The sequence below is a fragment of the Lepisma saccharinum genome, chromosome 22 (genome assembly GCF_977018435.1).
Source record: "Lepisma saccharinum chromosome 22, izLepSacc3.1, whole genome shotgun sequence".
Lineage (NCBI taxonomy): Eukaryota > Metazoa > Arthropoda > Insecta > Zygentoma > Lepismatidae > Lepisma > Lepisma saccharinum.
This window is the reverse complement of record NC_139250.1, coordinates 2,336,993-2,481,171: the sequence shown is the minus strand read 5'-3', so window position 1 is coordinate 2,481,171 and position 144,179 is coordinate 2,336,993. Positions and strand designations below refer to the sequence as shown.

The following is a 144,179-nucleotide window of genomic DNA, read 5'->3' as shown; positions in this document are numbered from 1 at the left end:
ACATTGGGTTGTAGTTTACATAGACTTCGTAGACAATCTAAATTGCATTAAAATTAATTTTCAAGGCTTTAATGAAAGGAAAGTGGTATTTTCAACTATATTGGTTCCTAACGAACTGAAAAGAATCCTATTTACAACAAAATTTCTCTTCTCTTCCATCATCAACTATGGAAGAAGATAAATAGTATGCAAGAAAAAACAACAGATGGCAGTTGTGAGCCAAGAGTGGTCTTTTTCCAAAACACTAGAATAGTTCCTCTATTAGGTTCCTTCCTAGGTGAGAAATTGTTCGAATTTAGAAGAAAGAGTGAAAAGTTATCCTTACACATCAGCAACTGATACGCAGTATAATTTTCTTTTAATTTCATGGCGCCCTTTGTTATCACCTTTCGCCATGTTGTGTACATACATGACGTAATCTACGTGTATAAAATTGTCTACGTGTAGACTATCGTTGTTTACGCGTAGATGCACATCACTACTCCCAAGACAGCGCCATCGCAGGCGAAAAGCTTTGTACAGTGGAAAATCCCAGCCAAATTACGGAATAAATTCCGTTTACCTTTTGCAATATTTTTTTCATGCGTCAGTTAAGAACCAATCGTTCACCATTTCGGCCATGACCTTCTTTTTCAGCCAGCAGCATCAGAGGAAAGAAGAAAGAATAGATTTACGGCGGATTACTTTATCTTCTTGATCGAGGAGAAATGATTCGCGTCGTCTTCGAACGAATCACCATGACAAAGCGCAAACCATGGAAGCCGGAACTAGCCACTGCCGTGTATCGAACGATGTCGTTTGTTTACCTATTTGTATTGGGAAAATTGAATGATTATTCTTTTGTTTTTAATGATCGAACCACACACACACGTGAGATGAGCAAGGTCAAAACACCCACGCAGCAATACTTTCGCACGGTGATGCTAAATTGTCCTTGAACCACGCTAAACCGGAAGTAGCACTCCCATGTCGGTTAACTACAGATGCATACTTTCAACTTCGGCGTTGTTTTTGTTCTCCCATTATAATTTGCTTTGGTCAAGTGCAGTGGAGCAGCACTGGGTAGGGGTGGGTGAGAGGAGTACAGAGGAACATTGAACCCTCCTAATTTTTGGAAGGGAGTACAGAACCCCTCAAAATCCTTTGATCCGAAATGTACCCCCTCAAATAATTTGATGAAGGGACACCCGCAAAGGGGCAAAGGATACCCATGTTGGGGTGTAAGGGGTGCTCCTTCCACGTAGTCATGGACGTCTGCAGAATTTTTTTCCAGGGAGGGACAAGGAAGTTTTTTTTTCAGGGGGGCAGACAAGGCACATTTTCCCCCAAAATAGTGTTGTTCGAAATACATAATTTTTGGTTGACTTTCATTTTCCAGGGTAGGGCTACGTCCCCCTGCCCTCTTCCGGACGCCCATGCACGTAGTGCACCCAATAGTCAACCTCACTTCACGTAGTGCACCCTGGACTGCCGACTAATGAGGCTCTGGTGACTGGCCCCATGGCCAGTATAATTCTGTGTCGTCCTGTGTTTTGTCCTTATTTGTGCTGAGCGACCTTTTTTAGCCTCAGCTTTTAACCAAGGTAAGGAAATTTTAGTTTTCAGATATGCTTTTATTTTTGTTATGATAAGGACTGGACCCCGTATAGTGTGACGGGTGCATAATAGCCTCAGTACTGACGCACCCAAAAGTTTTTAATTGAAAATTTAAAAAAAAGATACTTATGTCCAGGCCAGGATTCGAATCCGGCACCCTTGGAATCTTAGCGCGCTGTGCTAACCATTCCTCCACAGAGACCGTCTTCCTTGGGGGCGTGCCCAGTGGCGGTGATACCCCTCCCCTTTGGGAAAGTATCCCTTTAAAATAATGTAAAAGGGGGGAAAGTATACGTAATATAACTCCTTTCGAAAATCCTGGGCACGCCACTGTCTCGTACCATCATCAGCGAGAGTAGAATAAGGTGTTTTCTATTTCGGTTATTTTACGTCGCCATTCTAATCGTGAATCAATCGTTAAGGATGAATATGAAATACAATGGGACAATCACAATGATTTGTTCCAGGTCAGAATTCATATCGTTCTTGTCATTGTTAGTTAATTACTTCTGAGATTTCAATCTTATCACTGGGAAGCGGCCCCGGCGCCCACCCAGCGTCGAATAACATGGGTACCTGGGGGAAACCCTGGGGGGTAAAGGCGCTCAGGGGCGTGATGCTGATCACATCACCCCCACTCACGACCGGATCAAGAAAGTGTGGGGCGTTACCCCCACACCCCCTATACGCCTTCATGGCGTGGTGCTATGCACAGGGGAACACTTTACTTTTTTTACTTTACTTTTTGATATATGCACATATGATTATAAATTCGAACATAATAGATAAAAAATGCTTTGTGCAGCTGCTCAACCAAGAAGAACCGCGGTAAACTCGCGAATTGAAATGGATAGTCATTTGTTTTCTCCTCTCGCTTCCTCTGCACAGCGCGCTACGACACCAGGCGTCTCGGGTTCGAATCCCGGCCTGGGTATGACTATTCTTTGTGTATGTGCCTTCATTAATTTCATTACTCATTCTCATCTTCGCGATTAGCGAAAGTTGGCTGAAAAGCGAAGTAAAATAAACCAAATCAATTGCTGCTTCTTTCCTTGCGCCCGAGTACTCCAGTGTTGCCATATGTACAGCTTGTCTCTCGTGTCAAAAACATGAACATCATTAAATATTACTTCTCTGCTTACGCTGCGTATAGTTTTCTCCTTTATGATGATTCAAACACTTGGATTGGATTGATTTGGTGTTTTAAGTCCACTTTATGCACAGTAAGGTTAATCGGGACTGGACCTACAGTTTAAAGTGGTATCCGAACCACTATGTGCCTCCACCGGGTATCGAACCCGGGACCCCTTGATTACAAGGCAACGACGCTACCACTGCGCCTTCGGGGAGGCCATTCAAACACATGGCACTGACTAAAGGTGACGACGATGTGTTGAAAAATGCCACACATTTTGGCGACGGGATTACGTGGCAAGCAGCTGACTGCATCGCCTACACTCCCACCGCTTGCTTGCTGTTGAAAACTTCGATGACAGCGCCACAGGAGGTTTCTCATTTTGGTCAAACTGTAAAAGCCACGGTATTTGTAACATGGCAAGACTGCGAGAATATTGCATGAGGCTGCACCGAAGAAAGAGGAACTTTTGTTTATTTTGTGATTTCATAATAGAAACTGAATCATTAAACAAGCCTTACGATTTTAGGTCAATATATCAGTCACTTCGAGCGTGTGGATTGTTTGTTTCATTATTCGTCATCGAATGTTCTGTGTTCGAGTCTCTGCTAAAGAAGTAATGGGGTTCAAAAGCTGCCCCAGTACAGTGTACTAATTATAATTTCATTAATATTATGTAGGGCCTCCCCCATGGCGCAGTGGTAGCGTCATTGCCTTGTAATCAAGGAGTCCCGGGTTCGATACCCGGTGAAGGCACAAGTGGTTGGGATCCCACTTTAAACTGTAGGTCCAGTCCCGATTAGCCTTACTGTGCATAAAAGTGGACTTAAAACAGCAACTCAAACCAAAACCAATTAATATTATGTATTTATCGCTACTAATAACCACTTTTAATTTATGAACAATAACATTTTCTCTAAACAATTTGGATGTAAATATTGGCTTCATGTTAATTAACAGTGGAGGGGCGTGGGGGCAGTTGTCCTCCATTTTTTGCCTCCGCGCTATGGCTTCCTAATGTTAAACCTTGTCTGCCAAGAGAAAGCAAACTCTTCTTGCCCCGCCCCCCACCCAGTTTTGGCACCCAATCGCCGCTACTGAACCTTAACTCAGGATTCGAACCTATGACTTCGGAGCGCGCTAAGCCAACCACTCCACTACGGTTGACGGCTTCAAATTTATCCCCTTCTCACTTTTCATTTCCAAGAATTAATTTTGCCATGATCTTTGCCCTTTTCTTTGCAAACCGGAACATTTACCTGTTCATAAAGATCAGGGATCAGTTTCCCGGAAGTGACAAGCTGCAGAAGACTGATCATGATTAAATGCACGGAAGTACGAATGCGTATTTGCTCAGAGGAACCGTTAACCGTTGAGTCCACTACAACTCAAAATGTTTATTTTTCACACACCCACGCTGCAATCCCTAGGACCATCCAACACTCACGATATATTTTCTGTCCACAGATGTCGACACCATCGTCAATTACTAAACCTGAAGAAAACAATCCCTAATTTTAAAAGTCTTTCTTGAACATCCAGATTTTATTGCTTTTTACATCATAGTGTAAATATACTATATTTATTCTCTATAAGCAGTTGTATGATGTAGATATTGGGGGAAATACGTGCCTTTTAGATCTTGAGTGCACTTATTAATGAATATTAATTGTGCTTTGAAGATTGATGTCAAGCTAGGCCTCGAATGCTTCATCGGGAAAACGATACATTGAAAGTTTGAACTACGATTCTCATAAACACTCAAAGTTGTCCGAAGAAGGAAAAAAAGAAAAAGAAGAATATGCTACAGCTGACGTAACCGTGAAACAAAGATTACGAGGTAAACTTAAGCAGTACAGAGTTCTTTAAATACAGGACTTTGTACTGTATGAAGTGCACACGGGTATGAATGGCAAAAGAAGATAACGAACTACGTCTGACCCACATGTTTTTCGGAACAAGATAAATAGCTTGCCTCCGTCTGATTCGTATCTGAGAAAATGCTGCCAAAACAACGCAAAGGGATTTCGCTAGTGAGTGATGGAATGGGCGTTCCGTGTCAGTCCACGTAAACTCGAACGTCAGATGGAGGCACCGTAGACCTTCAGACTTCGTTTGTTTTCTTGCCGAGGATCCTTGAATGCCATTTTGGGATATCCGCCAACTGCGGGTACTTAAGAAAATGCAACAATGGATCGATTTAATTCTAACGAGACGGACAACAATCGTCAATTATGACATTATGGGTGTAACGCCTGTTCATATTCAGCATTTGATTCCGTGGGGATTGGAACGGGTTTAGATTGCCTTATTGTTTTCGATTTTGCATCACTCAAAAGGTCATACTGTTATTAAACAGAACATTCGTAATCAGGCAGAAAGTAAGAAGTTGAAGCTGTAGGTGATGCCAAATTAAGAGTTAAGTGCGGGGCATTGTGGGCTTCTACTTTTGAGATCACCTCACAACCACTCACGTGTGAAAGAGCCTTAAACGAACCTCAAAATTGTAGCTTTGTGAAGAAGACATATTCTGCCAATCTAATGTAATCTATGGGAGTTAATGAGATGGACGACACGACACGAACCCCACAGAGGCTGTGGATCCAATCGCCAGAGCCTCATTAGTCTACAAAAATGCAATCTAGGGTGTACTAGGTGGAAGTGAAGTATAGGCATTTGTATTTGTAAGGTTGGGCTCAGTGTTCAATCCAGTAAATTTCCTCCGGGGGGGGTCACAGACGTCAAATTATATTACAAATAAAACAATACTAATATTTTAAAATTGTCTCTTACGTCTGATATGTAATTAAATTCAGTGTAATTAGCTATAATTAACTATCATTTTAAGAATGAATAAATAAAATAATATTATAGTATGCAATAATTTATATTAACAGCAAACTAAGGCGTCTAGGCTTTCTATAGCATATCTATGGATGACGTCTTCAGTGAAACTTTCTGGCGATTCCTCGTCTCCCTCAGCTGAGACCTTCACACAAGCTTGAAGTGTATCCTAATCCATCCTATTTCTTAATTTATCAGTTAACAAAACGCACGATAATTTAAATTCGTTCATTATTTTGGATTTTAATTATGAAGACGACTGAATCGGTGCTTATTACTACGAAAAACAAAAAAAACAAAACAGAAAAAAGTACTTTCTACGTTAAATTAAAGTGAATGAAAGAAAGCCAAAGTGGACATGGTTGAAATTTTTATTAGCTATTGTCCGAATGCTCTGCCAGGTTTCTGAAATTTTCGGGGGAGGGGCTTTTTAATTTCCCCGGGTCACCCCCTGAGGTTACTCCTTACACCTTATACATTAGACTTTTGCCCATCCAGTGGGCAAAGCACTGAGAGGGTGTCGATAGTATGAGGAAACTGTTTACCAGTCTCTTTGAGGAAACAAACTCTCGTCGACGATTGCGAAATGGATATCGACCCGTAAAGTATTCTAACTGTTGCGGAGACAGAACTTCTGTGGCTTCTCCACAGGGATTTAAAGAACAACAGAACGTGTTGCGTAACTTCTTTTCCCGAGCGCTGCAACCTACAGGGCGTTTCGTGAAAACGAGGAAATTTCATTCCCTTCAAAGGAAAATGAAAATTTATTCATCTCTTGAGTCAATTAAGAACCTCTTTTTCTATTTTGTGCTAGTGCTACCAGGGTGGGTACACGGCAGGTTAATCAGGAAAGTTACTTTCTAACAGTAACTGAGTTACGGTTACGTTGCTCGAAATGTAACTCAGCGTTACAGGTTACTCATTATCAGAATGTAACTCTGTTACAAATACAGCTGCTTTAAAAAGTAACTTCAAGTCCTTCTTACAATTACTTCATTGATTTATCATTTGCTCCTTGATAAAACATGATAAAATTGTCACACATTATCAATAATATATATATATATATTATATATATACATACCTGGCATACATGTGTGTGTAAGTGTGTATCCAATCACACAGCACAGACTCACAAGATTTGAACTAATATGATTAGTCTTTGTACGAAAATAAGAAAATAACAATGCTATACATTTTGGCCAGAAAAGAATAAAACTGACCCAAAAAGGATGCTTTTGAACCCGTAGGAAACCCTAAACGGGAGGGCACCAAAATATACTTCTTGCTCTCCATACAGCACTCGCTGGCCCCATAAATACTCACAGGCAGGGGCACCAATTGCAAAACATTGGGTGGGCTCAGACACTTGAGTTATAAGTTTTCCTTACATATATCGTGATATTAATGAACACTAATGCATTTTTACTTATTGTTTTTAAACCTGTTATTTACTGATTTCAATAAGCACTGCACCATGAATCAGAATAACAAGTATAATAATTAGACAAATTATTGGGTGGGCTCGGTCCCCACGGGTCCATATAAGCTTGCGCCACTGCTTACAGATACTAATAGTTGAAACAGGCAATTTTAGGCACAACATAATTTACGTGTAATGATTGGTTGATCCTGAAACGAACTTGTGTGTTGCAAGCCTGTTCGCAGGAACAAAATAGCATAGGCATATACGGACTGAATAGGATTAGTGAACGTGCAAAAACTTACGTTTTTAGTATGTTTTAGCAAGTATTATCTCACATATTTGTATCCAATATTTGAGGAGTTCAGAGTACAAGTGGCGTAACTCTACTTTTCATCAGGTCCCGGGTTCGAATCCCGGTCTGGGCATGGATGTTTGTGTGTCTATTCATCTTATCATCACTCATCCACATCTTCGCAAATTAGCCAAAAGTGGCACAAAAAGGCAGGGGTGCCCACAGGGGGGATTATGGCGCAAGTTGCGCCATCGAGATTTTTTGGGGGGGATTTTTTCCCTTCAAATAATATAAAATTCAACATTTATATCTCTTTCCAAAATATATGTAAAAATTTTACACCTTAGATGCACCATATTTAATCCATTAGATGAAGAAAGCAAAGTGTTTAAGGGTATTATCAAAGGGGGTGGGAGAAATATCCAATTCTTACATATTAGGCCTTAATTGACACGTGGGTTCTGGGGAGGGGGTTCTGAATTAAACTTTGGGGTGGGCAGTATTCAACTATAGGTCTTAGATGATAATACTAAAGATGATTTTTATGCAGAGTTAGAACAGGTCTTTGATAAATTTTCCCAGTATGATATGAAAATTCTATTAGGTAACTGTAATGCAAAGATTGGTAAAGAAGAGACATTTAAACCCACGATTGGTAAAGAAAGTCTTCATGAATTAAGTAATGATAATGGTATAAGATTCATTACTTTTGCAACCTCAAAGAATTTAATTGTGAAAAGTACCACTTTTAAACATAAAGATATCCATAAATATACCTGGTCTTCTCCAGATGGTAAAACTCATGATCAGATAGATCATATTCTCATTGATAGGAGAAGGCATACTAGTATAATTGACGTTCGTACACATAGAGGTGCTGACTGTGCCAGTGACCATTATTTAGTAATTGCTAAATTAAGAGAAAGACTCGCAGTGATAAATCATAAGCAACAAAATCTCAAAGTTATAAAATTTAATACAGGAAAATTTGCTGATGAAAGAATTAAGAAAGATTACCAAATTAAACTGTCAAATAGATTTGATGTTTTGCAGGATTGAAATGATGAAAATATAAATAAAACAGACGTAAATAAGAATTGGGAGCACATACGTAATGCAATAGAAGCAGCAGCTAAAGAAAGTATAGGATACCATAAACCTAGAAAAGTAAGCCATGGTTTGATAGTGAATGTCATAATCTAATAGAAATAAGAAATCAGGCTAGACTTAGGTGGTTAAATAAATCTGATGATACAAATTATACAAATTTAAGCAATTATAATAGAATAAAGCGAGAAGTTAACCGCATGTTTAGAAGTAAAAAAGAGATTACTTGAAAAAGAAAATTAACGAAATTGAAACAAACAGCAAAAACAAAAATATCAGAGATTTATGTAAAGGTGTAAATGAATTTAGAAAGAGGTGGCAACCTAAAGTAAACTTGATAATAGATAAAAATGGTGAATTTTTGGCTGACCCAAGTGATATTTCAAATAGATGGAAGAACTACTTTAATGACCTTTTAAATGTTCATGTAGGAGATAAATCAGAAGTAAATGAAGTACACACAGCAGAACCTTTAGTTCCAGAACCTAACTTGACTGAAGTTAAAGATTCTATTAAAAGGCTAAAGAATAACAGAGCACCTGGCATTGATTTAATACCAGCTGAGTTAATTAAGTATGGTGGAAATTCGTTAATATGTCAAATTCATAAATTAATTTGTTTAATATGGAATAAAGAAGAAATCCCTCAACAGTGGAAAGAATCCATAATTGTTCCTGTTTTTAAAAAAGGTGATAAAATGAACTACAATAATTACCGTGGAATTTCTCTACTCTCAACAACATATAAAATATTATCTAACATTCTTTTAACAAGACTAACCCCTTATAATCCTATAATAATCCTATAGCGCAGCAGCCCAATATCGGGCCAAGGCTTACCTACCGACTGCTGGCCTCCCTCCCACGCGAGCCACCAAGGGGGCGTGGAGATCTGCAGCCAGACTAGGGGGACGGGTGGTCAGCCCGACCGACCCCCAGCCGTTGTAGGACTTCGCGACCGGATTACGCTCACTCACTCGGAGCTCCCCAATTTCCTCACGTAGGTGGGTTGCCACCGGCCCTATACGGATTCGAACCTACGCCGTCCCGCAGCGAACGATCTCAAGACGAGTGAACGCCTTAACCCACTCGGCTACGGAGGAGGACAGACTAACCCCATATGCTAATGAAATTATAGGTGATTATCAATGTGGATTTAAACGTAACAGATCAACTACAGATCAAATTTTTCACATCAGACAGACACTTGAGAAAAAGTGGGAATATAATCAAAATGTCCATCAGCTATTCATTGATTTCAAAAAAGCATATGATTCAGTCAAAAGAGATAAATTATATAATATATTAGTAGAGTTTGGAATACCTAAGAAGCTTGTTAATATGATAAAAGTATGCACCAGTGAAACAGAAAGTAAAATTCGTGTGGGTATTAATGTGTCTGACAAATTTACAATTCATGATGGGTTAAAACAAGGAGATGCATCTCCATTGCTCTTTAATTTTGCCTTAGAATATGCTAAAGGAGGACTAAGGACTAAAATTAAATGGTGTGACTCAGTTGTTACCATATGCAGATGATGTACACTTATTAGGGGATGATATAAATACAATTAAGAATAACGCTAAAATATTTTTCAAAACCGCTAAAGAGATAGGTTTGGAAGTTAACAAAGGGAAAACTAAATATATGCTTACAGGCCGAAACCAAGTGTTAAGTAATAATCAAAATCTAATTATTGATAACAACTCGTTTGAACCAGTTTCCAAATTCAAATAATTAGGAGTAATACTAACAAATTAAAATGATATTAAAGAGGAAATACATAGCAGGCTTAATTCAGGAAATGCATGTTACTTTTCTCCTCATAAACTTTTGTCGTCTTGTTTAATATCTAAGAAACTAAAAGTTAAAATATACAAAACAGTAATTTTCCCTGTAGTATTATATGGATGTGAAACTTGGTCCCTTACATTGAAAGAGGCTCACATATTGAGAGTATTTGAAAATAAGATCATTAGGAAAATATTTGGACCTAAAAGGGATGAGGAGACAGGTGAGTGGAGAAGGTTACATAATTTAGAACTACATAATTTGTATTCATGCCCAGATATTATTAGAATGATTAAATCAAGAAGACTTAGGTGGGCAGACCATGTGGCACGAATGGGAGAGGAAAGAGGAGTTTACAGGATTCTTGTTGGGAAACCTGATGGTAAGAGACCGGTAGGCAGGCCAAGACGAAGATGGAGGGATAACATTGAGATGGACCTAAAGGAAATCGGTAGGGATGGAAAAGAGTATATAGATCTTGCTAAGGATAGAGACAGATGGAAGGCCTGTGTTGCTGCAGCCATGAACCTTCGGGTTTTAGAAGGCTAGAGTTAGTTAGGTCTTAGATTATTGCATGTATTTTAGTTAGTCTAAAATTGGCATGGAAATTTTTGTGGAAGGATTGAGTATTGAATTTAAGGGGGGGAGATAGAAAGCTCTTGATAAAGTGTTAAATCTTAGATTGTCAAGTGATTTCTGTAGTGGAGAGAGAGTTCGAACATTAAATTTCGGATACTGTATTTACACGTTTTCGACTCCGAACGTGCCAAAGCAGAAGCTGGAAAAGACTAAATATATCGGGATCCTAAGAAAGTATTGATACTCCATTAATTTAATATTCTTGAAAGCCTGCAAAGAAATGGATGAAAAAAATTTCTTGCCCGCTTCGCTCGCATTGTTAGGTTCCGAGCATGCGTGTTTACGTGTTAACTGCATGTTTACATGATGTAATTTAATACTTTGTGGGGATTACGATATGCTTTGAGGGCTCGAATGATTTCATTTGGGGGGGGGACGCATGACATGATTTTTGGGGGGATGGGCACCCCTGACAAAAAGCGAAGTAAAATCAAATCAATCAATCAATCCACTTTTCATGAAAATTGATTTACATGTATAACTTAGAAGTGTGAACTATCAACATATCAATGCAAGTAGTATCTCCAAAGTTTCAAATTCTTGCTCATAGAGGCACCACTATGTTTGTGCTCCAACAGATAAACATAATATTAGGTTATCTAAAATGTGCCTTTTCCTCAAAACTGTCTTGAATGGAGTTACGCCACTTGTGTTCCGAACCCCTCACTTGATTTGCACCCTGGGTAATCCACAAATAGCAAAGTAACGTCTCGCGGATAACTTCACAGTAAAATACATAACCCATCGTGTGTGGTTAACGTTCCCCCCATATATGTTCATACTCTACCCTTTGAGCTGCTTATCGCTGAGCGGGTTTGTTGGCGTAACACTTTCCAGTTTGGCAAGATTTCGTTCCTACACTGATAACTAGGGAAAGGAACTTCAGGTAAATAAATGTTTTTTCTGCGATAAGATAGAGACCCTCATTTTTGCAAAAATTCTGATCATAGCCTTATATGTCAACACAGCAAATTTTATTTTACATAAAAACACATATTTTCCAGTTTTCCGTATGTAAATACATATTTTGCGAATTTTCATTTTAAATACATAAAATCGCTCATTGGCTTCATCTACCTCGAAATCCTCGAAGGAAAAATGTTTATTCTCCCCACCTCTTTCATATCGAGAGTGCTAGGTTTGTTTTGTCTTTGAGCACCCTCGCTGGCAGACTTCTGGCACCTCGCCTACGATCCTATTGGGAAAAAATAGCTGTGAGTAGCTGGGGCTGGCTACACGTAACGATAGCAAGGCTTTTTAATGAAGCAATGCAGCTATTGTGGCCAGAAGGCATAAAATTTGACAATGTTCTTCTCTTGACAGATGCTGCAGCTTACATCCAGTGGTCTTGCCGTTAGCTACCCCAAAATGGTGCACGTTACATGTGTCGCGCATGCGTTGCATAGAATATGTGAAAAGATAAGAGCTCTTTTTCCCAATGTCGATAAACTGGTTTCAAATGGGAAGAAAGTTTTTATCAAGTCGCCTAGAAGAATAGACATTTTTAAACAAAAATGTCCTGAGGTTCCCCTTCCCCCTACACCTGTAGTTACGCGATGCAGATGTTATGCCCAGAACTTTGAAAAAAATTGTATCTGTTGTAAATGATCTCGACAAAGAAGAATTCTGCAAGAACTGTTGATGGAGCCCTCCTTAAAAGTCGAATTGGCATACATCTCAACAAACCTGTCCATTCTCTCTAATTCCATATGAAAGCTTGAATCGTCCGCGAACACTTTGGCAGCTTCCATTGGTAAAGTCCGTATAGTAGAAACGAAACTGAAAGAACTCACTGGATCTAAATGTCTAAATGTACAGAACTTTTGGGGAAAAACCAAGGTTTTCAAACATTGTGCCAAATTGCATGTATTTTGGAAGGAGGTGAAGTAGAGGAAGAGGAAGCTTTGGAAAACTTCAGCGTTAGTGACATTTCGTGCTTCAAATGCAAGAATTGTTTCTTGTGACGTGGAGCGATCTTTCTCACAATATAAATGCTTTTTAGAGATAATCGTCACAGATTTACAATGGAGAATTTGGAAAAAACTATGGTGATCCGCTGCAACTCTTCCAAAAAATAGGTCGCTAAGAGGTAATCATTTAGAAACTAATTTCAGGTGTTTAAAATGCATGTTATAGTTTGTTTTTGTTACCAAATGTTTTTATTTTTGTCACATATTTTCCTGTTTTTATCACATATTTTCAACATTTATGACACATAAAAAATAAATATTTCTGAGTTTTTTAGCACATAAAGTTCCGTTCCCTACTGATAACGTAACCCGGATATCTACTTACCGGATTTAGGAAAGCGTTTCATATCACTAGAGTTCAACTCATATCGAACGTTGACCTCCACAGCCATAGCAAGGATGGCTTATTTCTAAAGCTACTATTTATTGTCCCCAGTGCGCAACCAGGAACACGAAGACAAATACTTTTACAGTATAAATATCCTCAAGTATTTCATCGCAATTAGTAGTTCTGGATGCTCGCTGCTGTGGTCGAAAAATATAACTTAATAACAATTAAGTTAATTAAACAAAGCCGATAAACTTGTTCCCGAAATATATTTATTTCCACATTAATGTTTCCTTGCTTTTACTTTCAATGATGAAAATAAAAAGAGGTAAAACAACATTTATCAAATTCTATTTCTTTGTAATTCCTGTTCATTTCATTTGTTACTACCGTTGAGCACGTTATGTCGTCAAGCCGGTTTGTTTCATTTTATACGGTGAAAAATATTTTTTTAAAAAAAATATACGAGCAGAAACATTTATCAATTGTATAAAATTCACATTGACATCCTCTCGAGGTATGTAGAGGAATCTTGTTTTTCGTACAATAATCTACATTTCTTCGTGGATAAATATATTCAAATCAATAAACTAACTAACTCTCTTGCCTTTTTAAACCCGAATGATTATGGCTGCAGCAACACAAGCCTTCCATCTGTCTCTATCCTGGACAAGATCAATCCAATCTTTTCCATCCTTGCAGATTTCCTTTAGGTCCATCTCAACGTTATCCCTCCATCTTCGTCTTGCCCTTCCTACAGGTCTCTTACCATAAGGTGTCCCAACAAGAATCCTGCAAACTCTTCTTTCCTCTCCCATTCGTGCCACGTGACCTGCCCATCTAAGTCTTCTTGATTTAATTATTCTAATAATATCTGGACATGAATACAAATTATGCAGTTCTAAAATATGTAACCTTCTCCTCCCTCATCCCTTTGAAGTCCAAATATTTTTCTAAGGGTTTTATGTTCAAATACTTTTAATTTAATCATTATTAGAAGCAATGCACAATTCTTTTAATTTGCATCGCTCGTTTGAAACCTCTCTTATGTGTAGATAACTACATATATGCTTTGTACTGTGTCAGCTTTTGTTGTAACAGTTAAAAAGCGTAAAAATACGATTTAGTCAATAAGTTAAAATCAAGAAATACTCTATGCCCCGCGGTCAAATCTCACATTATACGTAAGAGAAAACTGTACACAAACACACAAGATTAGGGCTCATAGACTTGGCAAGACTTTGCACTTTGATTTCCAGCGTACGGACTCTGTATGGACGATAAAAGTTGAAAACACGTAAAAAACGCGGAAAGTAGTCGAGAAGGAACTCCGAACTGCGTCATTCAGTTTTTACGTTATGAACAAATTGAAAATTGTGCAAGGGTTCAACGTGACTCTTGTGTTTACTGATTCGTTACGTAATCCTGCATCCAGCTGGTGCGTAGGAACCGGTTATTATCCACGAAGAGGCATAATTTAAAGGTATAACAAAAAGTTACAGGACTTTCTGAATGAAGCTCAATGATGAGTAAGCCCCAGGAGATATTTTGAACACAAAATTGATTTGTTCATGCAAGTGTTCGAAAACGTGAAGCGCGTAGTAAAGGTGTCGCATTGTTGGAGACCTTAGTAAAATATAATGTATATTACTTGGTAACTGTCCTGATTGCATGTGATGACTTTCGAAACTTTATGTTTTTGTTTCAGTTACCGACTTCCTTACATTTTAGTATATATTGCTAGTATAATTTCACAAGTTCCATAATATTGAAGCAAAAATCTTTTAAATTTAACTTAAAATGTGAAGACAGCCTGTTATATTATTGCACTTTAGATTAAAAAGTTTCTCAAACTTACCTAGATCTTGAATTGTAGAAGTTACATTTTGGACTGAAGAGGATCATCATAGATCCTTATATATGTATTTATTCAGCACTGCAATTGACACAGAAAATTGAACATGAGAAGAAAAGCAGTAGAAGGAATGCTCATTTAATTCAGTTAAGTCAGTTACTGTTCTATCCATATTGTTTTTTTATCCTCTCGTTTAACATCAAACAGTAATTTTACCTGCGGTTTTGTATTGGTGAAAAACGTGGTCCTTTGCATTAAAAGTGTTTTTGAAAGTAAAATCTTAATAAAATAAGAACCTAAAAGAGAATACAACAGGTGAGTGGAGAGGGATACATACTAGGTCCATGAACTGCCTAACCTATATTCATCTCCTGATGTTATTAGAATAATTATATTAAGAAAACTTCGACGAGTAGTAAAAAGGATATTCACTCAACACCTAGAATTAAGAAATAACAATGATTTGATTGTGTTTTTCACAGAAGCAGCTACGAAAGCCAATCAATATTTCCAAGAAACGATGGATGTTTCGTGAAATTACACATTCACATCAAAGGTTGTCGAAGCACGTGCAAAACGTGTCGCTCAAACTACAAATTGAACTCTTTCAAAAAAGTTCAAGGTCATTTGAAAATAACTCATTAGTCAGAAATATCTCTGTTCAGTTCTCATGTTTCGTAGAAAAATTGATTCGTTCCGTCGTTTTGCGTGCATGTTTTCTAACAGATGTATTGCGAACACGACATGCTACACGATTTTCGCTTCAACACACAGAGATGGAGCCACAAGACGTGTTCAGTAATTTTCGTGTGACGTAGCTTGTACTAGGCTCTCATAAATTTACACCAAACGACAATGTTTGAGTGTCTTAGAGTCTTTCCAATGATAAACCAACCTACGTTAACGCTTTTCCATACAGGTAATTAATTGTATCAAAATGTAAAGATAATAAACTCTTCACAAAATCAGTCTCAACAACGTGACGTCATTTAATCGTGTTCCTTGATTATCCCGGAGAGATCCACCTCTATAAATCTCCTCTTGGTCAACGCCTTTGTGACCCACAGACATTGAAGTGGTGATAACTAATGGCGCTGCTGTTTGCGGTTGACAGTGACACTACGCGTGCATAATTCGCTTATCCCGATCGCCTGCCCTTGGAACATTTTAAGTGCACCTGCATGTATCTAGTAAAACAAGCCGATAGTCTTTCGTCTTTGGAATCGTTGTCCTTCTCCATTGACGTCAGCTGGTGTTTTGTGGTTTCCGAACAAAATCTCACGCTATTATATTAGTATTTTTTTAATATCTAAACCCAGGCCATAATGATGAAATAGATGAAAGTACAAATCCCCAAGAGAATACTTTTAGGGGTGAAGAATTCGATTTCCAGTGATGACTGCAATGAAAATACTCATACGTGAAATTTTCAGAATCGGTTATACTACAGCTTGAATCAAACACCTGGAGAAAGATAAAGAAATAAAGGAGGAAGAAAGAAAGCGTAATATAAGGAAAAAGAGAAAAATATTTAGGAACAAAGAAAAAATAAAATGAAGAAGAAATAGAGAAATTTAAATAAATAAAGAGAGAGAGAGAGGGAGGAAGAAATACTAGATAGCTAACCTTTGAAGCAGACTAACTGAAAATTTCCTCCACCCTTGAACTTGCAGCTACGAAAATTATCTACCGACTATCTATCGTTAAAGAGCTGACGAATTCTGTAGATACATTTTTTTCAAGATGGCGGATCATGAACTTGTAGTATCTCTGTAAGTTTTGGCTGCTGCAGAAAGTTAACCTCTGTTCCAAATTAAGTCTCATTTCATACTGAAGACGACGATAAGACTAATAATTGTTATTTTATTGTTTGTAATATTTTTGGTGATGTTGAAACAAGTTAATACTATTACATATTAGTAATAATAGAACAAATATAGCAGATAAATTTAGACGCAAACGAAGCCCTAATAAAGATAAGTAAACACCAGTGTGTATCATCATTATTAGAACAAATGATAAATAGTGTTGTACAGTGGCGTGGCCAGGATGGTGTTGGTGGGGATTAAATCCTCTCCTTTGGTGAAATTGTTCTAAAAGAAATAAGACCGGATACACAGCATAGGACCGACCATTTAAAAAAGGAATGCCTAACACTCCCCCGTTCGAAATTCCTGACAACATTCTTACTAAACGCATACGCAGCGCGCAAGATTCGAGAAATATTGCCTTGAGTTGTCCCAATGACACAGTATGGGGTACAAGAGTAGTGTTTTATCACCTGTTCAGAAACAGCTGAAAGTGAGACGGCAAAGCTGACCAATACAAACAAAAAAAGAAATGTCTGGACAATAATTTACGATCTCCACATCATATACCTTGTCTGCGATACCCGCAGAGCTCCTTAAGATGAAACATGTATTCGTGAATGATGAATTTCCTGATATAGGAACACAGTTGCCAACTTATGGGGTTAATTCTTTTCATGCGAACAATAATTCCCGATCAATTAAATATCAAAGACGCGAAATTGAAGTGACCCTGTAGAACAAATGTTGAAAGCTAGTTCTGTCACCCATTCCATTCATTATCCTAATCGCCACGATTAACCCGGAGAAGCAGTAGAGGGGCGACAACGAATACAAAATTAGATCAAGTTGACAAAAATCAAATGAGTTGGATACTCTGTCTATGCGTACTTCCCAGACGAGCCTCAGTACTGGTTTTCTTGTTGCCAGGCCTTAGAGGTAAAACAAATAATCATACTGCTTTTATGTTTCACATATTATATGCACCTAGGTGGTAGAAATATGAGTACAACCTTTCTTCCCGCCAGCTTGGGTAAATTTAATACAGCTGCCAAAACTAAATCATAGTTACTTGTAAGAGATAAATTTAGAGGCTGAGACCTGAAGACTCTCTATTTATATAAATAGCGCAAGTTAGTGGCTCTATTGTTATTAATAGGGGTGGATTTATATGAACTAAAAGGCCAAAATATGCATGTAATTAAGCACTAAAACAAGCATAATATGCACCAAAATTTTAAACATCACTTTCTCTTCCTCTGTTTCTCTATATCCTGTACCTTTTATCATTTCCTATTTTGGCCTCTTTCTTTCTACCTGTTTCGACCTCTCTCTCCCTCCCTTTATTTCCAAAACTGTTTCTATTTCTATCACTTTCTATTTTCTCTGTTGCGTTTTACTTTCTCTCTCTTTCCTACACCATGAGTCACCTTTTCCTTCTCTCTTTTGTCTTCTGTTTCTTTATATCTTCCTATCACTTTCAATTTTGGTGTTATTCTCTATCTCTCTCTGTGAGTGAGTGTGCGCACGCGCGTTTCTAACTCTTCCGTGAAAGGTACTGAAATTCACAGTGGGCCAAGACAGACAAGCCATCGTCAGCGGTGGGACAGGGGGAACCAAAGCCCTACAATAATCCAGAAAAATGAATTTTGTACGTACGTTAGATATTCCTGTATTATGCCAGCATGTCTCCCCCCTCCCCTAAAAAAAACCCTCATGGTCACGACTACTGTTCGGAGATATATCGTCCAGACGATATCGCGATATTGAAAAAATATCGTGTAGGAGTTATCAACTAAAGTGTAAACCACCAACCCTGAGACCTTCTGTAAACAAACCGTCTCGCTGATTCGATGTATCACTCCGCGTCAGCTGATTCCTGACTGCCGACTACCGCATAGAACCAAGACCATCTTGAGCTTCAGGCCACAGCGCTCAGTCAAGACGTCATCATCTGGAGGCGATCGTCTAAACGCTGTAAACCCCTTATCGTAATTTTACCGTAGATATTTATTTCTTTTATGAAGTTAAATTTTGACATTTACCCTCCCGACGAATATAGAAGAAAAATGTATAATATTGAATATTTACACCAAAATTTTCATTCAGGCCACCACAAAAATTCCTACCATAGCACAAAGAAAGAGTTGATAACCGTTAGAAACTTCCTTGCGGAAAAATTTAAACATTGTATATCTTTGAAAAATATTATCGGGAATATTTGTCAGCTACAGTAAAACTCGTAACTGCTTTTGTATGAACTTTTGTATGTAAAATCAATTGATTAAATAAAAAAAAGCCATGTTAGGTTGACCGTAAACTTTCCAAGTTACCTAATTAATTAAATTGTCTTTAACTCTACCCAAAATGAATCATCCAGATAAAGCAGATATTCTGCTTAGCTATACAATCTCAATACAAAAGCTTAATTTCTATATCCTTGCAGCAAAAGCGAAACAAATTGGTACAAGGGCAATGTTACATTCTGTAAAGACTAAACCTAAATCATTTGTCATATTGTAATTTCGATCCTATTGACTTTATTGAACGAGAGATAATATACAAATTGAATCTTTTCATTGTCGTTAGTAAGATCTGTGACAATAACTTAAGAGTTTCATTGAAAAAAAGCAGATTAATATTTCGATCTTAGCGTTCACTTGGGATATAAACATTTGGAATATTTCCTTACACTGTTTTTACATTCTGTTAATAACATCGTGAAGAATGTTAATAAATTAGGAAACAATAAACATTATCACTGATTTAATAATCAAAGTTACGAACATTGAAGCTTCACAAAGAAAAAAAAGAAAAATCAGTTCATATGAAACAGTATTATAAAATTTAATACATTTGTAGTTCATACTTATTAACATAGATAGGTAACAAAATGTTTTCTGTGTGAAAGCATTTGTATTTGAAACATAAGCAATATATTCTTGGATAGTTTTTCACACGAATATCTCATCGAAGTTCTTGTTACACATCACACCTTTGTATTTGAATATACAACATATCTTCCGATTAGCATAAAGAACCATAAAGCGGGATAAGATAAGAATGTAAATGTACACATGTATCAACTTTACACCGTTGTATAGCTTTCTTTCATTAAAAATATTTTGAAACTGAAAATTTGTGTAAATAATATGAAAATTTTATCGAATGCTAGCATAAAATTTTCACTAACATATTGCTTTAGTAGACACGAACGTAATATTTTAAACGTTTGTAATTCAGGGTAAATTATTTGATATTTCTAATAACAACAAATGTTGACATGACCACGTTTAAGAGTATATTAGATGCCTATCCCGTACACATGAAATGTTTACGTCATGAACTATAACTCTTATTTATTTATAAGCATAAAACCTTTGTTACTTAACTTGTATCTTTTCGTAGGGATCGAATCACATGGAATTGCCCTAAACATTTCTCATTTTCAGCAACATCTTGAAGAAATGTGAACGTTACTTTTTCATCATAATTGCCTCTGTAATTGAGCACACAACACTTATACACCATACCTCTTGCACATTTAAGCATATTTACAAGTCATGTAAACTCGATTACAGTTCCTAAATTTGCATTACAATTCCATATTCACTAAAAAGGTCCATCATTGATTCCGAAGAAGAAAATCAGACGTGGCGGCTATCTCGCCTCCAGTTGATGACGATCAGTCACGTGACCGGAGCAAGCCATGAGGCTTTCAGATTGAGAAGGTAATGATAGAACTCGCCATGTTGAAAGTGGCACTACTTCCTTGCTGTTCGCATGATTATTTTTAGAAAATAACCAATCTTATAAAATATCATTATGTACACAAATCTCTAAGCTCATTGAAAGTTACAATGCATATTCCTACAAAATGTTCACACTTATCTTGCCTTTCCATTTCACCAAGTTATTTTACGATGTGCACTGTATTTGGCGGAACAAAAATCGTTATTAGGATGCTTGTCACAGTTTCCAATCGCAATATATTTACGAACTTTCTTTGTCTTGTTTTGATCATCATCATCAATATATTTATTAGACTTACAGCATTGCATATGGCTGTTTATGCTCATTATATATTTTATTTACATAAGATACAATTTACATAAAATCTATAAACAAATTTCAAATACACTCCTATCTATATCAAACCTTAGAAATATACATTACCATGTTATATCATTTTGTCTAAAAAATGCAAGTAAAATATATTCAATTCGCATGCAAGAAAGAAGCCAAATTTATGGGAAATGATTACTGGTGCAATGAGTTAACCATAAAGGTCAAGCAATAAGTACAAAAGAAAGAGCATTGGGTTTAAAGTGAGACGTGATTTGCGGCAGCGTATCCCATACTATAAATTGGCCGTTGTTTTACCTTACGTAATGAATCCTGTAACAACGCTGGATTTTCGTGTGGATTATTTTACTTCTATGAGTTTGCAATGCTTTCTGCATGCACTATACTATATCATGGAGACGATATATCGCTGATATCACGATACGGGGAAAATATCGTATCGTATCGCCTGTGATGACGATATTTTCTTTACAATATATTGCGATATCAAATTTTCGATATTGTCTATCCCTAGCCACGACGCGTATGATACGAGCAGCGCGAGGGACACTCGAGTTTCGAGACGAGACGAAGACTTATCTTGCCTCGTTTCTCTCGCTACGACCAAGTGCAGTGACTTAACCTCTTGTTTCTCTTTCCACCATCGTGGGAACGGAAACCATCTTGCAACAGATTCACCAAATGTTTCCTGTACAAAAAAACAACGCAGCGTTTGGAGCATCACAACAAGAAAAAAGGGTTCTCTGGAATCCCACCTCACTTCCGGTCCAGGGAATTAGAAGATGCAAGACCAAGGTCAACGCTCGCTGTAGTCGGGAAGCAAATTTACCGAATGCAATCACACGAATCCCTTGCTAATTAAGCATTTAATTTTTTTCCTCTCTCCCTCTGCTGGTTCGAAGACAGGTCCTTGAAGGATCACGAATATCGCTCACGTGGATTGCTTTCTTGGTCCATGTTTGCATTTCTGGCTAAGGAATGGGCGCTTGTGAGTAAGGTAGTCGCGATTAGCGCGAAAGCGAATATTTTCGCGTATTATTCGTTCTTTCGCGGTTGCCTAGTCTTGCATTCGTTTTCTTTTCAATTTCGTTCTCCATAAAAATTAGCTCTCAATGCTTCTTTCGTGGTTTATGGAGTTCTCTCATGGATTAGAGGAGAATGGGGTAGAGAGAGAATACAGATTTCTTTCACGAAGGGTATAGGTACTTGTGGAATGCAAAAATCTTTCACTCTCTCAAATCTCACCCACACACACGCACTGTATATTTCTCTCTCCCTCCCCTTCTATTTCTCCCTGCCATACTCTCTTCTGTCTTTGCTTGCGCCCCCCTTAATTTTCTTCACCCCCTCCGCACCTATTTTTTTAAAAAAACGAAATACAACTTTACAGTGTCACATTACGTTGACTTATTAAAACTATATCGTCGAATATCAGGAATTCAAATGAAACTTCTATTATTGCACTTGGACGTCCGCAGGATTCTTTCCAGGGAGGGGCAAGGAAGGTATTTTTTTCCAGGGGGGGGGGCAAACAAGGCACATTCTCTCCAAAAATAGTGTTGTTTCCTAAAAAAAAACATTGCTTAAATTTGAATGTATGATGTTCATGCAATAATTAACATATTTTATTGTGGCTAAAATGAAATTATATGTGTGAAATACATAATTTTTGGTTGACTTTCATTTTCCAGGGGGGCCACGGCCCCCCTTGCCCTCCCTTTCTGAAGCCCCTGTTATTTCATGCAACAGGCAAATCTTAATCTGAATGGAAAACCGCATTTACTTTCCAACTGGCAGCAGTCTCTACAAATAACATCTTTCTTTCGTTAGGATTGCTGTTAAAAATTATTTCCTATCTTGTAAGATACAATACTACATCTCTTCAACAAACTTTGTTCTTTTTAAATTACAAAGCATGTTGTGGTTGTAGTCAGGGCCGGATTAAGGTGGGTACTATTGATGCTGCAGCATTAGGCCCTTTCCTGAAATAGGCCCAGATGAAAACAGGCGAGAATTTTCCGAAAGCTGAACAGTTTTCTTTTGCTATATTAAACTGAAAATAAATCTTAGAATGAAATTTGGAGCCCCAATTTCGGACGCCTAGACACAGCGTTACTTATTATACAGTTACTTTTATTCTTTACGCTGTGACGTAACTATAACGTCGTTGTGTTTATTGTTTACCAAAGATTTCAAGCATCAGCCCAATTTCGAAGCAAGTCTCTAGAAGTGTTCAGTTTCATTGGCATATTTTCATATAAACTTAATAAACGTTGATTGGTACCATTCGAACGCAAGCTTGTGAGACCTGTCATACCGGTAGGGTGTGAAATGTTACTGTTGACTAAGTTGTCCCCAAACGACATGTGTCGCTTGTTGCTTCGGTCTGAAATCTACCTAACATTCATGCCTTGATTTTTATTTTACTTCGGTTTTCTGAAATTTTTGCTAATCGCGAATATGAAATCACAAGCACATATGGACAGCACGTCTGCGAGTCCAGGCGCCAGACAAGGGCGTATCCAGAAAGTACATTTGGGGGGCTCCAGCCGTGGGTGCCCATCCTCCAAGGCCAATAGCGCGTCCCCCCTTTATATATACTATATATATATATATATATATATATATATATATATATATATATATATTAAATTCTTGGAATCGTAACTTGAGAATTGAATGTCTGTTGACACTTTTCAGAAGCTGTTTGAAATATTTGGTTGAACTATTCATCTGAAATCTCCCGAAGTCACTGAAGCAGTTCTGTGACGTCTCTTGGGTAAGAAAGAGCAGAGGCTAAATTGCGATGAGGGCTCTAAATACTTTGACAACTGTATAGTAAAACTGAAAACCTTTTCACAGAGTACAATTAAGAAAGTCCCCTTTTTAACTGCGGCTACAAGATCATTTGCTTGGGATGGCTCACTCGGACAGCTCCATTTAACTGAAGTCAGATTGTCAGCTGGTGTATCTCTACTTTTAGTGGTTGCTATTTTCAGAATCCACAAACCATGCACACAGAGAGAATTTTTTATACCTGCCACATCAAGTGTCTCATTGGAAAGTATGCTGAATATACCATAGCATTCTTTTTAAAAAAAGAAAGGAATTTGGGGGGGAGGTGTTCGGACCCCGTGGACACGCCCTTGGCGCCAGAGTGTTGTAAGCCTGCAACATGCAATCCAGGGTGTACCACATGGAAGAGTCATAACCACCTGACAGGCTAACCGCTAGACCACGCAGGCTGGCAGAGGCAAGATGCTTTCCTTCCAAGGTGCAACTCCAGGAGAGAAGGCCTTGAGAGCCCCCGGCTGAAGATGAGCCTTCGGAAGCACGCAGTCGGCTGGAAACAAGGGGGGCCCCTCCCCCCTGCGGCTATAAAGGAGTCGCGGACTCTTGTGCAAAATCCAATCGGCACTCTCGCCTTCCGCAACCATGTGGTATCTCCTCGTCGTCCTCATCATGTGCGTCCTGCACGCGTCGCCCAAGAGTGTGGTAAGTCCTCTGACACATTCGTTGTGCTTCTTGTTTCTAAGATTTATCAGCGAGCGCTGAAATTACTTTTCGTTCTTCTCCTAGTGTGTCGCTTCCGGGGTTAAAATTATTTCGACGACCTCCGTGGCGTAATGGTTAGCACTTCGGTCTACGACGTCACGGATCCCGGGTTCGAATCCCGGCCGTGTGTCCTTTGTGAGTGCTATTTGTGTCAAAACCCTTCATTTCGTGATTGAGCAGGGAATCCAGCCGGTGTTTGAATCGAGTGTAAAGAGGGGGATGATATATTGGCAAGCAGTGGCGCAGGATGGGATGGTGGCCTCCCCGATGGCGTAGTGGTAACGTCGTCGCCTTCTAATCGAGGTCTCCCGGGTTCAGGCCCGTAGCCAGAATTTTATTTCAGTGGGGGCTCATCCCTCATAAGCACCGGCGTCGTCAGAAATATTTGTAGGGGGGGGGCAGGCCACTGATAAAACTTGATTAGTACAAATAATAATTATTGTTATTTATAAAAAAAATCTATTATAAGTTACTAAAATTATACCAATTTCAATCTAAATTTATTATTATTACATAAATGGAGAGAATTTTCTACTCGATCCACCTTATCAGTGATATCTAACACAATTGTTGTCCATTATTTTTCTTATATTTTGTACTGTTAGTGTACTGAAAATCACAGTTATTGTATTTTGTTATTACCTTTTACGCAATCGTTAAAAAGAAAGTTAGTGGTAAATTTTACTCATAAAGTTTATATTCTGTGATCTCTCACATAGAAAACTATAAGTTTTGGAAGCTGTGGATCCACATTTTCTTTGGATTAAATGGTAGAATATAAAAATATCACCTGGTTCCTCTATTATACACTAAACTCTTTTCGATGTAATGCAGTTTCTACTGTGGTTATAACTTTATTTCTGTTATTAACAATGAAAATAATTGCCTTGTAATGAAGGGGTATCGGGTGCGAATCCCACTTTAAACTGTAGGTCCAGTCCCGATTAGCCTTACTGTGCATAAAGTGGACTTAAAACAGCAACTCAAACTCAAACAATGAAAATAACAGTTACGTTAGACGTTTGTAACATTTCGGTAGGGGGGGCTTCAGCCCCCTTACTCCTTCCCCTGGCTACGTGCCTGCACGGGTTATATACCCGGTGAAGGCACATGGCACCCCACACATGACACAAATGTCCAAAAGATATCCAGGAATGTGCAATTGACATCCACTGGATATCTATTTGTCCGCATACGTGATATCCAAAAGATATCCAGAAATGGATATGTTTTGGACATTTTGGGATCACTTTTGGACATGTTTTGGACGTAATCTGGACATTATGCTTTGATTTAGACTTTTTTGTACGTACTTTGGATATCGTATGATCACGAAAAGGACAATTTTTGATCTCATCTGGGTATTATTTCGACATGAAAGGATGCATGCAACAGTCAACCACCAATGTTTGTTGTTAATTGTCTTGCTCCCCCTTAAAATAGGCACTAGTCATGTTGGATAGTTGAATGAAATAACCGATCTGTAACTACGCACTGGTAATGAGCAGGCTGGAAAGTTCATATGAACTAACCGAACTAAACCTTTTCTTCGAGCAAGGCCTCATCTCCAGGAAGCTATCAACTCGCGGCAAGCCACGGCACCTAGCGACCTGTTGAGGGAGACGAGTCAAGGCAAAACATATTCTTCTCATCCTTGTAGCTTAATATTCACATATCTTTCGAAGGGTATTAAAACACAATTTTTTATTATATTCATAATCAAATATACCATTATTTGTGTTACGAAAACTTCAGTTTCTCTTTTACATTTTGCGAGTGCCATTTAGCGACTGCGGGTAACATGAACATCATAATGTATCCACAATCCACTTCATAACACTGTATTTCGGTTTTAATTTCATTTTGTCATTATTGTTTATATCTAATGATTATCTCTATTGTTATATATTTTTAAAATGTACCCACCCACGCTAAGTACCACATAATTACTTCAAGCTTGCGTCCATCTTGACATATGAAGCTTGCTATCGTAAGCTCTTCCGCCAGCTTGTGTGCTATCTGGGTATATTCCTTGGAGATTTGTGATGCTATAAGCGAGCATTGGCCCGATTCTTGTATGCAATGTATTGTAGCGTTTCTTATTCTAAGATTTTAAAAAGTTTCAATCGCTGATAGTAGCAAATAACAAGACGCTCACCAACAAGGAAAGCAATCACAAGCTTCTGATTCACTCAGGCCTCAGGCGTAGAACACACGAACTGAAAATGATGTGTATAGCTACTGTCTATGCTAAATATACAGTATATAAGGAACAGGTTTTCCCGGTTGAGCTAAGTAGGAATTTCTCGATTTTAGTCTCGGTTGTATTGTAGCGTTTAGTAAGACTAAATCGAAATTTTCTGATTCTAAGAAGAAAAATATTAAATCACTAAATAGAACAAGAAAATAAGTTTAGAAACGCTAATGCTTCAATGCAATTATTGTTTCAATTGCAAGATAAAATATAAAAAGTATACACAACGGGAATACTATGACAATTTTCTGGGGGTGTGCGGGATTGAACTTTTTGGGTAGGGACGGGAAATTTTTTAAATCCCGACATTCGGGACGGGAATAATTCGTAATTTCGCGACAAAGTCGGGAAATTTTCGGTATGGGAAATGTTCAAAATTTCCCGAAGCTCTGGAAATCTCGAATTTTACACGTCATTTTCACTTTAAGTGATTGTTTTCGCATTTCTGGTACAAAAACGAACAATTTTCGATAAGTTCCTGACATTTACAATGCAGAAAACGTCGAGAATTAACGACTTTTAAAAATGACCATTCGGTATTTTCGGACTGCTCGGGATCCCGAAAAGTCTTGAATTCATTTCCCGAAGTGGGGATTGGGACGGGAAATTTCTTTCCCGATCCCGGTCCCCGACTTTTCGGGATCCCGCACACTCCTACCAATTTCTAATATTTGAAACATATCCTATTTATGCTCATTGTTGGATAACAAGTTCTGGATCAGTTCTAGACATGTATTAGATATCCAGAATTGTATGAATCTTGGATATCCAGTTTTGGACAAGATCTGGATATGTTTTGGATATCCAGAATTGGATGTGTTTTGGATATTCAGTTTTGTAAGAGATCTGGCGACGTATTAGATATTCGGAATTGGACAATGTTTCTTACAAGCAGTTCTACACACGCTTAGGCTGTGTATTAGATATCAAGAATTTGTCGAGTTTTAGATGTCCAGTTCTGGATATCCTAAGACGTCCAATGGATATCCAGAAATTTATATCTAATGGACATTCAATGGATATCCATAATATCCATGGATCTGATCTGGACATTGTTGATATCCAGTGGATATCCCTGGGAGATTTGTGCTGTATGGGATAGTGATTCGGATCCCACTTTAAACTGTAGGTCCAGTCCCGATTAGTCTTTCTGTGCATAAAGTGAACTTAAAAACAAAAACTCAAGCAATCAATCAACGCTGTGTTAACCACTCTGCCACGGAGGTAAAAGTTAATAACAAAATAGAATAACGATACAATTCAGTACACTAATTGCGTTACCCCCACACCCCCTATACGCCTTCATGGCGTGGTGCTATGCACAGGGGAACACTTTACCTTTTTTTTTTTACACTAATTGCGTGAAATGTAAAAAGAAAGTAGGAAAAATATTTCATTCATCTGGTAAATCTAGTAGAAGAGTCTCCCCAAGGGATATAATAATTATTATTATTATAAAATTTAGTTTGTAATAGTTACTATTGTATAATAATAATTATTACAAGAATGATCATATTATTGCTAGAGGAAAGTACCTAAATATGGAATAGGTTCGTAATATAAAATAGCAGGATATCTTTAACCCCCCCCGAAAATCCTGTAGATAAGTTTTGTAGATTGTCATAAACAGGATACCTCCTAGTTTCTTTACTTGAATTTACCTCAGAGTTATGGATTTTGAAGCACATTTTCGTAGGATCGAATTTTTACATTATTTACCATTTCAATTTTTTCTCGTTCCTGTTGTGTTGGATACTCAAAGAAACATATGAACGTGTAATATATATTTTTGTCACTTAAATATGCATATGGTTAGCTGAATTTGCTTGGTATTCCATAACTAGGTGCTTTCATCTAACATGACACGTTCTTTAGTCAAAAGAACATGATTTAACTAAAAGGGAAAATAATAAGTTAACATGAAAGACTCGAAAGCATTCGCGTGATGTCTCTTAGGGTATGGGGTAATATCTCTCTGTTAGTTCGTCAAATAAAAATCAAAGTTAAGTTTGCACTAAGAAAAAGGAAGTCGATTTTACTTCTTTGCAAACTAAATACTTATATGCCTAACATATAATCCATTTCACTCAAAGAAATTAAACTTCTTATAATTCAACTTGATCACTCTATTCAAAAACCAAGCCCGAACTTCAAAGTCAAGACAAAACACACTCGTAATTGCCATAGTAACATCCCTTACAAGATAAGTATATACAGGTTAGTCACTATCCTGACATTATCAGTGATAGGTAAATTACAGAAATTAAAGAACAATAAACATTTGTACAAGAGAAAATATAGTTAATAACAATAAATATTAGTGCAATTTAAGTTTTTTCAGTGCACCGCCCCCCCTCCTACGAAACTTTCTGGCGACGCACATGTTTTCTTCTCAACTTCTTTAGACACGATGACGGCTGTTCCCACAGCCTCCTCGAGGGATTCCCATGGGCCGCGCAATTTCTGCTGATGGGAGACCAGGATAAACGTCCCGAGTCCTTGATCTCGACTCGGTCCAAGGTTATCTCACAGGAACCTCGTAATTTCTTTGAAAAAAGAAAAACGCCGTAGGAAATTACGTTGAAAGAACCGGTAAAAGATTAATCGAGTCGACACCGAAAACGAGATAAGATTAGAATGAAGACTTACTCGCTGAAGGCGTTGTGGGCATAGGCGTAGCTAGAACTTTATATTTGGGTGTGCACAATGAAAAAAAAATGAGGTCTTGTACCTTTTTAATAGCATATTTTGCAACACAATCACTTGGCTCTTTAACTGCACTGGTGTTTGTAAAGGAATATAAATTCATTAAATGACAGTGTTGAAAATTTCTGAATATATGTAGTAGAAAAAATCAAATTGCATAGAAATTACACACACACACACACAATGTTCATAAATGTTACAAACAAATACATCAAAATACACGTCATCTATAACAAGAGACGTCTGTCAAAAGGTACAATGTTCTTAAACTCATCAATAACTTCATTTACATCAATAGACAAAGCTTTTTCCTGTTCCACAAATAGCAAGAGCAGGGCTTCCAATCTATCCTGCTTCTGAGTTGCTCTTAATTTAGTTTTAACTTGGGTAAGCTTGGAGAAAGCTCTCTCTCACACGTGCAGCTTGTGACAGGTATAGAAGAAAGGCGGTGCAGTACAGAGTAGAATGCAGTAAATATCTTCCTTCACCACTGACACCAAAAAATCGAAAAACTATAGACACACGGTTCATCAGCGATAATGCACACGTTTGTACCAAGTAATGACATTTTCAACTTCTTATAAACTGCCTCTTATTTTCTCTCTTATTGAAATATCTGTATTTAATTCTCTTTGATAAAGCAGCCCGTAGCTACGCCTATGGCTTGTGGGGTATTTGGGTAGCGCACCGGACTTGTAGTGAAATCACAGTTTGTCGTAGGTTCGATTCCCACCACCGACAAAAATAAATTACTTCACCTGAAGACGAGAGAAGAGGTGCTCTCTAAGCCCCGCGACAAGTTAAGTTTGCAGCAGGTTTTATGTATTAATACACGCGAAAACGGCGCTCAGCATCACCCGTGCTAGTCTTGCTTCAACCGCCGAGCTATTCACATCACAGACAGTGAGTAAGATTGCAGCGGAACTATATTCTGCTCGTACGTTTGGGTCTATATATGTGAAAAGTTGCTGCAAAGTTAACCTGTCGCGGGGCTTAGAAACGAAGTGTTAGAATAAATAAATAATGACGTAACAGTCCGTGAGGGCCAGGGCCTTCCTACCGACCTCACTCCCCACCTACCGAGGGAACAGATCATCCAACCAGTCGGTCAGCACGACGAACTCCCAGTCATTGTATGTTCTCTATGACCGGGCTAAGCTACTCATTCGTAGCTCCCCAATTTCCTTACGATGGTGGGTGGCCACCGGTCCCATACGCAGGCCGAAATCTCAGGAGAAAAGTTGTTACGCTTCCCCCGGGAAACTCGAACCAGCGCGCGCCCCTGATGCCTTGACCGCACAGCCACGATGTGGGACAATGTTAGAATAACAATCCGTAAAATCACTAGAACAGGGGTTCCCAAACATTTTCGTTCCACGGCGCCCGTGTTTCAAGATCCACGGCGCCCAAGTCAGAATATAGGCCTATCTATCTACTTCTTGCAACACTCAGTTAGTGTGGTGAAAATATTGGAACATTTCGTGGCACCCCAGGGCGCCGCGACGCACACTTTGAGAACCACTGCACTAGACAATGGATAAAGTCCAAATGAACATTGCATGCTAATACAAAACTATTTCCACTGGCATTTAGAAAATTCCTGGGTCATTTGATCCACAACTCAACGACCGACGCTATAATTTTTCGATTGCTTTTGGCGCCTTAGAAGAACGATAGAGCAATTTGTGTTGTCTAACCTTGATGGAAATTTCAAGTCGTGACACTTTGTTTCGAAAACGATTCTGCTTGCCCACCTACGTGCAATTGCGTAATTGCCCCCCCCCCCCACCGAAAGAAACGTGACCTTTGCGCTTTTCAAACAATCACGCTGAAAGTGAAAAATCAGCATAATAGTTTTTATTCCGTCTTCTCTTTCTCTTCCAGTACATTTCAGCGCTTGTTAAGAGCTATTGGAACCATTACGTAACGAAAGATAATGCCAGGATATGCAAAAAAAAAAAACTACATTGAAAAGTTGAGGGCATAAAAATCGAGTGAGGTTCTTCTCGTGAGGCTGTAATGAGGAACTGTAGTCTGAGACTTGCTAACATGCCACAACTTTGGAGTCGCAAAAAGTTCCGGTGCAAATATTTTCGTAAACACTGGCGTACCAGGAATTTCGTGACGGGGCCCCTAAAAATATCTTTGATTGATTTGGTTTATTTTACTTCGCTACTCTGCCACTTTTGCTTAATCGCGACGATGAGGATGACTTATGACATGATGGAATTGATGAAGGAAAACTCACGAAGAACACCCATGTCCAGGTCGGAATTCGAACCCGAGACCACTGACTCGTAGCTCGCTGTGATAACCACTCCACCACAGAGGTCCGTTCCTGAAAATACCTATATATCGAAACTCATACCGGCATTGGAAATACCGAATTCCGGTTTCTTCGGTACATTCTGTAGTTTTGCTATTCACTAACTTCAGAATACCAGTATGCAACAAATACCGAAATCAGGTACCTAAATCTTAATACAGGGGTTGTATTAACTTATTCTTTTAGTAGTCACATCCATCTTTATATGAGGGATTCAGAGTGAGGTAACTCCACTTTTCATGACAATTGAGTTACATATATAACTTAGAAGTGTGAAGTATGACCATTTTAGTGCTGTAAGTAAGTATATCCAAAGTTTCAAATTCTTGCTCATAGAGGCGCCATTATGTTTGTACTGCAACAGCTAAACATTGTACAGTGGGATCCATGAGTATTACCGTGCAAATTGTCCATCACCATGTTCGTGCATTTTATTTGACCCAATAAGAACTTCAAGAATTAAAATGAAACTCAAGACAAACTGTTGACAACTTCTGCACCGGCATACATAAAAATGTATCGCTTAAAGGCACTTAGGATGTAAGAGAAAAATAAATGAAAATAGTCATGGACAATTTGCACAGTAATACTCATGGATCCCACTGTACTAAGTTACTTAAATGTGTCTCTATCTCAAAACTGTCTTGAATGGAGTTATGCCACTTTGGACCCCTATGTAGACCTAGCCGACTGTCGATATTCGTTAATGCTGGGTCAGTTGACACGCTGTAAATAATGTTTATACCAGGGCTCTTAAAGGTTCAGGAATTTTAAATAAATTCAATTCCGGTCCAGGAGAGAAAATCAGCAAGCGTAAATGGGTTCCGGACCGTAAGGAACCTTTTTATCTGTAAAGTATTTCAATACGGTCCACGAACCTTTTTTCGATGAAACAATACGCAACTTGTACCGAATTTAAATTGTGCGAGGAAAAAGGTTCCAGTCCTACAGCGGTACCCATTAGAATTAATAGGTTCCTGGATTTTGAACAACCCTGGTTTATACTTTGGAGACGAGTTTGAGAACGAAACACGAATTTACAAATGGAGTCGAGACCTTGCCAGATACCATTCCCGCCTGTGTGATTCTGAGCTGTTGCGACGAAACTGTGTTGGAAGGAACAAGGAAAGCTGAAAGCGGAATCGGTTGACCTGAGGTCACGCGGCTGCTGGCTGCTTCCTCCTGCGAGGATCGTTAATCACCGGCCGAAGGACTACGATGCGGACAACGCAGGCGAAGGCATGAACTCACTCTCATCATGACCTTGCGGAGATTGGGAAGGCGCTCGCCCCAGGCGCGGAACATGCAAGAACGCTAGATGGCGTACGTAATTGAGAGCTTCTTCGCTCGAGCGAATAACGCTCGAACAGGCAAAACGAGCGGTATACACTCGAAGCCCAATAGTACACATATAACAGTAATTTGTCTGTGGTTTTTGGGCTGAAACTACCATATTTTACAGTATGTGTCAAATTGTCCATGACTATTTTCATAAATTTTTCTCTTTCATCCTATGTGTTTTTAAGCGATGGATTTTTATGTATGCTGGTGCAGAAGTTGTCAACAGCTTGTTTTGAGTTTTCGTTTAATTCCTGAAGCTCTTATTGGGTCAAATAAAGTGCACGAACATGGTGATGGACAATTTGCACGGTAATAATCATGGATCCCACTGTACACTCGAGCGTAACACACTGGAGAGAGGAACCCTCGAACGAACACCCTATTCAATTTACATGATTGTTATTTAGTAAAGAAAGGCATCTATAAATGTGACTGCTCTGAACAGTCAGTTGTTAATAAAAACAGTTATTGTATGATTTGTTCATGGTGACGTCATACACAAGATACCGACTAATGGCAGAGATTTATTCAGTTGAGTTGGTGTTTTAAGTCCACTTTATGCACAGTAAGGCTAATCGGGACTGGACCTACAGTTTGAAGTTGGTTCCGAACCACTCGTGCCTTCTCCATCTGGGGTGGGGTTGGTGGGATGTATTTTGTATTTTTGGGTCGCTTATCTTCCACTTTCGGCAAATCGCAGCAACGGATATGAGCGATGATTAGATGAAATTGATGAAGGGACACTCAAAAGAAACCCTTATCCCCCCTCTTCAAATACCACCGAAGTAATAGGCCTGTATTTGTATGTGTACTCCTTCGACCAATGTTTAACATAGCGAGCTACGACGCCATAGGTCCCGGGTTCGAATCCCGGCCTGGCCATGGGTATTCTTTGTGAGTGTCCCTTCGTCAATATCATCACTCATCCTCATCTTTGTGATTAGCCAAAAGTGGCAGAAATGCGAAGTAAAATAGCGCTGCGACGCCAAGGGTCCCGGGTTCGAATCCCGGTCGGGCTTGGTTGTTTGTGAATGTCCATTCATCAATTTCATCATTTCATCACTCATCCCCATCTTCGCAAATTAGCCAAGAGGCACAAAAACGCGAAGTAAAATAAACTAAATCAATCAATCAATCAATGCGAAGTAAAATAAACCAAATCAATTAATCAATTTTTGATCAATGCAGTATTCAATTTTCAGATACTGACAATTAGTGCAAAATGTTTAGTGAACCAATGGGAGGTTTATGGACCCCTCTCTTAAACCCTTTTCTATTCTACACGGCCATGCATTGAGCAAAGTGTCGGTGGCGAGTAATTCGTTGTCATTTCCCAAAACAGTTGCGTTCCCGTGCACCGAACGTCAGAAAACACCTTGAATGCTCATGGACTTAATCACATCTTACGTCACCAGTGACTCATCGTCTTTCATGGTTTGAAGTTCCCTCATATGTGCCACACTGCACGTGTAAGTTTACGTGGAGATAAAATAGTACATGTAATCTTATCCACATATACAACGTAAAGTGCGTTAAATATGCTTCCTCATTCTCACCAATTAAACCGCAGGAATAAGCGAGGCTTCGTGGTGGAGTGTTTAGCGTACCGTGCTTCGAATTCGTAGTTTCTGGGTACGAATCGTCAGTAGAGTTGTCAGAGATTTCCATTTGGGTGGGATTGAGGTCACGCCTTTTGGTCACGGCTGCTAAAGTTGTCATTGATTCCTCACTTTTCTTCCCCTGTTCGCTTTTTTCAGTTTCCTTTCGTATCTCTTTCTTTATTTGCTTCCTCTGTTCGCCTTTTTCACTGCTTTCTTCCTCTTCTTTCTTTGTTCGGCTTTTTGAATGTTTTCTTTATCTGTCTGTCTTTCTTCTCTTCCTCTGTTTGCCTTTGTCGTTGTTTTGTTCCTCTGTTCGCCTTTTCCATTGCTGTTTTCGTTCTTTCTTCTTCTTCTTCTGTTTTTCCTTCTCCCTATATCTTTCTTCCTGTTTGATTTTTATTTTCTTTCTTCCTCTGTCTTTCTCTCTATCTCTTTTTCCTCTTCTTCATTTCTTGCTGTTTTCTCTCTACCTGTTTCTGTCTTTTTTCCTATTTTTGCTTACATTCAAACTCATTCAGCCGAAAACAATCCGCGGCATCTACTTGGCAATCAGCCTGCTGCACTTGTTCGCACCATAGCTCAGGGTCACGAATATTTACACTACTGAAGTAGGAAGTCCAACAGCGTTCATAACCTTCCTCCCATATCTCTTGCACACGGCCAACTGTTTGTAAACCTTATCCAAAAGCGAATCGAGCTTCAAGAACCATTCTGCAACGGTTTTTGTTTCATTACTTCCTCCACTCGATTTCACACGAAACGGCTCATTTCAAGAACTTTGCCTTTCATCAGATGGGATCTTTGCGAGTTTCTGATGTAATGTGGAAATTTATGGCTTGTAACGAGCAATTTTTCTCTTCAAAGATGTAACATCTATTGGGGGCATGGTCCATACATGTTTCTTTCTTTGAACGCTCCGAGCAAACTGTACACAATGGAACGATTTCCCAGTTATGGAGGAGAGGGAAAAAATCCGCTGAATATCTTTAACCACAACCTTGACAGGGAAAAGATATATCTTCTCTTCGAACAAAACGAATATGCTTCCTGTATTGTTGGCTTGAAAGGAAACTTGTTTCTCTTCCTATTTCGCGGAATGAGCATAACCTATCACACACACTACTTCAGCAGAGGGGGGGAGGGGGATTGTCTTTCAAGGCCTTTACTTGTTCCTGAAATAAGACACTCTGAAGTACGTCATTTGGAGTTAAGAAGTGGTGATGCGGTAACTTATCATCATATATTTAAAATAGCATTTATAAAGTCTCCAAATTGCAACTGTGGTAATTTAAGGGGTATTACTAATCATATTATTTTGAAATGTCCTATTCACGCAGAAGATTTTCTACAAAGCATTATCAAAAATTAATGTGCCTTTCCCACAAATGTGCCTTCATTATTGTACGAACCAGATATTCGCATTGGATATATATATATATATATATATATATACACTAACTTTTTTGGAGACAAGCTAATATGAAATTGTAAATTCGTCTTTTATAATGAACGAGTGAAAGTAGTTATTTAAGAATGTATTTGAACTTAAAACGTAGAAATTTATACAAAAAAATGTATATTTATGTATTGGAAATCTATGCTGGGCGTAAACAGCCAAATGTAAAGCTTAAAGTCCAATAAAACTTATTGTTGATGTGTTCCGGCCTGGTAATTGATGTCTGTGATTATGATTAATATATCTAAATAATGTGAGAACGAACAAAGTTATTTGTGATAATATGATTTCTTTCCAGAGCAAGAGAGAGGTGGTGGACTTCAACGACTCCGTGGCCCTGGCGGAGGCCATAACGGCCATGATGGAGGGGGAGCTCCCCTTCCCCCAGCACAACCCAGAGAACCTCCCTCGATCGAGTTTCAGCTGCAACAACGTGCCACTGCCAGGGTACTATGCGGACCAGGAGCTGGACTGCCAGGTAACAGAGAAGGGGAAGTAACATAGGCGTAAATTGGCGGTGGCAAAGGGGGGGCACTTGCCCTCCACAAATTTTCAGGTTTATTATAATTTACAAGTTACTTTTGTTAAGCTCCTGGGACCTGAGCAAGGTAATAGAGCAATATTTATGACTGCAAATTTAGCAGTTATTTAGCAAATCAGTCTCCGGTCCTATTTTTATGGGATGATAACTCTTCGATTCTGTCCCCCCCAAAAGTTAAGCCCACAAGTTCGAAACAAAACGTCGATCTCGTTGCAGACTTTGGTATGATATATGCAAATTTACTTTACTATGAAAGCTCTTCAGACATAGCAAGCAAAAATCTGTCTGATTATTTACAGTAATTGCAAAGTCAATCCATTAATTTTGGTTGCATATATTCAGGATAAATTTTATTTCCTTGAGCGTCGAAATGAGGCCTGAGGAGAAAAATCTTATCAAGAAAACTTGTTTGCCTTATTGACTTCTATAGGCTGTGAAAGTTACAATTTTGCAGGGGAATAGAGCGGTTCGATCCCCCCTCAGCCCCTTCTTACGTCTATGACCTCGAGATGAGACCGACTGCCATGAGAGAAGAAATGTAAATAACAAAATTACAGCACTGAGTCAGTCAAAATACTTTTCATTGGGCGAGGAGAGGTTAACGAATCGAAGAACATCGCTATTGTAAAATATTACTTTTGTTTATTAGCGCCGCTTTCTACACACTTTTGGCTCATTGCGACGATGAGGACGAAGTTATGAAGCGGCACACTCAAAGGTCCATACCACACCTTACGGTTCCTGTCGACACGCACTACGCAACTAACTCCATGTTCGGAACGGATCAAAACGTGAAATTAGAAGCCAAAACATGCCGAAATAGCTTTTAAATCTGAGGTTCCAGAGTTTTATTTTTAACCCTGCTTGAAATCTTGTAAAAAGTGTGACACCCGTTTCCTGTTACAAAAAAATACAAAGCATTTGATTGGTCATTTTCCTCTTATACGTACGTCACGCCGAACTAATTGTGGCACCTTCCCACAGCGGCGAATGTAAGTACATCACATGATGGTTGCATCTTGTCCCAAACACCTTTGTCTGTTCGTCCTTGTGAATGTCACATTTAACAACACCGTTGCGTGCATAAACCGACTTGAAGCCAGGAAATTTCACTGAACCATGACCGATTCTTCATTCCTTTTTTTCTTTTTGGGAAAAAAGAAAAGCGTAAGAAAGGGGGGATATCCTTTTTGCGAGTGCATGCAAACTTCAGCTGTGCACATAACGAAACACACCTGTTCTATACCTGCCATGTGTCACTGAACTGTGGGTAGGAAATTAAATAGGCCTGACCTTCAGTGGAAACAGAACGACAATTTTACTTGAGAACTATGTACGATCAAGGGCGCCGGCATAGGCGTAGTTAGGTAGGGACTAGGGGGAGCTAAGCCCCCCAAAACTAAGCATTGCGCCCCCCAAACGCACACGACATATGCACAAAATAATTAATGGAAGAGAAACTGCCCAAAATAAAAGGAAATTCATAATGAAACTTTACATCTGAGAATTAACAATTTCATGTATTACTCTTGTGTGTGACAGCAACACTTAAGGAGAGTGTTCAAATTATGTTTTGATGCAGAATATAGCAGAAGGTAGGTCCATGGTGCGATTTGCAGTGGATTTCAATTTCATCGTATCATCACTCATTCTCATCGTCGCGATTAGCTAAAAGGAGCAGAAAAGCGACACAATAATGTTAGCTATACTCCATGAGGCCTTAGAAAGATCGCCTCGCGGGCTTGCAGCAGACGACAATATGGGGGGATGTCTGCGAGAACCAATCAGGTCCGCGAAAGAGCGAGCCCGGTTGCCACAGCTAGCTCGCTGCACCCTTCTGGAAGGGTGAGTGACCTCTGCGTCTTCCTACGTCGCACTGTTTTTTCGGCTGAGGAGCAGAAGACACGAGAGTATCGGCAAGTTTATCGGCAATAGTGTGCGGGCGACGTCTGCTGTTAGCCCGCGAAACGCTCTTTCTAAGGCCTCCTGCAGTATAGCCCCCTTCCCCCGCACATGGACGGACGAAACTCAGCCTATGGGCGCCAGCAGGATTTTCTCTCAGGGGGCAGTCATAGAAACGATTATGCAATTGTTATTATTTTTATTAATTACTACTACCACTACTTTACACATCATAAATTGAATTGAAAATACTTTGGGGTTGTATACAAGTTCAGACTAGAGTCTACTATTTAGATAGAAACTGGATTTCCCTTTCTTCCTTTTATTAAACATATCACTTTGTTGATGAACAGTTCTTTCTCTTTTTATACTTTTTCACAATGCACAGATATCAATCAGTCAAGACACCGCTTAACCTACTGTCCTTCATGGTACATCTGTTCCATGTATTTACGTGTCGAAGGACACGTAAATAATAATTTCTGTAACTTACGGCCTGTAAGTCACAGAAAACCATATTTTCTGTTAGAAAATATCGATACAATTTCACCGTTCGGAATTACATTAACTCTTTCCAGAAATCTCAGGGGAGGGGGCACCCTTGTGTACGATGATGAGGGTTCATTGTATTTGCATTTTGCATGTTACGAATTTCCGTAAATATCTGCAATTACGGTTGTCTTATGCTGTCAGAAAGAACAAATAAACCAGTGTTCAATTTCATTGGCTCCAAATGTTGTTTTTTTCTCTCACAAATTCCTCTTCAACACTAACATAGCCATAAAAAAAGCTAGGGGAGGGGAGGGTAACATTTATTACAATCTTATATTTTAAATGTCCCCAGGTTTTACCCGTTTCGAAACTGTACAGGTTATGTGAAGGTGTCAGCCCACTTGCTCATCACTTCCGATCTGTTCCTAGAATTGTTGGTATCAGTGGCGTACGCAAGGGGGGGTTACCGGGTTTAAACCCCCCCCCTTGAGCTTTTGAAATATTATGGAAAATGCTGTAGAAAAAATTAAACATGGCTAATTTATCACAGTCAAAGATCTGCGACAGTAATAATAATAATAATAATAATAATAATAATAATTTGAATTATTATTCCCATGCAGCATGAAGAAAAACACAACATTCCAAACACAATCTAAGCGGCCGCAAAGTTCAATTTTGCAATTTTTTTTTGCAAAAAGTCGCGCAGTGACTCTCGCGAGAATTGTGAAAATTCCTTGCTTCGTCGCAGTGTGCCGACCTTATTGCAAACGTTCTTCCCGGTACTGATTTCACATCCCCTTGTGAACTCTCAAGTGATGCTGAGTCTACATCCACATCATTAAATAATGTTGAAGGGCTTTGTGAATCACCTAGAAGTGATAAATGTGTTGGAATGTCTATAAACTTACTTTTCAACGAAAACATAGACTCAGTGGAATTTGGCAACATGTATTCTCGCGCTTCATCATCATCATCATCCTGGGCGAGTTCCATAGGTAAAGGTAATGTAAATTCCCCCGTGCATATAGCACCTTGCCATGAAGGCACACGTAGTGGTGTGGTGGGCCCCAAAGATTCTCGATCTCGAACTATTTTGCAGGTGATGTGATCAGCACCATGCTCCGGCAGCCTTCATCCCCCAGGGTTGCTCTCAGGTACCCATTGCTATGAGGCTGGGTGCGGAGACAAGGCTGGATAAATTACAACCAATTCCGGAAATTGAACCCGGATATCCCAAGAAGTTGTCAGACTAGACCAGCGCGGCTCCTTGAATGAGTTTCATATTTTCATTATTTCAATAAATTTAATATATTTGCTTGTTTTTATGGATTTTCTTCACACTTAAAATGTCTCACTTATCATATACAACCGTTGACTAGACAATTATTTTGTAACAAAGAAACAAAAGAAATGTAATTTTGTTCTATTTCTTTCATAAATAGCAGCCGCATTAGTAGTAATTATTAGTAGTAATTAAACTAATTAATTAATTATAATAATTATTAATTTATTTATTATTATTAATAATTAAAGTATAATAAAACAATGGTAATGTGAATTTGCAGAAAGTTTTCTAAATAACACCCCCCTTGATGAAATCCTGCGTACGCTACTGGTTGGTATATTTCATCAGATAAATGCACAAAACGTTGCTTCATCGGAAGCTTGAAATTGTATTTAAAGTCAATGGAATTATGCTCATAAAAATCACGTAAACCGCATCATCTGTAGGGTAAATTAATACAAAGCCTGCACACTCGAGCCAAGTGTTGTTTGATCGACTTTTTTTGCAGAGCGTCGTGCGGTGAAATTTTGAAGCACACAAACTTGATTTATTGTGCACAGTTCATGGCCTATCTCGCACAAATTTTGTTTTAATTTATTGTTAACACTAAATAGTAAATATAATAAATAATTACACTTACAAACGACAGATGATCAACAATCTACGATGGTTTCTTCAATCGCGCTGACGAAAGTAACGATGCTGCAATACATACGATAAAATAGACAGTTTTGGCGCACATTGAGAAGGTTGCCCGGGCCAGTATGACAGTTCTAAAATCTAATAAAATTCCTCGTATGGCAGAGATTCATCAACATTCACAAGAATCAAGTGGACATCTAGTTTATTTATAACCAAATATATACGTATTTCTGCCGTGGAATAATTCTTAAAAGTATTTTCGAAATTACACTGAAAAAAAGCAAGTCTCACGCACATCAAAACTTGAAACTCTTCAAAGCGGCGCCCTCTCGCGATATCCCGCTAAGTTGATACAAATAAAACACGGCGTCGTTCCGCATCTTAAATGCAAATTATCGGCAATCGAAATGCTTTGATATCCACTGGCGTACACAGAGGGGGCTGATGAGGCTACACCCTTTTACAAAAAATTCAAATGAAAGCTGGAACGAGCATTGAAAAAAACAACAACTAAGTTTAAACCCTTAAAATGAACCCGATTGCCATTTTTTCCCCTTTGGTCAACTTTTAAAAGGAAGGTTACGATGGTAAATATAAAATATTGTGAATGTTTTGTAGCTATTAAACGAGGCAGCTAAATATTCCACATTTTTAATAAAAATATTATTTACGGTAGATTGCTATTTTGTGTATAAACTGTGCAACAAATAATGTCTAGTAGAAAACTTATAGTACTTAACCTAACCTTACTATTCTATGGGTACTAATCTATTGCACAATTAGTTAATATGTACAAAACCAGAATAAACGCAATCTATGTATGGTATGGGAAGGGGAAGACTTTTGTCAAGTGTACAATCTAGCATTCGCTTGGAATGACCGAGTAATCTTTAGATGGTCAACTGGGGATGCCGATTTCAGTTATAAATTTCATGTTTACATTTCAGTCAATGAGGCCAGTGACGAATTTGCTACGGGGGAAGATGGGTACTGCGACCCAATACATTTTTACATAAAAATTATTTTTAATTATTTTTTATTTATTACTCTTACAAATATTCCACATTGTTAACAATAGGTTGTCCATCATAAAATGTTTGCTACTTTGTAGGGTTTTATGCTAGGATAGATGAGTAATTCATGGCTACAATATTGTAGTTTTTGCTCAAGTTTTGAGTGAAGCTACAACTTACCTAGCTACGGTAGTATATACAGAAGGTTGTTCGCTTTATATCCGACCATGTTTGACGGGTACTCATCTTAAGAGATACCACGCCGCCACCACCGATCATGTTCTATTGGACCCCCAGCATTGTGGACTATTGCCTGGCATTGCAGTTTCCATTGCAGCAAGCTCCAGCGCAGGACAGGCATGGGAATTCGGTCCCACTCCTCCCTGCAAGATTTCCATAGACCATCCAGGGTGCATGGGCAGCAATGTTGAAGACGTTGTTTCAACAGTCCAAATGTGCAAAAATCCATTGGACTGGCATCTGGGCTTTTCACAGGAATGTCTTCAAACGGAATGACACGAATTCCTAATTCCTCTGCCATTTCCTGATAAAAACGTAGTGATGTTCTGGCGGTATGACTCGAAGCCTTGTTCATATGGATCATCACCTGGTTCGCGTCAATTCCATACAATTTTGGGATGTCTCTCCGATAGATAGGTGTCAGAATGGAGTCTTGGAAGTATCTGGCATTCACCTTCACGTTTTTGTCCACCTTGTGTATCATCAACTTACCCTCATATCCAAATCCCATCATAACCATAAAGCCACGAGGGAAACTTTCCCTGCACTGACGAACAATGTTGCTGTGCCCCTTGCTGTCAATGCCACGGTATGTGATCACCCGAATGTGACCACCAGCAGTGAGATGGACATATGATTCATCCATTGTGACAACTTTCTTCCATTTGGAACCCGCCAGGTACTTTTCATACAGTTTCACAATGTACGTATGAAAACTTAGCATGGAAAAGGGCCATTACGTAACCCTCCCAATACCGGTTAATTTTTGGCGCCATTTGATAACATTCACTACCAACACTCACACACCTACAAGGTCACACACAACACTGCTCCCGTCAGCAGACCCATAGTTCCAGCATGATACGCCAGGTGGCAGCACCAAATCGACAATGGTCGGATATAAAGTGAACAACCTCTGTATATATTAATAATTTACATTTTGTGAATATCCAGGTAACTCCTGCGACGTTTCGGGATGCAACTGCTCCCTTCCTCAGGCTGCTCACGTTTAGGTTATGTATAAATCATAACCACGTCGAACTCTCCATAGGTACAGGAAATAGGATTGGTGTGAACATGTGGACCGTGGCTATTCACAGTTTTAAAGTTTTAACATTCCAAGGAGCAGTTTCTAATCGGTGAAACAGCATGGTAGTCTGACATGCACCTGTAACGGGTTTTAGATTTTTATTGTTTTTTAACCATACACCTTTTACCAATCCCATATCCTGTACCTATGGAGAGTTCGACGTACGTTGCAGGAGTTACCTAAATACTCACAAACGTAAGTTATTAATATATATATATATATATTAAATTTGTGAGTAATTCGCACAACTTTTATTATGAATTAGCTACAGTAGTGCTGCTAGTCCTGGCAACTGACAAAACTAATATTAACCATGCTTTCTATATTTTTACAGGTATTCCACCATTGCGATCAGGAGAGAGGAATAGAAGGGACCCATGTTTGTCCAAACATGACCATATTCAACCAGGAATACTTTACCTGCATGTGGGCACCAACTGTAGACTGCGGAAGAGCTGGGGAGTTCTACAAACTCAACGATAACCTCTTCAAAGGGCCTTATATCGACCTATGGGGAAATCCAGTGCCACGATATGAAGAACAAACTCCTAGGTCAACTAGGTTCTAGTGTGGAAATTTCAAACTACATTTGTATGCAGAAGAATAGACATGGATATCTTTTTATATGAACAAATATGTTGGTTATGAACTCAAACTTGCCACTGAAACATATCGTTTTATTATTATTTACAGAGACTGATGATTTTAGGTAATTCCGTAATATTTTCCAGGTTTCAAATGCATTTTGTGCGAGTTTTTTAGAATTGAATCGGTTCTACTGGTATGAATCATAGGAGTTTGTGCTTTGTAATATTCTTACATTTATAATTGTTTGAAAAAGTCAATTGCTACACAAAAATTATGTATGTTGATTAGCTTACAGGATAGATCTATATTCTGGAACACTGCTAGCCATTATTGATGATGAAAACATAAAAAATTAAGAGAATTTTCACACCAAAATAACAAAGCACCATGAGGCACATTAATTCTCAAGATATCATCAGATGATGATGCAGATGTAGTGGCTCTCATCACCTTTGCAATTGGAAGATAACATATGGGCCAGTGGATTTGAAACAATTGTAATATATTGTCACGTTAAAAAATGTTTCAAAGATGGCTGCCTCTTGACTTTCCTTTAGTTTACATATAGTTCATTGAGATATATGTGCAACTGAGGCGACATGTCACATACTGTAGAAAATACGATCTGATCCAAGTGAAACCCAAGTGGCATGTAGTGCCATTCCAGTGTTAAAGTTACTTCTATATCTTAAGGTATATTTTCAATTAACATGTTGCTTGTCACTTCAGTGTTAAATTTAATGTTACATATTTTATGAGGAATAACGTTGTGACTGTTAGCTTCTAATATTGACATACTTATAATCTTAAAAGCTAGTTTATATATGTTTTGAGATTGTTCCTTCCATGAGCATGATTGATACTTCCTATGTAACAAAAATTTGGGCCCATGACTTTTACTTAATGTCACCTTTTTAGTGATTTGGTTGATCTTAGTAATCAAAACATACCATGCATAGTGTTAGTTATTAGCTAAGAAGATAATACAATATAAATTTCCAATTAACATATTCATTCGGTTTGTTTTGTGCAACGAAAAGTTACAAAATTGAAACAAAAATACGATGAAAAATATTGGTTAACCTCTCCAGTACATTTCCGTTCCTTAAGACAGAAAAATTAATGAAATTAGGATACCGCACTTTACCTAGTATTATCATTGCAGCTAACTGTACAAGACAAGCTTCAGAGGATACACTGCTTTGTTCTTCAGTATAGCTTCTGAAATGTGTCTAGCATGACTAATACTTATGCTACACTATGTTTTGAATGTGTGTTTGGGCACATGGGGAAATAAACATAGTGTCTGATAATGATTATCGTACGATCTGGTGGTGTTTATGCTTTCTTATAACTAAAAGAAGTGTAAGTAATCTGAATTATGCTATTGCAGTATTTTTATGTAATTTTGGGGAAATTAAATATAATGTGATAATTAGTAAGAAATTGGATACTGGGGGAATGCAATTTCTAAACTTGTCTGTTATTCAGTATTCTACTTATGGGCATAAGTTTCGTCAATTGCAATTTTTAATTTTCACATGCATTTTGACAAACGTAATATTCACTTTTGGCACATGCATGTATTTTCACCACATCTTGTGGCTTCATCAGAAGGATGGACAAGTTTTGAAAAAAAAGAAAGAAAACAGAAGGTAAAAGGTTAAAATGGGTGACGTTATGAAAGCATTTTCCTTAACATTTGTGCCATGACCAAAATGCTACCATGTAAAGTGAAAAATCTTATGGCATATTTCATGGTATTTCTCAATGATAGAATCGGTCGTATTTCCGTAGCACTTTTCATAGCATAACCAATCAGAAGCAAGCTTTAAGTCACAAGTGCAGATGTAAGGGCAGACGAGCGAGATGTAAACAATGTATGACAATTCAACCAAGAGGAATAATGTTTCCTACAAAACAGTATTAGGTACAAGTCAATGGCACTGCTTAAATACATACCTCACAATGAATACAGTACATGTATGGAAGAATAAATTAGTTGTTTCAATTGTAAACACCACGTACTGGCTCATCTTGTATGTCTTTTGGTCTGTATATATTATGTAACATTCACATTGCAATAGCAAAAGCTAACCAGAATGTTACATGAAATGCTTCCATGTTAAGTATTGTCTGCTATAAAAAAAATGCTATAGAATTTTTGGAAGCATTTATTCTAGCAAAAATGCTAAGGGAAAATTCTTCCATCTAAAGTTGGCCTAACACTAAAATATGCTTTCCGTTAAGGGCACATGAGTGAAAGTGCTGTGGTGTTGGTACTAAGAACTTATTCTATTCTAGAGCTAGATATGTTGAGCACACTGAAACTGTGCACGCCATTTTGGAAATTCAGTGGCTACTCAAAGAATATCTTGCTAAGTTTATCTTTTATGAACGGCACTGAACAACTGACGATAGACAAAACAATACCAGAACAGTAGTAGAATTTTAACGAATGTGCTTCCACAATCTATTTTGTTCGTTTAACGCAAACATTTTCATAAATCATTACACATGCAGTTTCCTTATCCACAGGAATCTGCCTCCATATTAAGAATGTTTGTCATTTTATATCAGATAGGAACGAAATTGATGGTACATTTTATACCAGTTAAGAATGGGCCGATATGAATTTCTTTTCAATTTTATATCACAACTGAGATAAAATTACAAATGTTCAATGAAGAATATGAATGGTTTACACTTCTTTCGTTAATGTGTAACCAGCTGGCTGCAATGGGTAAAGCCAAAAGAAAAATTAACTACATACATTGATATTTACTTTGCTAAACAATGGTATACACAGTAGAACGTTGTTTATCCGCATTAATTGGGACCGAAGATTATGCAGATAATCAAATATGTGTTTATTTTAACAAAGAAAAGCACGTACAGTACTGGCTTATTTTATACATACAGTACACAGTACAAGAAAACAAAAGACATGAGAAAACACTCGTAATATACGTACAGTATGTGCCTAAATTACAGTACTGTACCTGTACTGTGTTATTTATCTGCTTTTTTGAGTGTGCGGATAACCGACGTTGCAGATAATTGACATACGGATAAACAACGTTCTACTGTACTTTCATATTAATACAAATAAAAACAAAATGGCAACTTTGTACAAACTACAACTGGTAACACTGTTAAGCCTTGTTTCCATGTTTAATGAAACACTCAAAATGCTGACCACCAGATTAACAATAAATTTACTTTTGAGAATTTATTGTGAATCCTTGTCTGAAGAAGACTCTGTTAGAGGGTGGAAACGTTACGTTTACAGTGTCTTTATTTTACAATAAATTCTGCTTGGTCAGCATTTGAGCGTTTCAGTAAACTGCAACTATTTATAGACACATGGGATCAGTATAATTATAGGTAATCTCACTGGCAAGTAGTCGATACAAATTGATTGGTTCCATCACAGTTGGTAGCATGAAGCTTATTATTTGTAAAACAACATTCAGCAAATTTGCATATGTTGCATGCACTGTAACACTTTATCTAAATGAAAGAATAACATTTCTGTGCTACAAGGACTTGGACAGTATGTAATTCTGCATTCAATGCTTGTGTAATATGCATTTATGTAATTTTACTTCGTGGCAATTTCCAATACAAAGTAATGTGTTTGAATATCAAGTATTAGTAAGGCTATTATGTTATTGAGAGCATATCTAGAAACTCCTATGACTTTTCAACTAATTTATGAATCCTTTTTGTGTATTCAAAGGAATTCTAGTATGGATGTGCATCCACAATCCCAAATGTAGTAAGATATTACAATTTTTGTGCTTTGTTTAAAACTTTTGATGCTCGAGAGAGCAATAGAGATTTGTATAATTACAATTTTGTAAATAAAATTTGCAAGCCAATACGTGTTCATAGTGTTAGAATATTGATACCTTGTTTTTGTATTTTATGTTACATATCTGCCATTTGGGTTAATCGTGACAAGAATACCGCTACTGATCTATCAACAAATAAGATGGAACTTACGAATCGAGATGAATAGCGTAAATAAGATAACAACATTTCTGTGAATACAATAACAAGCAAAACATGTTTGAGAAGTTTCTGTATTTTAAACAACTTTTACATTGATTCATCTTTCTTTCAGAAATATTACATATCACATATTTTATAAAACAATTAACACTGTGTAACACAACAAAATCTAAATAATTCACAAACAGTTCACATGTAAGGCCACTGCACAAAACATAAAATCAATCTTACAAAATAAAGCATTTCACTTGGACTGGGCCTTAATGGTAAAACGAAAATGTCTCAAGTTAAAAATAATACTTCCTAATAAGAAGCAAGTAAGAACTCAGGTATGTGTGAACATCTATGTTCTTATTTTGTAGCAGAAATTAAGATGATTAATATTGAAAGCATATGAACATTTCATTTTACAAAATGAATGTCTGAACTGGATTCAATCACTGGTTTCAGGCAAAATCAACGCCAAGAACGAAAATGAATAAAATTGTATTTTGATATGTTTATCAGGACAAAAAAAAAAAAAACATTTTGGTTATAAAACATGTATTTTAAAAATATTTAAACCAATATTCAAAAAACACAAAAAATGGTTCTTACGTTTTATGAGTATGTTATTTGCAAAACGACGTTTCGAGAATCTACTGTTCTCTTTTCAGGTCCAAAACTTCGACTACAAAAAACTTTCCACAGCCACGTCAAGATATTTTAAAAACTAGGAATAAGGGTGTGCATTTGATATGGGTCTACAAAACATATTTCAACATTGAACAATTTAAAAAGGTTTAAAATCGGCCCACGTCATTTCACTACCCGTGGTAACCCCAGTGTGTTTCCTCACTGAATACGTGTTGTAGATGGAAAGGATCTTTTAACTTCAGGGACTGTTAATTTGTAACAGAATATGGAGGCTACAACAATTTTAGGCATAGTTTTTGAATTCCTATCTAACCCATATCAAATCCACACCTTTATTCCTAGTTCTTAAAATATCTTGACGTGTCTATGGAAAGTTTTTCGTAGTTGAAGTTTTGGACCTGAAGAAGAGAACAGTAGATTCTCGAAACGTCGTTTTGCAAATAACATACTCATAAAACGTAAGTACCATTTTTTGTGTTTTTTGAATATTTTTTTAAATATTTTTAAAATACGTGTTATATTGCTATTGCGAGTAATTCGCACATTCATAATGAGTTCATTTTGTTTAGATTAACTATAAACTGTACACAATTAAGTTTCACGTCAAAGCAAATACTGTCGCCAAAGCTAAATCAATAATTTTCAGGTAAAGAAAAAATAACGTAATGGGTATGAAATTAATAATTGTCTGATGATAAATCATATCGATAATATTTTTTACCGGAATCAGATACTCTCACTACCGGTCACCAAAATCAGCTAGATTTCTCTACAGTTGGATGGATTAAACACGATCTCTCTTTCTGCCCATTCTCACTCATTTTATGAGAAATGTACACAGCCTGGTAACCCAAGGTGGTCATCTACGTGACTTTTATTCCCAACTCCTGCCGCAGCAAGTCTTCTGCTTTGGACCGGTTGCCTAAATTGTTCACCTTGGCTTGAAACTTTGGTCCCTTCCCAGCACCTTTGCCTCCCAAAATACTGCAAACTCTGAAATTACAATAAACATCACATATTTGATATTTCAGCAGATTGTAGTCACATTTGTAATTTTACATGAGTCTCATAGAATATAGGAAAGAACCTTGAAACATGTTAATTGCTGCAAAAAAGTGTTTATGTATGTGAAGCTACATGTTCTGAAAACAGTGGAACTTCGATTTTACGTTTTTCAGGTGACAAAGCTCAAAAAACGTAAAATGTGGGAAAATGTAAAATCCAGAACATAAAAATCAGGATTTCACTACATTTTTTGCCTATTTAAAATGACAAAATAACGCAAAATTGTCATACAATGAGAATTGTGGCCTCTAACAATTCATTCAAGAGAAAACCATAATGACAGGAGATTGAGTGCACACCTATCATCGCATGCTAGCTGTAGCATCGTTGCCCGAGAAATAAGGAAAAATAACTTTCTAAAAAATCTGTTCCAAATGTATCAAACTCTCAGGTGTAGGTCATGTGACCTACAATTTAAAATACTAGTTTAAAAGCATGATGGAAGTTTTCGCGAATTTGGCAGAAAAGTGCGATAAAATAAAAATGCAAATTTGAACCCTGGGGAAAAAAAAAAAGTTGGGGCCATAAAATAGGTATTTGTGACACGAGAAATAGTGGAAAAGAACTTCCTGAAAAAATAGGTTCTACCGAATCAAACTCTCACAAATAGTCGTTGGCCATGTAAACTATAATTTAAAATACTAATTTAACAGCACAATAAATGTATAATTCTACGTACATTTGGAAGAAAAATGTGCTAAAATAACACTGAAAAATCAAGGTGCCAAAATATAGCAGGTTATCACTATCAAGGTTTAAAGAAAGAGTTACTAAGCACTAAAATTAATTTTAAGCAAACTAACTGAAGGGGCTACCACAACAATGTCCTATCACATATTTTGTAGAGGGGGGGGGGGGGTGAATCGAACTTGAGACCTAACTTTGGGGTGGTAAAATCAAATGTGGGGCTTAACTTTGAAGAGGGGAAATTACAATTACATGCGAGAAATTGCAATAATTGCTTTTTATTCATTTATTGCTCATGTCCCAGAAGGTTAACACAAGTACCACTAACTTGTACGTTTTAATAAACTTGAAAATTTTGGAGGGAAAAGTGTCCCCCTTGCACCAGGCAAGTTACGCCTGTGGATACATTATTGGTACTGGAAAGAATTCCATATTGGTCTGTCTCTAATTTATGCCATGCCTGCGCCCTTCCCTGAAATATATCCTTCTGAAAACTTCAGGGCTATCCTCAACATGGAAAGGGAGGTGAGATCTTTGTAATAATTGCATGGCAAATGTATCTCAGATGAAACTTACTGTGGGCCGAGGATCTTGACCTTCTCCGGATCCCCATGGAGAACCATGTGGCCTGTTCCCTTCTCGTCCCCTACCGTCAGAAACAGGAGAATGTTCTGAAAGAAAATGTAAATGCAATAAGTCTGACATATTTACAAGAAATAGGAAACGGCAAATTTTCTTTTATTATTGCTACTTACACAAGTATAAATGTTTATTGGTGATTTTTCATGTAGTATTTGCTTATTACACAATACTCCAACTGGCTGGTGCTTCCCGTCACCATGTAATCAAGGGATCCCAGGTTCGATACCCGGTGGAGACACATAGTGGTTCGGATCCCACTTTAAACTGTAGGTCCAGTCCCAATTAGCCTTAGTGTGGATAAAGTGGACTTAAAACACAAACTCAATCAATCAATTCAACTGGCTGGTGAGCCAAAACAAAGATGTAATGTTCCCATACTTAAACAGTCAAAAAAACATAATGGGTATTATGATATACAGCATGTAATACAGGGTGAGCCAAAAGTAAGGAACCATAGTGTTATTCACTTCAGCTTATATTGTCTATATGATATGCTCAATATGTTGACCCTCTTCAGCAAGGCACATGTTTAGACGATGCTCCCAATTCTGTAATGCATCTGACTACCATGCTAAAGGTCCCAGGTTCGATCCCCGGCCGGTTCAAATCCGAAAACTTTTCTAACGATGGAAGCGGTCCCGGTGCCCACCCAACGTCGAATTACATGGGTACCTGGGGGAAACCCTGGGGGGTAAAGGCGGTCAGGGGCGTGATGCTGATCACATCACCCCCACTCACGACCGGATCAAGAAAGTGTGGGGCGTTACCCCCCCCCTATATGCCTTCATGGCATGGTGCTATGCACAGGGGAGCACTTTACCCTTTTTTTTCCCCCCAATTCTTCAGTACACCGAGGATTGTGGCAAGGCGGTATTGTAGCAGTATGCGTGATTGGGTGTCTATCGAGGTGCAGACGGTTGAATTCTGTAGCAACATCTCTTGCAAGCCAGCAGTACCACTTCAACATGCTCGTCTTTGGTCAGCACTATCTCAGCACCTGAAACACACATTAGTTTTATGGTTCCTGACTTCTGACTCACCCTGTATTTAAATAAAACCAACGGTACTCTTAAAAAAAGTGCAACTCACCTCATCTGAAACTTCATTTATAAAAATGCTAATGAAGTCTGTATCAGCATCTTTCCTGCAAGATGGAGAAAATAGGAAAAAAAAACTTAAATCTTATGGCATTTTGCTTTAATGTATAGAATATAGTACAATGCAGAAAAATGTAAAATCTGGGAACATAAAAATTGGAATTCCATTGTACTTATCTACAAAAAAGGATCGAGATACCTGCTCCAAAGGTTAAATCTTAGAGAGTGAATTTGTTCAATTTACAGATTGAAGTTCTACACAGAAAATAATTTTAAAATTGACATATTTCTTTGTATCGGGCCTTGTTGCTGTAAAATATTACACATTCTCTGTGCTACTTGCAAATTAAGACTAAAAGTAATGACAAGCAATTCATCAGGCCCTTTGCTTAGGAAGCAGTAAAATTTATTTCTGCATCAAGGCAATTTTTTAAAAAAATTGTAGGTTAAAACTCTTCTCTAAGCAGAAAAATAACAAACACAGCTTTTAATGAGCTTTAAATTGTTTGAAGTACTACCTAATGTAACTGTATCTTAGCTAATTTATTGATAGCATGGGATACTGAGTGTCCTCAACACAAATATGCAATTTTGAGTTTGTTCATGTGATAAGGTAAAATACAGGGTGTGCAAAAATTGTTGGTCGATTTTGTAAGGCCATATTTTCATCAATAGAGAACAGAAATACATGATACTACCACTTGAAAGAGGAATAATTGCACTTTCATACATACTATATTTATTTTTGTAACTATTTCTGTTCTCTATTGATGAAAATATGGCCTTACAAAATCGAACAATAGTCCTTGCACACCCCGTATGGTAGCTGGAAAAATGGAACATACCTATGTAAAGAGAAAAAGGTTGGATATGGAACTTGAGACTTCAATTTGTGTGCCTCTAATGCTGCAACATCCTTCAGTGCAGACTGTAGGTTCTACAACAGAAAACACAACACTTAGATGAATATTTCTTTCTACTATCCACCTCTGGCAAGTTAATGAATGCATCACAAGGATTGTTTAAGGTTGACCAAGACTTCATGTGCATAAAAATCAATGAATAACTGTTGTAACTAGCTAGAAAAGTTATGTTAAAATTATAACTTGAGCAGGGGTACCCTAGGAAATCTATTTTTCAAATTTATATAAATACTCTCTGCTTCATTTCGTATTATCACAACAATAAAAAAAAATCACATTTTCTAAAGAAATCTACAATTGTATACATATGACAAGATATGCTGATTTGACCCATTATTAAGGATAAAACTGTAAAGTATACAACTCAGAGTTAAGTAAGTCATGTGGTAACTTTGAAATTAATGCAAAATGCCTACTGTACCTTTTGGCTAACTTTTAATGATTTCTGTAGTTTATCGACCAATTCTACATGAATGGAAGGTGCATTTCTGGAAATAGAAAGGCAGAAATGTAATTAAAAAAAAGTGTCAGATAATAGCAACAACATAGCCACACCATATTAGCTACATGAGCTACATGAATTTTAAGAACTTGAAACGTTTAGATTCGTAAGTTCATAATCAAATGGATACCCAAGAAATAATTATAAGAGAATTTTTACATTTAGTTTCATTATGGTACCCCAAATTGCACTCTCTACTGACACAAGACCAGTTCATGCCTATACTAGCATACCAGGTGTTCGAGGGGTTACAAAAATGTACTGCAAATAAAGTATTGAATTTACGTTAATGAAAACAGTCCAGAACGAACGAGGAACTTAAACAGTTTGTGTGTAAATGTTTTGCTCAGCTGCAGCTCGCATTTCCTGTTGCTGTGCAATGGCTGCTACACGTGTGGAGAATTAATTCTGCATTTTGGGAATTCACACCACTAACTTATGGATACTGTACAACGTTTATTTTGTAGAAAATTCTAAAAGAACCCACCAAGTGAAAATTAAATTCCAGTGTGGTGCAAACGGTTTACAGAATCAACTTGTCTGTGCAAAGGAAAACCACTTGGTCATCTGTCAACCTCCAAGGAAGTTTGTGTTCCTCATTCATTCTGGACTGGTTTCATTAACCTAAATTCAATACTTTACTTGCAATTATTTCTGAAACACCCGGTATTTCAGACATATAAATTGCCATAAAATAATTAGAAAAAAAACAAACGAATTTTAAATTAACGTAGTCAAGAACTTTCCTCTACAATTCCAATGTATTCAAATTTCATATACCATTATTAACACACATGCACACAACTACAAAATAAGCTCCCCACTAAAATACGAGGGTCATCCAGAAAATAAAGACCGTTTGGTTATACAATAAGAAAAACACAATATTTATTGGAAAAAACAATTCTGTTACATGCCTGAAGCTCCCTTCACTTCTCTACATAATCACCTCCTACATTTAAACATTTGTAGTATCTGGGCACGAGCTTCAGAATTCCCATGTTATACTCTTCTGCCGCCAGTTCACTAAGGTCATAGCAACCATCTTTTGGGATTGTAAAGGTGTTCTTTTGGTGGATTTCATGCCAAAAGGCACTACGATCAATGCAAATCATTATTGTGAGACTCTTAAGAAAACTATGGCGAGCCATCCAAAACAGAAGGCGAGGAATGCTTTCTGGAGGAATTGTGCTTCTGCACGACAATGCCCGCTAGTGCTACTCAAGAATTGCTGGATCAATTCGGATGGGAAATTTTTGATCATCCACCCTCTAGTCCGGACCTTGCTCCTAGCGATTTCCACCTATTCCTTAAGCTGAAAAAGTTTCTGGGCGGTAAACGTTTTGGAAGTGATAAAGAGTTGGAGAATGCAGTGACCACCTGGCTTAATGAACTGCCGGCAGAAGAGTATAACATGGGAATTCTGAAGCTCGTGCCCAGATACGACAAATGTTTAAATGTAGGAGGTAATTATGTAGAGAAGTGAAGGAAGCTTCAGGTATGTAACAGAATTGCTTTTTCCAATAAATATTGTGTTTTTCATTTTGTATAACCAAACGGTCTTTATTTTCTGGATGACCCTTGTACTATTAAATGAAAAATTTTGCAGCAATCTTTATTTTGCTTGGCACACAACAATAAGGTCAAAAAGCTGTTGACTGAAGTGGCCTGCACACCTTGTATGACCACGAGGACATCTGGTGGCAGAATCTGCTCAATATCCAACTGATGGTGACCAACATCCATTTGTGGTTCCCTAATGATGACCCCGAGATGAGGTTGAATGCTCGGTCTTAAAGTTCTTATTGTGATTGATTGATTTGCTTTATTTTATTTCGCTTTTTGTGCCACTTTTGGCTAGTTTGTGCATATATGGGGATGAGTGAAATGATGAAAATTGATGAATGGACACTCACAAACATCCATAACCAGGCTGGGATTCATGGATTGTGCTGCATCTTTTACAGTATCTGTTTCAAGATCACACATGATCAGTGCTCGAAAAATCTTCTTCATAGCTAGGCGCCAGCTCTGAAAATCAGGCGCCAGGAAACCACCTACCAATTGTGCATACTATAAGAAGCAGAGCTGGCCCCCATGGCAGAGTGGTTAGCACATCGCGCTACGATCCCAGAGATCCCGGGTTCAAATTCCAACCTGGGCATGGATGTTTGTGTGTGTTCATTCATCAATTTCATCACTCATATCTTTGCACATTAGCCAAAAGTGGCCAAATGGTCAAGCTGACATCATTTGATGTTAAGTAGCAAATCCTATCTCTTGCAAAATCGTACTTACTTTAGGAGAGCTGTCAGTGCTTGTTCCCTCTGCAAGCAGTTCTCCAGGAATTTCAACACTCGGTTGCCAGCAACAAAATGGAGGTTTATCTTGTTCTTCTTCCCCTTCTCTGCGTGCAGGAGTTTTATTGCCTGCAGGCGAGGGAGAAAATGAACTAACATCTGTAACAACTGGCAATTCACGTTTGGGGAATAAAAGATGTGGTAGTACAATAAATATCATATATGTGAGAAAATTACTGACTTTTCCTGAACTGTGTAACGGTTCTCTTAATTTCAGTGGTAATTGCCATCGTCCACATGGGAACTTGTTGATTCAATGTTTGGTGAGCTTCCATATATGTAGTTTCCCTCTGTGCCACCAGGAGCACTGGTGTAGTCTATTTGTTTGGTGTTGCATACATCTCTTTGATCTTGGTGTCAATTAGCATGTGTAAAGTATGCGTGCCTTAACTCTTTTAACTGTGTGCCTGTTGAATTTGCGGTGCTTGCCTAGTCTGATAGTTGTATATATTCATTGATGGCTCTAATAGATCTGCTCATTGCACTCACACTGGGCACCATATACACCCAGGTTGCCTAGGCGAGAGTGGAAATATTGTTTGTGTTTCTTGGGTGCACTGATTATTTTATTTACAAGTACGCCATGTGGAAAAAGTTAGTAATTTGCTTAGGGTTGTTATTTAAAAATTAGCAAAAAGCAAAAATTATGCAACAGTATCCCGTTGAAATGCAGGCACGCATGTGCAGAAGTCTTCCATGCTTAGTAAGCTGGAAAGCTCGTAATCAGTCTGCCAAGAAAAGGACAGGTTCAGAGGTCATTAGCAGCATCTGAGGTGTTCATCCGAACAGGTTACAATCAAGTTATGCAGCATGCACTGCAAAGGTTCCGATGAAGACACCAGAGAGGCACAGCATAAAGAGGCATTCAGGCCAGAGAAGGCATATTCTCTGGTAGTACCTGCTGCATCTTCTGAATGGATCATGTTCGGATGAAAACATCCACTGCAAATCCACATGGATGACACCTGCTCAACAATGCCTGCATTTAGAGAGGGTTGTCAAATTCAGAAAATAATACATGTAATCAACATATTAGGCAGATGTCTTTTAGAATGAGCATACTATCCATATATTTTCTATTGGTGAGAGTTCAAATTCCTTCTCCGAAAACTTCTCTACGACTTTACGCCAAAAAATTACAAGAAAACTCATACCTGGAGATGTGATAGGTTCGAAACGTGAGTGCCACAGCACATGTTGTCCTCAACGTCCTCAATCCTCACCACCCTCACTGGGCCATGGTAGTCGTCAGGAAGGCCCCTTGGGGATCTTGCCTAGAATTAAAAAACAAAAGTAAATACTCCTCTTACTACCAATTATTATTTATCAATAGAGGCCACATATTTATGCTGAAGAAAAGATTTGGACTGAAAGCGATATATAAAATTACATTTCAATGTTAAAACCCAAAATTTGATATAAAAACTACACTTATACAAAATAGGGATGGGTAGATATGAAAATTTGGGCAATACCGCTAAAGTAGATATATAAAATTTATCGATATCAATAACCAATATTCTACAGATCCGATATAAAATTCCAGATGGTTCATTGACCTCCTTATTAAATGTGTTTCCAGCTGACTGCAGTACAAAAGGAGTTGCATATTTAGACATTTACATTTTTAAAAAGTATAGCATGAAAATTATCAATAAAAATTATAACAAAATGGCACAATTTTGCACTAAATTATACGATATTCATATTATCAGATTGGTAAAATAATCAATAATTTCACTGATAAACCGATATTGGCCGATACTAAGTACCGATTAATTTGTTCCATCCCTAATACACAATAAACATAACCCTAAGTACATTTATGTAGTTATCAGAGTATTAATTTTATTCCTGTATAAAGGGGTCAATTTTTGCTTCCCAAATATTTACAGCAGAATTAATAATTTTCCTGTGAATTGTATAAACTGGGAGACAATTTCAGAAAGTGTTCTGTTGGTAAATAAAAAAATTTAACTGGAAGGACTTGAAGAGGAAAGAAATACACAAAGACGAACAAGAGAAGTTTCTAAGAAAATGTTTGGAGAGAGGCACAGCGCCTAAAGGATTAAAAGTAAGTAAGAAGGGAGTGGTTTGCAACACCAGGAGATGGAGGATATTGGTTCAGAAAATGGAAAAAGAACTGATATGGAATGAAATAAGGGCAAGAAGGAAGGAGATAAAGATAATAAAGGAGAACCTGACAAGAATTGAAAAAGCTATTGAAGATGGTCTCACCATTTTTACGAGAGAATATACATTTCATGAAATGAAAATCTGTCAGGAGAAATTTAGAGAGAAAATGAAAATAAAATTGAAGAAGAAAGGAGAGGGACTAGGATGGAAAGAAGAAAGAGGAGAAGAGGAAGAAGAAGAGGATACGAGAAGAAGAGTTGTGGTAATAGGGAATGTAGACCTAACAAAAGAAGAGGAAGCTTTTTTAAAACTAGGAAGAGGTTTCAGAGTTAAAGAAAGAAATGTAGATTATGAGGAAGTTATATATGACATCGAAGAAGCAGTGCTCCATATAAAAGAAGAACCAGAAAGAGACAAGATTAGAAGAAGAACAGCAGCCATACTGAAGAAAGAAATGGGAAAACAAGGAAAAGTAGATAATTTGAGTCAAAAACAAAGGGAAGGGATGAAGAAAATCAAGACAACAAATGGTGTGGTGATAGAGCAGGCAGATGAAGGAGGAGCAATTGTGGTGATGGAAAGAGAATGGTACGAGAGGAAGTTTGAAGACCTAAAAGAAAATGGATATGAGGAGATTTGTGGAACAGGAGAAGAACAAAATATAAAAGAAAGGGTCATAAAAGACTGTAGGAGGAGAGGATTCAAGAAATGCATAAAGGAGACAGGAAGACTACCTACTTTGAAAGGCTTTCCAAAGATACACAAAGAGGAGATAAAGTTAAGACCAGTAATGAACTGCAGAAACAATATTTTGGAACCCTTAGAAAAGAAATTAAAGAAAGTTATTGACGTGTTAGTAACACGGCAAGAAAGCAGAGCAGTTAAGAACAGTGAACAAGTAGTAGACCTCATAAAAGGACTTAAGTTAAACGAGATGAAGACGACAATGTTTAGCTTAGACGTGAAAAGTATGTTCCCGAGCATCAAGAGGGGACACGTTTTGGACATTATTAAAAAGAGAATGGGACAAGAAATTATAGGAGAATGGGATAGTGAAAGGGTAGTGAAGGCGCTGGAAACCATTTGGAATAACGGTTACAGTATAATGGGAGATAAAATAATGTTAATGAGTGAAGGACTAAATATAGGTTCTAGTCTAAGCCCAGCATTGGCTGAATTGGTTATGAATGAATGGGAAAGAAAGTGATAGAAAAAGGAGGTGACAAAATAATTCTGTTTTGCAAATATGTGGACGATTGTTTTGGCATATGGAAGGGAACGAAGAGGCAGCTCAACATTTTTGCCAAAGAAATACAAGATGAAGAAAGAGGGATATTATTGGAACTTGAAATAGAAGAACAAGACAAGTTAAGCTATCTAGATATACTGATGAAAAGGAAGAGAGGGCAAGAAATTGAAACCGCTTGGCATCAGAAGAAGTGTGCAGCAGGGGTATTCTGCCACAAAAGAAGTGATGTAAGTGAGATGACAAAAATAAATTTTATAAAGAATATGGAGGACAGAATCAAGAAAATATGCATGGAAGAATGTGAAAAAGAAGGCAAAATAAATAGCCTATGGAAACAACTGGAAAAGAATGGCTATGAGAAGCAGGATAGACTGGACATAAACAGAAGAAGGAAGAAAACGGGCAGGGAAGAATTGGAAGAGAAAGAAAAAGAGGAAGGGAAAGAAAAAGAGATAAGGTTTGGAATAAGGAGTATGGGGAAGACCACAGAAAATATATGCAAAGTGCTTAAGAAAGCGGGAATTAAAACTTACAGGAAGGGAGGGAGAAGCATCTTAGGAATAGCGAGGAATGCAAACAAGAAAAAGGAAAGCAGAGAAGAGGAAGAGGAAGGGATTATCTACGAAGTGAAATGTAAAGAATGTCAGAGTGTGTACATAGGAGAAACGAAAAAGAGGCTGAAAGACAGGTTGAAACAACATAGGGATGATGTACGACTTAAGAGAGAAAGAAATGCAATATTTAAACACACGAGAGAAACAGGACATGACATAGAGTGGGATGAGGCTAAGCAGATAGGAAGGGAGAAGAGAATGCTAGTGAGAAAATGGAAGGAAGCTAAGGAAATAGAGAAGAAAGGTGAAGAAGACACAATGAACTGGAATGGGGGATTGAAGTTAAACAAAGAATGGAAGAAGATGTTGGAAAGAGTGGAAAGGAAAAGAGAGAAAGAGGAGAGGAGAAGGAAGAAAAATGAAGGGAAAAGAGCGTGAGATTAAAAGTCCAACCACATTCTATATGGAAGTAATTGTGTTTAGCCTTTTAGGTGAAAGTACAGTTGGCAAGTGGAAGCCACCTGCTATAAAGTTCCTAACAACTTTCTAAATAGTCTGGAGGGAGTAATGTTTGTGTGTATATATAATGCCCTGTTTTTGTATCTTGTTACTTTTGTACTTGATACAGAGTCTGAAGAAGACCTTGCTAGAAGGTTGAAACGTTACGTTTAGTTTATGTTTTTAATAAAATAAATTACTGCCTTGGTCAGCATATTTAGTTTTTCATAATCATGGAAACAAGGCTTAATGGTGTTATAATTGGTAAATAAACTAAAAATTCCAGGTTTAAGGGTTTATTTCACATGATATTGTGACATAATTTGGTAGGAAAATGCACCTCACTCCTTTCAAAAACATGAAAAATGGATATTACAGCATGTTATTACATTTCATGTTTCAGTCAAAAATTAAATATGTAAATAGGAAAAATATTTTACCGAGTTATTCTCCTTACTTAGGAATCAAAATTATGACTAGGGAAAGGAACTTCAGGTAAATAAATGTTTTTTCTGCGATAAGATAGAGACCCTCATTTTTGCAAAAATTCTGATCATAGCCTTATATGTCAACACAGCAAATTTTATTTTACATAAAAACACATATTTTCCAGTTTTCCGTATGTAAATACATATTTTGCGAATTTTCATTTTAAATACATAAAATCGCTCATTGACTTCATCTACCTCGAAATCCTCGAAGGAAAAATGTTTATTCTCCCCACCTCTTTCATATCGAGAGTGCTAGGTTTGTTTTGTCTTTGAACACCCTCGCTGGCAGACTTCTGGCACCTCGCCTACGATCCTAATGGGAGAAAATAGCTGTGAGTAGCTGGGGCTGGCTACACGTAATGATAGCAAGGCTTTTCAATGAAGCAATGCAGCTATTGTGGCCAGAAGGCATAAAATTTGACAATGTTCTTCTCTTGACAGATGCTGCAGCTTACATGCAGTGGTCTTGCCGTTAGCTACCCCAAAATGGTGCACGTTACATGTGTCGCGCATGCGTTGCATAGAATATGTGAAAAGATAAGAGCTCTTTTTCCCAATGTCGATAAACTGGTTTCAAATGGGAAGAAAGTTTTTATCAAGTCGCCTAGAAGAATAGACATTTTTAAACAAAAATGTCCTGAGGTTCCCCTTCCCCCTACACCTGTAGTTACACGATGCAGATGTTATGCCCAGAACTTTGAAAAAAATTGTATCTGTTGTAAATGATCTCGACAAAGAAGAATTCTGCAAGAACTGTTGATGGAGCCCTCCTTAAAAGTCGAATTGGCATACATCTCAACAAACCTGTCCATTCTCTCTAATTCCACATGAAAGCTTGAATCGTCCGCGAACACTTTGGCAGCTTCCATTGGTGAAGTCCGTATAGTAGAAACGAAACTGAAAGAACTCACTGGATCTAAATGTCTAAATGTACAGAACTTTTGGGGAAAAACCAAGGTTTTCAAACATTGTGCCAAATTGCATGTGTTTTGGAAGGAGGTGAAGTAGAGGAAGAGGAAGCTTTGGAAAACTTCAGCGTTAGTGACATTTCGTGCTTCAAATATGCAAGAATTGTTTCTTGTGATGTGGAGCGATCTTTCTCACAATATAAATGCTTTTTAGAGATAATCGTCACAGATTTACAATGGAGAATTTGGAAAAAACTATGGTGATCCGCTGAAACTCTTCCAAAAAATAGGTCGCTAAGAGGTAATCATTTAGAAACTAATTTCAGGTGTTTAAAATGCATGTTATAGTTTGTTTTTGTTACCAAATGTTTTTATTTTTGTCACATATTTTCCTGTTTTTATCACATATTTTCAACATTTATGACACATAAAAAATAAATATTTCTGAGTTTTTTAGCACATAAAGTTCCGTTCCCTAATTATGACCTTCACATTTCACAAGCAGGTTGGTTAACCAAAAGTAAACAGAAACAAATATTTTACATTCCTATATCAAATTGGCAACTTTAAATTCAAGATGGGTGACATAACAAAAATCCAAAACAAATTTCATCCAATTGTAGCAGTTAATTTTGAACCCCGTTAAAAAAGACCAACATTAAATAAAATGCCTACCCCTTTCAGTTCGGGATCGCCTTCTTCGTAAACCCTTACAGTTACAGGCACAGACTGGCGAATCTTCTCATTCACCTTCTCCTCGATTCGTCTTATCTCTTCATCTTTAATGCTTGGTGTATCTGTAAGGAAACATCCCAGTAATGTTCTTGGCTTAGAGCAAAGGTCGAAAGGATGTGGAGAGAAGCGGAGACAGCTGAAGGTGATGTTCGAGTCACGAGTCAGTTCAATTGAACAGCAGTAATGTCTGTACCAACTGACATTCTACCCTACGACTGGGGAAACAAAGACACCGTTGCCAAACTGATTCTGTTGTCTGCTCAATGCTGGTTACTCTAGGCTCTGCCATGCACTTGCTGGTGTTAAAATATGCAGCATATATCCTTACATCATTAAATTAGGCACACACAGGAGATGTACTATGCTGATTTTTCAGTGAAAAATGCAGGCTAGACCAGGACTCGAACCAGAGTCTCTGGCATACCGTGCCATTCCTCTACCACTGAGGTAAAAAAGTAGCAGTGAAAAATCAAGTGAAGTGAAGGGTGGGTAGAGCAATGGCACGGAATGCTAGAGACCTGTGTTCGAGTCCTGGTCTAACCTGCATTTTTCACTGAAAAATCTACGTAATATATGCTTACTGTTTATTGTTTAGTAAACAATTACAGTGGAACTCCGATTTTACAGTCCCAGTTTTACATTCAATATAGCAACATAGCAAAATGTTATAAAAGTTTCCCCGATTTGTACATCCTCCTGCATTTTCGGCCTGGACCGCTGGAAAATGTAAAATGGAGGTTCAAATGTATTTGGTTATGCAGTAAGCATTTTGTATTGTTATTTGTAAGTAAACTGTTGAATTCACTTATTTATTTGAAGAAATGGACTCAAGTTGGATGAATCAGTTTGTAAGGACAGTTATCTGTTGTTATTAATGCAAAATAATAATGTGCATAAAAATAATAACCATGCGATTATCTTTTCATTAATTGAAATTAACAATATATTTTCTATCATACAAATAATCAATTTTTAACATTGTATTTCTGTGGTAGAACAGCTTCTTTATTATAAATTCAACTGACCCTTAATTAAAAATGAGCTAAATAGCTCAAATTCTTCTTTTTACCTATTCAAGTTATAATAATTATTATAATTGTTTATTGTTACTTAGTGCTGAGACACAACAATGTTTAATATTTCTACATTTAGTTCACAACACATCATGGTTTAATTTACCTACGAGTCAAACATGATAATATTAATACATTGCCAAAGCACTAATCTGACACCAAATAAAAAATAAATCCATGATGCAAGATGGCTTCTTTCCCGGTAACAAACATCTGCTACACAAAACTGGTTCAAAAGTAATTCATTTTGAAACTATAATATTTACATTATTATTTCAAGTTCCATTACCTAGCTCAATGTATGAATCCTGCTCTCCTAGCCACCAGGAAGTGGTTGGGTAGCCATACTCCTGGTCAGCTATGGCAGTGACTAGATGCTGGCCTGAAAGAGAACAGAAATGTTCAATTGTTTTTCTTTTTCCTTAAAAAGATAAGGAACATTTTTGCATAAGGATATTTTTTTTTCCAGATATCGGATAATTTTCTATCCAGATTTCAAACATCTGCAAATCTGATATCTGGACATTCAGATTATCCAAATTATCCGGATATCTAAATGTGTGCATTATCTGTACAGCTTTATCGTTTATCTGTTTTATGGACTATTCACATATTCTTTTATTCGTCATGTTTGTACTTCTACGAATACTTAATCAAATATGTTCTATCCAGATATATGAAATATCCTGATATTCGGATTATCCAAACTCTCCAGATTTTCATTGCATCTGAAATGGATATCTGATAATTTGAAACATGGATATCTGTTATCTGGATTTTGAGGCCACTCCTGAAATAAATATCATTACTGAATGCGTTTTGAGTCCCACATATTCCTCATGGCGGTGGTTCTCTATGCTGGGAGGAACCAGGCAACGTCAATGTATGGTGTTTCAAAGGCAACATATCCCGTTCCAGTAGCACTGATAGACTATTCCATACAGGTAAAACACCAATAGCGAAAAATCAGGCGAAGCCAGGCTGGCTCAGTGATAGAGCAATGGCACGGTATGGCAGATATCCAGGTTCAAGTCCTGGTCGAGCCTGCATTTGCTGAAAAATTCTATCAAGTTTTTTTAATTTTAATCCAACCTCGTGTCTAGAATCTTGCATTTTTGTGTGAAATGTTACACACGTAATGCTTGAATGTCCTCATTATTTCTCCCTCTAGCTGGGAAAATCAAAAGTTATAAACATTAAACAATGTTTTAAGTATTTTACCTGAGTGCTGCTGCATGTGGTCGAATCTTCTGTCCCAGTCAACGACCTGCTTCACTTCCTGCCCTTCCTCCAGGGGTGTCTGCGTGAAGTGGACAGCCTGCATCCCCCTGCGGGACACTTGCAGCACAGGGACATCATTAAGCAGACCCTTGTCGCTTGGCTGTCAAACAGAAAGAAACAGTGTTGTAAGTGGACGAGAATTAAACATCTTCAAGTCAGTGTTCAGAATTTGAAGACACACTAGTCACTACAATGTTTAGTTTGACATAACTCCAATCTACCACGTAGCTGATTTCTTAAGTAGGCTACAACAGAAAAATTGCACGACATCCCAAAACATTGAAATGTAGATGCATGGAGTACTTGAAATATTTTTGGATTATTGGACAATGTATAATATCTTGCACAGTTCTTTGACAACTTAATTTTATACTTTGTTATCTCAGTTGGTAGAGCATGTCTACCATGGGGATGACTTGGGTTCGAATCCTGGGGCAGGTAATCTGGACCAGAAATTTTTTCAGTTATTTCCCTGTTTCTGCACTGGTCTGCAGACCATCTGGCTTCATATCAATAAGTACCTGAGGGCAACCCTGGGGGGTAAAAGCAGTCAGGTGTGATGCTGATCATCCAAAGTATGGCTCACATCAAGAATATGTTACATCATCACCCCAATGCCCTCATGGCATGTATGCACACACGGGGGGGAATTTACCCACTGTACCCCCCCGAGAATTGTCATTTTTTTTTAATCGACAGATTTCAATGTTTTACGTAATGCAAAAGTGGTTCCAGATTTAGGAAAAAGCAAATAACGGAGATATTTGACCCTAAAGAATGAACCACGTATATACATGATAATATATTTATATAAAGGTGATCGGACTTTCACATAATTACTTTTATCCTATTTCAAGTTCTTAACAATTCATTGAATTCACTGTAACGATTTTTTCTTGATGGGTATACCTCTTCTTCCACGATCTATAATTTATAACTTTGTTCCCTTCATCAACGGTTGACAGCTTCTTTCTGGATTGGTTTGGTTTGGTTTGAGTTGGTGTTTTAAGTCCACTTTATGCACAGTAAGGCTAATCGGGACTGGACCTACAGTTTAAAGTGGAATCCGAACCACTTGTGCCTCCACCGGGTATCGAACCCGGGACTCCTTGATTACAAGGCGAGGACGCTACCACTGCGCCATCGGGGAGGCCCTCTTTCTGGATTGGAATCTGGACTTCCTTCTGTATGTATGTACAATTGGCTAGGTTAGCTACTGTGAACGGTTGGTGAGGAACATTGGCAGTCATCCTACAGACAGATGGGTGAAGAGTGGAAGGGGCAGTGAAGGGAGGGGGAGAAGGTTGCAAAGATTGGCGAGGGTCAAGGAACCAGCAAAATCAACGCCAGCAAAGTTTGATCTGTGTTGGCACTTAGCACCCTCCTTTTGGCATAATGGTAAAATCTAGCATAATCTGCAAACGCCAGTCTCTGGGAGAGGCAAATCGAATTCAAAGGAATATGTTTTCAGGAAATAAACATAAAATGTCCAAATATTATTTCTACTTCACCAGCGGACATGTTTCAAATGAAAGGGAGTATGAAAAACTCAATATGCTGACCAAGGCAGAAATTTATTTTATTATAAAACATAAAATAAATTTCTGCCTTGGTCAGAATACTGAGTTTTCCATATCATGGAAACAAGGCTTAATGGTGTTATGAAAGGGAGTATGCTGATTTAGGGGCAAGCTTTTTTTACAACATGTCAAGATCCATCCTATATATTTTCTTCATGATGCTCGATTTAGTTCGGCAGGAGATTTCATGGTAGTAGGAAATCGGCAGAAAGTTGGCGGTAAACAATTTTCTCAAACATATTTAAGCTCTATGTTTAACCGATGCCGTTTGTTGCACCATTTAAAACAATTTTGGGGGAAAATTTACACTATTACATAACTGTTAAAAATAAGTAACGCAAGTTCAAATCTCTAGAAAAGTAGATGCAGAATTACAATTACCTGAAAAAAATAATTAATAATACATCCTAGAAGTATTTAGCATGAATTCAGAGTTTAAGTAGCACTTTTGGTAACACTTTCATATAGGTGAGACGGATTTCTTACTTTTTACAGGAGAAAGTACTTACAGAAATCATTTTCTGTAGCATTGTGGAAGTTCGTGAATGTAGTTTTGATCCATTTTAATGCGAATACATGTTGTTTTCTGTGAAAATCTCTGTCTGACACGCTGTTGCTGCTGCCGCCATTTGCTTTCTGCACGAGAGCACAATGTTCCGTGTGTTAGATGATGTTAACCCCGTAGTCAGTGTTTCAAACCTCGCCGTGTCTTCACTATAACATGACGTGTCGAGTATTTGTAATTTTTTTAAACTATGTTTGCATAACCTAAGCTTATGGGAAATGGTTTGTGAGGCTAACGTCAATGGTTTACGAGGTATTAGCGTAATTTCAAATCCGGGCACGAAAGTAGGTATTTTTCGGTGACCAAGGTTGCAACAATGCATAAATTGACAAAACACTCGCACAACACGCGGTGAACCAGTACGCTATCGCCATAATGTGTGTTACAGAATCGAAATAACGAATAACAGTAAGTACTCGTAAATGTAAGAAATAGACATTATTTTTGTTAGAAATTCATTATTTCACCTAAAGAAATGTTCCGCAATGCAGAATAGTACGTTAGCAATGTAAAAAAGTGTGAAATAGATGATTTATAGGTGTCACACCTATACGAAAATAGTACCACACTTTTTATTATCGTCAATCCACATGATGACAGGGAGGTGGAAGAAAATCGTAATTCTTGCAAAATTTGAAATATTGTCAATGTTATTTTCATTTGTTTTTATAGGTTCACATTTAAATATTATATAGATCAAAGTGAGAAGCAAGAGCCCCTTGCCATACCTTGAGCATTGGCCTGCAGCTAAGATTCTAAATGCAGTGAATAGTACATGCAATACATGTGAATGTAATTGAACACATTTTTCAAACCATCCTCGGTTTACCGGTAAGGGTTCCAATTGTTTTATGATTTTTCTTTCAAATCCTCCTAGCAGGAAGACTAATTATCGTAGAATTTTGGCAATCATTGTCACACGAAATTTAAACCTTCCTTAAAGTAATGAGCACCCTTTGGATTTCGAAAAAGTTATTTATGTTGAAAAAAAACAACTTAAAAAATTGGTAAAACTATCAAAGCCGGGAATCAGATTTCTTCAAATTTACAGGAGAAAGAACTTACGGAATTGAGTTTCTGTGTAATTTCGGAAGGTCGTAGAAGTGTTTTCTCTCATTTTTCAATGTATTTGACCGCTAATTCATATATTTTTCTATAATAATGTCCGTCCGATGCACGAAAGCTGTTGCTTGCATTTCCATCCATGTACTTGAACCAGATGTTGCGAGCATCTGATGACGTAATCCCCCAGTAAGTGTTTGCAAACAGTTTTCTCACTATATTGCTCAATCTAAAGCAACATAACCTAACCTTACCGTGATGGTGCATGGGGCTATCGTGAATGGTTTTTGGGGCTATGCGTGAATGGTTTTTGAGGCTATGCGGGAATGGTTTTCGGGGTTATGCGGGAATTTTTCTGTTAAGAAGGTTGACACACTGCTTTGCCGTTTGAAACACAACACTAGTCAAGATTTGCTCGCCATTTTGCGTGTTCAGGAAGCGAGAAAAGAACAAACAATAATTACTCGATATGTCGACAATAGATACTAATTTCGTTAAAAAAAAAAGCAAAATCCCTTGTTAAACAATCTTTTGCAACACAGAATAAGTAAGTACGAATGTCAACAATTACAGAATAAACGAGTTACAGACAATTCCCGGCTTCGATAGTTTTCCATGGACAATGTATTTTCCGTCGACAAGTGACAGTTAATATAGAAGCATGGGAATGAATGTACAAGTAAATCAGAACCTTAGTAGAATGCATTTAGTGACTTCATTTTAATGCCAAGAGAACCAAACCTGGCCTGCCTAACATAACAACGTAAGCATACATTGAACAAAATCTTAACTAATCGCTAAAACTCTGCAGTATGTGTTAACAGAAGTAAATAAAATTGAAACATGTTAAAATTGCATTCGTAGCAATAAAACAAAAGGAACTTGGGCTGACAGCAGTAGTTTATTCCAGGTTGAGTGTCAATAAATGGCTGGGTACTATTTTACTATACCAGAGACACCTATCAATGATTTATTTTGCAATTTTTTACATTGCTAACGTACTATTTTGCATTGCGGAACACTTCTTTAGGTGAAATAATGAATTTCTAACAAAAATAATGTATATTTCTTACATTAACGTGTACTTACTGTTGTTCCTTATTTCCCAAAAACTATTGACATTAGCCCAAAAATTCACGATAACCCCACGAAACATCACGGGGACGAGGTATGCCTACTAAGTTAGGTTAGGTTCCATTAGCACTCCTTTCATTCAATATAGCATATACGGACAACATCGGAATTACAAATTCCACGGCATCTTCCACACCCGGCAACAACTTCGCGACGTATCCTCAACATGTCATCTTGTAGCACGTCGGAAATAGATTTTGGTAGAAAACCACATGCATTCGCATTAAAATGGATCAAAACTACATTCCCGAACATCAACAACGCTACAGAAAATGATTTGCGTAAGTACTTTCTCCTGTAAATTTGAAGAAATCAGTCTCCGGTATAGTAAAGTGTTACCAATGGCTGTTCAATGGGAATCACTGTTTGGAACTATTTGGGACAGAAAATTTCTGCAAGAAAAAATAGTAAATCATTTACCTGGCCGCCTCCTTCTGGGAAAAGTACCGTATCCTCTAGAATGATTTCAAAGCCCTCTAAAACTTCTTTTTTGTTGTTAACAATGGTCTTCAATTTAGATGATGTGCAAGACACCACCTTGGTAGAATACTGAAAAATTATAAATAAGCTCATAAATTATGATTCACTTTCGCTAGTGAAATTATGTTCAACAACTTCTTGCCTTATGTGGTACATTGTTATGAATGATATCAAGGCCTCTGACAAGGTAGTGACTATATGCACCAAATACGTTTATTTACAATATTGAGTTTTGGCAAAAAAAAATACAAAATTGAATACCGGATGGTGCTCAAGTTACACAAAATTACCCTCATTTTAGCAAATATAAAAGTGATAGAGAATATTTAATTATCAGCATGACATTTGGTTATTCTCTTCGAACAAATGGCTATTAAAAACTACAAACTGATTTTAGCGTAAATGTCACAAAGCGTAAAGTACCTCTTTCATGTAACTATCCCGCTGACATACAAAAGCCATTACGATCCAATTGAGATTTTCAAGGAAATCTTTCTAGTTCTAGATGCCGTTCTGTATGGTTACGTTGACTCAGTTTCAAATGTTTCCGTAAATTTCCCGATGTAGGTTTCTTGCTCTCAAGACTTTCCCGTTTTAGGTAACACTTCAGTGTTTCAATCATGTACAAGGACGATACCCCGATGAAATTGAACATCAGAGGTTCTTGCACTAAATTAATTAATAAAAATTTTACATTAAAAATCAAGGGAAAGAAAAATGAATGTAAATAAAGTTACGGGAATATCCCTTGTTTGATTTACACAATTTTTATGAATAACAAATACCGGCATTTACAAGTGTTTTGCAGACTGATCAATCATTCATTCAACTCATGTCTCTCCCTTACACAAGTTACACAAGTCAGCCGGTAGGTGGAAGCAACATCACACATAGTGAACAGTGAAGTACATGTAGTGCCATCTGTTGGGGAATGTATTAACTTCTAGAATAAAGCAATGTGGATTTGAGCATGGACCAAAGATTGATGTAGTTCTAGTGTGTGTCACCAGGTGGTAGTATCAATCAAACAAGACAAACCTCTTAGCTTGTAGTGACATCTGACGAGAAAATATTCAACTTTTTGTAAGGTTGTACTTACTCCGATTGTTAATATATTGAAAGGCTGTCCATATAAGAAATATAATTTGTTCAGACAACTGTTCGTAAGATTTTGCTACGGATTTGAAAAATACCGAAATTTCTTTACTTTAAGGGACGGATCAGTTCATAATCGGAGCGTGGTAATGTTGAGCGTAAGGCTTCTTTCCTTTTTGGTGCATTACCTGAATTTTTATTTCGTATATATGTGCTTTTGTTTGTCATTTCCTTTTTTTTTACATTTTGTTTGACATTTCAGTTATTTTATGTTGTTTTTTTTCTGTGTACCCGTTTACTGTACATTTTTCCACCCTCCCCCGTCTGTGTTTCTGTGGTTAGGTGATAGATCAGCATTTGCTGAACTGCACTCGGTAATAAAACCAAATTTGTGAAAAGTATTGAATAAATATTTTAATCTGGGTCCATCACGAACTTAGAACCATGTCCAGATAAGGAAATGTACCATAAATTAGAGCACACTATATTGTCCCTAACACTCAAATGATTCCTTAGTTGATAAGGCTCTACACAACTGAAGCATTTCATATGTTCTTGGAAGCGCAGGTGTGATGTTGATTCACCCCCTTTAACCTTTGCCTCCGTGTTATGTCATAATTGTCATGAACATCACTACAGCCTTGAAAAGGAAAGACAAACATATACATTAATTTCCTTGTTCAATCAGAATTGGACCTACACTTCAGAACAGGATGTGAGACACTGTGTACTAAGTCTGTTTCCACACATTAAGAATTGCCTTTATTTGAAAGTGGATTTCTTATCTTGCTTTGCATATTCTGTCATTTATTGTGAAAATTTAATTTCTCTAGAAAAAGAATGTTAAACTGTCAAAACTGATAACCACAGAACAAAAATTGGAGCGAATTTACAATACCGGACCCTTCCCCGATTTGTGTAATATTTCACATACTCACTAATTGAGGCCTAATCACGAATTTGAAGTTAAAATTTTGGAGCCACGTGTAGAAATTGCAAAATCTCAACCGACAATGCACAATTGCTCATTATTTATCGCAAGATTTTGCATTTCAAATACTTAAGGAACGAAATATATATTCCTGACATGACTACGACCCCAAATTTTGGTAACGGTATGGTGTAGTGAAAACACATTTCACTTGTTTATTTTCTAATTATTTACATTTGTACTTACCTGTTATGCATAGCGGAACAGTTTTGAACGTGGGATTTTGCTTTTTTCACTGAAAAAAACAGAATTTTTCACATTATAAGTATTTATTGTTCTTTGCTAATTCGCTTTCGTTACACACAATATGGCGATCAAATCTTGGCTCACTTTGTCTATCATCAGCAGATATGCAGTGTTTCCAAACTTATTAACTGAAAAATGCCACACAAACTATTCCCAGAAGGTTTTTAAGCTAAAATTGATCCACAAACCATTCACGGAAGGTTAGGTTCAGTTAGGTTAGGCAAACATAGAAAATTAAATTGGAAAAGAAAAACCCACTCACATGTCATCTTGTAAAACTACCACGTGGTTGCTACACTAGCAGGGGGTTACATAATCGAACGCACGGAACATTTGATTCACGTAGTAGACGGTAATGGTGGCAAGAGCTATCGTGCATCGGAGATACATTAATCTCGAAAAATACATGATTTACTGGCTAAATAAGTTGAACGAAGGGAGAAAACACTTCCACGAGCTTCCAAAAGTCTACAGAAACTCAGTTCCATAAGTAGTTTCTCCTGTAAAATTGAAGAAATGTGTTTTCACTATACCATACTGTTACCCAAATTTTAACTAGGCTATGCTTGCCAAACCTAACCTTACCGTGAATGGTTCGTGGGGCTATCCTTCAATGGTTTCAGGGGCTACCCATGCATGATTTTACGACCCCAAATTTCAACTATGTTTGCTTAACCTAACATTACCGAGAATGGTCAGTGGGGCTATCCGTGAATGGTTTTCCGCTAATTGTGATAACGAACCGATAAAAAAATTATTTTCGTAGCACTTTTCTTCATCGAAGATGCCATTTTCGTATCCTGCAATTTTACGATCGATGCATTGTTACCAAACTTACCTGTAATCAAATCAGTCCACATTCTCTTCCTCCATTCTTACACAATCCATTTCTCCAAATATGAAATCAACAGTGTGGCAACAAATATGGTTCCCATACTTGTATAGGGAGAATCATTGCGAGAATAGAAAAGCTCATTTTACAACTTCTACACGTTAATGAACAATTTCTACACCTCACCCCAACATGTTAACCTCAGATAAATCATCGCGACTAATTATTTTGTGAGTATAAGCAGTAGCATTGAAATTACAGATGGATCCGGTATTGTAAATTCTTGCCCAAAAATTAATATCTTTATAAAAAGAGCATGTTATGCTTGAGACACAATAAATATGTGTTTCCTGGACAAGCAGATTCCTAATAGTAAAATTAGTGAGGATATCTTTGAAGAGATTTGAGAAGTTCAACTGTGTAGATGTACTTATTTGTACATGTGGCATTGATTTTTAAAAATGTTTTTATTACTCTTGTGACAGACTCTCGACAGATAATGAAATATTTTTCACCAAATACTACATAGGCACATTGTTTTTATGAACGCTTACAGTTTTCACTTTTCAGTTAAGTAAAATGTACAAACTTTTATAAATTTTATTTTTGCGTTGTCAAAGTTTCATTTCCAATGGATGTGCCAACAAAATATTAATTGCTAATTTACACCACAAGTCTAGCATTATTATAAAAAAAATATTAGGGAGTGATCCAGATCACCTTGCCTTTGAAAAAATATTTGTCACATAATAATTTTTATAATTGGTTACATATTTTACCATGATCAGTCAAATAAAGGTTAAGAGAATGTGTGATGAGAAAAGCTGGTCTTTTGTCAGATCAGATGCTCAGGACCCACCTTATCCCAATGCATATCTGTTTGCGCCTAAAATTAGCAATGGCATTTTCTTTTCAGCCAAAATGTCACCAGTGAAGAAAATATGTCCTAAAATCGAAGAGCTGAGCTCGATTGATACCAACGTGAAGTGCCCTGAAGATGGCTGCGGAAAGATATTTTCAAACACCTCCAATCTGTCTATGCATGTGCTGAAACACCATAAAAAGGGAGACATTGAAGCCAAGAAGCAAGACGGTGAAGGGACCGTAGTTCAGTTCCACTGCCCCATCGACAACTGCCTGTATAGTGTCGAGTCCGAGCGTTTCTTCTCCAAAATGAAGTATTTGAAACAGGTAAGTGATCTAAACAGTGCCCTCCCTGTGAACCACAATTCGTAAGCATCTAGATGTTTTTTCTTGCTTGTGTCCGGTTTCTCAATATGTTAAGAATACTGCTCAAACATAAAATCTTTGTCAGATGGTTGAGGCTTAACCTTATCTTACCTATCCGAGAAACTAACTTACCTGGGGGGCTCGCAGGCCCACCACACTTTTTTTATCTCTGAAATTCATTTATTGATTATATACATCCAGTTAGTTATTAATTATAATAATTACAAAAATTGGAGCGATTTTACAATACTGGGAATTTCTCCATTTTGTTTGAAATTCGGCATACTCACTAAATTAGGGCTCCTAATCACAAATCTGAAGTTAAAATTTGGCGCTCACGTGTCAAACTTGCAAAATAAGAGGGTCAGTCATGGCAACCGACTATGCACAATTGCTCATTATTTATCGCAAGATTTTCAGTTTCGAATACTTAAAGAACAAAATATATATATTCCTGATATTACTACGACCCTAAATTTTTTTTAACTATGTTTCCTAACCTAGCCTAACCTAACCACGCGCCAATGGTCCGTGGGGCTAGCCATAATTCAGGAATTTCTATACGTGAGCACCAAATTTTAAGTGCAGATTCGTGATTAGGAGGCCCAAATTAGTAAGTATCCGAAATTTCAAACAAATTGGAGAAATTCCCTGTATTGTTAAATTATACCCAAAAATTACCATCATTAATAAAATATAATCAATTATTGCATGAGAGTCGCACACATACTTTACAAAAAAACATAATTTTTTATTAATGCTTTTTTGTTCACAGAGGGGCAAATGTTTATTAATTATAATAATTACAAAAATGCCCATCATTACCAACCAATTGTAAACTGTTACTGGCACGAATGTCTCGAATACCAATAACACATTATTTTATTAAAAAAATGAAAATAGATTACATTATTCCCTAGGGTGTTCTCAATATTTCTGTATTACTTTTGTTCATAAAAACATGAATGGAATGTAAAGGAGGCAAAATGGACCAAGTGCAGAGATTCAGAGTTGAAAAAAAAAAATGAGGTGGTGAGCCTGGAAACCCAACCCCTCACAGGTAAACTAGGGTTGAGTAAATGTTGTGAAGTAAATGAATATATTTCAGGGTGTCTATTGACCGGTAGTTGCTGGAACTGTGTTTAAACTTTCTTAACCCGCGATCGGCCACAGGTGAGCGCCGTGCTGACTTTAAATTTTAATGAAGAATGAAGTGCCATTTTAACAGTATTTGAAATATTGGGCTGTGGTGCTCTCTAGCTGACGTTTAGAGTTTCACGACCGACCCGATCAAATTTTTGTGAGATGACGGAAACGGCATTATTAGAGAGACCATTGTTGTGGCAATAGTGTTGTCAGAGTGAGGGCAGAGCTCACACAAAATCAATTACGTTATATATATATATTTTATTTACATTTGTGCATTATTTAGTCAATAGGTCTATCCTGTTTCTAGTTTTCGTAGCTATATGTTCTTGTCGTGTTAATAGAAAATTTGAAAAGTGTCGTAGTGGTTTTATATCATATCAGATTTCTGGAGATCACATGGAACTATCTCAGAGGAACATGCGCTTTTTGTTAATGCTGAGACTTGTTGGCTTCGATGATGTATATTACGCTGTTTGAAAACAAATAAACATTTTGAGACAAAAATGTAATGAATAAGAAGAGTTATAATGAACAGAACAGTACAAAAAATAAATTTTAAAAAATTAAAATACGGTGAAATGTGCCTGAAAAGCAAGGGTGAGCACCACGCTCACCTGTGACCGGCGACATGACTACAGCAAGCATGGCCGATCCCAGGTTAAGAGACATGAAAATGCATTTTTATCCTTTTTCATGTGTGTCGCTCTTTAGAGATTTTATATAATTAGTTTGAGACATACAAGGGAAGTCACTTTATTATAGACAAGAAAAATGGGACAATCACTATTCGCTCTTTCCTTAGTGAATCCATATCACTTGAAGTCTTGGGGATAATTGATTAATTCCAGGTTTTAAGGGGGAGGGTGCTATTTAAAGGTTAAAATTAATGATTGATATTAATGAATTATATTTTGTTGGTTTTAGATGACTCAGGTTAGGCAATTGTTGAATTTTGGATGCCATGTAGGTAAGGGGCAGATTGTCTTTTTGTGCGTCTATTTTTATGCATCTTTTTATGACTCAAAGGAGAAAGGGGGGGATTCATAAACCATTCATGTGCTTAGCAAGGAACTATTTGTAAATATTTCATGTAAAATACAAATTAAGTTTTATTGTAACAATTCCCCCGTGAATATTTGAAAGTTTACCTTCAAAACTTGGAGTTGTACGGGAATTTCACCTGAGTCACAGAATAACCACTGTTTTTTTTAAATTTACTTCTTGCAAACATTATGTCGTGAAATGCAATGATATATTGGAATTGATCGGGTGACCACAAACAAAGACGCATGTTCCAATTGTGTAATGTTTCTACATGCTAACAGTGTTATTGGGCATTTTGAGTACATTTATTTATCTGTGATACCATCATTTCCAAATAAAATAAAATGCTTCAGACAGCTAGAAATTGCAAACGTGGTCACAATAGAACCTATTTTTTCATGACATTTTCTGTCTAATACTTACTGACACTTTAAAATGTAAGAATTGGTTTCTCCAACCTTCAAACTTATTTCCACAGTTTTACACACAGTTGCAATGGAATTCTTATATTGTAACCAGTACTGTATACACTAATAATAATTGCACTGGTTTTGGTTTTTTTCTTTAAATCACTTTATGCACAAATAGACTAATCACAACTTGACCTACAGTTTAAAGTAGAATCTGAACCTTTATGTGTCTTTGCTGGGTAACCTTTTGGTTACAGGGCTACTATATTTTCCACTATGACATTAGGGAAGCCCATATATTGCAAGAGTCAAATGAGAACCTTAAAAATCCAATACAAATTGTAGGACAGACTATACAGCTTAAATTCACATGAGGTATCAACTGTTATTTACAAAACGACCTCAAGGCTGCAACACTAATCAAGTGAGCTTCAAAACGCCATTTTTTGTTATTTTAAAGATGGCGCCTCCTCTACACACTTCCAGCTGTGAAGAGGAGTGGTTTCTTACCCTCTGTCAGTGTTAGCCCGTTCCAGTTTGTAATCCAAACTTTTAGTGGTTGGGCAGGTCAGAGTTGAAAAGACACTCACATTATGTGAAATACATGTCGAATAACACACACAAATAACTGATTACATAAACATTCCCTATCTCAGAGATGAAAAGGGATATTAATAGACAAACACACCGACGTCTTGCAGCCACGAATGCTGCTCACACGAAGGCAGTGTTGCCAACACATTTTAACCAATTATAGTTCACAAAGAAAATGTCTTGGCTGCCATGTTGTATCCAAAGACATGGTTGGTGGACTCAACAGTCAGTGATAAAACTTACAGAAATGAACAAATGAAAATTCAATATCTCTGTGCATGCTTACCACACCAGCAAGTCTACTAATGGAGGAGAAAGTTCGACAATGGCTTCAGTTTGCAGGCAGATGGGTGGAAAGGCCTTCGCAATGGCTCATAAGTGACTGTGCTAAAATGGAGCAAAGCTGTGCAACCTTACATGCAGAAATCTGCTTCATAAGAAACAAAAAACAAATTACGGTTTTCAATTGATTCTCATTTGTAATCGCAATGGTAATTTGCAGATGCATTTCAAAGTTCAGATATACTTGTGATTTCCTTGAAAGCCTCTGTGATTGGTAGCCCTGTCTGTCTGTTTCAGCATTTCTTGAAGGTCCATGCAGCTAAGAAGTTCTCCTGCACCAAGTGCAAGAAGGGGTTTCCGACCAAGGCTCTCATGAGACACCACTCCAACATCTGCGGAGTGAAATTCATCTGCTCCTGCGGATACGAATACGACCACTACGAAGCATTACTGACGCATGCTAGAAGACAGAATCACACCTTTGACGAGAAGTACAAATTGTATGCAAAGTGAGTATGTTTCTTTTCATTTGTGGGGGATTTTTTAAATGGGGGTTAACCTTTAGTGGACAGAGGCTTGCGCGCCTGTGTTCCCGTTGGAGCCGGCACCTTTTTAAGCACGTGCCTTTCATCTTTGCCATTAAGTACAAAAAAATCATATCTTGACAACTAAATGTCTTAGAGAGTTGTTATTAGTTTTGTTTTCTGTTTTAGAGTTCGATACCCGGTGGAGGCACATAGTGATTCGGATCCCACTTTAACCTGTAGGTTCAGTCCCAATTAGCCTTACTGTGTATAAAGTGGACTTAAAACACCAACTCAGTCTATTTTAAAGACAGGGCCTTTAGTGGAGGTAAAATATACATTGTGCCTCCCAATAATTAGTGTTAAAGGAGGAAGAAAAGTTAAATTTTTCCAAAAATTTGACCAAAAACTTTTTCAAACTTTGCTTGTTAATAATAGTAACAATTGTTATATTGCTTTGTAATTCGAGTATGTCATACCTTCATATGTATACTAAAGATCAAAATGGGCATCCCGATGGCGCAGTGGTAGCATCGTCGCCTTGTAATGAAGGGGTCCCGGGTTCGATACCCGATGGAGAAACAAGTGGTTCGGATCCCACTTTAAACTGTAGGTCCAGTCCCGATTAGCCTTACTGTGCATAAAGTGGACTTAAAACACCAACTCAACAACAACAACTAAAGATCAAAAGGACAGAACTGAAATATTGTGTATAGTTTTCAAGAAATGGCACATTAATTGCTGCCGTGTGCTAAATATCGACCATCTGTCCTCATCGGAAATGCAGGCGTGGTTCCAAATTTGCCCATCCGAACACTAAAGGTTAAATTGGTACATTACATTTTTCATACTCGTTGCATAGAACAAGGATAAAATCCATCTTCTGACTACCATGCTAAAGGTCCCGGGTTCGATCTCCGGCCGGTTCAAATCCGGGAACTTTTCTAACGGAAGCAGCCCCGGTGCCCACCCAGCGTCAAATGACATGGGTACCTGGGAGGTAAATGAGGTCAGGGACGTGATGCTGATCACATCACCCCCACTCACGACCGGATCAAGAAATTGTCGGCATTACCCCTACACCCACTATACGCCTTCGTGGCGTGGTGCTAAGTGCAGGGGAGCACTTTACCTTTTTTAATCAGTTTTGCACGAAAAATTGTATATTGTGATTACATAACATCCATTTTAATATTCTGATGCAAGTCTTGAATATTCTAAAGCTAATTTTTTGGTACATTGATGCATATAATTGGAGAAGAATATTTACACACCAAAATTGATCAATATTTTGAACAAATTTTAATTATTGCAATTCTCAAGTATTGGTATCAGCATCGGTGGGAATCAATAAGAGTATCGGAATCTGTTCAGTGTGGTATTGGCTCAGCCCTAATCTTTGTGCAAAATAATAACAATTCTGTTTTTATAAATTATTTTAACTTCCTATTGATTTTGTTGTCTTTCTTTCATCATTCATATTTGGCCAAAATAATTTAAAAAAATTATTGCTGATTGTGAATCGTGGTAGTCATTCTTTCATAGGTGACATGGAATTATTGTTTTACACACACAACAAAATCAATATCCTTGTGTAAACAATGGTAGTCATATTCACACAAGTGAATTCGGTGAATCATATTTTTAAAGACTCTTCTTAACGTTTGCTTTGAAATTGCATTAACACAGTTTTGAATACTCCCTCTGTCCCATAATTATAGTCCGGCATGCCAAAATGGTGACTTTTTATTTATGTTCTTTTGGATACTTGATCGGCCAATTTGAACTGATCCTTGCGTAATAATGTTGTACGACTCATTCCCGTGTTTCATTTTCTTCTTCTGTATACACCAATGTCACAGTTTGCATATCGGACAATTATTATGGGACAACAAACAAAAGTGTACGGGACAATAATTATGGGACAGAGGGAGTATTTGCTTGAAATTCTAGAATAGTGTGTAACAATTTTGCTTAATCAGCTGTTTATGCAGTTCTCTCTGTTACTCACCACTAAAGAAGCAAAAATATAGTGAAAATAATGATCAACTAAATTTTCCCATAAAGTTGTGTTTCTTTTTGGTCCCCCTGTATTTGCAAAGAGGAAAAAATGTACACAATTATTAGTGGTAAAAATTGATTTGACTGATAAATTGACAAAATACACAGCATTGGCTTCACTGCAACAGGTAGATAGATGAAACATTCTCGTGAAGATTATTGCAAGGAACCAGAATTTTGTATTTTTATTGTTATTTGTAAACAAATTTTCCTTTAAAGTTTTTTGTAGGCTGTATAAAATCACTGTGTGGAATATAAGTTTGATATGGAAGTTAGTGACTGAAGTGTTTGTGTGTTAGTCTAGTCACAGTGCCTCTCTGATGGCATAGTGGTAACGTTGTCTCATTGTAATCAAGGGGTCCCGGGTTCAATACCCTGTATGGCACAGTGGTTCAGATCCCACTTTAAACTGTAGATTCAGTCCCGATTAGCCTATTTGTGCATAAAGTAGACTTAAAACAACAAATCAATCCAGTCACAACGATGGGTTGACTCTTTCGGAAGGCATTCTCCTGCAGAGTACACCCTGTACTGCATTTTGAAGATTACCGAGGCTCTGGCATCTCGACTTGCAGCCTGTATAATCCACTATGGTACTTATGTGGTCTCATCCCTATATGTTTGTGATTGTCCCATAGTCCATCTCATCGTATCACCATTCGTCCTCATCTTCATGATTAGTCAAAAGTGGAAGAAAAAAAAACAAAGTAAAATAAAGTAGGTCAAACCATACTCACAATGATATGGATGAATGGTGATATTGATAAAAGTGAAATGGCACTCAGCCCATGCTAAAGCCAGAACCTTTGCTAGCAAAACCATGAATTGAAATCAATAACTTCCCTTGTTGCATAATGAGATAAATTATTCTCACTGATATATGTCACATCAGAGCACCACATTATGGTAGTTCGAAATTAAAGTACATATCCAGCTTATATTCCCATTTCATAAACCATGTTTGTAGATTAAAATAACTATCTCTTAAAGTGATGTTTGTTTATTCTCAGGAGAATAACACCAGCACATGACTCATCCATGAACATGACGACTGAAGTTTGTAAACCGGGGACGATGAGTAGTGACGCTTCTTCGTTGACAGGTGCATCACAAAGTGGAAAAAGTCAGCAGTACATTCTACCAAATATATTTTCCAACAATATGGTGATGGTTCCCGTACACTTGTTGGCTGCAGTAGCTTTAAGCGAACTCTCGCAGACTGGTTTGAAGCAAGGTGTGAATGCTGGTGTTCAGACAGATCTTGTGATGTTAGAAAACAAAAGAACTCGTAAAAATATATCCCCGGCGAAGACGTTTGAAAACAGCGGAAGGTCGGTAAAGAGAAAGGCATCTACGCAGACGCAGACGAAGGTTACGGGAAGGAATAAGAGACCGAAAATTAGCGCCGAGACTCAGACAAGTGGAGACTATATATTGAAGAGAGCAATGCGGGCAGCTCATATACCGATATCACGGGAAACACGAGGAAGCCAAAGTTGTCCCGGTGCGCAGCATACAGCAAGGAAGAGAAAGAAAAGCATGGAGACGCAGACTGTGAGCGTTGTTCATCCAACGACCAAGACAAAACCTGTGAAGACGGAGAGCGAACCTCAAGCCAACTTCCCTCAGTACCAAGACTCGGTCACGCAATCCACAAACTTCGATTCACTCAATGAATTTTCCACACCGAATGCACCTCTTCCTGACAATATACCTCCGTACCCAGTAGGAATGGATGTCGGATTACCAGATCTCTGGATGGCAGAAAAGAACTCGTCGGGAACGCAGACAAGTCCAGTGATGTCAAGAGCGACGTCTTTCATAGAGCAAGAACTTGCAAATAGTGTGACACAGACCGACTTCAACCTATCATTTTTAGAGCCTGGTAATTGCGATCCCATGTCAGGAATAGAACCAGCAAACAGCATAAATGCATCCCCACAGAACCTATCTAATTACTACACAGAAAACTGCAACAGTAATTTTACAGCTGATGATAACATTAGAACTCCAACCTATGAAACCAATATTTCTGGATCATCATGCATGATGAATCTTGATTCGCTAGGAGAAGCAGCTACTGATGAAATCTTACGATTCCTTACCCAAGAAAGGAAGGCTAACTTCGACGTAAACCAATCGTGCAGCACGGAAACGCAGACCGAACTAGATCTCAGCAACTCCTTCTTCACGGAATGTACCGACGAAGATACAACATTCACGCACTGCTCCAATATAGAAACGCAGACGACTGAAGATTTTGACGTTTACGCGAACATGTACACCCAAACTTGTGACGATATTCTTCTGTCGGATCTCGGGTTCGTTGATATCCAGACTCAAACAGCCTGGTCTCAATACAGCGAAGACTTGAATTGTGTGTCGACGGAAACGCAGACGTCTATTTCTGGGTTATCGCCGACGCCATCTGGATCCAAATTGTGGTACGGCTCCAAATGCGGGTTTCCAGACACAACCAACATGGAGACACAGACTAATGTAGATGAGCTGAGAACACTATTGGCAGAACTAGCCAAATAGTTACGAAGCTCTGAACTTACATTGCTAGTTCAACATTCTGTACTCGTAACACAGTAACTTTGCAATTGTACCATGTAACAGTTGGGCTGAAAAGTTCGTAGGCTAACATAGTAAAAAATATTTTTTTGACAAAATTCGATTTTATTATTCAATATAGTTGCCTTTGAGGGCGATACAACGATTATAGCGGTCATACAATTTTTCGATGCCATTTTTATAGTACGATTTCTCTTTAGCCTCAAAATAGGCCTCAGTTTCGGCGATTACCTCTTCATCAGTGCTAAATTTCTTTCCAGCGAGCATTCTTTTAAGGTCTGCAAACAGACTTCTTCTTCAAATGGGGCCGTTTTTTCGTGATTTCATCCTTTAAACGCTCCAATAACGCTATGTAATAATCTCAGCTATCTCGATCAACTTCACTTTACAATCATTTAAAATTATTTTGTGGACTTTTTTGATGTTTTCGTCGGTAACAGCCTCTTTGGGGCGTCCACTGCGTGCATCGTCTTCGATGCTCATTTCGCCTCGTTTAAATTTAGCAAACCACTTCTCAACGGTTGATTTTCCTGGTGCAGAGTCCAAATAATGTTTATCAAGCCAAGCCTTGGCTTCAATAGTATTTTTTTTCGCCAAAAAGCAATGCTTTATTAACACACGAAATTCTTTTTTATCCATTTTTTTCACAATAACAAAAGCTGCTTCACTCACAATGCTATATCTCACGAACTAATTATCCGGCAGCTGTGAAATTTATACACGTATCTTTTGAAGGTTAGTACTAAGTAAAAATCACATGGATTTAATTCTAGTAACGCCATCTATGAGTCAGCCTACAAACTTTTCAGCCCAACTGTTACATAAGAGCAGTATGCTTTTGCTATAATATTCAATTTTCCTTCTCCATAGATATATTAGAGGTTAAGAAGGTCAAAAAGAGCTAGACTACTATAAATATATTCATTATTGACTCACTAGGTATTTGCTATTATGCAGCTTATCAGTATAAGTTATCACTGTTCATAGAACTAGAATGCCATTAACTCATTAAATCTTTATTTATTTATTGATCTGTTTAAAGACTGAATTGATTTATATATTGTGTAAGGCCTGACCATGCATTTGTTTTTCAGTATTATTTCAATACCAAAGTATTTTTTTCTATGCATTTAAGAACAATTTCAAATATGTTGAGTTATATTTGTTATATTTTTGTAAATGTTTATCAGTTCCTTAAAAAATAAATATCTGAAATCCAAATATCTCGTGGTTTTACATCAACTGTATATTCCTAATATTATAGTGAATTGCAAAGTGTGTTTTTCAACAAATGTTTTGAATTTGATTTTTTTTTAGGGCTGAGCCGATACCCACTTTCGACCGATACCAATGCCCTTGAATTACTTGAAAAATTTAATAATTAAAAGCTATTGAAAATATTCATTAACAATAGTGTGTAAATATTCCACTGTTATTATGTATATACCGGGGGATCCGTTTGAGATGTCAGAAAAGTAAACTGCTGTGAACAATAGGTTAATGTATGTATCTCTGAGCAGTTTGTTGTATATGCAGAAAGGGTGTAAGTTTTGAGTGAGTGCAGGTTTACAGACATCATCCATGTGGCTGTACTAGTGTGCATATAACACTCGAAAATTTCACATCCCATATGATACATTGTGCACTCTTGTGGCGTGACCACTATCTTTATCTACCATGAACGCTAGCGCCACATGGCTGAAGTCTGTAAACCTGCACTCACTGAAAACTTACATCCTTTCTGCATATATTACAACAAACTGCTAAGAGATACGTACATTAACCTATTGTACACAACGGTTTACTTTTCTGACATCTCAAACTGATCACCCAATACATCAATTGACCAAGATTTTTGGTTTAAAATGTACAAAAATTACATTAGAATATTAAATTGCATGGTATGTCAACACAAAATAAAGTTGCTTTACACAAAACTGGTACAATATAACAAGAAACTTCGAATTTTGTAAAATTTCCATGATAATTAGACTCTGCGAATGTGTCGAGAGGCATTATTGTGAAGCACATAAAAGACCAAAATGCTGCAAAGGTATCGGTAAATAAATTCAACCACTACTTCCCAATACTGATACCATTGGTGTAGGCCAATACCGATACATCAGTATCGGCTCAGCCCTAATTTTTTTATTTTAAGTCAACCATGCAACAGCACAGAGAGTATGAGAGATTGGCTTAGTTATTGTCGCATACTTCTTGGCGTGTAATTTGGAGCAAACTCTAGGTCTATGCGATGATAACAGGGTTTTGGAGCGGAGCGTGGTACGACAGCACTCCGATCTGGAGCGGAGTGGTTCGACTTTTTGAGACACGCTCCGATCCGGAGCGGAGCATGATACAACAGCACTCCGCTCCGGAGCAGAGTAGTCCGGCTTTTTGAGACACACACTTCGATCCAGAGCGGAGAGTGATACAATAGCACTCTGCTCCGAAGTGGAGGGGTTCGGCTTTTTGAGACGCACGCTCCGAATCTGAGCGGAGCATGAGACAAGAACACTCCGCTCCAGAGCATGGTGCTTTTGGCAGCACGCTTTGATACGGGTAGGAGTTATTTTTACACGAATGCTGTAATGCAACTATGAATAATGGGAATGTGCAGTACATTAAAGCTGACTTCTGTGACGGAGTGGTTATAGTGGAACCACATGCAAAAGAGCCACTCGTGTGCATCGTACTCTAGTGGTTTGTCTGAATGATCATACTCCCGCGTGGAGGGGAGGGACAGAGTGGAGCATGCTTCCTTATGTCCAGAGTAGAACGGGTGAAGGAGGAGGTGTGTGGGGACTTTTGGCTAAAGCTTGTTTGTGGTCGCTCTACAGCACAGCATCCTACGACGTCAGGGATCCGTGGGGTGGTTCAAATCCCAGCATGGGCTTGTACAATCTTTGTGTGTGTCCCTTCATCAATTTAATCATAACATCGCTCATCCCCATCTTCGCAATTAGCCAAAAGCGACAAAGAAAAGAAGTAAAATGAACCAAATTAATCAATCAATTATGCACATTAAGCATTGGCAAAACATTACAAGAATGCTGTTTTGGCTCAATAAAGAGAGAGCTATAGTATGTAAATTCTTTATTTGATGTCAGTTGAAATATGAATTACGTAAATAGTATTTCTGTATTGAGATGTACTATTTTGTATTGTGACTCTTAGATATAAGAGTTTGAATGTTGTGTGTTGAATGAGTTACGAATCGTTTCAAGCAATCACTTTTCCTGATTTACGGAGTTCCTGGTTTGTCTTTTGCCCGTTTCAAGAGGGGAGGAGGGTGAAACTGGTACTTAGCTCTTTATGCTTTCGTGGTTGAGAACTTCGCTGCCTTGCACATTTCATCTGATTTATCTGCATATGGCAGAGTCATCGCCTTTGCCAGACAGATCCAGTGTTACCTGTTGTATTAGAATTATGCTACACCAATTCTAGCTAGATTGTTCTCTTTTAAACTTATTACTTATTCGTGTTGTTCTTCACTGTCATAAAAAGAAGCATTTTAAAGCTATGTTCTCTTGTGTCATTACATGCATATTATGTGTGCTTGTCAACGGTGATATATTGACATTTAATAAAATTTTTAACTTCGCTAATACTTGGACGTCTTCAAGATATTTTCCAGGAAGGGACAAGCAACATATTTTTCCAAAAGGGGGGGGGGGGAGGGCGATGACAGTGAGGCAGAATTTCCACGTAATAGTATTACTCCCTTTAAAAAAATGCTTCAGTTTGAAGTTATCATGTTCCTGCAACACCCCTGAAATAATTAACATACTGTGACTGAAATGAAATTATACGTGAAATATGTACTTTTTTTCATTTAACTTTCATTTCCCGACGTCCATGAGTATGGAGAAATCATTCCAACCAGTCTCGGTTAATGGAATTATAAGGTGAGTAGATTTATTGAAATCAATATACAAGAACAACATAGAAAAATCCTTAATTGTTAGCTCTATGCACCATAAGCCTCGATAATCTATACTGCAATAATGGAAATCATGCAGAGTTTTCATTTATATCTCTTCAAGTAGGAAAGGTGCGCAAAAAGAATTACAAAAATATATGTAAAAGTATTTCGATTAAGTTATTTCTATGATTGTAATAAACAATGACCAATTGTCCTTTAAACTAACTATAAGTTTCAATTTGTCTTTTCCTGTTCTATTAACTTTGCCTTGCCTTCATACTTATATTTCTGATGATCCTTAATTCTAAAGAAATCCTATAAAAAATAGGACACCGAAACTATGGGAATGAGATATACTGTGATAGAGAAACAAACACAAATGCCATTACCGTGGCTCTAACCAGCACCATTTGTCGTCGAGAGGTGTACTCACATACACAAGCTCGCAGGAATATTGCACATGGAATTCATTATTTGTGTGATGTTGAATACCCAGTGATGTTTTCTGTCATATAATAGACGCTTATGAAGTGACTACATTATTAGGACTTTGCCAGATTTCAGAAGAAAAAAACACACACACACGTGAAAGATATGAATAAGAAGTTGTTCATTTGGAAATGAATTTCCAAGTTGCATTTTTTTTATGCTCTTGTGAATAGATGTATATTTCCTTCAGGATTAATTTATCACAATATACAGGGTGGGAAATAACCTTTTGCTAGGGGTCCACAGTAAAAAGTAACAACAATTAAGAAATTATGGTAATACCAAATGCTTACTATGACAATCGTGGTTAGAAAAACAAAATTAAAAGTTAGTATGTCTGCCGTTTGTTTCTCTCACAGCACGAAGATGATCAGGGTAGGAGCTCAGGAGATTCACAAACAAGTCCGTATTCCATGTCACGGAGGACTTGTTCCAGATGTGCAAGGAGTGTTGCCCAGGAATAGCGGTCCATTCTGTGTTCCACTATCATCAAGGACTCAACTGCGTCCTTCAGAATAGCCCCAAAGTGCTCCGCTGCATTCATGTCCAGTGATGCACCCAGCCATTCTGAACTGCTGAAGAAGTCAATACCACTTCGCCAAAGAAGGTCTTGGGTAGCATTTGCCTGTGAGAGAAGCAAACTGCGGACATACTAACTTCAAATTTTGTTTTCATAACCACGATTGTCGTAGTAAGCATTTGGTATTACCATAATTTCTTAATTGTTGTTACTTTTTACTGTGGACCCCTAGCAAAAGGTTATTTCCCACCCTGTACATTGCAATTATACATTCAACATATGTTGAAACGATGCCTTTTGTTATGGACTTCAGGTGGATTTAAGACTCAACAATACGCTATCAAGAATATACCTACAGTTTAAATCTACCTAAAGTGGGATTCGAGCCACTATGTCCCTCCACCAGATATCGAACCCAGTGCCCCTTGGTTACAAGGAGACACTGTTCCCACTATGTTATAGGGGCACAGCACGCTACATAATGTGTTTTTGTCAGTACACATTCGTCAATTCTCTCATTTCATCGTCGTGATTAGCAAAAAGTGGCCAAAATGCAATGCTAAGTAATAAAAATCAAATCAAATGCCATCAAGGAGGCACTTATTCCAGCAGTCCTGTTTTTCAAAATGAAACCATAAAATTCAGGACATGACCCTATGCAAGTAGGTAATATTACATTTTGTGTTTATCACGGTTATTAAGGTTTATACACATTGTTTCGGCTTATCTGCTGACTAAACATTGTTCATTACTGAAAACTTGCTTTCAGTTTGTTGTGTACAACGTACTCAATAAAAATACATTTATTTTATACATATACGCTTTCTGGCTTTCTACTCAGAAAGTTAAATATATTGGGTTGGTGCGAATGAAATGTCCGGCCCAGGTGCGTCATTGCCAAAGGCCAAAAAAATCAAAACTACAATACCTGGTTAATCAAAATAGTCGCCGTCTGCAACCACACACTTTTGTCATCGCTCAGCCAACAATTGGATTCCATGGCGAAAGAAGTCTGGAGTCTGCGACGCAAAGAACTCCTCAACGGCATGTTGCACCGCCCGATCATCAGCGAAGGTCTTCCCTGTCAGGAAGTGATCGAGATGCCGGAAGAGATGGTAGTCAGTGGGAGAGAGGTTGAGAGAATATGCTGGCTGAGGAAGGGTTTCATATTGCAACTCATGGAGAGTCTGCACCGTCCTTTGCGCGACATGTGGGCGAGCATTGTCGTGCAACATGAGGACACCATGTCTGTGGATCATTTCTGGATGCTTGCGACGAAGTTTGCGGTGCATTTCATGGAGTTCAGCACTGTAACGATCTGCATTGATGGTTTCACCTCGCCTGAGAAAGACATGATGGATCACACCCACCATAGACCACCATACCAGCAACAACACTTTCCGTGGGTGGAGAGGTGGTTTCGGAAACCACCCTGGACGTTGATCACGATCCAACCATTGTCCTGATCGTTTACGATTGTCATAGTAGATCCATTTTTCATCTGAAGTGACAATCCGATGCAGGAAACCATCCCGGTTATTCCTTACTCTCGGAGAACTGCACACCTCCAGACGGCGAGTCTTGTTGACCGGTGTCAAATCATGTGGTACTCATGAGTCCAACTTTTTCGCTTTACCGATCGCACGGAGCCGCCGAACGACAGTGGTATGGTGTATGCCTAACTCGTCTGCAATGGCACGAACACTTTTCCGAGGGTCCGCTTCCACGGCGTTCCTGGGGAGCTCATCCGAACATGATGTTGGTCGATGGCCACAGGGTTCATTTTGCAATGCTGTGTCACCGGAACGAAATTTGACAAACCAGCGGTGAATGGTGCGTTCAATTGCCATTTGTGGCCCAAATGCACTGTTAGTGTTTTTGGCGGCTTGCTGAGCAGAATGTCCCAGCTTGAATTTGTAAAGACAAATCACTCGCAATTGTGTTTTCTTCATGGTGCACCTTCAGACGACCCTGTTCAGCAACACACTGCCTACTGACTGTCTGGGTGCTCCAGCCTGTTTGCTGGACGTATACAGAGTTTATGACGTTAGACCCGTGACCTCAGTCAATCCCGGTGTTGTGTTGTTGAGGTGAGTTTCCCACCAGACGTCAAAGCGGACATTTCATTCGCACCAACCCAATAGCAACATTGCATTCGTCGTTTTTCCAAAATTTTCCAATTTTTCTTAAAACCACCATGCAGATTTCCAGGTTATTGCTTACAAACTTTAAATGTTAGATATGGCAACCAGACATTTCTCTCTCTTATAAATTCACTATCTTGTAATTTTTGCAGTAGTATATATAACCAATGAATACCTATTTTAACTTCCTGCCTTTAAAATTGGGAAACAATCCATAACAACCCTGTATTTCATACTATTTAAATTTACCTGTTCGGCTGTATACTAACAGCATTCAGATTTTCGAATTTATGCCTTCATAATATTAAACCAAATGTGGCAACCCTACATTTTTTGTTTTGCCAGTTTTCAACTTTCTAGTGTCAGGATTTTTAAAAAGTTAGATATGACAACTCTGTATTTCAAATTAAAACGTTGCCTATTTTGGCCGTGTTTACGATAACATTAATAAGCAGGATTCCGATTTTCAACTTCATGCATTCAAAAGTCGAAGAGTTAAAATTAGCAACCTGAATTTCCAATTACTTTAAACTTTCTCCTTTTGCTACATTCAAAGTATCATACATAACCAGCGTAAAAAAAAAGAAGTTAGATATGGCAATCGTGCATCAGGGAGTGTTTTGCATGAACACCTGTCTGCCTTCCTCTGTACGTACATATTGCTTTGCCTTTCCTCTGCATGCTCCTGGCCTTTGGAAGGTTAAATTAATTCTCCGCAGTAGTTTGTTACTCGAACCAATATTACGGAATAACTCACTTCTCCCGTCGTGTGGACTTTAACGTCGGGCCGATATGCCGAAGCACTTAGCCCAAACCAGAAGTCGAACCGAAATGAGTTTCAGTCGCGATCCCTGGTAGTGGAAAATTAGAGAGTGGCCCTCCAGGTTTGCCACACTTCTTCTACGCTTCACAGTTGACATTGCACGTTGTACGTATGTGGTTGATTTCGTCTTTCCTGGTGTATTGTGTAAGGATTATTCCTTGCTTACTGCCAACACTGTAGGTGGGTGACGTGATCTTGACTGGACTGTTTTCGTGGCGTTAGCTTTCTTAATAATCAGTCTAATAACAATAATAACAGGCAGAGTTCAAATGCCATACAAATTCCACAAACAAAATTGCTAATGTACTCAGAACCTTTGATCGTTAGTTTTCTGTATACACTCATATTATCCACGCTCGGAGCGCTCCGGAACAGAGTGGGCAAGTTCTTAGAATATCAATCCTCGCTCCGGAGTGGAGTGAACCGTACCCTTAAACTTCACTCTGGAGTGGAGCGAGATATTTTCCAACTTCCTCTGCTCCAGAGCAGAGTTAACAATTTTTCCGATTCCCGCTGCTCCGCTCCGGAGCGGATCAAACTATTTTTTAGAATCTCGCTCCGCTCCGAAATCCTGGATGATAAGACTTGCCCGTAACCATGCCTAGATGTTATGTGCAGTAATGAGGGTGTTCACCATTGAATTGTAAAATAAATGGTGTGGCATAAAAATGGGCTTTTATAAATGCAAAGAAACTAATACACTATTTTATTTTATAAAAAGTACAAACACATCAAATACATCAATACACATTGCCATTTGCGAAATATGCACAGTCATATTGGAAATTTTGTCCTGGAGGTGACCAATATTTCATCGTTGACACTCCGACAATATGCGACTGAAATAGTGCATGGAAAGTTCAAATTTCTGAAATCTGTCAGTTTCTGCTTGAATGGACTTCCCTTGCTACAAAGTTCTTCCCCCACATCCTGATTGCATTGACCGATGGAATAGGATGGTGTCCCACCCCCCCGAGATTAAAAAGTTTAAAATAACATCGATATTATCATGTTGCAGCGGCAACAGAGCCACGTTTTTTATGGATCACCCTCACAGCTACAGCACATTGAGCTCCGCTCCAACGATCCATGTCTGTAAATGGTGTACATTGGTGATGCAAATGGCAATAAGTGTTGCCAACTATATTAGAGAAAATCTCCCAACGAAAACGAAAACACCCATTATATCCTGAAGGCAAACTGCTGTTAACAGCCCTAAAGTTTTGCATGCAGCTCAATAAAATTAATGAAACCAGTCCAGAACGAACAAGGAATTCAGATCTTTATACACCTACAAATGTTCAATGTGTGCACCATGGGTGACACGGTACACATCGACGAGTCTAGTTCTTGCCACACTCGCATCAACATGGGCCTGTCGATAGAGTCTATCGCTCCAACGATATGCTCCCTTAGGGCTGCGATATCATGCAGCATCGGTGAGATGAAACACCACAAAAAGAAGTCACCAGGTGTAAGGTCCGGTGATCTTGGGGACCAAAACATTGCACACAACACTGTGGGTGATTTGAGTGTTGCCTAGTGGCAGGGATATGAACTCTCAGCTTAACGAAACCTACACGCACAAACTGTTTGCGTTCTTAGATCGTTCTGGACTTTTTCTTTAACGTAAGTTCCAGTAGTTTAATTGCAATAATTTTTTGAAACCTCTCAATTATTATGAAACACCAGGCACATTCAATCATGATGGTCCCAAGAGCAAAATATCATAAAATGTTCCTTGATTTTACATTTTCCAGAATTTTAAGTGTCTTCAGCTTGCCCCCTGAAAAACTTAAAATCGAGGTTCCACTTGAGCTGCTCCACATTATTTCTCAAAAGATAAGTGGGTTTGAATACTAGCCAGGGCATGGGTGTTGCTTGCGAGTGTCTCATCATCGTGATTAGCCAAAAGTGGCAGAAAAGTGACACTAAATAACAAAAATCATTCAAAAAACAGCTGATGTATATTCTCGGTGAACATCAAAGGTAACATCGTCTGGCTTTGGAAAGGTTTAGATTTTCAAGAATATACATATTTTTACCCTATATATGTATCTGTTATTCAGAAAATTATCTTTTTAATTTGATTTTTCACCAGATTGCTTGTTTCTAAGTATCCTCTTTATCACTTGAAAATAAAGCTAATGTTTAAAGTTTCATTAGATGTTTGAGTTGGTGTTTAAGTCCACTTTGTGCACAGTAAGGCTAATCGGGATTGGACCTACAGTTTAAAGTGGAATCTGAACCTCTATGTGCCTCCACCGGGTATCAAACCTGGGACCCCTTGAGTACAAGGTGACGATGCTACCAATGTGCCATCAGGGATGCCCCCGTTTCATTAGATGTGTCATACCAATTATGTATGTCTGAAGTAATTAAAAGAAGCAAAATTAATACAAATCCATTTATTGGAATTAATAACAATTATTTACTTTTTACATGCAAACAATAATATCTTTAAAATATTGCCTAGAACAGAAAGAACAAAGCTGCAATTCATGCCGTTTTACTACTGCAACTCGGACTGCATTCACAAAACCTACATCCAACTAAAACGATCTCACTGGCACTGAAATGATCCCCATCTGGAGGAGACACAAAAGAACGTTAACTGATCGTTTCACAAATAGCACTTTCATCACACACGGACTCTACGTGAGCAATTGTTGACAACACATGGATTACCATTGTACAAAAAGTTACATCATCCTTTACGACACACTGAAATACAGGAACGTAGCAAAATATATCCACAAAAGACCACACGCTCACCTTATCAAAATCTCTCTCGTGACCCTAATACAAAAATTATAAAAACGATTCAGTACGTACATGCACACGCACACTTACACGTACTAACTAACACAGCCCGTGGTTTTTCGTATTCGTAGAGTGTCTCTCTTCATATGCTGTATCCGAGAAGTGGGGCAAGTCACAGTGCTGGACCGGCTCGATCGTAATCGTCTACGTCGCCCAAAATGTCGTCCGTTCGCTCCTGAATTTTATACATGTTTTCAAGGGTCGCGGCAATTACATGAAGGTTTTCCACTCCACTTAGTAGCTGCCTGTAAAGAAATATATGCAAGGAATTTTGAATAGTGCTAACACTGGAAACTGTCACTGCTGCCAACACTGACCAAAAAAAAAAAGTTGACATTAATAAACACTCCCCAGATGTTGATTTTATTGTTGCTCAATACACATTTGTTAACCATTATTACGGACAAATTTTGGTGAAATAAAAGACAATTATTTGCATGCAAAAAGAACCGAATGTCTGGTTCAAATGCACCAATAAAGTTTAACTGATACAGATAACCAGCATTTTACCAATCCAGTATAGCAGCATTCCAGTGTTACGTGCACAACATTTTACACACAAAATTTAAGGTTCTAGACATAATTGGATTAAAATAATCACACTGAGCTGATTTCATAGAATTATGAAGTACTTTGTGGTGTCTGCTAAAAGAGTTGCAAAAAAAAGCCAGCTTTTTTTCCCGATAAAAAGCAGGCTTCTTTGAAGAAGAAAAAACTGGAAATTTTGGCTTTTTACCAATTACAGCTAACCTATTTCACTTGAAGTTACTGTTAAGAGTTTACAGGTTTGTAGTGTCATATTTTACAACTAGCTAAAAAAAATGTACATCATGTAGCAGCCAAAAGACAAATATTGGTCCCAGTGGACATATATTGCATAACGGTTCAGATACAATTTTAACCCTAGGGAACCGGGGAGTTGAGGGGAAGGCTCTATTTTTTAGGTTTTCCAACAGTTTGAAAATAATAAATTACATTGTTTCCTAGGATGTTCCAAATATTCCTTTATTACTTTTGTTCATAAAGACATAAATGTAATGTAATTAGGAGGCAAAATGCACGTGGTGGGCATATCAGGCGCCATCTGTGAATGTATCTCATTCGAGACACTCATGCCAGTGACAGTGTATAATTGATTAGTAATGATGGCAATTATTATATTTAATAAACAAATACACTTCTGCAAGCTAGAATTAATAAAAATTATTATGGATTTTGTGAGTTTAGTGAATGATAAAATATAGCCTATGTGAGACATGTAATAATTGGTTATTATTTTTTATTAATGATAGTAATTTTTGTAATTATTATAATTAATAAATAACTGCTTATGTCATCAGTAAAGGAAGCAATGATTCAATAATAAAATGGTTTCTTGTATTTTAGTGATAAAAAAAGTGTCGCCCCCCCAATATGTAAGTTTCTCGTACGGTACGGGTAAGCTAGGGTTAAAACTGAACATGTAGTCCTGATGAGAACATCTAACCATGCAATGGACTTAAAACAAGCTTTTACATGCTTGTGTTTCAATTTAAATGTTGAGGGGAATAAACAACGCAGTTGATAATATAAGACGTAAACGAGTTACTAAAAATATAGCCGCGAAACTTACTTACCACGGTCTATAGAAAACCAGGGGCAGGGAACCAGTATATCCACCCACCCCAACATAAAGCCAATGCATGACTTAACTTCTACAGAAGAGCTTTCTCCCACTGTTCAAGTGAAGAAGATTTGAAGGAAGAAGTTACCATAGTGACGGACATAGGACTTCAAAATGGATACACAGTACATCAACTCTCTACATGGTGCAGCAAAGCAGAAATGCAAGTACGATAACCTAACCTACACCACCCGGCCAGCAGTAATAAAGCCAAATGGATTCCCTTCCCTTACCACCAGACTACATCCAACCGCCTAGCCAAGACCTTGAAACAATATGACATCAAACTCTCTCACAAACCAATGAAGAAAACAGCCAGTGCCCTAAGCAAACAAGAGATCATTCCTTTCCCCACTAGACAACCCAGGTGTATATGATGCCCAGTGTGAGTGCAACTCCATCAGATCTGTCAACGAGCGTATACAACAGCATTTAGCAGATGCAAAAAAATTCCAACCCACCACCGGGCTAGCAAGACACCTAAAGTTCAATAAACACAGGATCCAACAAGTTTCAGTTAGGAACACATCTCCCACCCTCACACCAAAATCAAAGAGACGCATGCAATTATGCACTTTCCGCACGAGCTGAACATCGACAGTGGTCAGGCTCTCATCATGTTTGGCTCCCGCTATTACAACAGCTCAAACCCATCACGTGCAGCAGACGAAATGGCTACACCAGCGCCCCTAGCAGTAGTCGAGGAAAGAACAACAGGAACCGGAAGTCAACCTAACAGTGAAGCATCGAGTTCCCAAGTGGATGGTGGCAGAGGGCATCGAAATTAATAGAACATTTACAAGTAAGTTTCGCGGATATATTTTTAGTAACTCGTTGATGTCTTATATTACATGTTGATGTTATAAAATATGAAACAAATGTTAATATCAAAATATTCAATGTTTCGGGACAATTAAAAATCTGTAATGTTCACAACATACATGCAGAAGTATAAGTATTACGTGAATGTGTGTATATATATCCTGTTTAACGGAGCTTTCAGATGGAAGCGACACGTGGCTGCAGATGCTAGTAACTCTTGTTGGTGAAATGTGCAAATTATATGCATTGACAAACATCTAAACCTTAATGCAATTAAAAACAATAATAATTTCCATTTTAATTCAATTTGCTATTAACGTGGAGTAGGACCACTTTTCGTGGAATGTCCGTATAAGATTATAAGTATTTTTGTAGATGAATTTTATTGTTAAAAGCAACCGAAGTAACAAATTTACTTTAAATTAAAGAGTACAGACATATTGGATTTGTGAAATTTGTGGCAATTTAACCGATATCTCTGTCAGCTGATACTGATTATAATCTGTACCCCATTCCTACACATTATCAAGAAGGACCTAACACCCATCAAAATCTCACTTGTTAGGAAGTAATCCTATTTGGAAATCTTTCAATCAAATATGTATTGAGTTTGAAATGATGGTATGTCCACACTTAACAACAATCCTAGTATAATAACTGCAACACTGATTAAACTAAAAATAAATGTCTCATGAAGCGACTGTGTGTTTTCTTGAAAGACTACATATTAAAAAAAAGGAGACATGTTTAAATGCTTGTAACAATCTTCAACGAGAAGAAATAATCTTGGAAATTTATTTTATAAAATCAGCTACATAAATGACTAATTACGGTTAAAAATTAAATGCAATTTTACCAATTCACCCTGTATATCGACACTCTTGACACCTTAGCATTTGAAATCCACTCTCCGTGGTGCAAAATCTTGAAACTTACCTCAATGAATGTTCAGCCGTGTTGGCAGCTCCGTGCAATTGTTGTGCAATGCTGTGTGTGCGAGGATCGTTGTCGCGGACACCAGGCTGCAGAGACCGTAGATGCCTGTTCTCCTTTCTCAGATCAACGACTTCATTCTGAAAGACCAAATTTTCACCTCACCAATTCACCCAGTTTCTCAATGCATACTTCAACAATAGATAATGATAAACTACTGGAACCAGCGTCACTTTATTGCACTGTGATTGCACATGTCTTTACAGTGTGGGGGAACGGGTTGCAAAGGCCTAAGAAGTACATGAACTGGCCACTATAATTTATGAAACATCCCCTTCAGCCAGGTTTTTCTATAAAACTAAAAGTATTTCAGACACCAGCTTCTTTTTTCTGGCAAATATTGTCTAAGAATGCTAATGTAGAGCTACACACTTTGAAATTATCATATTAAAACATTTAATTTATTAATTAATACAAGATTGGATTAAAAGTAATAATTATTTTGTCAAAGTAGTATTCCTAGAGGCCCAACAGGTAAGAGCATGAATAACCATGCAATACATTCTAGCATATGTTCGACTCTACCATATCACCACAGATTATAAAATTCAGCTAGCAAGTATGATTTCTTTTTTCCCAGTAATGGCATATCCTATTGCACAATCAAATCGCCTTTACTTCAACCATCATGAATTATAATGGCATGTTTATTATTCGGATTTAATGATACATGTGGCACAAACATTAAAAAACACACACTGTACTCGTTATTTTTTTAAAAAAGGTAATGATAATTTCCACATGGGAACACAAAATATTTAAAAAAAAAAAACAAGGACTCAATTTGAAAATTTAGTTGCCATGGTGACCAGGAATCCTGTATGTTTCTACCCCTCTGCCTTCAGGCATGATGGTCTACTCTGTAGGGTGACTGTCTACAAGGCGTGAGGTCCAGGTTCAATTCCTCGGGTGTGCGATCTAAGGTAGTGGTAGACAAAACTAAAAATAATTCAGGGCCAGCACTTTTTTTTCAAATACAGGCTAGGAAAACCACAAATCCAACAAACAACGCTTAAAAAAAACGTGATTTATTAATTAATACAAGACTGGATTAAAATTAGTTAATTCTTGTGTTGGAGTGACCTCTGCTTAGATGGCTCTATTGGTAACAGTATGAATAAGCAAGCAATACATTTTAAGATATGACTAATGCTACCATATTGCTGGTAAAAAAAAATAAAAAAAATACTTGTTACCACATTTGTTTTGGTTAGTTTTATTTGGGACATCCTCTATATATTCACAGAACTCACCATAAGAATTTTCATCTCTGCTTTGAACTTTGCCACTTGTCCCTCTGCTGCAACTGCTCGCTTCTGGAAAGGAGAAAGAAGACATTAAAAAAAATGGAAAAGCATGGGTCAGTAAACAAATAATGGCTATTTGCATGAACATTTACAGCTGAATATATGTAAACTTTGAACTAGTCATGTTTTAAAACATTTAAATCCATGCAAAAGTCTTGTAGTAAATAGATACCATGCAAGAAAGACTGAACACTATTTTTTCATTATCTCCATCATTCCTCAGTACTTAAGTTTCAAGCTATCTTGGAGGCATACGTATTCAATTGTGTTTGTTACTTCATCCATTTCACAATTTGTAATTACTGCGATTAAGTTAATGCAATATACAATACTATTTTTTTCAAAAAAATCCTGTTTTGATATTTTTCCATGTAAAATTGAGAAACTCAAGATTGTAACTAACTTTTTTTATCAAATTGAAATTAGTTTCAAGCCAACTTTATGCACAGATGGGCTAATAGGGACTGAATTTACAATTCAGAGTGGGATCCAAACCACTGTGCAATGTGCCTGAACCTGAAATCAAACCCAGGACTCTCTGATTCCAAGGCAAAGAAGTTACTACTACACCACCAGGGATTTCTACATCAAGATTGTAGAAAAACTGATAGTTTGTTACCCAAACTTTGAATTGGATTGTTGTTTTAAGCCCTCTATGCACAGAAAGGCTAATCAGGACTGGTACTACAGTTTAAAGTGGGATCCGAACCACTATGTGCATCCACAGGGTATCGAATCCGGGACCCCTTGATTACAAGGCGTACAAAACTGTACTTGGCATCAATAAAACCATTAATCATTCGCTCTTCATGGTACATATACAGAAAAAAGTTACAAAAGTCTCCCACATTTTATGTGTTTCCCCCATGTTGCTCCTCTGAAAAACGTAAAATTGAGGTGTCACTGTATGTCTGTAGCTAGAAGTGGAGTTCCTCAGCTTTGTCGCTTGGAAAAAAAATTGAAGGACTTTTAAATCTTATTTTGAACCAACGTAACCTGGTTAAAACATCTTATTGATTTGTTGCTGGCCTCACAACCATAAATAGCTGAGATCCACACGACTGACGAATGCAAAAAGTTTGCACCTATGTTATGAAATTTAGTGATATCGAACAGCGCACATATTTTGACATCACCATTCTTGCTTTTCATGAAATAAAAAAAATATTCCGTAGGACCAAGACTCCTGACATGCTTAGTCTTGGAGAAATTAGCTGTGCATTTAGTAATTAATAAAAATGAAATTTCTATGTGTACATAAACAGTTAAATACCGTGGTTCTCTTCAGATTATCTTCCACATTCTCGATCGCCTTCTCTAGAGTTTCCGTTTCCTCGGTGTCCTTCTCATGCATGGACGACAGTCTTTGTTCCAAGGACATTCGCCTGAAAAGCGGACAAACACATTAATCGTGTAGCCTGCAATAATTGCAACATGTTGTAAGGTAGAGTATATGGAAAGAAATCTCTCATTGAATCTCACGATTTCTACACCAGATGATAGTAATGAGATTACATGAATATTTACACTTCAATAAATTATATTACACAAACTAGTAAGAGGTCATAAAATCCAGTTATTATTTTGGTACTTGTCAAAGTAAATTCACTACAAAAAACTACAGTTAATTTTTCCGTGCAGTTTTTGTTCACGATTGATTTTGCCACCTGTCTGGTAGCTTCGTCAGGTTTGGTTTGATTTGCTGTATTAAGTCCACTTTATGCACAGTAAGGCTAATCGGGACTGGACCTACAGTTTAAAGTGGGATCCGAACCACTTGTGCCTCCACCGGGTATCGAACCCGGGACCCCTGGATTACAAGGCAATGACGCTACCACTGTGCCATGGGGAGGCCCTAGCTTCGTCAGGCATGTACTGTCTTGAGGCAAGTCTGTCTCTCTCTCTCTCTGAATCGGGAAGTGGAAGGCATTATTTCAGAAGAAAGGAAAGTTACCAGACAATGTAGTCCATGTAAATGTAGCAGAGTTTTGCTAAAATATTTCATAGATTCACTAACGAGATGAGAATACTAAAACAGTTATTACTTAATTGTGACATTTGCTTTTGCCATGTGATTTTGTCATAGTTTTCTAGGATAACATGGAATTTTACCTCCTCGTTTCTTCTGCTAGCTGCCTTCTCACAATTTCCAGTTCCCTCTGTAGTCTGCCATTCTCCTCACGCAACTGAAAATAAAAACAAAATACTTGTAGACATTAATAACTAATGAACACTTAGTGACTGTGATGCCTTGACTACTTGCTCAAAAACATGTATGCATATACAGGGTGTTTTGCTTAGGACTGTACAAAAAGAAAAATTCCAAACACTGAAACCATTTGTTCAAATGACTGAAAGTTGGTATCACTATGAAGAGTAACTGAAAAACGTTTTAAAGAAAATGCACTGTGGCATGCTGCACATTCCGAGACGGTTGCCATGTGGATGCCACAACAGAAAGTTTTGTTTTTTAGAACTTGCAGAATTGAAATCTGTACATGAACATGTTACAGGAATATGCTGCACCTTAACTTCCAGCAAGACAGAGCCCATGCTACTGGGCTAAGGAAGTCCCACGTTTCTTCGATGACCACTTCAATCCAGGGTGGATTGGGAGAGTATATTGGATCATGACATGGCCACCACGGTCGCCGGACCTTACTGCGCTCAACTTTTTCTTGTGGAGTTTTGTTAAGGACAAAGTGCATGTTACAAAGGTTCAAAGTCTGCCAGACTTATGTGAAAGAGTTCATACTGCAGATAATGCGATGCAACAAATGCTAGAGAATGTATAAGATGAGGTAGAATATAATTTAGACACTTTGCCGTGCCACCAACGGTGCACATATTGAAGCATACTAAGCATGCATTTTACCCAGCAATATTTGTAAAAATTCAACAAACATTAACAACATATAAATAATAGTTTTTATGTTTTATCAGTTTGCAATGTGATAGCTTGAAATCTAAGGTAATACTTTCATATAGGTGAGACACCTTCGAAACATTTATTTCCCACTCTTTTACATTGATAACATACTACTATGCATTGCAGAACATTTATTTAGGTGAAGTAATTTCTAACGAAAATAATGTATATTTCTTACATTACCGAGTACTTACTGTTCTTCATTATTTCCACACACAATATGGCGATAGCGTACCCCTTCATCGCACGTTGTGCCAGTGTTTTGTCGATTTGAAGTGTGCATGCAGTGTTGCAACCTTGTTTTACGAAGAATACCTACTTTCGTGCCCAGATTTTTTTTACGAAAAAAAGTTCAATGTTTGGCATAAAGAGTAATTATTAAACCACTGGCGTTAGCCCCACAAACCATCCACGGGTAGCTCCAATAATTCACGATAGCCCCACGAACCATCACGGCGACAAGGAATGCGTACGGGGTTAGATTAGGCCTGTTAGATTAGGTTCCATTAGCACTCATTTCGTTTGATTTAGCATATACGGACAACATCGGGTTTTTTTTCTCGATGAAACAAAATACACGGAATTCCTGCATTCCACTTCTTTCTTCATGATTCCGTGTTGAATTAAAAATTCAACACCATCTTCCACACCTGGCAACAACTTCACGGCGCATCCTCGACACGTCATCTTGTAGCGATAACACAGTGTGGTTTGAAACACTGACTACGGGGTTTACGTCATCTAACACATGGAACATTGTGCTCTCATGCAGAAAGCAAATGGCAGCAGCAGCAACAGCATGTCGGACAGAGATTTTCGCAGAAAACAACATGCATTTGCATTAAAATGAATCAAAACTACATTCACGAATTTCCACAAAGCTACAGAAAATGATTTGCGTAAGTACTTTCTCCTGTAAAACGTAAGAAATCCATCTCACCTATATGAAAGTGTTACCAAATCTAATAACCTGAATAATGACCTGATCATATGTATGAAGTAAAATAGGAACATTTATATGCGATGGAAACTGGACTACGCATTCTCTTTATGGAGCATAAAACTAAGGAAACAATACTTACTCTCTGGTGGTCCTTGTCTGGTGACTGTGGATTTGAGGGTCCACTGCAAGCTATTTCAGAAGTATTAGTATCCTGAGTGGTATCACCGGCACTTATGTGACTGCTATGCAATGCACCATCGGAAAGAAAATCAGGTAAGCTCTTTGACACGTTAACATCACTATTTTGCTGAGAGTTTCTTGAACCTCCGGATGTAACTCCAGAAATATCTTTTGGTTCGGCGACGAGCGGCAGGTCAAACGGTAAACCACAATTTCTAGAGTCTATTGCACTATTTTCAAAATTTGGCAGGTCGAGCGGAACAGAATTGTTAGGTCTATTTTCACCCCTTGAACCCTGATCTCTGTTCAGAGACAAATCGAGGTGCAAATCACTGAGCACTTGTTCCTGAGCGTTCTGTTCATGTTTGTTTCTCCTGTGAACTTTCCTTCCATCGGAAATGTTCCCAATCCCGTTTCCTGCACCATTCACGCCATCCAATGCGAAGTCCGGAAGATTATCGAGATCGACCGGAAGCTGAGGCGAGTGCTCGTCAGAATTGTTCATGTAACACTGTTCGATAACCAGATGATCCTGTACAAAATCTGGCAACACTGCAGTGATTTCCGGTGTACCAACCATTCTAGCACTGCTGCTCCTGTATGTGCTGCCAGCAGGCTCTGGAGATTTCTCTTGGGAAGAACTTGTGTAGACTTTAGGCCGAGCGCCTGTCCCAACATAGGAGTTGCTGGAATCATTCTTCAAGAAGTGTTTGAAAGAAAATGGATTTTCTTCACGTCTGCTACTTTCAGAGGCTGTGAAGTGATAAAACTAATGCATTAATTTAGAGAAAAAACACTTGGGGAAAATTATTTTGTAACCCTAAATAATTATTGATAATCCTCTACTTACAAATAATTATTTGACCAAGTGATATCTCCTGGAAGTAAATATTGTTTCCACAAATGCATGGTATTGCTACTTATTAATGCTTCGATCAAGGTTACAGTTTTTGTTCCTCAGCGTGTGCAACATTTCCATCATTCCCCACATCAATAAACACATAAGTGTGTTTGTTATCATTTAACCTACTATGCACACTATCACATTATTTTATTATTGTATCTTTAATTGAACAACATTGCTTTTCTCACTAGTGAGTGGCTGGAATATGCCCTGTCCTGTGTGTTATTAATTATTGCCATCCGCTCTTAAAAATGACATTTTAAAATTTGGAAATATTCCGTGGCTGTAACCCTTTTTGCAGGAAAATGAAACCACATAAACATTAGTTCCTTTGAACAAATAGGTTCACTATATAAAAATTCTGAATGCGAAATGCTTGCCAATACTTCAAATATATACATTATAAAGCGAAAACTTTGAACTCGCATTGATTGGATAAAAAAAAAGTTACATGTCAATTATGAGTACTAATTCAATAAACTCAAACAAGTCAGTCACTAACCTTTCTTCGAGGGAGGACAAGAGCCAATACCCAAGTCGGGCCTGAGAACATTTGCTTCGTTTTCGTTTGTTTCTTCGTCGTCATGTTGTTCCCGATTTCGACTTTTCTTCTTCGAGTACTTGTAAAAAGAATAAGGATTGTCTTCATCCTTACTACCTTCCGCCATAATCACGCAAATGACGTATTTATTTCCCTCGCCTTCAATTGTTACGCTATTCTCTGGCAGTGTTTTGTTATTTACACTCAGTGGTGCTAGCCATTAAATTTGTAACTAAATGTCAGCTTAAAATAGTCTGTAGAATAACTAAAATCAGAGAGACAAAAATAGCTGCGATAGATAAAACGAAAACCCCATAGTTTAAATATTTCTGATGTGAAATATCGTAACAATACGGCAGACTATGTGAATATCGTCGTATTTGCTACAAAGGTTTCCAACTCATTAAGTAAAAAAGAAACTCGTTCCTTTTTCCCGGCGTTGACAAAAAAAAAATCCTTGAACGGAGATTACACTGGCATGGAATAAATCATCATGTTTACAACTTGGAATTTCATTTACTGTATTGCGTAGTTAAGTTCTCTTTTTGCTATAGTGCTTACCTGTATATAATAGTGGCATCAACGGGAAATTCAGTGTTCCATGCACATGTCAAGGTGTTGTTTTTCATAATTTCCGTCAGTATCTCGTATCGCATGCACAATATGTTTTGCACGACTGTGAAACAAATTTTAGGTAAGCAGCAGACGTGGTTAATATAAAATAGTATGGGAGGGGAGAACGCACGTTAATTCTGTATGTGAGCGATTCTAAAATACGTATTTGAAAGAGTCAAAATATTTGGGTGTGCTGTCGACTTTTAATCAACTTTATATCACGTCGGTGCTAAGATCACCGACGTCTTTATATCATGAACCTTTAAAAGTGGATTATATACTGATGATACAAATATAATTACAGATACTTCCAAAGATGCTCCACAATGTAAGGCTATTAATGTATTAAACAAATTAAATGACTGGTTTTTAAATAATAATCTACGGTAAAAGTTCGGTATATCGGAGACATATTTCTTCATTTTGCCACAAGAAACTATTTATGGAAATGAGTTTCTGCGAGGTTTCCAACATTCGTCGAGGTATTTTCTTTCATCGTGGAATATATTTGACCGGGAAATCATGTATTTTTCAAGAAAAATAACTCACCTACGCACAATTGCCATTGTTTTCGCTACATGAACTGCATGCTGCGTATTTTTGATGACGTAAGCACCTGTCAGTGTTTCCAACCCCTTTTTTTCACTGCTTGCCTAACCGAACCAAACCTAACCTTATCGGAAATGGTTCGTGGGGCTATCCGTGAGCTACTCATGCATAATGTAAAATTTTCACATGTGACGAACATGATAGTAGGTATTTTTCGGTGAAGAAGGTTGGAAACACTGCATACCCAGAACATGAGTCAAAATGTGCCTGCCATAACGTGTGTTACGGAAGCAAAGAAAGGAATATAAAAAATCAATCTGTATGTGAAAAATTGTGTTTGTTTTTGTGTAAAAAGCATAATGGCACCTTGAACTATGTTCTGCAATACACAATTGCTAAGTATGAAACACAAAATATCCGATTTTAATGTGTCTCCGATATACCGAACTTTTACCTAATCTACTCCTCAACAGTAAAAAGACAATTACATTTTCTGCAACCCAAACTAGAAACCAAATAAGCCTCAATCTAATATCTGGGAATACACAACTAGAACCTCAAAATAAATGCAAAATTTTTGGGTATCCTACTGGATGAACACCCTAGCCAGAGAGCATACCCTAGCTACACAGAACACATAAACAAGCTACAATCAAAGTAGGGTGTGCTATGCTCTTCGAGAAGTGGCAGACATCTCAAGCACCCAAACTGTAAAATGCCTTTATATGGCATACTATATGTCAAAGGGTCCTGGATAATTTGTGTCACCTATAGTAGGCTGTACTGTTTTATATCTTCTCATGTTATTCTTGTTTTTGTGATTTTGATGTAATACCCAAGTAAGGCCCAATTTCTTCAATCCTTAGTAATGTATTGTGTATTTGTGAGATTTATTAATGTAGTTGTAATGTATTGACATGTCTTATATTACCATGTACTGTTATTTGTACACACAAGGTAGTCTTTGGATGCAAGTAAACTAAACTGTAATAAATAAATTACCGAAGTTGCAAAGTTGGTCAAACATTGCTATAAATATAAAAAGTAATAGCAATTAGAATAAACTATAAATACTCTCAGTTCTCATTTCAATTTGATAACTGTGAAGAAAATTTCGGCTTATCCAGAATTTTCAATCAATTTTCTAATTTTTTCAGAAATAAAATATTTCAGTCCTAGGTTGATGCTTACAATAAGAAAAATGTTTTTCTTGAAAAGTGCCCTCACTACTTTGTCTAGAATGTGGTGAGGAGGATAGCAGAACAAACTTCACTTAAAATTAACCTAGAAGGTGCTAGTTAATGTTAGCCGTGTTATATTCTATTATATATTATAGCTATTCATGAGGAAAAAGATAATCTTAATCGCGACATGGGGCTCGAACTGGACCCTGCTTGGTTAGCGTTAGTTAACCAGAAGCGTGCACCCGGCAGATGTGCCACCCGATTGGTCCGCCATCTTCACCGGGATCTCCCCCCCCCCCCATTAACGTTTATACACCGGGTTGCATTGCACTTCTACCCTGACGATGAGAGTGACTTTAGCTCTCGAAAGCTTGGAATATTTTCCACAACTCACCTGGTCGATAGCCCGAGAGAATCTATTCATCATTCGTCGCCAGGAAAGCTTCAAGTGTTACTTCATATTGTTTGTAATTTTAATACCTTTTTTTGCCATTCGCAAAGAGTAAAAAACTTTCTACTTTTACAGCAAGACCTCTGCATCCAAAATACTTCAGCATCTGCTCAGCACTTTCATCAAACGATGTTCCTACTATGCCACCTTGCAGTGTCACACCAGAACCATATAAAGTATGTAACTTTCATATATTTGCATAAGCATAAGAAATCATTAGAAATTCAGTTTTTAAAATCATCTGTATCTAAACAAAATAAGTTAAGATGATACTGAATAACAACCATTGAAATTTTTCATGCATTCCAACATTCTCATTGCATTACTGTCATTGTATCAAAAGAGTTGTATGTACATATTAGTATCTTTTCATTTCAGGGTTTACCTTATGATGAAGTTCTGCGAAGAAGACAGTCGAACCTTGTGCCTTGCTTAGTTGCACATTACAAAAAGCCACTTCTCATTCACCAAGGAAAGATGCAGTGGTTATTTGACCACACAGGGAAGAGATACTTGGATATGTTCGCAGGGATTGTTACCGTCAGCGTCGGGCACTGTCATCCGTAAGGCCCTTTTCTAGCTTAGGAATCTCGGTATCATTTGATTTTTTCATCAATGTTGTTAAAAATGTTTATGGATTTTCTAAAATTTGCTGCTTGTGTGCTACAAGATGGTGAGTTATCCATATTTTACATCAGAAACCAACATGTATAAAGGATATAAGAACTGTTAACCTCTTATCCTCTCAATATATTGTAGATGCTGCATTATTGCAGGCCACAGTTCTTCAGCCTCCCCGATGGTGTTGTGGTAGCCTCGTCACCTTGTAGTCAAGGGACCTGGATTCGATACCCGGTGGAAGCACAAAGTGTTTTGGATCCAACTTTAAACTGTAGGTCCAGTCCAAATTAGCCTAACTGTGCATAAAAGTGGACTTCAAAAAATTCAATCAGTCAAACCACATTTCTTAGCTAACATTCAATGAAGGTTGAAAAAAATAGACAGTAGGCATACTACACTTTTAAGCTCAAATTTTGACATAATTTTTAATTGATACCCTTAAGCCCTTAAGTAAGAGTAGAAGTTTACCAGTGTGGAAAACTTGTAAATCCTGGAAAAGTCAGGGAATTTACTTTTTCTGGAAAAGTCAGGGAATTTAATTCTTCTGGAAAAGTCGGGGAATTTAATTCTTCTGGAAAAGTCAGGGAATGTACTTTTTCTGGAAATGTCAGGGAATTTACTTTTTCTGGAAAAGTCAGGGAATTTACTTTTTCTGGAAAAGTCAGGGAATTTACTTTTTCTGGAAAAGTCAGGGAATGTACTTTTTCTGGAAATGTCAGGGAATTTACTTTTTCTGGAAATGTCAGGGAATTTACTTTTTCTGGAAAAGTCAGGGAATTTAATTCTTCTGGAAAAGTCGGGGAATTTAATTCTTCTGGAAAAGTCAGGGAATGTACTTTTTCTGGAAATGTCAGGGAATTTACTTTTTCTGGAAAAGTCAGGGAATTTACTTTTTCTGGAAAAGTCAGGGAATTTACTTTTTCTGGAAAAGTCAGGGAATGTACTTTTTCTGGAAATGTCAGGGAATTTAATTTTTCTGGAAAAGTCAGGGAATGTACTTTTTCTGGAAAAGTCAGGGAATTTACTTTTTCTGGAAAAGTCAGGGAATTTACTTTTTCTGGAAAAGGCAGGGAATTTACTTTTTCTGGAAATGTCAGGGGTTACTTTTTCTGGAAAAGTCAGGGAATTTGCTTTTTCTGGAAAAGTCAGGGAATGTACTTTTTCTGGAAATGTCAGGGAATTTACTTTTTCTGGAAAAGTCAGGGAATTTACTTTTTCTGGAAAAGTCGGGGAATTTAATTCTTCTGGAAAAGTCAATATTTTTGTAAATGTGTTGTGGACAAACTATACTTCAGGTCAATATACTGAGTATTACTGGTAGTTTCAGTAGAAATTCCAAAGGGGGTCATGTCGGGAACTATTTTCAACAGTAAATGGCTGTTGATATTTACGACTGTCCTGTTGCAATTTATGGATTGTGTTTGATAGATATCAGGATTGATATGTATATTTCTAAATTTTACATATATCAATGACCCTCGATGACCCCTCTTCGGCTTTCCTTGCCAATTTCCAGGCTTTTCCACCCGGAACCAACAACCTCCACCTCCCAAGTAAAGAATGCCTTAGGTGGCATAGCTTGCTGGTGGCTATGAACTTTGGTTTTCTTGGCCAAGCCACACATGCCTTCATTTGAAAGTCATTTTTTTTTCCCGATGGGTGGGTAGTGTAAGGGCTATGGATGGACGATATCGGAAATTTGATATTGCGGTATATCTTCACAGATGATATGATATGATTTTTTCCACATCGTGATATCGGTGATATATCGTCTCCAGAATTGTGATGATATATCACTGACATGATATATATATCGCTAAAATATTGTGATGATATATCACCAACACGATATATATCACAAATATCATGATGTATCGCCAACATGATATATATTGCCAAAATATCATGATGATATATTGCCAAAATATTTTGATGATATATCATCTAGTTCATATCACCTGGACGATATTTTTTCAATATTGTGATATATCATCTGGACGATATATCGCCCAACACTAGTAAGTACATGTTGGACTTTGCGGAGAGAACCAAAGTTATCCTCACAAAGTTCATTGAGGGTTTGTGACAGAAGGAGGTGTGAGTTGAGAATCAGTCAGTTAGGAAGTTTTCCCACCATACATCAAGGTGGTCAGGAAGGGAGTGAGTATTGAACAGGGTAAGTTTGAATTTGTTCTTGGTCAGTTTTTGCATGGCTGGGCATTGCCCACCTTCGGGGGGTTCGCTCCGCTAGTAACAATAAATGGTCTGTGGGACAGGGAAGATGTTACCAGTCATTTGGTAGTTCAGATCCCCTCACATCTCCAAAGTTTAGTAGACTGTACTTGTTGAAGAATCCTTAACAATAATTTCTAGACACTTCCACTTTAATTACTAATGTGCTTGCGTATGAATGATTAAATACAGGTTAGCCAATAACTTTTTTTTTCGCAGGAAAGTTAATGCGGCACTCGCAGAGCAAGCAAATCGCTTGTGGCACACGACCACCATCTACATGTACCCAAAGCTTTATGAATATGTAGAAGCTTTGGTTTCTAAATTACCTGGTGACCTCAAGGTAAGAAATTTATTTTTGTTTTTTTCTGAGATATTCTAAATTTTTCAAATTATCAAGTTTTTGTGAACAAGCAGCAGAAACGTAGTGGTATGCAACATATTTTGCAGTTCTTTTTATCATTATAAATCATCATCGTCATTATTCATCTTTCTTCTTTTAACTGAATTTATCTACAAAAGAGAAAGGTCGTCCTGGCACTAAATAGAACATTGCGAAATATCTCAAGACCAATAATTGTGTTTGGTGAACATTGCAACTAACTAACTGTCTAGCCTTCTTAAACCCGAAGGTTTATGGCTGCAGCAACACAGGCCTTCTATCTGTCCCTATCCTGGGTAAGATCAATCCAGTCTTTTCCATCCTTACTGATTTCCTTTAGGTCATTTCAATGTCACCCCTCCATCTTCGTCTTCCTATAAGTCTCTTACCATCAGGTTTCCCAACAAGAATCCTTATTTCCCCTCCCATTCGCGCCAGATGGCTGGCCCACCTAGGTCGTCTTGATTTAATTATTCTAATAATATCTGGAATTGTGGTGAACATTGCAAATGCATTATTTGCATTCTTCATGACTTAATATGATTTAATGTTATCATCACCATAACATTCTTGCAGGTTGCATATCTTGTAAACAGCGGATCTGAAGCGAATGAACTTGCGATGCTAATGGCAAGACTCTATACAGGAAATTTTGACATCATTTCACTAAGGAATGGGTACCATGGAGGCACGCCTGTCGTCATGGGAATTACGGCACTTTCCAACTGGAGATTCAATGTACCCATACAGCTTGGCATCCATCATGTAAGTGTTAAGTGTGTGTATGCAGATTGCATATTCAATGCATTTGTACCATTTTGAAATATTACCCATTATGATGTTGATGCTCTCATTGATTATCTCTGATATTGATGCGTGAAAATTGTAACAATTAACTTTTTCGTTGCATGGCACCCTTAGTGTTCAAGATTTTTCCGCGACGCCCAAGTCAGAATGTGGGCCTATCTTACACTTGCAATGCTCAGTTAGTATGGTTAGGTTGCTTGCCTTAAGTAAATAAACTCATATTTGAAATTCAGAAACATTTTGCATGTAAAAGTACTAAATCGGCACATATTTGGATTGATGCGATGGTCCGATTCTAAAATCATGTGTAGACAAACAAGTAAGTGCCATTTCAGTTAAAACAGTGCAGTGCCCCTGTAAGCCAGCTGTGGCATCCCAGGTTGCCGCAGCACACATTCTGGGATCCACTGGTGTAAGTGTTCCCCTTTAATTATATGCATCAATTTACCAAGAGTTATGCTTTAAAATATTCAAAAATTACATCAGAATATAAAAATGGCTGTTTTTCCAAACCAGAAACTTTGGATTTTTGAATAATTCCCAGGATAATTACGAGGGTCGTTCAAGGAAAAAGTTTCCCTATGTTGCAAAAAAATTATTTCTTAAGTTACAGACGAAAATTAAGTTGCACCATGTAGCATGGTCCTTTCTCACTTTTCAATATAATTTCCAAGGTGGCACAAGCATTTGTCCGATCGTTGCTCAAGTTTTTGAAAGACATCTGCAAAAAATTCAAGGTCCAGGGAACCAAGAACACTTTTCGTGGCTGTTTCCATTCCATCGACGTCCGTTTGAATTCTGGAGTGTATTGATGAACAAAGCTCTCATCGTGAGTCACAATACGGCAGAGAAAGTTGTTCCCTTCATTGTGGTACCGGGTCAGAGAATTGAGGCAACATGTCATATGCGTCGTGAGATGTTCTGCAGTGAGTTGTAGTGGTACCCAACACGATGAAACCTTCACGTATCCCAATTACAGAGTCTCCATAAACAACAACCAGGTTCCTGTGGATGTCGATAGGAGCAAGACCATTTGCCCACTCATACCATATCGCAGAACGAATCTCTTCTTTACTCCACACCGCCAAAACACGTCGTTCCGTCATGAGTAGCTACTCCTTATGGCCAGGGCAAGTTTCTCACTGCATGACTCACGCTAATCACGTGCCGCGCATGCGCGGTAGCCTGCATGAACATTGCATTGTGTGTAAATGTAGAGGAAAGACGAAGGAACACATTGCTAGTTTCATTTCATTTATCGGGCTCGTACTTCCTCAAAAAAAAAAAAAAAAAAGGAAACTTTTTCCTTGAACAACCCTCGTAGATTCAGGAAAAATGCCCATGCTAAAATGCCACACGAAATTTTCATGGATCCTAAGGCTGTGTCCGAAAGGTACAAAGTGCGGACTTGAAGTATGGTCTTGACGGAAGTGATGTGCACCTAGTGCAGTTCGAAAGCACCAAGTTCACGAGGAATCAAGACCAAAGTGGACTTGTTGTTCGTTTGTTTGAAATCACGGGGGTAGAAAGCCAACAAGTTGTTGGTTGCAGTTCTTCAAATGCGTGGAAATGTACGTGTAAGAACCCGCCCATAGCCTGAATTGATCTCCAGGGGAGCTCAATGGTTATCAGGGGGGGCTTTGTAAATCAAGTCGATTTTTCGAAAGTTTAACAGTGTTAAATGAAGGTAAGTTATGTGGGTGGGGGAGGGGGTCATTAAGTTACATAAAGTTTAGAAATATCACACAAATACTACATTTTTCTATGTATTTTAAAATAACACTTGAGATGTTAATTGGCTGTTACTGAAATCATACCTTACTACACACTCCATACTACGTTTGATGATACAGATATTTATATCACCCAAGAAAAGATGGACAATATTCAATCATAGTGCCTACCGTGCATTCCACTCCCCGGCCGAAACAATAAAACTCCCTTTCATTCCCAAAAATTGGGAGCTGTTAACCTTTGACGCAGATGCGGGGGAATTTGCATAATGACATCAAAGTCACAGATTTCTGTATAAATGCGAGGTCGCAACAGGGGCAATGAAGGTACAGATAAAGAAGCTCCCCTGTGAAAAGACTTCTGCTTATAAATGAGATGAACGAATGTAATAGCTGCTGTTCATGCTCCCTGAATTTATCCATCACCAAAGTTGTGAGCAAAATAATATCTGCTGTCTACATTTTCACTTTTCACTGCAAACAAATTACACAAAATAGTTTTACCTGATGTCAAGGGGGCTGACCTCAATGCCAGGGGAGGCTGACGGTAGTTCCAGGGGGGCTCAGCCCCCCCCTCCCCGTCCCTGCCTGGCTACGGGTCTGGTAAGAACATTTGCAAATGCTATGTGATTTGTGTGGTGAAAAACAAGCGTTTAAAACATGGAAAACTAACATGTCCTTGGTTATACGTATCTACTGATTGTATTTAGCGGTAAAGATATTCACTTCCAGTCAACAACTTCAAGAGCGCACTGCGAGACCATTCTCGAAGTATGCTCTCTCCAAATGTGGTCTTGTCTTTCGGACATGGCCTAAATATCCTGTTAGTTTCACGAAATTCAAAGTTTCTGTGCCGGCCCCTGTGGCGGAATGGTTAGCAGATCGTGTTACGACGCCAGGGGTCCCGGGTTCAAATCCTGGCATGGACATGGATGTTTGTGAGTGTCCATTCATCAATTTCATCAGTGGCACAAGAAACGTAAAATAAAGCAAATCAACCAATCAGTCAAAATCAAAGTTTCTGTTTATTTTTTGCAAGTTCTGTGTATAAGAACTGAATTTTATGATTACATAACAGCTATTTTTATATTCTGATATAATTTTTTAAAATTTTAAAGCTAAACTGTGGTAAATTTATGCTTTTAATTGGAGTGGAGTAGTCATCCACTAATATTAATCAATAGTTTGAACAACTTAATTAATTGCATCGATTTTCAAGTATGAGTATCAACAACAGTACGGGTATTGGTTCAAATTGGTATTGTTTGAACCATAAAAATAACCAAAGTGCTGTTTATAAATATATAGTGAAAATAATGTGTTTTTTTTTACTAGCACAAGCTGTAAGACCTTGTGTCAGAAATGCAAGTTGTTTGATTGATTTAATATTTTTGGGTTCATCGCCACGTATGGCCATTTTGCACCCTTTGAGTGTATACGGGGAGGATCCCCTTATCTAAAACCCTTACCTCAAGATTAGAAGCCCCTTGCAGGTTGTAAAAGATACTGCATAGGAAAAAACACAACACATTAAAAAAGATAAATATAGTTTATAAAATAGCTCAGAAACTGTGGAAGAGGGCCTCTTTTTTAAAAGCTAAAAACATTGGCTATAAAACACTGTCATCGTCTCCCAACTTAGATCACAAATCGTTGGAAAAGTTATTCAAGAAGAATGTGCTGAACACTTAAAACAAGTTGTTTATTCTTCTTTGTAGCTGACTTTGACATTTGTCGATAAGAATGTTTCTTTACTTTTCTACACAATATTTGTCCTTTCAGGCAACTAATCCAGATGTGTACCAAGGGATATGGGGTGGTTCTCACTGTCGGGACTCTCCTGTCCAGACGGACAGGAAGTGCGAGTGTTCACCTGGAGAGTGCAAGGCCTGCGACATGTACTTTAGCCAGTTGGAAGACATCTTCAAGTATTCACTCCCACGAGGAGGAAAGCTGGCTGGCTTCATTGCGGAATCAATTCAGTTAAGTTGCTAATCCAGTGTAAAATATGCATGGTTATCTATACCAGTGGGTTTTTATAAAGAGAGAATGTATTACTGCACTGTTGCCTTTTTCTGTAAAATGTTGATCAACTAACTAACAAATCCTGAATGTTTACTGTATGTGCGTGCATTCCAGTACAGTATTTCAGTTGCAAAATACTTTATTTAATGCTTTATTTTTACGTATTCTTTTTCTATAATTATTTTCTACCATGTGAAGGGAATTAACTTGTAGTCCTACCAGTGAGTTGGTTTTTGAAATGGCAACCCTAATACCATCTTGTTGTGATTTAACAAAACATCTGTGTATTTTAGCCCAACACTCCGGACTCAGGGGAAGCAAGAAATGAAAACGGGACTGTGACCTTGAACCATCCAATAATAGACTAGCTTCTATGTACAAGTGCCCTGGCAATCAAATTGTGAAGTAGATGAAGAATTGAACATCTATTGAATACAAAAAGGGATGTTAGATCCAGTTAGCAAAAAGTAAAGTTCCTCATTAATATTTTATGCATATTATTAAATAGTAGTGCACAAGCATAAACCTTTGGTTCTGTTCTTCAAAACCGTATGTTCATTATATAATCCTTGCCGTCCAATAAGTTCAGAGGAAATTAATAACCATCTATTTTACAAAAAATGCTATACGAGCATATTTTATTTTTTTAATGTTAGTACTTTCAATGGGAGATCTGGACATTCATGGACACCCTAAATACATTTTGTAAGCAGGATATTATTCTAACTTATTCCTTGAGTTTATTTAAAAAGGACGGAACTGAAAGGAAAACGCACACACACAAAGTTGAGGAACTTGGGGGGGGGGGGGGAGGGGGGTGACGACAGAACTCACCTTGCCCTCCCCCCTTCCAAAGTACATGTCTACAGTGACAATGCCCGTGCACTGCACACTGCTATTTTCATGAGTTTTTTCATATTTTCTGCAGGGAGTTGGTGGCTGCACACTGCTATTTTCATATGAGTTTTTCATATTTTCTGCAGGGAGTTGGTGGCTGCACACTGCTATTTTCATATGAGTTTTTCATATTTTCTGCAGGGAGTTGGTGGCACTGTTCAATTCCCCAAAGGCTACCTAAAGAAGTCTTTTGACCTTGTAAGGAGCAAGGGAGGAGTTTGTATATCAGATGAGGTACGTATTCTTTCCTGTATCTCTGCACACATTTTTAAAAGAAATCATACAATATGAATATATTTCTAGGTATATTTTACATTAATTTTTACATTTTTTAAAAATATTATTATTTTTGTGTCTTAATTTATCGAAATTCACCATTACCTTAAAACCAGCTGGGGTACAAAACGGTTTGTTTTCAAGAATCAACTGTTTCTCATGCCCTTAATCCACCACTGCAATGTTGCAAAGCATTCAAATGTTTTGTTGCAAACACAGAGTCCAAATTATAACGTGTTAAGTTGAAATGATAAAGTTTGAAAATGATAAGAACTGTTGTCTGTCCACACCAAACTATAATGGTTGCATTCTTGCGATAAACTCACAGTATTTTGTCCCGTAGGTCCAGACTGGTTTCGGAAGAACGGGAGAACACTACTGGGGGTTTGAAATGCATGGAGTGGTTCCGGACATTGTCACTTTGGCAAAAGGAATTGGAAATGGATTTCCTTTGGGAGCGGTCGTTACGACACCAGCCATCGCCGAGAGCCTCTCAAGGGCTAACCACTTCAACACTTACGGCGGGAACCCCATGGCATCCGCAGCTGGTTTGGCAGTGTTACAGGTAATGAATTTTGTAAATATATTTTGCTTTTTCGGGGGAATGTGTGCCTCATTATTGTTGAATTTGTAACTGTCTCGTTACATCTTGATGGATTGATTTAAATAACTTTAAGGAAATTATTTGCAGAATAATGTACATAAGGATTTTGTAGATATGAAAATCACTTTTGGTGACTGTACATTAATCTCGAAAACATTTAATAGTGTTTAATAGACTCTAAAAGGAAACTAAATATATGTACTGATGGGGTGAAACTCACACGAAAGGAAATACAATGTGTAAACTGTAAACACATTTAAATTTCTCGATTTAAAATTCAATAATTTTTGTGGGCAAAAATAGCCAACACTTTGCGTAGAATAATACACAAAATACTAATCATGTTAAACCATAAGTAGTTTCATTATCATTAAACTGTAAATAATCATGGCAGCTGATATTTTGCAATCATTAAATAAATTGCTAAAATTCAGCTTCAAAGACTATAAAATTATTTTAAGTTATAATTATATAGTACACCCAACGGCAAAAGAAACAGTAGGCGAATTGTCCATCACCATTTTCATTCAGTCTGTATTACACAATGTGATGACAATGAATTGAAATAAAGACGTCAATAAGCAGAGAACAATCAATACCTGCCTCGAACCAACATAGGTTCATTCCTTAAAACAACACAGGAGGTAGAATAAAAAAGTAATGGAAATAACAGTGGACAATTTGCCTACCATTATCTTTGCCGTTGACTGTACGTCCAGAATGTTTTATTTTCACTGGAAGTTGGAAGTTACTGAAATTATTATAATTTCATTAGCACACTCAACAAACATTTCCGTAGTAGGTTCATATGTACACTACATATCAGAATCAGAAAAATCTATATTTACATAAAATATTATATTTCCTTCAATCAAATTGTTCAAATATTTTACAGGACCGTTTACAAGAAAAGGGCTACCCATAGAAAAATAGATATCTATATGTATGATGCCAAAAACCATGTAAGCAATTTGCAGGTTCAAGGCTCCTGGGGGAAGTGTAATAACTTTTCCTTAGATTTTGGCCTGGGTATGAGAACGGTGACCACCCACCATTGTGCAGGGTTGGCCCAGCCCAGTTTTCCCCACGTGGGTTTTTCAGAAAAACCCACCTTGGAAAAATCCCAGAAAATGTTGTAAATTATTGCTTTAAATAATTGTAAGGTTCTAGAATTGTCAACATTTTGAGAAAGCTTGTAAGATAAAAGCTTAGCCAAGCTTATAATACTCAAAATAATTCATGTTGAACAAGTCACAGTGGTGAAATTTAAAAGATTTCGTAATTCCGCGTTGCACAATTTAATGGTTCAATCCTATTAATTTCGAAGATCCACTGTCTTCATTCATAAAAGGGTACGGCGTTTGAAGCGGAGATGGTACCGCCGCGGTACCATCTCCACTTCAAACGCCGTACCCTTTTATGAATGAAGACAGTGGATCTTCGAAATTAATAGGATTGAACCATTAAATTGTGCAACGTGGAATTACGAAATCTTTTAAATTTCACGTAAGTAATTTTAAACCGCGTTTACCGCAACCACCATGAATTCTACACCTTTCATACGGAAGGAAATGCGGGAATACGAGCGTAACATCAGGAAAATACAAACCCAACAGAACAAACAATGTACTGACGCAGTACCATCTCCGCTTCAAACGCCGTACCCTTTTGTGAATGAAGACAGTGGATCTTCGAAATTAATAGGATTGAACCATTAAATTGTGCAACACGGAATTACGAAATCTTTTAAATTTCACGTAAGTAATTTTAAACCGCGTTTACCGCAACCACCATGAAGTCACAGTGGGTTTTTCAGGATATTTTTCTCAAATCATGCTAGAAATTGACTTTTAACAGAAATTATACGAACTTATATCCAAGAAAAAAATCAAAAGGTCTGAAATATTTAGATAAAACATTGAACAAACAAAGCTTATAATTTTGAAATGTGGTAGCACTTTAGATATCAGTCACTTCCGTATGTGCGCAAGCCACATAGTTTCACCCGTTACGATCAACTTTTACAATAATTTTTTCCATGAATAAAACATTTCAAAGAAGAATTGAGTACATGTTATTGAAATATCGTGAAAGTAGAATAAAGTTAATTGTGGTACAATTAAACCAAACATTTTTCAAATGATTCATTTCATTTCTCAAAATTTAGCATGTGCGCAAATGTTCTGTTATCTTTCCAATGTCTTGCACTGAGACAGTGCCCCCTCCCTCCCTCCAGTTCAGTGCATTGATTGAACGTAATGGGTTGCTTGCCCATGTAGGATAAATGTAATTTGTGGTAGGAGCTCTGTACCCAAGAAGTCGAGCACTCTCATAATCTACCACAATTTCTTTTTTCTTAAAAATAGGGGGTGTGGGGTACTCAAGTAAATACAATGCATACGTATACTTTCATATGTTGGCCATTTTTGACATTTTCAACCCTTTTTAGAGACTACAATTTCGAGCATTGTGTATAAAACTTTCAGGAGCATTGTGACATTACTTGCACCGTAAATTCACAATAAAATTATCGAAACCTAATGCACGATTTATAAGCAACATGGGTGGGGTGGATGGGCAAAGAAAGACAAGCCAACATGATAACATGTTTCTGCAGCTAGAAAACTTGACAGACTGCAATGGAATTACATGTGAGTGAAATTGAACAATGTGTTTCAAGATGGTGAATGAAAAACTGATTTTCTTCATGTTGCACACACACACTATACCATGCCCTCGCATTTCCAGAGTATAAGAAAGTAAACTCAGTCATTGTAGATAATTCGTTGGTCTGCAATTTTGCAGTAATACTTTTAAAATTATATTTCATAGTTTAGGAGAAGAGTGGTGATAAAATCGCAAACATACATTTTGCCATAAATGTAAACCTTTTGAGTTGCAGTTTTTAGAGTTGCAAGATAACTTAAAGGATTGGAGTCATATTGTATTTGAGAAACATTTGTCACCATGTTTAAAGATGGTGGATGACAGACTGATTTAACATACCTTGCGAGAGCTTTAAGTTGTGCAAATGTATGAGGTTAGATTTTCGTAGATTAAGAAAACCAAGTCTCAGCTACGTTAGGACATTACTTGAGCTTGAAGTTTTTAATAAAATATCTGTAATATAGTGTGGGGTTTCCGAAGGGTCACCAATTTTGAGCACGGCATCTGTAGCAATTTTAGAGTTCTTAAGCTGAAATTTGTGTCTCAAATAGATACACCCAGGGAATGATTTTATTTTGCATTTGTTGAAAGCATTTCAAGATGGTGGACGAAAAATTGATTTTTCATATTCTGCGGTAGCTCCAAACTCTGATGCCACTTTCAAATATCTGCTTAAACTACATTTTTGGACATTAAGAAAAGATACTTAAGTATTTTAAGTAATTTCTTAAGCTATGGCATGACAAATATATTTTTTTAACAATATAGTGCATATGTATCTTGGGATCCAAGTGTGGGCCACTAATGTTTTGTCCATGGGAACTGTTAGTTTCATAGCAACCAGATATTTTGAAGGATGGATACGGTATTCCATTTGGATTAAATCAGTCAAGACAATGAAATATGTCAGCCTTATAATTTTGGCATGGTTAATACACGAGGGAGATATTTAAACTTGAAACATCCACAAAAATAATGGGAAAACACAACTGTGAACAAACTGCATTGAAGCAGATTTAAAAGTGTGTGTGCAGCTACCGTATGTTGTATAGTAGGTAAAGGTAAAGTTCCCCGTGCATATCCAGGGTGGCTACATGCTGGGAATTATGACTGAATAATTGGCTACATGAATTTTTCTCCGTATATGTGAAAAATTGCAACATTTATTAAATCCATATCTCATTGAGGGCATCCTTGATGATGCAGTGGTAGCATCGTCGCCTTGTAATCAAGGGGTCCTGGGTTTGATACTCGGTGGAGGCACAAAGTTGTTCAGATCGCACGTTTAACTGTAGCACTAGTCCCAATTAGCCTTTCTGTGCATAAAGTGGACTTAAAACGCCAACTCAATCAATCAAACCATATCCCATTGAATTTATAAATACTCTAAGTTAAATTTTTAACCAATCAATTTTATTTTTATCGAGGAAGGAGAAGAAAGCTACATGAAAAATAAAATTGAATTCTCTTGATCCGTTAATTGTCCTTTGTAGAACAATCTATCTGATAGACGGAAGATTATTGCAAGATAATAAATATATCCTGAAGTTGAATAGGTAAATCTCAGCTTAAAATTCTTATACAATTAACAATTTTTCGTACATTAGTATATCCCATAACATTAGTAACATGTGTTTGTAGATGTATTTTGAGTAAATATGTGAAATCCAAATGTAAACCCCGCACCTTAAATTTAATATTTGAAATATACATATGTGCCGTTTATTTGAATTTATTTAGAATTTTTGGATACATTGGAATCACACTGAACCTTTATATTGTCAATATATTTGTGTGTGTATGTGTGTGGCCTTCATTTTTTGGAAAGTTCACCTTGCAGCTGGGAATTGTACTTGAATTGTACCATGGTCCTAGAGTGGCCACCCTGATATAGCACCGTGCCATGAAAGCACATTCAGGGGATATGTGGGTAGGGCCCGACATATTCTTGATCTCGTCTATTTTGGAGGTGATGTGATCACAACCAAACTCCGGCTGCCTTTACCCCCCAGGACCCATTGATTTGAGGCTGGGTGATTTCCACATCTGCTTTATGCAGGGACAAGACTGGAAAAATGCCAACCTTAGATCAGCCACCCCAAGATTCGAACCCGGGTCTTCTGCATGGCATTCAGCCAACCTGTCTACTTTCTTTTTACGTAATAAAAGTAATACTGCTAAGCAGTAGTATCCCCGTTTTTCTATCTATTTTCTCAATTTTCTGTATTTTCTCTGTGTTATCATTAGGACCAACACAAACATCCATGTCTGAATCAGGATTTGAACCCAGGACCCCTGACATTGCAGCATGCTGTGCTAACCACTCTGCCACCGAGGTTGACTAAACCACCACAGCTATCAAGTATTAGTATAGTATTGCAATGCACAACCCTTGGAACTGATCATAGATATATTAACTGTTTACGCCATCAGCAAAAGTAGAATCAAACTGTTTTTTTTTTTCAGAACATAGTATTTTAAATAATTTAATCATTTATTCCGCACTGTGGCTGTGCAGTCATGCTTTTGGCCCCGGCTATGGGATGCGTGCGGGATTGAGTCTCCTTGGGGAAACGTAACAGCTTTTCTCCTGAGATTTTGGCCTGTGTATGAGACTGGTGAACACTCACCATCGTGATTAAATTGGGGAGCTACGAATGAGTAGTGCAACCCGGGCATGAAAACCTACGACAAAGATTGGGGGTTCGTCATGCTTACCACACGTCACCCCGTAATTGGTTGTATGATCTCCCATCTCGGTGTAGGATCAGGTGGAAGTGCGGCCGGTAGTCGGTATGTAGGCCTGGTCCCTCTATGATCTGTTGGGTTACGACATGGGTTATGTATGTTTTTAGTTTAATCATTTCAAGGTGTGAGACCTTGATTGTCAATACTTAACAATGTTAACAGAAAATATTAAATAGTTTTTGATTCAGTGAACTAAAACAATACAAATTGAATGTTCCAATATATTACATTCAGGGAAAAATGTATTTCATTTTTAAAATATATATACCGTATTTACGCATGTATAATGCGCACCCTGTTTTTTGATGGGGAAAAGTGACAAACAATTATATCTCATATATAATGTGCAGTACAATCTAGTTTCAAGAAATGGCTTTCATAGTTGTAGGTTGTAAAGCTGTTGCTATGCCGATCAAGAGTGAATGACATCATATTTGTTCAATGATTCCATTCATCTTTTCTATTTTGACCACGAGGAAAATATCCTCTTGTGTAAATAATGGCACTGCTTTTCTTGGTGTCACAGAACATTACATTACAAAGTGAAAAATTGTGGGACATGACCTTCAAACTTTTATACGTGATTTTGCTCATTCCTTCTTTACTTTTTCAAAATAAAACTTCAAAATATATACTTTTTCAGTGACTAACGTAACATTTATACGAAGCACTTTGAGGCCCCTTAAACTAGCAGTTAGCAGCAAAGGATTTCTTCCATTAAGGCATTTGCAAACTACATATTATTTGGCCAGTAATACATTATAATTATTATTCCTTTTTCCTTATATTTTCTTTCATCCGAAGTATCATAAGAATCAGAACGTTCCTTCATTTTGTGATGAGGTTATTTCAACCGCATTTCACATTAGTGTCGCTATCTTGAATGAAATACTGTTGCCATATTCAGAAATTGCAGGATTTAAGCTTTACAACGATATATAACATGATAGGGTTCCATAAACATGAAAAATCAATGCAAGTGTCACAAAATCATGGAATGACCCTGTAAAGTTTCATATTGGCTGTCTGAATTATTCCGTGCATAATACGCACCACAGTTTTTGGGGACAAAAATTTTTGGAAAAATGCACATTATACATAAGTAAATATGGTATTTATAAACATAACATGAAAAAACCAATAAAACCCAGTTTTGCCTGGGTTTAATTGGGTTTTATTTAAAAAAACTGAAAAACCCACCCAGGTTTTTTTTAAAAAAAAAATGCAAAATGCCAACCCTGCCATTGTGAGGAAATTGGGGAGCTAGAATGAGTAGCGTAACTTGGTCATAGAAAACTTTCAACAGTGACTGAGGGATCATCGTGCTGACCACGTCACCCCATAACTGGTTGGATGATGATCCACCTCTGGTGGGAATGAGGCCACCAGTTGGTAGGTAGGCAATGGCCCTCACATACCAGACACCTGGTTTTTCCCTGACATGTCCTACATTTTAGCCTTACGTGTGGCATCTGGGAGGAATTTGAAAAATATCATAAATGTCCTACATTTTGAGCGTCACATAATATTAATTAGGAAAATACGTAACAGAAAAAAATCATGCAAGTTACAAGTCTATGGACTGCGCTTCCAATCTCAATAGTGAAATTTATTTTGAGTCAGTCATTGCCCAAAAAGAAAGAAAACATTTGTCCTGCTATTAAACAAATGGGAAAACGGAAGCAATTAATGAACAAAGTTTTGGGACCACTTTCTGATAACGTCACTCTCTAATGCCTGAGCAGAATTTCTTGTATTCGGGTTTATACTGATGTGACAAGGTGTTGCCCGTGTTGCCCATTCTTATTCAATATAATTTGATTGTAAAGCAGGAGTATAGAGAACAACTTTATTCAGGGTGTCGGCCAATCAAGAAAGTCATGGAAGTCAAGAAAAAGTAAAGAAATCAACAAGTAGGTCAAGAAAGTCAATAAAAAGGCAACAAATTATTCTTGTGGTCAAGAATTCTTGCTATCATAATAACTGATTTGTTGATTTAGTTTATTTTACTTCACTTTTTCTGTCCCTTTGGCTAATCGCGAAGATGAGGATGAATGGTTTTACGATAAGATGGATAAAGGGATAATCACAAACATATAGGGACAACCAATATAATTTCAAAGAGTTTGACTGTTCACTCTAATATAAATATAGTTTGACTAAACATGAAATTTTGATAAAAAAATGTCTTCTCTGAGAAGTATCACTTAAATCATGTATTGATTAGTATGATTGCAAGTTTTGAAATTTTGCATTTAAAAATTCATTAAGAATTCATTTTTTTTAAAACTGAAAAGTGTCATTTTACAACTACTTTCTAACATGTTCTATAGAAATATATATTATTTATTGAGAATCTTTTGTGTCCTACATTTTGACTGAATGTCCTACATTTCCCTTACAGGCTGTTACACCATGGGATATTTATTTATAGTATGTACTTGTGGACTCCTGTGTAGCTGAAGGGTTAGCACTCTCACCTTTGTGTGAGTTCCAGGTTCCATTACCGATGAGAGCTTCCAAAATTCAGCATTGATTCAACATGGTGAGGACAATTGGGGAGCTACTTGAAAAGAAAGAGTAGCAAGCCCAGACAACAGTGGCGATGGGACTTGATGCACTGACCACGCATCACCCAATGAAAAAGCTGCTCTGGCAGGCCCTTAGAGGGTTGTTGCTCCATGGAGTTTAGTATTTACATCACAATCCACCACTTGCAACACTGATCCCTAAAAATAAGCAGGCCAGATGGTCTCTCTCATGGTATGCACAGGTGAGGAGTGTGTCTTGAACTGTGAATATGCAGCAACAATGTAAGGGGTTGCAGGTTCGATACCCAGTGGAGGTACGTAGCAGTTAGGATCCTACTTTAAGGTGTAGGTCCAGTCCCAATTAGCATATCTGTGCAAAAAGTGGACTTACAAACTCAAACACACATATCAGTATTTTCACCTGAACACACTACCAACATCCAACATGATCTCATTTGTTAGATGTGATTTGTTACAAGAAAGACGCTCAAGGTTTTGAAAGTACCATCACAGAAATTTGGGATTTATAATGAGAATGGGCCATCAATTTAGAAAAAAGGAAACATTTCTCTTGCTATATTATACGCTCGTCAGATCTAAACTCGAATATGCTTCTCTTGTTTGGAACCCGCAATTCAAGAAAGATATCGAAAAATTAGAAAAGCTTCAAAATAAATTTCTCAGATATCTACTATTTAAACTTGATGGTACATATCCAAAACTCACTCCTAGCAACATATTACGCGAAATCTTTAATATTCCGTCACTCGACGAAAGGAGGCAAACAAGTCAAATAACTTTTCTCTCCAAGCTTATCAATGGTAAAATAGATTCTTTTAATCTGTTGTCGAATTTAAATTTTTATGTGCCAAACTGTATGTTAAGGCCCAGAACTGATCTCTTTCAAATCCCCCTTGGAAGAACCAAAATGACTGAAGCTGAACCCATGAGGAGAATGTGCAAGTTATTTAATTCAGTTTCTAAGAATAATCCAAGCGTAGACCTATTTAAATGTAATTGTAACATAAGATCTAATCGCTGAATTTCTGTATGTTTTGTTTTGTTTTGTTCATGAATTTTGGTTTTCATTCAGCTTGTAAGGTTATATCCAACAGTTTAGCTTAATTTATTATTGTATTGTCTCTGTGTTCCCTTTGCTTCTATAATCTAATAATTAATTTCTTCTCACAATTGTTTTTAAATGTAAATTGTATATTGCGTCATTCATATTTCTTGTTAATTTTCTTAGTTATGTTCTTGTTTATGTAATGGTGTCATCCCATATTGAACACTGTAATTGGGCATGCGCCTGTTGTGTTTCAATTAAATAAATAAATAAATAAATAAATGAAAAAGTGTCAACAAGACCACAAACTTTTCTGATAAAATCTTAAAATTGGAATTTACTCCATTATCCTGTGTACCTGTTAATACAAATTTACTCAAGTTGGCTCCTAGCATTCAGAGTTTAAAATAATGCAAAATGGATCACAATTCTGAGATTAAACTAAAAGTTGTTATACTTTGCCACTGCTAGAGACATGTTGCGACATAATAAAACTCATAAAAAATGTTCATACCATTTATACAGGGTGAAGCAAAAGTGTTTGTGTTCGTTTGTTGAATGGCCATCACGGGCACCAGAACTAACACTCCTGGATTTTTACATATGGGGACACACAAAGAAAGAAAATTAAGAGCCAGAACCACCTGAAAGAAAGGGTCACAGGCGTCATCTTCCAAATAACCCTCACCACACCAACATATGTCTCAGGACACTGGGCATGTTGAATTGAAGCATGCATTCAACTAGTGTACATATCGAACGTGTACTGCAACTACATGTATTTGCTTTAAGTTGTTACCAGATTTTTACCTTACCTTGTACTTAAATTGTTGTTCTTGGATTGAAATACATTTAAAAGACCTGTTTTTCTATTCCTAGGTTATAGATGAAGAAAATATCCAGAAGAATGCTTTAGAGGTGGGTACACATCTCCTGTTGAAGCTTTCCAAGCTTCGAGATGAGTTCGGGATAGTTGGGGATGTTCGTGGCAAAGGTCTGATGATTGGAGTGGAGATGGTTACAGACAACGGAAGCAGGAATCCATTGCCAGCAATGCAAATGGCAGACATTTGGGAAGACTGCAAAGATATGGGACTTCTGGTTGGGAAAGGTGGACTCTATGGAAACGTGAGTTGGATATAAAGTGGCTCAAAGCTACTGTACTCTACCTTGCAAAATACTTCAGTTGGAAAATTAGTACACCATGTAATTATTTAGGTCATAGCTGTCACTTTTTACCACATTGTAATTATTGAAGATTAGGCACACACAGGAGATGTACTGCAGTGCCTTGTCAATCGACCCGTAAATGCTCAACTATTCCACAACTCTACCACTAGGCTTTCTCTTATGCAGCGCTCTTTGTTACACAGGCTGCCCGTTATATAACAAAGCACCTGCAAACATTGAGTTTCTCCCCATAACAATGAATGTGTAGATCTTTGGTTTGTTTCCTTGTTTATGTGTTATGTGTATATTTACCTTTCTTGTTTTACGTAAAACCATCTTGACTTGTTTTTGTTAATCTAATAGTTTCAGTGTAAAATGAGCATTACAGTGCTGTATCTGAAACTTGAAATAAATAAATAAATACAGTATTTGTGTGAATATAATGCACACCTTGGTTTTTGATGGGAAAGCAACAATCAAGTATATCTCATATTTATGTACAGTACAATTCAGGTTCTGGAAATGGCTTTCTTAGTTGTAGATCATAAAGCTGTTGCTATGTGGACCAAGAGGAGAATCATCTTGTGTATACAATGAGTCACCAACCCACACCACCTCCCCCCTCTAATGTGTTTAGCATCCCAAAGCTTTCCTTCTGTAACCACCTTGTTCATTCTGTAGTAGAAGAAAGAGATCAAAATTGTTATGGATTTGCAGTGCTCAGGAAGTTATTTTCTAGGTGTGTGCGGGACAGAATTTTTTTGGTCGGGATGGGAAATGTTTTAAATCGCGACATTTGGGATGGGAAAAATTAGCAAATTCCCAACAAAGTCGGGAAATTTTTGGGACGGGACAAGTTCGAAATTTTCTGAAGCTCTGAAAATCTCGAATTCTACAAGTCATTTTCACTTTGATTGTTTTTGCATTTCTGGAATAAAAACTAACAATTTCCGATAAGTTTCAGACACTTACAATGCAGAAAACGTCAAGAATAAATGACTTTTTAAAATGACTATTTGGTATTTCCCGACTGCTCGGGATCCCAAAAAGTCGGGAAGTCATTTCCCGAAGTCGGGATCGGGATGGGAATTTTTTTTTTCCCAATCCTGGTCCCGACTTTTCAATCCTGCACACCCCTATTATTTTCTATTATTTCTCACACGACAAATGCTGCAGATACACATCCCGTGAGACGGGAGGTGCATGCACAAATTGTGCTAGAACTGTGTAGTGTGGCAAACCGTTCCGTTACATGGGAAACGGCCATTTCACTTTATATATATATATATATATTTTGCTTTTACTAAAGAAATCCAAACTGGAAATTTGGATTTGCACCTGTTGATACGTATGTGTTATATGCAGTGACATAGTGGAAACATGCGTGGGTTTAATGTTGGCTGTCTTGAATTATTCCATGCATAATATGCACCACAGTTTTTGGTGGCAAAAATTTTGTAAAAAAGTGTGCATTATGAGTAAATACGGTAAATAAATAACTCGTTAACATGCTCATCTTTGTATGAGCAGTCCCAGATTTGAACCCCAGTGGGAGTTCGAAAATTACTTTAGGTGCAGCATTTTTACAAGAAATGGAAGCTGTCCATATTTTCATTTTTCAAAATATTAGGACCTTGCAGATTAGTTCACACACAGAGTTTCGTGTTTCCTAACAGTGGGCCCAGCCATCTCACAAGTTAACATTTTTCAACTTTTGCTGAATTTTTCACTTTCTAGTGATAATATGTTAGGTTATTCTGCAATAATTGGAAAGATTAAGGTAAAGATTAGGGATATTGTATTACAGAATGTATGTATTTTTTTTGTAGGTGTTTCGGATGAAGCCACCCATGTGCGTAACAAAGGAGGATGCAGACTTTGCTGTTGCGGTAATGAGGAAAGCACTGCAAAACTTTACACGCAAGAACAACTTGAAGAATTAAAATGGATCAAAGAATTTCTAATACTTCAAAGAAATGTTACAACTGCTATTATATCAAGTAAGGGAAGTGCTATAAGAGGAAAAAAAATAATGCTAATCTTAGAAAAATACTACATACTTTGTCTAGTCCAATACTTCTTGTTTCTTTAAGCATTACATGCAAAGCCAATAACAAGCAGAAACAATTTGTTACCTTGCTTATTTAAATGCACAAACTGTGATAGAATATACAGGGTGTATCATAATAGAGTAACCAACTTTAAGAATTTATTCCGACTAAACTATGTGGTTCAAGTTTCTATGAATGTCCACAAATGTTCAATGTGGCTTCCACCAGTTATGCGACACACATCCCATCAAAATTATATTTCTTGCCACACTTTTCCCAAGAACTCCTTGTCCACCAATGCAAGGGTGTTTCTTATTCTCGCCTCTAGCTGTTGCACAGTCTGTGGCATAGGTGGAACATAAGCTTTGTGTTTCACAAAGCCCCAAATGCAGAAGTCTAGGGGCATAAGGCATACTTTGTCTGCACCTGTGAAAGTTGCTATTTTGTTTCACTACACCAGCACCACAATGACTGTGTTTACAAAAAGTCTTGTGCATGAAAATCAAAACTTGAATTTTTTCTCATTGTTGTAACAGACTTCATTATTGTGTTTCAGACTATTTTTTAACAATAAACGTGATAAGTTCTTTACTCTATTATAATGCACACTAGTTTCAGAACATATTTTTTTATGTTAAAACAAGCAAGGTTTTGAAATAACATTCAACTGCGACTGATTAGCAAAACCTTAAAACAACGATAGTTCCTTTTCCTACAATATGTGTAAATTATGTAATCAGTTTTCACTGACATTTCGTAGAGGGGAAAACATAATTTGTTCAACTAATTTACAAAGCTTCTTCACTGGGTATAAAGACAAAAACTGTTCAGTATCAAAATGTGGTAGCTGATTGCTTGAGAAGAATTAATTTCTGATGATGTGAATAAAGATTATGTGCAAACATGTTGAGAAATTGTATATTTTTATGGCACATTTATATTTTTCTAATATTTTATATTTCCTGTGGTTATAATGTATACATTTATTGTGTATGTATTTTTATATCATCAGTGTTACAATTTTGTAAAAACTGTTGTTAAAAAGTTTAAATCCAAGGTAGAATGCAAATTTTATATAATGAAATAGACTACATCTATATTATTACAAATATAAGTCATATATAGTGCATTGAAATGGTGTATTTTATGAAAACTTATGTGCCAAAGCTTTTTTAAGACTAAAATGTGTTAACAAACATTTACCAAAGGCAAATACAATGTGTGCAGATATGTATTGTTTACTTTTCACACTTTGATCTACTTATTTTCTATTCTAAAACGTCATATACAACAGAGATCTATGTATTTGAACATCAGTTTTCTGCTTCATTAGGCTTATTGCAACAATGAGGATACAATTGACAAAGGGACACTCACAGCTTGGTCTCCAATGCAGAGAAGGTGAGTCTATCACTCAATATGATAAGAGATACTGCTAACAAATTTTGGTAATTTGGGTGATGGTCATGCAACTAACGGAAAAATTAAGAAAATCCATATTTGTCAAAATATTTATTTAAACATTTAGAATTTATAAAGTTCGCAAACATTTAATAAAATTACACCATGATAAAAACCAACAAGTAAAAGTTAAGAGTGTAAAATTATTGCATACATTTCCAAATACCACTAAAAAATTACAGTCAGAACCTTTATTTCCCTATTCGAGATCAACTCTTCCCATTCACTGGTACGGTAAAAAATAATACATTTACATAGCAAGTGCTTTAGTACATATATTTTTATAAAACAAAAAAAGTAATTTCCAGTCAAAGCCGTAAAAATTCATGATCACATTTCCTTTGTTCATAATATAATGCATTAAAAACGATTGTCACAGTTTTACCACATTGCAACTGTAATGTTTCGGAACATACAAAAGATACTGTTCTTTTTCTTAACTTTGTTTATCTCTGATGCTTCATAAAATTGTAATGAATCAGATATAAAGGACGTAACTTTAATATAAAGATTGATTGAGTTTCAATGAACATCTTACATTTATATTGCTTAAAATTATTTAGATTATGTGATAGGAGAGAATTGTTGGCCTGTTCTTGCTAGGAATGGACAAGAATCGAAATTTTGCCACCTCCAGTTTCTAAACTTACAGCTGTGTATGTTGCTGAGGAAAAGTTGGGTAATGTTTCATTATTTTGTCAATAGATGGCACTGAGAGTAAAAAAGGAGAGAGAAACTTCAATACCGCAGCATCTTTGAATTCATATTAAGTTCAAAATTAGTAAATTAAATTTCAATATCCATGGTTGTAATTTCAGAAATCTGTACTTAGTGTGTTCCAATTAATTCCCAAAATATTGAAAAATATCTAAAATTTTCAAAATTCTGTAATGGTTTCCAAAATTCTATACAGAGGAAAGCCAAACTAAATTTTGTTGTAAAGTACTCTAGGATAAGCCAACTTTTTAACCATAGCACATCTTGCACGTTTCACTACTGGCTAATCTCGTGTTGCTCAAAACTAAAACTTAAGATTCCACTATAGTGCATGAAGAACAATAAATTAAGTTTACATTTGTTTTATTGTAATTAATTTTATAATTAAAAATTAATACTTCCCAGTAACTAACTATCCGTTTAAGCAAAACCAAGTAAAAAGTAAAATTACACCATCACACTGCGTAGCGCTGTCCCATCTTACTTCAAATCAAATAGAATGCAATGTCGGTAAATGCGCCCATTAATTTTATTCTTGATATGCAAAGCCAATCTTGCACAGCATATTTCTGACATACTAAGGGTTTTCATAATTCACAAGCAAAATTTTAAAATTGTATTTATTGTGAACATGATACTAAAGAAATTAACTATACTCTGTCTTGATTATCTCTGGAGCAAACAAAATGAAACAGTCTCTGCACAAGTAGTGACTCCAGATGGCTCTACCAATGAACATGCAAGAGGGAAGGGGATTGCATGGAGGGGGAAAGTACCTGTGGTCACCAGCCTTCGCTTCATGCTGCCCACTCGAACTCCCCTTCTCTGTCGCTATGTGCAGCTTTGCTTTACAGATTCTGGGGATAGAGTATAGCGAACATGTTAATTGTACTGAAGACTAACAATATAAATTCACTTTTACTTACGTTTTTTGCGAGTATAGTTCGTTCTTCAATTACGACGTTTCGAGAGATAACTTCTCTCTTCTTCAGGTTATAAGCAATTCATAGGGTCTTAGCTTTGTCAAAATATTTCTTCCATAGTCAACAGGATCGAGGATTAGGTGAAATGTGAGCGGGGAAAAAATATAGGAAGATCGATTAAATATTTTGACAAAGCTATGAATTGCTTATAACCTGAAGAGAGAAGTTATCTCTCGAAACGTCGTAATTGAAGAACGAACTATACTTGCAAAAAAACGTAAGTAAAACTGAATTTATATTGTTAATATTGTGAGTAATTCACACATAGTAAATATGAATGTACTGAAGACACTATATTTTGCACATTCTATGAATATATTATATACGAGGTTTGGCTAGAAAAAAAACGGATTGATGTTGCTATTGGCAAACAACGAATGCGCGAAGGTTGAGCAATGCATGATTCTATACTACCATACCCTGCCTACAGAATGACTAATTGCCCTGGGTGCAGGCCTCTCAGTTTCGCTGTGGCACTTGGACAAAGCGGAACGTGCGTCTGTGCTCCGTCGGAAAAATGCTGAGTATTAAAATGGAACAGCGTGTCAATATAAAGTTCCTTTACAAACTGGGGAAATCCGCAACAGAAGCGTACGACATGTTAAAATCTGTGTACGGGGATGAGTGTTTATCACGCACACAAGTGTTTGAGTGGTTTAAACGGTTTAAAGAAGGACAGGAAATGATCCAAGACAACCCACGTTCAGGACGACCATGCACGTCGAAAACTGAATCAAACATTCAAAAAGTGAGTGATGTGATTCGAAAAGATTGTCAATTGACCATTAGAGCAGTTGCTGAAATTACAGGAATAGACAAAGAAAGTGTTCGACAAATTTTACACGAGAATTTGAACATGAGTAAAGTGTGTTCAAAACTCGTGCCAAGGAACCTGACATTGGAACAGAAGGAAGCTCGAGTGAACATTTGTACGGACACTTTGAAGAACATTGAAACAGACCCTACATTCTTAGAGAGAGTGATAACCTGTGATGAATCGTGGTTTTTCACGTACGACCCTGCCACAAAGCGCCAATCAATGCATTGGAAGACCCCGAGTTCGCCACGTCACAAAAAAGCTCGCACGAGCAAGTCCAAATTCAAAGCCATGATGATTGTCTTTTTCGACATTCGAGGCATTGTGTACGTTCATTGGGTACCCGAGGGTCAAACTGTAAACCAACATCATTACATTAATGTGCTGAAAACCCTTCGTGAGCGAGTAAGAAGACGGCGACTTGATTTGTGGCAACGGAAGTCATGGATTCTGCACCAAGACAATGCTCCTGTCCATACGGCCCTGTCAGTGAAGACATTTTTGGCTAAATATGGCATCCCAGTGTTAGAACATCCGACGTATTCACCGGACCTTGCTCCCTGTGACTTCTCTTTATTCCCCAGAGTGAAGTCCGCCCTAAAAGGAACCAGATTTGAGACAGTAGAAGCTGTGCAAAGAAAAGCGACGGATGTAATGAACATGATCTCCGAAAATGACTGGCAACACTGCTTCCAGCAATGGAAAATTCGTATGGAGCGGTGTACACATCGTGCAGGGGAGTACTTTGAAGGAGATAAAGTTCCTGTTGTACAAAATGCCGAATAAAAGATTTCATAGCATCAGTCCGTTTTTTTTCTAGCCAAACCTCGTATTTATATTATATTCACATAATGCACATTCTTAAGTCTACTAGTAGACGTTTTACATGGAATAAACCTGCTTCCCAGTTCATACGTCTGAAGTTTCTTTTCAGTCCATTTGATGCACAGATAGGCTAGTTGGGACTGGAAAGTGGAAACCTAACCGTGTGCTTCCACTAGATATTGAACCCAGGATTCCTTGAGTACAAGGCAACAATGTTACCACTATGCCACAAAAAGGCCCTCCATGTGTTTTGAATTAGGAATACCATTACATCTGCACAAGATATGACACATAATTTAAATCAAGGCACCACTTAACCCTGAAAGCAAGAACATTCACACAGAAAATTCTAAATGACAAAAAAATTCATACAACATCCCATTAAACGTCACAATATAATATGATTTTGCACAATATATACATATTTATCACAGCACCAGAAAATCTTTCTCCAAATGGACAAATTTCTTCACACAAATGTTCCTAAAAAAATCACAACTTAACTGATCTGATGAAAAACGGCTAAAAACTTTATTTTATGCAAACTTTGTACTTTGCATACCGTACGTATATCAAACAAAATATAAACTACTACATAGCAATACTGGGTACCAATCCCACGTCCACAGTGAAAATTCCATATAAAACTTGTCATTCTAATAATGTTACCTTTATCATTTGTTTTGTATTTGACTGCAGTGTGAATAGTACTGAGTGCTTTGTAATGCATGAGTCTAATCTGCATTACCATTACTGTTAAATTCAATAGGTTAACCTTTAGCCACCCGAGCCTCTTCCGCATGTACCCCCTTGCTGTCAGAGCCGATTTTCAGCAAAATGCAGAGTTTTATGAAAATGACTGTAATTGCTAATTGCCGTAGACAGACGAATTATATATCGTTTTACTCGGAATGAACCATAGATAATAACATGTCTGCGTGCCACTGACTCTTTTAGAATAGCCAGGAAAGGGGTGACGAAAGTGCGCCAAATTTTCCCCTCTATTGCATCTGTGGCACCTTTCTATTTATAGACACTGCAGGTCACATTGCAGCAACTTGAAAAACATGTGCCTGTTTTCGTCTTGCTTTCGAACTTTTCTTTGTCATAGTGGTTTTCCTCAACCCCTCCCCCCCCCTTTGTGGCAACACGGGGAAAATTTCTTGTGACCTTGGGTACCGAGAAGCAAACTTTTCACCCGTCTAGTTTCCAGTGGTGGAAGTATTGCTAACAAATCCGGCCTTTGTTTGTTGAAATTCTTTTTCCTTTGCGAGGAAGCTGCCATTTACCCACCTTTTTTGTTCGACACCAAGACATGCAAGAGTCATAATTGTTTAATGTGTGCGTTAACAATAATGTAAAAGAAGAAAATCGCAAATCCAGCCTAAAATAGCGACACTATAATGTAAAAACTACGAGCATGCTAGAGGATCTCGATCGAGACAGTCGGGATGCAAAAGGTTAATCATACAGTTTGCCACATACAATGCCCGATTAAGGCTCAGCTGAACCTTTTGCCGATGTCGAATTTTGCTCTTTTTTAAAAAACTGCTAAGTTTTTACAATTTTGTGGTTTGCTTTAGTTGCCTAGAAATTCTCAATAGTTTTGTGGCTGCGTAATCCTATTAACCCCGTAAGTGTGGAATTTGTTGAACAAGTCGCTACTGGAAAATGTAGGTTTTTCGTCAAATTCAGTACATACCCTCCACATTGTGCTGCTGTAGTGCACAAGGCATATATATACGCTTTATGTATTTGCATGTAGTTGAAACAAACATAAAGCATATATATACGCAATCCACACTTAAGGAGTTAAACTATTGAGAATATCTAGACAGTAGTAAAAGCAAATCAGGCTGATCAGGGTTGCTACGAGTTTTTGATTATGAAAGTCCCTGACATTTCGAGGTTTTCCAGTTCAAAAATGAAATTTTTCCAGACATGTTTATCATGATTTTTTGCTTTTGAACCATGTTTTTCAATTAAATATATAATCCGTTAATTATTATGAATTTTCACTTTCACAACTTTTTTTTAGCAAATTTCATTCTACACACACAAGAACACATAAAAATTCGAAGAGTAAAATGTAAAATTATAATCGGCATCAAATGTATTGGGTGCTACAATCAAGTGCATCTAGCCTTCAGGCTAAGGTAACAGAGCTACATTATTTCACCATAACAGATCTCCACAACAGAAACAGTTCATAAACCATACCCAATTTTTCATTTTCTGGCGGATAATGTCGTAGAAAATGCTGCTTTTTTTTACTTATATTTATAAGTACACAGCATCTGGAGAAATTTTTGTTGCATATAGGAATTCTATAGGAAATGCCAAGATGACTAAGGTCTAGAAAATAATAGACTATAACCTCATCACCAACCTTTCCGATAATTATGATCATGTTGTCAAAGTACTTTAGTTATCAATCATATCTGGACTGCAAGTTTTACTTTGATATTCTTTCTAATATCTAGTATTATAAGAGTGAAAATTTATTACAGAAATTCAAAGGAACCATAATTTTGCACAACACAAAGAATCATAAGAACGAAAGAAACAAGTTTCTAAACTGAATCTTTTTTGGGAAAGGAATCACGAGAACAGATTCCAGAGGTGGAAGTGAACTGCTTGTTCATTTTGCAACTTTTTCTCCTGCAGAATCCAAAATGCACGTAAATTCCAGACAATCTGCAAAATTCCCTGTTTTCCAGACGCGTAGCAACCCTGCTGATGCTCTAGCTAAAAGGAATTCTAAGGACATGTAATTTTTCATATTTTGGAATATTGTAGCAGTTTTTTTGACAAGAGAGGAAAATTTGAAAACTGATTTGCTGGCAAAAGGTTCAGCCGATCGTTAGCTCGTATCATCGGCACAAATTGGAGTCGTGTCACTGCAATGCACGATCCATGTCACCTGTATTGAAACCGCTCTTAGTGAAGACATGGCCACCACAGTGGTTATTACTTATGAACAGTGTACTTCTTGCAACTTGCACATAAAGATTGCATAATCAGGTATGTAAGCATGAAAAATGCATCCAAAAACATGAAATGTGAATGTATCCTTATTCTCCCATTTCAAAACTGTTTTTCCCAGGTTCCTTCGAATTACGGCCTGGGTGTTCTATGGGAGTGTCTTTTCATCAATTCCATCACTCACACAAATCTCCACGACTAGTCTAAAGTGGCAGACAAGCAAAGTAAAATAAAGTGAATCAAAGCTGTAACACATTGCAGTCACCTAGTTGCATGCATTAAACATAACCAACCATTTATGTCCTTCAAGGAACATCTGTCATTTTATATCTGTCCATTTCTATTTTTTAGTACTCTGACTTTTCCACGCCTTTGAATAATTTTATGAGTACCTGACTTTTTCATTTCTTGACCATAGTTCGATTTTCTATTTTTCACAATATTTTTATGAAATTCTCTAACTTTCCCAGTTTTGTCACTGTGAACTTTGGATACAAACAACAAAGACGAAACAGAGTATTCGTATTTCTATATTTTACCTTCTAGCACTAATCACTAACTTACACTTGAGAAGTTGTACAGTACAATTGATCTGTAACTTTGAAACTTATTTTAAGCTACTCCAACAAGTAGTACCTCTGATCATTCTGCAAACATATTGCTATCCTTAGAGAAATACATTTCAAGAACACTGTCGCTAAGTACAAAAATAAATAATATTACAATAAATATAAACAACATTAATCTCTTACAAAAAAATAGATCTTCTCAAGGTATTGGCCCAGAACAGTGTCTCAAACCCATATTAGAAATAGTTACCGGAAACACCTAAAGTCCAGTAGCCACTTACACAACCTGGCAACACTGGAAGAACGAGTCGATGGAACATTTCGAGAGGATCAGGAGAGAGGTTTCGTATTCGCTCCCATCGTCAGCTGGATATGGTTAGCGTGAAGTGGTCGATCCCAATTTTCGTATCTGCGGGGTAGTTGAGGGAGGTCACGGTGAGCTCCTGCTGGAGGGCCTTTTTCAGCTCCATCCGAGCTTTGTGAACGACGTACATCATCAAGAGGATCCCGATGCAGATCTGCAACGATGAAATCCTTGTCACGCACGAATTAATTGAATTACAGTCGAGACTGCTCTATACAAACCTTAGTTCTGCATCGTTCTGTTTTTTATATGTAAATTCTTGCAGGTCCCGGCAAAATAAATGCAAGGCAAGTTTCAGATACAAACAGGATAGGCGGGCATGGTGGCGGTCAGCCTCGAGTTGCGTGAAAGATGAGTGTTGCACGGTGGTGTCACAGAGAATGCAAGGAGAGGGGTGCATGGGATGAAATCGGAGGAGATTGTTCAGAACAGTGTACTTCTTGCAACTTGCACATAAAGATTACATAATCAGTGGTAAGCATGAAAAATGCATTCGAAAACATGAAGTGTGAATGTACCCTTATTCTCCCATTTCAAAACTGTTTTTCCCAGGTTCCTTCGAATTCCGGCCTGGGTGTTCTATGGGAGTGTCTTTTCATCAATTCCATCACTCACACAAATCTCCACGACTAGTCTAAAGTGGCAGAAAAGCAAAGCAAAATAAACAAAGTCAATCAAAGATGTAACACTTTGCAGGCACCTGGTTGCATGCATTAAACATAACCAACCATTTGAGTTCTTTTGTATGTAATTACGATACGAAAGTACACACGTTAAAAAGATGCCAATAGCAGACGTTTGCTGTGTTCCATAATAAAAACCGAGACGGAACTTGACCAGAAAGTAAAAGTTATACAGGAATTGGATGGGAATCCACATAAAACTAATAAATTGGCAAACGTAATGTATTTAAGAAACCAAACTTTTAGATTAATTTACCACTTTATGACAGAAATAACCTGTATTAATCTGCATGTTGTTCCTCAAAATAGTATTACAATATTTTAATAATGATACGGCATGGTATCTAAATCTGATTTGTAGGAATTATCAGTTATACATATTGTTTTCTCTTCATCTTGACATACAAATGACTCGGGTTCAACTGCAATTAAATTTTTGGGTACGTCAGCACATATGCCCAGTTTGGAACCACCAAAGTATACGAGGAAAAATCCTCTTGTCTAAAACCCTTTCCTTGAAGTTAAAAAAGAGGTGTAAAGAGCCACTTGAAAAAGGTTAAAAGTGCAAGGCTGTAAAGGGGCCTGCACAGAACATACACAACACATTAAAAAAGTAAGGTGACATTAAAAACTTCCGCAGAAACTGTGTAAGAGGCCTGATCTTTTCAAAAACCTAAAAACATTTCTTAAAACAGTCATCATCCCCCAAATGAATGATAAACAGTTGGGACAATTAAAACTTTGTCCAAGGAAAGTAAAATCGTCCCATTCGATAAGAATATACCTAACATTTAAAATAACATTACACGCATGGTACATTGGAGGGTCTAGCCCTTGTAGGGTGAGATGGCTGTGTCCAATTCGAAGTCAAGTTAACACCTTCCCTGTGTTCGGCATAATATTACGCCCTTGGTCACTATAGCTTATTCTGTGTTGGGCATAATATTACGCCTGCGAACATCTCTGACTGAAGTAGCCTGTGTTGAATGGAATAATACGTTTTTTGTTGGTGAAACAAGTTTTGCTATTGAAGAAACAATGACCTTTTATTTAGTCACGATTTTCAGTGCCTACAAAGAAGAAGAAGAAGAAGTAGTTCAGAGGAAAGTAAACTGTTTTTAACATATTGGTTACGTGCGTGTTACTCACTATCTATTAACAAAAAAACGTTAGAGCATTCAAATTGGTCTACTTACGCAAGTAAGTATGTATTCTTACGTGGACGACGTTTCGGAAGCTTTACTGCTTCCTTCCTCAGGTTGTCGTTTTCAGCTCGGAATATCAAGCCATGTCAGAGAAGTGTCATGTAAGGATACTGGGTAAAAGGTTCGGGTTAAAAACGCTTCATAGTGCTTGACCTATACAGAATTAAAACCACTTTGCTAAAAACCCCTTAAAACTCACAATAAAACATGTAAAACCACCGCTACGGTAAACTGACATGGCTTGATATTCCGAGCTGAAAACGACAACCTGAGGAAGGAAGCAGTAAAGCTTCCGAAACGTCGTCCACGTAAGAATACATACTCACTTGCGTAAGTAGACCAATTTGAATGCTCTAACGTATTTTTGTTTACACTGTTTTTGTGTTATGCTGACAAAGTGCAAACGTGAGTTCGTTTGTGTGCCGCGTTTAGTCAGTTGCTTTATGTACATTTATTTATTGTTGGTTTTTGAGTTTGTAAGTTGCTAATAGTATTGTCAAACAGCATTGCAAAATATTTTTTCCCCTCATACCTATTGAAGATATTGCAATGAAACTTGGCGGACGCATTACGTATAGATCATAGTATTTTTCAAGGTAGATTATAATCAGGTACCTATATCCAGGGCCAGTCAAGAGGGCCCCAAAATTGCCAAAAGGGAATTTTCGGAGGGAAATTTCCCAAATTATCCCCATTTTCCCTTTCCTCATACTTCATGTACACATGTGCGTGGTACCATTTGAAAGCCTGTTCTATTCTGAAGATAAAGACGTATGAACCATGACACTCGGATAAATTGTGCTGAAGCAGTACCTACTTAAAAATATTACTACGCAAACTCAGAAAAATACACAGAACGGGAAACCATTTTGTCAGAAAATTTCACAGGGTAGGGGTTAAAATGACTGCTTCCCAACAGGACAGTGCAAGGAATGCCATGCAACAAGCTTCGCCTTAAGAAGACCTTCAGTGTACTTCTTGTAACTTGCACATAAAGATTACATAACCAGCGATGTTAACATGAAGAGAAAGTTACACTGAAACATTCACTTACCTGAACTGCAAAAACAATGTAGCCAGTCACTGCTGTAGAATCGTCTTCCAACACATCTTCCATGGACCTCAACGTACTTCCCAAGTACACATTGATGATCTGTGTAGGCAGCAACCCCACAAATGTTGCTAAAGTATACTTTTGCGTAGTTATGTTACTAATCTGTTGAATAAGATGCAAACGCCTTAAAATCATACACAAACACCTGCCATACAGATAACAATAATAAAAAGAATGGTCTAGTTTTAAAAATTAGCAGTAGTGTTTTGTTTAGAGCATCAAAAAATGTTTATTCTGAACTATGCAGCAAAACATTTGAAGGCACAACTAAAACTTTTATCGTCTTCATGAGATAAACAAATGAACATACTAATTTATTACTGACTGACCAATAATAATAATAATAATAAAAGTTTGTATTTCTATATTTAGTGACAGCACATTGGTACTATGGTGCATCTATCCACATTCAAATTATGGAAAAATGTTGTAGTTTTCGTTGTAAAGAAAAGGTGTCTGTGCTTATCATCAATCAGGAATGAAGCAGAAAGTAGGTAAGACTTCTAATATCCCACGTCTATCAATCATACGCTGTATGACTCTTACACTTTCGAAAGAAATAGGACAGCATTAATAAAACAGAATGACTATCTTCACCATCTAGTGAACCTAGCTATCATGCTATTTTCACCGGTCCCCATGATTCATCATTGTATGGCAGTTTTCTTTTACAGTAAACCCTCGTTAACACGAATCTCAAGGGACCAAAAATTCAAGAGTTCGTGTTAACAAAAATTGTGCTAACCGGGGACTCAAATTTTATTGTTGCAATACAGTTCTTTCTACACATTAACCATTTACAATACGTATCATGTATGTCATCATAAGAAACACTAGTACAGTACTACAGTAATTAACTTTTTAAAAAAATATTTACAGGTCATTGTCTGGTGAAAAATTCCTTTATATTGCGCTTTCGCAAGATACGATAAGACCTCTTCATAAGAGTAATAATGCCTTGGTCCAAAGGCACTTGATGATACTCGTACTGGCTACGTCTTAAAGAATAGAAAAACACATCTGAACACACAACTGAATTTGTTGGTTGAATACGTATAAGCTCATTGTTGACGCGATGATCGCGAATGTCGAGCAATTGCACCCAAGTTTTCATCTTGATGTTACTCGTACTGGCTATGTTTTAAAGAACAGAAAAAAACATATTTGAGCACATTATTGATCTGAATCTGTTGGTTACAATACTGTATAAGTTGATTGTTGACAAGATGATAGAGATTGTTGAGCGATTTCTTACATACCTAGCAGATGAACGACAGAGAAACAACAGAAAAAAGTTATGAAAAACTTTGAAAGTTCGTGGTAACCGAAATTCGCGTTAACCGATAAAACTTTCTATAAGATATAATACATCCCTGCCGGAACCAACATTTTGTTCATGTTAACCGAGTGTTCGTCTTAAGCAAGTTTGTGTTAACGAGGGTTTACTGTATCTTGTAGAATTATACATTTTTGTTGTGCTGCTTGTTAGGTTCCATGCCTCTTTCTAAGAAATAGTAATCACAAATTTCCATGGTGTGGTGAGGTAGTAAATTAACTGCTCTCTAAAATATTTAATAATGACAATCTTTATTTTCCATGTTGTGTTTTATGGTTAACCCTCTACTGGTATCATACGTCCGAGACACATCTAGTTTCTTTCTCGCACCCACCCCTCTCCCCTGACATGGTATTTCTCTCTCCCTCCCTGTACATTCGAGTTGGATTGTTGTCTTCCTGCAGTAAAAATCTCTCACCTGTATTGTTATCTGACCTCGAGTTTTATTGTGGCAAAGTTGTTGGTTCGTCTCAGATGTATGATACCAGTTACAGAACTTTTTCTAGTAACTATCTTGGGTAAATATGACATATCATGCCACATAATGTTCCTGAATTCTTTGATATTAGGAAAACGTGTACCTTTTGTGAACCATAACTTAAAAGGTGAACAAAATATTCTTGCTAGAAGTGTAGCAGCCCAATCTGCCTGATATGCACCAGAAAAATCTGTCAGGATTACTTTGTGAAAATAAGTGATTAAAATTGTACCTGCATTTGTTAAAAGCAGTTTTCTACTCTTTGCCTATTCTTGTGGTATAAGTATATATTCTACGTTAATACAAACGATAATTTTTACTACCAGTTTGGTTTTTAATATTGCTTCCTATTAGGAAAAACTATGCACTCAAAAAACAAAAGCATTTGATCTCCAAAATGTTAAGATTATAAATTCATATTCCTTTGAAAATTTCATTTTTATTTAAATTGTGTATGTTATGGAAATTAATAATAAAAACAAAACTTAAAAAATATATATAATAAACAGGATTAGAATTTTTTTAAAAAAAATGCTGCATTTTATATGAGTTGTCTTCAAATTTGTATTATATATTTCTTGTCCTCATATCTTTCGAATTGTTCTTTCTTTCAAGTACTTCAAAATATACATAAGAAGGACATGAAACAAACATATTACTTAAAATCAACGAAAATAAAGTTTTACATAATTAAATATATTAGGTGTCTGCCAGTTGCGTTACATTATAAGATGATACCAGTTAAGGGTTAATGTGAGTGATTAAACTTACGAAACATTGAGAATGTGTTAAACATAATAGCATAAGTAGGCTACTTAATGAAAAAAGGCTCATGAACAATTAATCTGATGGTATCACCACCTGGCAACAGTAGTCACACCCTGGACTAGAATGCAAAATCATCACAGAAGCCTTCGGTATATAATTCTAGTTAAATCATGGAAACCATTAACCATGAAGATCATTGTTCCTTAAGTGTAAGTTGCAGTAATCCTGACACTTTTGGGGAACCTTCTCTTGTATTAAAGAGTGTTGTACATACATACTTGCAGGGAAGGAAGCAAGTGCAGAAATACAAATACTCATGAAACCTAACTTAACTGGCCTAACCTACTCTAGATCATCATACGTATGGTATAGACATGAAATAAAATAATGACAGAGCTTTTTGGCCCCAATATAGCCTTTCTGATGGCCTTGTTGTTAACTCTTCAACACTTTCCTTTTGCATCACCTTTATACTTTGTTATAAGCATAACCCACTTGCTAACTGCTTGCAGAGACTGCATACACTTTAATTTCTCATTAAGAAACGAAAACAAAACTTATACTTACAGCAAAAATGGTATTTTGGAGACCAAAAGGAATCGGTGTCAATCTTGCAAACGCCACAACTTTGAAGGCTTGAGGTCCTGATATAACAGAGAGAATCGCTCGTGCATTTTCGTTGTTGAAGAATCTCAGGACGACAAAATCGGCCAGGAAATGTCTAATTATGGTGTGGGCTATAATCACTCCCAGTGAAGCTGTAATCGCAACCACGACAAAACCATGCAGTATGCCAAACAAGTAACCGCATGCAATGTTCAAAAATATATATCCCCATGTAAAGGGAAAGGACACAAACGTAAACAAACCCACAAAAATAAGACACACTATCCAGGAATCTTGACTTTCTATCCATATCAAAATAATTTTTATGTAGTCCTTGCACAAGAATACGAGTGTTCCAAAAAATGCAAGTGTAGCTGTTGACAATACACAGTTGCATATTGATCCAACACTTATGATATTGAAACCTGAAGAAAAATCCCTAGTAGTTGGCAAAACTGGTCCTTTTTCCACAACCATTTCCATTTTTCGAAGATACGAAATATCTTTTAGGTTGTAGCATATCAATGTCAAACAGGCAGTCGCAATTGTTCAAGGCCTACAACTAAATGGCCTTAACAGAATGATAATTTTCCTGAAATCATTCAATTCTTGTAAAGAAACATATAACTACACGACACGTATGATATTTCAAAACACTTTTACTTTTCAGTTGCTTCAAAAACAGCTGGAACAACATGTACATTGTTGTCCTACGTACAGATGTTTATCGACGTCCATGCACTGACAGTTCAGAACAAAAGCAACCCACACAGCGAAACGGACTGGCACGAGAGTTCCTGCATGCAAAACCGTTACCGATACTCGCAGTTGTGAATCGGGTAAGGAGTTTTCATATTGCCATAAATAATAATGATAAGAAACTAGAAATCGCCAACAATATGTTACGATCTCTTATAAATTAAAAATAAATTCTGTTTGGTTCTAGACGATTTCTATCTGTAAAAAATTGGCCATGAAATTTAACATTATTATGTTGCATAAAAAGTCCATACCGAGTGAATGAAATGTTC

At 37.4% G+C, this 144,179-nt stretch overlaps 6 protein-coding genes across 9 annotated transcripts; 3 read left to right on the top strand and 3 right to left on the bottom strand.

The window, feature by feature from the left end:
* The first annotated feature begins 24,268 nt into the window (after positions 1 to 24,268).
* On the top strand, positions 24,269 to 45,881 carry LOC146004945 (U-scoloptoxin(01)-Er1a-like). Its single transcript, XM_083144005.1, has 3 exons — positions 24,269 to 24,372; positions 36,415 to 36,594; positions 43,659 to 45,881. Exons 1-3 carry the CDS (start codon positions 24,313 to 24,315, stop codon positions 43,890 to 43,892), a joined length of 474 nt encoding a protein of 157 aa, XP_083000131.1. The 5' UTR covers positions 24,269 to 24,312; the 3' UTR covers positions 43,893 to 45,881.
* Positions 45,882 to 47,707: 1,826 nt separating this feature from the next.
* LOC146004944 (alanyl-tRNA editing protein Aarsd1) lies at positions 47,708 to 70,438 on the bottom strand. Of its 2 annotated transcripts, none has more exons than XM_083144003.1 (12): positions 70,011 to 70,438; positions 69,528 to 69,656; positions 64,707 to 64,866; positions 63,775 to 63,867; positions 62,353 to 62,474; positions 56,996 to 57,115; positions 55,780 to 55,910; positions 53,401 to 53,467; positions 52,902 to 52,993; positions 52,049 to 52,103; positions 50,894 to 50,988; positions 47,708 to 49,558 (listed from the first exon to the last, which is right to left on the bottom strand). In XM_083144003.1, exons 1-12 carry the CDS (start codon positions 70,047 to 70,049, stop codon positions 49,429 to 49,431), a joined length of 1,233 nt encoding a protein of 410 aa, XP_083000129.1. In that variant the 5' UTR covers positions 70,050 to 70,438; the 3' UTR covers positions 47,708 to 49,428. The 2 variants fall into 2 exon arrangements, with proteins under 2 accessions (XP_083000129.1, XP_083000130.1); XM_083144004.1 differs by having other exon boundaries at positions 70,373 to 70,393.
* A 179-nt stretch (positions 70,439 to 70,617) lies between these two features.
* LOC146004706 (uncharacterized) lies at positions 70,618 to 83,828 on the top strand. Of its 3 annotated transcripts, none has more exons than XM_083143660.1 (4): positions 70,618 to 70,675; positions 73,668 to 73,942; positions 77,758 to 77,969; positions 81,056 to 83,828. In XM_083143660.1, the coding sequence occupies exons 2-4, from the start codon at positions 73,673 to 73,675 to the stop codon at positions 82,584 to 82,586; spliced, it is 2,013 nt and encodes a 670-aa protein (XP_082999786.1). In that variant the 5' UTR covers positions 70,618 to 70,675; positions 73,668 to 73,672; the 3' UTR covers positions 82,587 to 83,828. The 3 variants fall into 3 exon arrangements, with proteins under 3 accessions (XP_082999786.1, XP_082999785.1, XP_082999784.1); XM_083143659.1 differs by lacking the exon at positions 70,618 to 70,675 and adding an exon at positions 70,684 to 70,828; XM_083143658.1 differs by lacking the exon at positions 70,618 to 70,675 and adding an exon at positions 70,684 to 70,840.
* Positions 83,829 to 92,915: 9,087 nt separating this feature from the next.
* On the bottom strand, positions 92,916 to 103,803 carry l(3)04053 (lethal (3) 04053). The gene is made up of 7 exons (XM_083143983.1): positions 103,590 to 103,803; positions 102,143 to 102,936; positions 100,244 to 100,317; positions 99,405 to 99,516; positions 98,078 to 98,140; positions 96,768 to 96,904; positions 92,916 to 93,591 (listed from the first exon to the last, which is right to left on the bottom strand). Exons 1-7 carry the CDS (start codon positions 103,753 to 103,755, stop codon positions 93,459 to 93,461), a joined length of 1,479 nt encoding a protein of 492 aa, XP_083000109.1. The 5' UTR covers positions 103,756 to 103,803; the 3' UTR covers positions 92,916 to 93,458.
* Positions 103,804 to 104,113: 310 nt separating this feature from the next.
* Positions 104,114 to 129,467, top strand: LOC146004931 (alanine--glyoxylate aminotransferase 2, mitochondrial). The gene is made up of 10 exons (XM_083143982.1): positions 104,114 to 104,322; positions 106,503 to 106,603; positions 106,806 to 106,990; positions 109,500 to 109,623; positions 110,239 to 110,427; positions 113,985 to 114,185; positions 115,266 to 115,358; positions 115,744 to 115,965; positions 125,896 to 126,144; positions 128,016 to 129,467. The coding sequence occupies exons 1-10, from the start codon at positions 104,283 to 104,285 to the stop codon at positions 128,127 to 128,129; spliced, it is 1,518 nt and encodes a 505-aa protein (XP_083000108.1). The 5' UTR covers positions 104,114 to 104,282; the 3' UTR covers positions 128,130 to 129,467.
* Positions 129,468 to 135,645: 6,178 nt separating this feature from the next.
* Positions 135,646 to 143,956, bottom strand: LOC146004729 (transmembrane protein 64). Its single transcript, XM_083143691.1, has 3 exons — positions 143,110 to 143,956; positions 139,901 to 140,062; positions 135,646 to 137,112 (listed from the first exon to the last, which is right to left on the bottom strand). The coding sequence occupies exons 1-3, from the start codon at positions 143,629 to 143,631 to the stop codon at positions 136,957 to 136,959; spliced, it is 840 nt and encodes a 279-aa protein (XP_082999817.1). The 5' UTR covers positions 143,632 to 143,956; the 3' UTR covers positions 135,646 to 136,956.
* Positions 143,957 to 144,179: the final 223 nt, after the last annotated feature.

Coding starts and splice junctions, on each gene's coding strand:
- LOC146004945 (XM_083144005.1), top strand. CDS start 24,313: ATGTGGTATCTCCTCGTCGTCCTCATCATGTGCGTCCTGCACGCGTCG. Junction 24,373..36,414: donor ACGCGTCGCCCAAGAGTGTG/GTAAGTCCTCTG, acceptor ATTTCTTTCCAG/AGCAAGAGAGAGGTGGTGGA. Junction 36,595..43,658: donor ACCAGGAGCTGGACTGCCAG/GTAACAGAGAAG, acceptor ATATTTTTACAG/GTATTCCACCATTGCGATCA.
- LOC146004931 (XM_083143982.1), top strand. CDS start 104,283: ATGCACAATATGTTTTGCACGACTGTGAAACAAATTTTAG. Junction 104,323..106,502: donor GACTGTGAAACAAATTTTAG/GTAAGCAGCAGA, acceptor CTACTTTTACAG/CAAGACCTCTGCATCCAAAA. Junction 110,428..113,984: donor TACAGCTTGGCATCCATCAT/GTAAGTGTTAAG, acceptor TTGTCCTTTCAG/GCAACTAATCCAGATGTGTA.
- LOC146004706 (XM_083143660.1), top strand. CDS start 73,673: ATGTCACCAGTGAAGAAAATATGTCCTAAAATCGAAGAGCTGAGCTCG. Junction 73,943..77,757: donor AAATGAAGTATTTGAAACAG/GTAAGTGATCTA, acceptor TGTCTGTTTCAG/CATTTCTTGAAGGTCCATGC. Junction 77,970..81,055: donor AAGTACAAATTGTATGCAAA/GTGAGTATGTTT, acceptor GTTTATTCTCAG/GAGAATAACACCAGCACATG.
- LOC146004729 (XM_083143691.1), bottom strand. CDS start 143,631: ATGGAAATGGTTGTGGAAAAAGGACCAGTTTTGCCAACTACTAGGGAT. Junction 140,063..143,109: donor TCCAAAATACCATTTTTGCT/GTAAGTATAAGT, acceptor CTTATTCAACAG/ATTAGTAACATAACTACGCA. Junction 137,113..139,900: donor ACATTGTTTTTGCAGTTCAG/GTAAGTGAATGT, acceptor TCATCGTTGCAG/ATCTGCATCGGGATCCTCTT.
- LOC146004944 (XM_083144003.1), bottom strand. CDS start 70,049: ATGGCTTTTGTATGTCAGCGGGATAGTTACATGAAAGAG. Junction 64,867..69,527: donor TCCCAGAAGGAGGCGGCCAG/GTAAATGATTTA, acceptor TCTGTTTGACAG/CCAAGCGACAAGGGTCTGCT. Junction 62,475..63,774: donor GGATTCATACATTGAGCTAG/GTAATGGAACTT, acceptor GTTTCCTTACAG/ATACACCAAGCATTAAAGAT.